General features: G+C 45.3%; 2 protein-coding genes, 1 long non-coding RNA gene and 1 other non-coding gene across 9 annotated transcripts; 2 read left to right on the forward strand and 2 right to left on the reverse strand.

Moving 5' to 3' along the window:
* Positions 1-15,788: 15,788 nt before the first annotated feature.
* Positions 15,789-39,420, forward strand: AK2 (adenylate kinase 2). 3 transcript variants are annotated; one of them, NM_173889.1, is made up of 7 exons: positions 15,820-15,946; positions 27,621-27,746; positions 30,019-30,129; positions 30,259-30,353; positions 34,865-34,937; positions 36,095-36,290; positions 38,542-39,418. In NM_173889.1, the coding sequence occupies exons 1-7, from the start codon at positions 15,848-15,850 to the stop codon at positions 38,544-38,546; spliced, it is 705 nt and encodes a 234-aa protein (NP_776314.1). In that variant the 5' UTR covers positions 15,820-15,847; the 3' UTR covers positions 38,547-39,418. The 3 variants fall into 3 exon arrangements, with proteins under 3 accessions (XP_005202939.1, XP_024853981.1, NP_776314.1); XM_005202882.3 differs by having other exon boundaries at positions 15,789-15,946; positions 36,095-39,420; XM_024998213.2 differs by lacking the exons at positions 30,259-30,353; positions 36,095-36,290; positions 38,542-39,418 and having other exon boundaries at positions 15,789-15,946; positions 34,865-34,936.
* Positions 39,421-44,857: 5,437 nt separating this feature from the next.
* On the reverse strand, positions 44,858-59,082 carry LOC132343387 (uncharacterized). Of its 3 annotated transcripts, XR_009492223.1 has the most exons (4): positions 58,962-59,082; positions 57,213-57,311; positions 49,000-49,115; positions 44,858-48,282 (listed from the first exon to the last, which is right to left on the reverse strand). It is a non-coding gene; the product is annotated as an uncharacterized lncRNA (long non-coding RNA). The 3 variants fall into 3 exon arrangements; XR_009492222.1 differs by having other exon boundaries at positions 44,858-49,115; XR_009492224.1 differs by lacking the exon at positions 57,213-57,311 and having other exon boundaries at positions 44,858-49,115.
* Positions 48,452-48,530, reverse strand: MIR2357 (microRNA mir-2357). The gene has a single exon (NR_031072.1). It is a non-coding gene; the product is annotated as a microRNA mir-2357 (primary transcript).
* A 22,680-nt stretch (positions 59,083-81,762) lies between the features above and the next one.
* On the forward strand, positions 81,763-105,547 carry RNF19B (ring finger protein 19B). 2 transcript variants are annotated; one of them, NM_001205662.1, is made up of 9 exons: positions 81,763-82,524; positions 93,742-93,947; positions 95,127-95,271; positions 97,585-97,747; positions 98,403-98,517; positions 99,764-99,904; positions 100,829-101,036; positions 103,488-103,619; positions 104,600-105,547. In NM_001205662.1, the coding sequence occupies exons 1-9, from the start codon at positions 81,905-81,907 to the stop codon at positions 105,066-105,068; spliced, it is 2,199 nt and encodes a 732-aa protein (NP_001192591.1). In that variant the 5' UTR covers positions 81,763-81,904; the 3' UTR covers positions 105,069-105,547. The 2 variants fall into 2 exon arrangements, with proteins under 2 accessions (NP_001192591.1, XP_024856180.1); XM_025000412.2 differs by having other exon boundaries at positions 81,794-82,524; positions 95,130-95,271; positions 104,600-105,436.
* The last annotated feature ends 25,409 nt before the right edge of the window (positions 105,548-130,956 follow it).

Here is a 130,956-nt window from a genome sequence, read left to right on the forward strand (position 1 = left end):
CTATCTGATGCTAAGTCGCTGCTAAGTCGCTTCAGTCGTGTCTGACTCTGTGCGACCCCATAGACGGCAGCCCACCAGGCTCCGCCGTCCCTGGGATTCTCCAGGCAAGATCACTGGAGTGGGTTGCCATTTCCTTCTCCAATGTATGAAACTGAAAAGTGAAAGTGAAGTCGCTCAGTCGTGTCCGATCCTCAGCGACCCCACGGACTGCAGCCCACCAGGCTCCTCCATCCATGGGGTTTTCCAGGCAAGAGTACTGGACTGGGGTGCCATCGCCTTCTTCAAACTATCTGATATATACCTTTAAATGTTGATATTCCTCAAACTAGTTGCTGAAGCCATTATTATTGTTGTTCTTGACTCCTCCTGTTTCGCCTCATTCATTCACTCACTTTTTCACTCCCCTTTCACCTCATATATTCATTCACTCATAAGCACGTATTGTGTGCCAGGCACTGTACTAGGCACAGTTATGGTAAGCACAGTGAATTAGAAGTTCAGTCAATTGACCACCAGGTCCTGTCCATTCAACTTTCAAATATCTCCTAAGCCTTTTTTGTCCACTTCTCCGACCCTAGATGTTTCTGCCTTGGCTCAAGCCTCAGTAGCTCTCATTGGATTATACTTTTGGCTCTGACCTCTTACCATCCAGTCTGTTCTCCACCCTTCCCAAGAGAGACCTTTCCAAAAGGCAAATAGGATTATCACTCCCTGATGAAGACAGCTCGTTGTCCCCCAGTGTCCCTCGTTCCTTTAGTAAGAGTCTCTAGATTTTAGATGAGCACATGTCTGTCCAGAATTAAAACTGTTTCCTGGCACTCTGGCTGCCAGGGGTGGCCATGAGACTACATTCTGGATGGAGCAATGAATGACAGTGATATGTGCAAGCTGGAGGTGATGCCTTTCAAGGAAAGGCGTGTGTCTTCCACAGCCCCTTCATTCCTCCCTGCTGGCTGAAATGCAGAAGTGATGATCGGAGCTGAAGCCTCCCTCTTGGACCACTAGAAGGAAGCAGTATATTAAGGATGTCTGGGCACCAGGAGGGAAGGAGCCAGGCAGGGTCCCTGAGGATTGTGGAACCACTATGCCCACTCTGGCTTTCCTACCTGGGTTTTTACGTAAGCGACAAGTAAACTTCTATCTTGTTTAACCCATAGTTATTTTGGAGTCTTTGTTATAGTAGTTGAGCCTGTTTTCTAATTAATAAACTCTCCAACTCAAACTCTTCCCATGGCTCCTACTGTTCCCAGGTTAAGTCCAAGCAGATGAACCCAGAACTTAGGACTCTTTGAGATAAAAAGTGCCTGTCGGACTAGTTTCTCACCTTATCTCTTTCTCTTCTTTAGTATAAACTCTATGCTTCACTCACACCAAACTACTTGCACTTACTAAGTGCACTAAGCTGATTCATGCTTTGAGGCCTTTGCTTAAACAGTTCCCTCTTCCTGGAATGCCCTTCCTGCTTCTTCTTTGCTGCCTCCTTCCTGCTCATCCTTCAGGACTCAGTTCTGGAATCATGTCCTTTGTAAAGTTATCTCAGAACGCCCACCCCAATCCCAGATTATTCACCTCTACTAAATGCTTCCTTAGTACGCTGTGTATATTTCTCTGGTGTCTGGTAGACTAGGAACTTCAGCAGGGCAGGGACTTCCCTGGTGGTCCAGTGGTTAAGAATCCGCCTGCCAATGGAGGGGGCGCGGTCCTATCCCTGGTCTGGGGAGATTCCACATGCCGCCGGACAGCTGAGCCCATGCACCACAGCTACCGAGCCTGCATGGCCTACAGCCTGTGCTCTGCAACAAGAGAAGCCACTGCAATGAGAAGCCTGCACACAGCAACTAGAGAGTAGCCCCCGCTCGCCACCACTAGAGAAAGCCCGTGCACGAAGCAATGAAGAGCCCGTGTACCACAACAAAGACCCAGTGCAGCCAGAAGTTAAAAAAAAAAAATTTAAGCATAAAAAAAAAAATCAGCAGGGCAGTGAGAGCCCCTGTCTGGTTTGCACTAAATGTCCAGTCTCTAGCATATCAGAAGAGCCCAATAAATATGCATCAGATGAATGAATGACTAAATTAACCAGCCCACCTCATTTATCACACTATATTATCTTTCTCTGCTCACTCTCGTCTGTGTCCACTGTCATCTGAGATCCCTGACACAGGGACCACGGAGTTCTGACCACTAGGCATAGTAGGTGCTTAGTAAACGTTGTTCTAGGAGCAATTCCAACCCACTGCCCTCTGTTCTGCATCATTTTCCAACAGAACTTCTAGCTCATTTCTCACAGGCAGTATCCAATGTGCAGCCTTCCCCGCAGAGCGCGTATTGGTTGCTGTTAACAACATAAGCCTTTTCTTGGTAGGCTAGCCGCATTTATGGAAATTAACATTTGGCCACTGTGACCTCAGAACACTGAGAGCTGAAAGGCTTTGCTTGTTGAAGTGGCTTGGGCTTAGCCAGTTCTTTAGAAAACTATATCTCAGCATTGTGGTTTGGATGGCAAAGGGACAGGAAGCAAGTTACAGAGACTGGGAAGTGAGCACCAGGTCAGGGGAGGTTGTAGAGCCCCAGGAAGGCACAGTGGGTGTGCTCTGGTAGATGGGGGATGGGTAATTGAAACCCAAAGTCCATGGTAAGTAGGTCTTGGTTCACTTGGCAAGAGCCTCTTGTCCAGCCACTTTGTTTTAACCCCAGTGAGGGATAGATCAGTTTGGATGGACTTGGTTTTGCTATAGTAAGAAACAACAGGGGCAACCTCAGTAGCCGGAAACAACAAAATAAATTTCTTTTCTATATAAATCACTTTATTTATTTTTGCTTGTGCTGGATCTTCATTGCTGTGCACAGGCTTCCTCTATTTGCAACAAGCCGGGGCTACTCTTCATTGCAGCGTGCGGGCTTCTCATTGCAGAGGCTTCTCTTGTTGCAAAGCACAGGCTGTAGGCTCCAGGTGCCTGGGCTTCAGGAATTGCAGCACATGGGCTCAGTAGCTGCAGCTTACAGGCTCTAGAGTGCGGGCTCAGTAGTGGTGGCACAAAGGCTTAGTTGTTCTGCAGCATGTGGAATCTTCCTAGACCAGGGATCAAACCTGGGTCCCCAGCATTGGCAGGTGAACTCCTATCCACTACACCACCAGGGAAAGTCCACAAAATAAATTCTTGCTCATACTCTCCACTCATGTGAATCAAATAGGGGTTTTACCTCAATGCAGGTTCTCAGAGACCTAGTCCAAGAGAGGATCCGTCTCAACACAGGTTTCAGTGTCTGCAGAGGCAGGGCAAAGGGAACATAGAAACTCTGCACTGGCTCTCAAAAGCTCTGCCCTGAAGAGCCATGTATGTCACTTCTGCCCGCATTTCATTGGCCAAAGCAAGTCCTACGCTCTTGCTGAAGTTTCACAAAGCAGGGATATGTAACAGGGAGAGGCAGAAATTATCTTCGAATGACAGTGATCTACCACCAAAGAAAATGCCATTTGGTGGAAGCTTTCACTAACTGCAGGATTTCAAGCAAGCAATCAACCAGGCTGGGACTTGATTTTCCCAAACAGAAAACAGGATAGTGACAGTTCTGACACAGCCCAAGAGGTGTGATGACTCAGTAAAATTATATGCAGAAAGTTAAACACAGGGCTTGGGATAAATACTTGCTAAATAAATGATTCTTCAGGGAATTCCCTGGCGGTCCAGTGGTTAGGACTCCGTGCTCTCATTGCTAAGGGCCTCAATTCAATCCCTGTGTTAGAGAATTGAATCTTGCAAGCCTTGAGGCCAAAAAATAAACAAAAAATGATTTTAAAGTTAAATTATGGAGAACCATTATAGCCAAAAAGCAAGAGTGAAATGGAAACCCCATGATCATGCAGGATCACTGAAGCTAGAACAGTAAAAACCCTAAGTTGCATTTTTCTCTCTTTTTTTTTCATACATGCAGCAGCTGGGATCAAAGGCTGCTGTTCTGCCTTGAGAAGGCCTTTGACCTTTATGGGCCCAAGCAGGCATAGCTGACCTCTTGGCCTGCTTTGGTTCTTGCCAGCTGGGCCGACGTAGCCTGTGAAACAGAACCGTGATTGTGGCCAGCCAGCCAGGCCCTCTGGAGGTCAGCATTGGATTTGGGAGTTGCAAGGAGAGCTCTCAGGCTGACTGAACCCTGGTCCTCCTAGGCCTGAGAAATTAACTCTGAGATGTATATTTTGTGCTAGTTACCTGTACCGGGCAGGCACATAACCAGCTCCTGTCTAAGCAGTCAGCCAGAAGCCAGGAGGAGATGGGGGCTTCTCACACCTAGCAGAACCCTCTTTCTGTGGGGGAGCAGCAGCTTACATCTCAGTGTGGATTTGGGAGGCCTCAGCTCCCTGTACCTCTATCTGGGAACATGCATAATGTCTCCTGCTTAGTGGACTTCCAATAGATAGATTTCCATGGGTGCTAAGTCACTTCGGGCATGATTGACTCTGTGACCCTATGGACTGTAGGCTGCCAGGCTTCTCTGTCCGTGGGATTCTCTAGGCAAGAATATTGGAATGGATTGCCATGCCCTCCTCCAGGGAATCTTCCAGATGCAGAGATTGGACCCACGTCTCTTAAGTCTCCTGCGTTAGCAGCTGGGTGCATTGGCCACCTGGAAAGCCCAGGTTTCCATACGCTGGGCCATTAAAGAAAAGTTGGCATTCTTCAGTTCTGCTGGTGTTTTTCATTAATCATTTCAGTCTCCTGATGGAACACCCCAGCCAGGCCAAAAGTTTGCATTCTAGAGCAGCTCCTCTGAGAGCAATACCGGGGAGAAACTGGAGGCTATAGGAGGCCAGCCAGAGGGCAGCTGAGATAATCCTGGTGAGACGGGAAGGTGGCCTAAACCAGGATGGAGCCAGAGGGATGGAAGGAAGGACACAGACATGAGAGGTGTTAAGGAGATAGGGCAGATACAACTTGCTGACCACTTAGATCTGGGGGAGGGATGGGAATGAGGCAGGCTGACTCCCAGGACTGCCTTAGGAAAGATTTTTTAAATTTGGCCCCAAAAGTACCTTGACAGCCAAATCTGACCTGAAAGACATTCTGACTTGAAGGAAGGATATGAGTATAATCCTTAGGCATCTCATACATTTAATGCAGAAATATTCATGTATTTTATTACACGGGGCTGCCCCCGACCACACTCACAGCGTTACATAATGCACTGCTCTACCCCATGTCACCTTTGTCTAAAGTCCAAAAGAACTCCAAATTCTGAATCACACTTGGTCCTAGATAAGGGACTGTGGGCCTATAAAAATAGCAGTGGCGGCAGCTGACCGCCACACTAGGCTCCTCCTGAGAGGGCCTGCAGGGCTGTCCTTGTCCCCATTTGCTTTCCAGTCATCAGTCCACAGAGGTCTCTCCTTTGAGCTCCTTGTAACTCTCTCAAGGCCTCTTCTAATTCACCCGTCACCAGTGTCCACTTGGCCACTCCTCAGGTTGCCAGCTCACTGTCTCCCTCCTTTCCTGGCCCAGCCTCAAGAATGAGGAATCTTGACTCACACCTCCCCCACCTCAAACTGCTCCCTTGTTAAAGGTAATGGACAAACTCCTTGAGGCCAATTCCAAGGAGCTTTTCTCAGTCTTCATTTTGATTCCTTCAGGAAGCAGATTATATTATTGTTCATGAATGTTCACTGCTCCTCCTACCGGGGCCCTCCCAGTGAGAGAAATATATCCCAGTCTCCTTGGCTGCTGTATGGCCGGGAGACTTGCTTTTGCAAATAAAATGTGAGTGCATGTGACCTGTGGCATTTCCATAGCCTGTGCCATTTCTGGGCAGAAGCTTTAAGAACCAACATCACTGTCCTTTTTTATTGCTGTGCTTCAGTTCAGTTCAGTCGCTCAGTTGTGTCCGACTTTTTGCGATCCCATGGACTGCAGCATGCCAGGCTCCCCTGTCCATCACCAACTCCGGGAGCTTACTCAGACTCATGTCCATTCAGTCGGTGATGCCATACAACCATCTCATCCTCTGTCGTCCCCTTCTCCTCCTGCCTTCAATCTTTCCCACCATCAGGGTCTTTTCAAATGAGTCATTTCTTCACGTTAGGTGGCCAAAGTATTGGGGTTTCAGCTTCAATATCTGTCCTTCCAATGAATATTCAGGACTGATTTCCTTTAGGATGGACTGGTTTGATCTCCTAGCAGTCCAAAGGACTCTCAAGAGTCTTCTCCAACACCACAGTTCAAAAGCATCAATTCTTCAGCACTTCTTTATAGTCCAACTCTCACATCCATACATGACCACTGGAAAAACCATAGCCTTGACTAGACGGACCTTTGTTGGCAAAATAATGTCTCTGCTTTTTAATATGCTGTCTAGGTTGCTCATAACTTTTCTCCCAAGGAGTAAGCATCTCTTAATTTCATGGCTGCAGTCACCATCTGCAGTGATTTTGGAGCCAAAAAAAAATAAAGTCTCTCACTGTTTCCACTGTTTCCCCATCTATTTGCCATGAAGTGATGGGACCAGATGCCATGATTTTCGTTTTCTGAATGTTGAGCTTTAAGCCAACTTTTTCACTCTCCTCTTTCACTTGCATCAAGAGGCTTTTTAGTTCCTCTTCACTTTCTGCCATAAGGGTGGTGTCATCTGCATATCTGAGATTATTGATATTTCTCCCAGCAATCTTGATTCCAGCTTGTGCTTCTTCCAGCCCAGCATTTCTCATGATGTACTCTGCATGTAAGTTAAATAAGCAGGGTGACAGTATACAGCCTTGACGTACTCCTTTTCCTATTTGGAACCAGTCTATTGTCCCATGTCCAGTTCTAACTGTTGCTTCCTGACCTGCATACAGATTTCTCAGGAGGAAGGTCAGGTGGTCTGGTGTTCCCATCTCTTGAAGAATTTTCCAGTTTGTTGTGATCCACACAGTCAAAGGCTTTAGTGTAGTCAATAAAGCAGAAGTAGATGTTATTCTGGAACTCTCTCACTTTTTCAATGATCCAACGGATGTTGGCAATTTGATATCTGGTTCCTCTGCCTTTTCTAAATCCAGCCTGAATATCTGGAAGTTCATGGTTCACATACTGTTGAGGCCTGGCTTGGATAATTTTGAGCATTACTTCACTAGCATGTGAGATGAGTGCAATTGTGCGGTAGTTTGAGCACTCTTTGGCATTGCCTTTCTTAGGGATTGGAATGAAAACTGACATTTTCCAGTCCTGTGGCCACTGCTGAGTTTTCCAAATTTGCTGGCATATTGAGTGCAGCACTTTCACAGCATCATCTTTTAGTATTTGAAATAGCTCAGCTGGAATTCCATCACCTCCCCTAGCTTTGTCTGTAGTGATGCTTTCTAAGGCCCACTTGATTTTGCATTCCAGGATGTCTGGCTCTAGGTAAGTGGTCACACCATTGTGGCTATCTGGGTCATGAAGATCTTTTTTGTATAGTCCTTCTGTGTATTCTTGCTGCCTCTTTGTATCTTCTCCTTCTGTTGGGTCCATACCATTTCGGCTGTCAGTAGTACAAGCCATCTCTAACAAACACATGTACCACTTCCCCCTCACCTGAGATCAGCTTTGTCTGGATAGGGGCTGCCCTGATATACAACAGAACCAAAGCTGACCTGCAGCTGCCATGCACCCTTTTCTGTAAGTTAATATTTTGGGGTTATTTGTCATTGCAGCATGACTGAGCTGAAGCTGACTAATGCACTCACTGAACTCTTTCTTTGGCTTCAGTAATACTCTTCATCATTTCAATTAACAAACATTTATCACTGTCCATATGAGAGACACTGTAGCATATGGTTAACAGCACAGGCTAGAGAGCGAGGCCACCAAAATTCACAGTTCAGCTTAGCTGTGCCATTGACTAGCTATGACCTTCGGTAAACTACTTAACCTCTCAGTTCTTCCTTTTCTTCATCTGTAAAATGGAACTAATAATAGCATCTACCTTATAAAAGTTGTCATAAGCATTAAATGATTTAATAAATACAAAGCACTTAGCATGCCTGGCACAGGGTAATCAATCATCAAGTATTAGCTTGTATTACATATTATTTCCCCTAGCCACCAGGCCCCACACTAGGGGCAAAAGATGCAGCCAGGGCAGTCTTGCTGTCAGGGAATTCATTCACAGTCTGAGGCAGCAATCACAATAAAAGCAGAAAATCACAACAAATCATGACAGGTGCAAGAAAAGAGGAATACCAGCTGTTGCATTGGTAAAGAATATGACTGCCAATGAAGGAGGTGCAGGAGATGAGGTTTCAATCCCTGGGTCAGGAAGATCCCCTGGAGAAGGAAATGGCAACCCACTCTAGTATTCCTGCCTGAAAAATCCCACGGACAGAGGAACCTGGCTGGCTACAGTCCATGGGGTTGCAAAGAGTCAGACACAACAGAGCACATACAAATTCAGCACACATGGACATGCAGCACGCTGTGGGAGCCAGAGCATCAGGACAACTAACTCAGAGTGTGAGGCTGTGGTCAAGTGCCCAGGAAGACTTCACAGAAAGGGAATAAGTAAACTGGGCTTTAAAGGATAAGTAGGAGTTTTCCGGATAAAAAAGGGTAAGTTTTCCTCTCTTTTTTTTAAATTTTGATTGCGCTGGGTCTTCATTGCAGGGCATGGACACGGGCTTCTCTCTAGTTGTGGCACACTGACCTGGTTGTCCCATGAAGTGTGGGATCTTAGTTCCCCGACTGGGGATGGAAGGTGATTCTTAACCACTGGACCACCAGGTAAGTCCCTCAAGTTTTCCTCTTAACTCTCTAATCATTCCCTTAATCGTTTGCAGGCTACCTTTTTCTCCTTAAAGTTTGGTTTCCCCGATTTAGTTTTCATTCCCCTTCTCTTCTCTCTACCCTCTCCCAAGACAAACTCATCTGCTCCCTGGTTTTGATGCAGGTAGTAATAGTTAAGGCACGGTGATAAATACATAACATCCATTATCTAATTCCACTTTCATGGATCACAGCTTCGTTGTGGTGAATAATTTGCAGGCTTGCATAACTCAATGAAGCTATGAGCCATGCTATGCCGGACCACCCAAGTTGGATGGGTCTCAGTGAAGAGTTCTGACAAGACATGGCCCACTGGAGAAGGAAATGGCAACCAACTCCAGTATTCTTACCTGGAGAACCCCATGGACAGTATGAAAAGGCAAAAAAGATATGACACCAGAAGATAAGCCCCCCAGGTCAGAAGGTGTCCAATATGCCCCTGGGGAAGAGTGAAGGGCAATTACTAATAGCTCCAGTAAGAATGAAGCAACTGGGGTGAAGCAGAAATGATGCTCAGTCATGTATGGGTGTGAGAGTTGGACCATAAAGAAGGCTGAGCACTGGAGAACTGATGGTTTCAAATTGTGGTGCTGCAGAAGACTCTTGAAAGTCCTTTTGACTATAAGGAGATCAAATCAGTTAATCCTAAAGGAAATAAACCCTGAATATTCATCAGAAGGATTGCTGCTGAAGCTCAAGCTCCAATACTTTGCCCACTTGATTCGAAGAACTGACTCATTGGAAAAGACCCTGATGCTGGGAAAGACTGAAGACAAAGGAGAAGGGGGCATCAGAGGATGACAGCATCACCGACGCAACGGACATGAGTTTGAGCAAACTCTGGGAGATAGTGGAGGACAGATGAGCCTGGCATGCTGCAGTCCATGGGGTTACAAAGCGTGGACTTAGTGACTGAACAACAGCAACAAATTATCTAGTTCAATGTTTACTATGCTCCTGTGAGGCAGGTATGATCATCCTCACTCTGCAAAGAGAAACTGAGGCCCAGAGAGGTTAGGTATCTTGCCCAATAAGTCCCAAAAGTCCCATAGGGTGCCTTTAGCAGCAGACGTCAGAGCACCCAAATAAATGTGGCTTGAACATGAGTTTATCTCTCATCACAAGGGACCTAGAGGAAGGCAGTGGTAGGTATCAGGTTGTTTAACCGAGCAGCTCAGTGATGTCCGACTCTGGGTCAGCTTCTCTGAGAGTTTTGGTTCCTACCTAATGCTCCCAGGATGGCTATTAAGCTAAGCATTGCATGCTTCCCAAACATACAGAGGCAAGCAGGAAGGGGCGTTTTCCTCCTGGACATCTTTCTTTTTACTGTAAAAGAAAGTCTTCCATAAAAGCTCCCAGCAAATTCTGAGTCCCTGCCTCTTCACACTCTCTCTGTTTTTTTCTCTTCCCTCTTGTGGTAGCTGCAACCAGAGTGACTCTCTCTCAGCTCAGTAGGATCAGGGTTTTGGTGCCTAACCTAAACAGTGAAGGAGTTTATTGAATAATGTGGGGGATTTACAAATTCCAAATGTAGACAGGAACCAAAAGCAGTTAGGCTAAGGACACAGGCAAAGACGTAACACAGGAAAAGCCTGGTTGGACAGCCACTACTGGCCATTGGCTACACACTGAGGCGGGACTCTCCTCTCCAAGAACAGGCAGTGACACTTCACTTCTCTCTCTCTCTCAAGGGTCGAAGTCCTGGGCAGAAATATCCCACTAGTCAGGCCTGGTCATGTGCTTATTTCCCAGTTGCCAGGAAGGCAATCAAGATGCCACCCTTTCAGCTTTGTAGGTGAGAGCTGGCTCCTTCTTCCCCAAGCCCTTTGCAGGACAGAATTTCCATGGCATAAAAGAGACATTCTTCTTCAGAGTACCAAGGTTCCCCTCAACTTTCCACAGTCTCTCTTGCCTCCAGGGCTTTACATACACTCTCCCCCTTTTCCCCTCCCTCTTCTCCAGGCAAATCCTCCTCATTCTTTTTTTTTTTTCTGGCTTCACCAGGTATTAGTTGTGTCACACAGGATCTTTCGTTGCGGCATGCAAACTCTTTGTTGCAGCCTGTGGGATCTAGTTCCCTGATCAGGGATCGAAGTTAGGCCCCCTGCGTTGGGAGCGTAAAGTCTTAGCCACTGGGCCACCAGGGATGTCCTCCTCCACATTCTTGAGAGTTCACGTCTTAGATGTCACGTCCCTTCAAATCTGGGCTAGGTGCTCCCACCCATTGTGTTTCTGCTGCAGGCTGTACTTTCCCCAGCATAACCTCCATCACCGTGCTGAAATCACCATCTTGTCTTTTTTCCCCACTAGACTGCAACTTTTATGACTGATCTCTTCGTCCCAAGATGCAGGAACCGATCCCTAGCACCCAGCACAATACTGGGCACATAACATATGCTCAATAAATGTATATTGAATGAGTCAATTAAGGAATGAATGAGATGAGTTAATGGCACCACCATCCCCCTAATCACCTGGGACGCTGTCATCCCCATCTGGTCTGGTGCCAAGTCCCATTAATTCTACCTGCACACTCCAGTCCCGTGTTCTCTCTCTCCTGGGCCTTTACCATAGCTACTTCTGACTTGACATCTGTCACTTCTGCATGCCCAACAGCTTTTCCCTCTTGTTTTGGAAACTGTCATCATTTGTTTTTGAAAAACTACTTCTCCCTCCTTTCAGTCTTGAGGGAACTGTCAGTCAAGGTACTCTCCACCTTTGGCAAGGGGTGAACATGAGATCCAAACCAAGCCAGGACTTTAAATATTGAGTGGAATGACACAGGTATAGAAGACAGTTGAACTGAGTCATTCCAATCATAGCATCCATGAGAAACTGTTGAGTTTGGGGATAGTACTTGAGGGGTAGAACTTGGTTCTCATCCAAGTTTAGAAACAAAAGAGAGATAGCCACAGAAGCTGGGAGAGCTTCAGCAGAGGGAGATCAGAATATCAGCTTTGCTACTGACAAAGTTGCTGGGAACCTACCTTTAGGTCCGATTGACATGTGGGTTTACTAATACTGAACCCCCAAAATAATCTCCTCTACCCAATCTCAGGCAGTGCTGGAATATCATAGCCCTTTCTATAAGGATCAGACCCTGAGAAATTTAGAACTTTGAGGAAGGGCATAAAAAACCAAGGTTCCTGTGGGCAGGTAGGTCCGAAAGAAGGAAGAAAAGCTGAGTTGAGCTCCATTCATTCTCCCTAAACTCACCAATCAGATAATTCACTCCTCCTCCTCCCTCTCTGGGGAAGATAGATGGATGAAGTAGGGAGGCAATAGACAAGAGTGTTATCTGAAAGAGGTCTCTCCACATGGAAAAAGCTGGAGAAGGAAATAAACATTCCCCTCTGCACTGTCCCCTTGTTCCTGACACGTAGATTACCCAAAGCACCTCCGGCTCCTCTCATCCCTAAGGCTCAAAGTTGTACAACTGTATCCTCTGAATTAATTCCTTTTTTTTTTTTTTTTTTGCTTAGTGTAGTCAAAGCCTGTTTCTGTTGCTTGCACCCAAAGAACATGTTTTAGTTTCCTATTGCTGCTGTTAACAAATTTGGTGGCTCAGAAAAACACAAATGAAAAAAAAAAAAAAAAGAAGAACACAAATGTATTATCTTCCGATGCTGGAGGTCAGAAGTCTGAAACGGGTCTTCTGGGGCTAACATCAAGGTGTGACCAGAAACTGTGTTCCTTCTGGAGGCTCTAGGGGAGAATCTGTCTCCCTGCCTTTCTAGCTTCAGAAGCTGCCATCATTCCCTGACTTGTGGTCTGCAGCCAACAATCACACTACTCTGACCTCTGCTAATGTCATCACATCTTCTCTGGCTCTCTTCCTCCCTTTTACCCTTAGAAGGACCTTTGTGACTATATTGGGCCCATCCAGATAATCCAGGATAATCTTTCCATCTCAAAATCCTTAACTTAATCACATCTACAAAGTCTGCTTCGCCAAGTATGGTAACATGATCACAAATTCCCAGGATTAGGACCTGGATATCTTTGGGGGGTATTATTTTGTCTACCACAGAACACTAACAGAAAGATTTCTTAGCTTCTCTTGCATTCATCTCTTTCATCTCCAGTCTTCCAGATCTTTATAAAATGTGAATCTGATCATGACTATCCTACCTAAGAAAATTCCTGATTCCCCAAAACCCATTGAATGAACCCCACGGCACCCCTGACTCTCTCTCACTTCTGGTGGTTTGCTCCAAATGTTCTCTCAGCCTGAAAAGTACCCCCACCCCAAAGCCAAGTCCTCAGTAATCTTCAGACCTCTCACAGAAACCTCCATGATTCCTCTGACTGGAACCCAGCTGCGCTGTGTGTCTCACATCTACAGAAACTGTCTTTTCACCTGGCAGTGCTGGGTACTAGCCAGTCAGATCTAACCTCTCTGTGCCTTTGTTTCCTCTATTTAAATAATGCAGATAATAAAGCAGTGACCCCATATATAGTCTGTTGTGAGAATTAAATGAGACAATGGATATAAAGTTTTGAGCACAGTTGCTGCTGCTGCTGCTAAGTCGCTTCAGTTGTGTCTAACCCTGTGCGATCCCATAGACGGCAGCCCACCAGGCTCCCCCATCCCTGGGATTCTCTAGGCAAGAATACTGGAGTGGGTCGCCATTTCCTTCTCCAATGCATGAAAGTGAAAAGTGAAAGTGAAGTCGCTCAGTCGTGCCGACTCTTAGCGACCCCATGGACTTCAGCCTACCAGGCTCCTCTGTCCATGGGATTTTCCAGGCAAGAGTACTGGAGTGGGGTGCCATTGCCTTCTCCTTTGAGCATAGTGCTGGCATGCAATTTGGCACACAGTACTCAATAATAGGTAGATGACAGCAGTTATTATTAAAATTTAATAGTTGAGTGAAAAAAGAATGAAGTACTCTCTCCTTCCCCTGAGCTGTCAATATTCCCTTTATGATCCTTAGTATGCCTAAAGACTAGGACATTTTAAAAACTTGAATGAATACCTCTGATATTTTGTGTGTTTCTGTGTAATCTTAGCTGTTTTCCCTTTTGGGAGCTCCATCTCTGGCTAGAATCATTGTAGGGATTGATGGTAGAAGGGAAAGGAATAAGAATTCCTTCTTGTTCTAGTGTCCTGAACACATCAGACCTCAATCAATTCTGACCTTCTTGAAGTGAATTTCAGGCACACAGAGGTTTCCACTCTCACCTGCGTGAATCTTGTGCTCCGTGGGGCACCAGCTTGCCGTTCTCAGTGTCAACTGTGACTCCTCTACTGTATGGCTTTGGGCTGGTCACTGCATATCTTCCTGAAAAAATGGGCATAATGGGACTTTCCTGGTGGTCCAGTGGCTAAAACACTGTGCTCCCAAAGCAGGGGGCCCAGGGGGCCCAGGTTCAATCCCTGGTCAAGCAACTAGATCCCACATGCTGCAACCAAGAGTTTGCGCACTGAAACAAAAGGTCCCACATGCTGAAACGCCTCAACTAATACCTGTGTGGCCAAATAAATCATTTTTTTAAATAAAATGGCATAACCGTCACTGCATTCTCTAAGGTCAGGAACCTTGTAGAAGACGAGTATGGGCATGAGGAATGAATGTCAACTTCTTTTGTGAGGTAAAATAGAAGAAACCAAGCGGAAAAGTTAGCAAATTCATTTCCAGGATGTAGAAAATGCGCTGTGGGACTTTCCTGGCAGTCCAGTGGTTAAAACTCTGTCCTTTCACTGCAGGGGCCATGGGTTCTATTACAAGTTGAGGAACTAAGATCCTGCATGCCACTTGGCACAGCTAGGGGGAAAAAAAGAAAAAAAAAAAGGAAGTGAGTTGCCATAAGTCTGTGGAGAAAGAAAACTGTTTCATAATCACACTCTGGTCTAAAGGTCCAAAGGGGCCCTTGGGGCTGATCTTGAGAGGACCTTAGGATTTAAACTGTCCAAGAAAAGGACATTTCTTTTGAGGAAAAACTCCCTTTTCCTGCTTATTACAGAATTCATTACAGAATTTTTTGAAAATATAAAAATGCACAGAAAAGGGAAGAAGCTCTGGTAATCACACTCGGTAGAGATCATCATCTGTAACTATCAAACAAAACTGTGATTTTGTTGTAACTGCAATTTTGTATCCATTTTCCCATGTGATTAAATATACAACGAGGAGAGCGGGTTTCAGTATACAAACCTGTTGCTACTTATTTAACTCAGCTTATTGTTGAAACATTTAGGATATTGCCTTTGTTGTTGTTGTTATGTGTTTTAGGTTTGGGGACCGTTTTAAGTGCTACAACTAATATTTTTGTTTAACAAGTCTTTGCTGCTGCTAAGCCGCTTCAGTTGTGTCCGACTCTGTGCGACCCCATAGACGGCAGCCCACTAGGCTCCTCTGTCCCTGGGATTCTCCAGGCAAGAATAGTGGAGTGGGTTGCCATTTCCTTCTCCAATGCACCAAAGTGAAAAGGGAAAGTGAAGTCGCTCAGTCGTGTCCGACTCCTAGCGACCCCATGGACTGCAGCCCACCAGGCTCCTCCGTCCATGGGATTTTCCAGGCAAGAGTACTGGGGTGGGTTGCCATTGCCTTCTCCAAACAAGTCTTTACATATATCCTAGATTATGTCCTTGGATTTCCTGGAAGTAGAATTGCTAGACCAAAGGATATTTGATACATATTAGCCAATTTGTCTTCTAAAACTGATTGCACTCATTTGTACTCCCACGGGCAATTTTATAGGACTTCACTCGGGTTGCCCGTGCCATTAACTGTCAAAAGCCTACCTAGAACCCGGAGGCAGGCCTCTAGGCTTGCTTCACGTTTTCCCGCCCACTCCGCACACCCGGCGCGAGCCCCGCCCCTTCGTACATAGTGGCCCGCCCCTTCCTACTCACTCACCGATTCTGTCCAATCAAAAGCAGCTTTCCCCACTCTGGCTGCGTGGTTGGTAAGCTGAAGTTTCCGTCGCGCTCAGGGGCGGGCGGAGCGGACTGACAGACATGGCAACGGACCAGTGTGAGCGGCGAGCGAGGCGTGCGTGGCGTGCGTGGCGCGCTGGCCTGGAAGCGCTGGATCTGAGAGGTGTGCGGGCGGGTTGAGCAGTGCGAGGTTTTGGCGGCCATGGCTCCCAACGTGCCTGCGGCCGAACCGGTCCCGGAGTCTCCTAAAGGCGTCCGGGCCGTGCTCTTAGGGCCGCCCGGAGCCGGCAAGGGTACCCAGGTGAGCTGCTGAGCCGGGCTTGTCGGTGGAGCTCGTGAAACTTCAAGGTCAGGGCGGCCGAAGGTCCGGTTCGCCCCAGACTCAGGCCGCGCGGGCTGAGGCCTGGACGGGGGGTTCCCTGGCTGGCGTTTGGGGTTCTGGCAGGTGTTTTGGGGAGGGTCCAAGTTGGAGGTCGAGGGAGTCTGAGTTAGAGTTCTTGAGTGCCCCAGGCCTGAGGTGCTGGGTTAGGGGATCAAAGGACTGAGTAGATTCCTTTAGGGTTTAGAAGCTGAGAAGATTTGAAGGGTAAGTGTGAGCCCTGGACTGAGACATGTAGATCGGAACCCGAGTTGGAGACAGGGACCCTAGATTCAGTGCGATTTGACAGTAGATTACGTTCTAGGGTTACGTTCCAGGCACTCGCGGTAGGGGCACGTTTCTGGTATTGACTAATGTCTGAAGGCGGAGGAGCATCTCCCGGACGTGGGGGAAAGCGCCAGCTGTAGTATGCTGCTGATAAGGAGAACTGCTCAGAGAAGTGATATGACCTGTCTGAGCCAAGTTAGGTGGATAGGAGAGGGTACCTCAATGTACAGGTAAGAAAACCGGCCTGGAGAGGTCAGATGACTTTCCCAAGTTAGTAAAATTGACCTCAAGGAGCCTGGAACCTCAAGGTTCTGCGTGATTGGAGTGAGGTCACCTTCTGCTGACTGTGAGGCCTCTCTTGGCACCTGGGACATAATGGGCCCATAGATCAGGGATGAGATTTATGATCTCAGAATTTGGAAGCCCATGCTGCTGCTGCTAAGTCACTTAAGTTGTGTCCGACTCTGTGCGACCCCACAGACGGCAGCCCACCAGGCTCCGCGGTCCCTGGGATCCTCCAGGCAAGAACACTGGAGTGGGTTGCCATTTCCTTCTCCAATGCACGAAAGTGAAAAGGGAAAGTGAAGTCGCTCAGTCGTGTCAGACCCTTAGCGACCCCATGGACTGCAGCCTCCCAGGCTCCTCCGTCCATGGGATTTTCCAAGCAAGAGTACTGGAGTGGGGTGCCACTGCCTTCTCCTGGAAGCCCATAGATTGGGTTATTATCCTCCTGGAATTGCCCCCGCCCCTCCCAGACCTCAGGATTTTGCTGGTTGTTAGGGTCTAAAGAGAGAATTCCTGAAAATCTGAGCTCTTAAGGAAATGAGGTTCTGGATGCTGCTCTGTGCCCCCTCTTCTAGTCCTAGTCCTTGCAAAGATTACAGACAATTTGTCTTACTCTTTCTTGGAACTCTTGTGACACCCAGCACATTACTTGGCACTTGATGAGTTTACTAGATATGGATGATGCTGAGAAGGGGAGTCTGGGAGGATTCAGTTCATTCCTGTGACTTTGCTTTTTGGCTCTGGCTACTAGGTCAAGAAAAGCTTCCGAAATGGCTCAATGGTAGAGAATCTGCCTGCCAGTGATCCTTGGGTGGGAATGATCCTGCGGAGAAGGGAATGGCAACCCACTGCAGTATTCTTGCCTGAAAATCCCCATGGACAGGACCTGGTGGGCTGCAGTCCATGGAATTGCAAAGAGTTGAACATAACTGAGCACGCATGCACTCAGTCAAGAAAGACCACTTTCCCTTTTCTCTCTGTAGGCAGAGCCGATTTGCCCTTGAGGCTCACAGTTAGCCTAATCCCCTTGTCCTTTCATACGGAAGGTTCCTCTCCTGTTTCTGCCACCCTCAGTTATTAGGTAACCTGTGGCTAGGTATATTTAATCCCAAACTCTATGGACTTCTGCTGTGAGTGACCAAGATAAACAAGGTAACTCAAATGCATTGATTTTTTTTTTCCTTGGTCCATATTGAGGTTAATAATTTCAGTGGTTGTGAAATGGGCAGCCAATCTCAGTGCTGAGGCAAGGGCTTGACAGTTTAACAGACTTGTAACTTCTAGGCCTCACTGCTGTCAGCTGAAAAATGGGGATAATGCTTATGCGGTCAGCATTTCTTGAGCACCAGACATTGGAGATAGAACAGTAAACAAGACGGAGAAGGTCCTTGTCCCTCTAGACCAAAAGTTAACAAGGATACTGGAAAATTATGTGTGTGTAAAGCACACCTAGATGACAACCAGGCGCATAGTAGGTGTTCACTAATTGTTGACTCACTCATCTTAATTGATAATACATTCCCTCAACCCCCAACTCAGTTGTAGCTCAGTGTAAAGGGTGATGTACTCAGGAAGTTTTGAGGGAAATTCTACTTGTGAGCTGACTTACAAGGGTGTATATATGATGAGAGTTGGTCAGAGAAGGCCTTATGGAAGTCAGGGAGATGTGACTTTAGCTGGGACTTGAAAGGGTAAAATTTACACAAGTTGCTTAACCTCTGTACACCTTTCTTAAGGTATTGGGAACCATAGGGATACTGGCAGTTGTAGTTTTAAGGAATTAAAACTGTTCATAAATCAGAGGTTGCAGAGTGGCAGCCTGCAGCAGCTTGTAGCCTGCAGACACACCCCAGCTTTTAGTTATGAAGAGTTTGAATACACAAAAGATGACAGGATGGTGTAATGAGTCCCCAGGTACATGTCCAGGCCCAGCTACCATCAGCTGGTGGCCATTCCTTCCCCATCTGGTCTCCCTTCACAAATGATTTTAAAGAAGCTCCCAGATACTGTAACATTTCATTTGTAAATATTTCAGTGTGTATCTAAAAGACATTCTTTTTTGTAGAAAAACATAATATTCCATAAAAAATAAATAGTAGGAGTAAATGTTTATGTTTCTATTCATTTGCATTTCAAGTCTCATTTTTTATTAGTTTTTTTTTTAAGTGTTTATGTATTTATTTGACTGCACTGGATCTTAGTGGCCACTCGCAGCATCTTCGATCTTTAGTTGCAGCATGTGGGATCTCATTCCCTGACTGAGGGTTGAACACCGAGCCCCCTGCATAGGGAGCTTGGAGTCAGCTGCTGGACCACTGGGGAAGTCCCTCAAGTCTCTTTCAATTTACAGGTTGTCCTGTACCTTGGGTTAGTGCCTAGTACCTACTCAGTAATTTTTTTCTTCCCACTGGTGCTTCCTTTTACACCTGTATAAACTCAGTATCTTAGGTATTTAATGTTGGCATGGCTGAAATAATTGTTTCCTTTTAAAAGTTAGTTTTAACTGAAATAGGTAAACATTTTTAAGCTGCCTGCTTTTGCATTAGCATGCTGCTGCTGCTGCTAAGTCACTTCAGTCGTGTCCGACTCTGTGAGACCCCACAGACGGCAGCCCACCAGGCTCCGAGGTCCCTGGGATCCTCCAGGCAAGAACACTGGAGTGGGTTGCCATTTCCTTCTCCAATGCACGAAAGTGAAAAGGGAAAGTGAAGTCGCTCAGTCGTGTCAGACCCTTAGCGACCCCATGGACTGCAGCCTCCCAGGCTCCTCCGTCCATGGGATTTTCCAAGCAAGAGTACTGGAGTGGGGTGCCACTGCCTTCTCCTGGAAGCCCATAGATTGGGTTATTATCCTCCTGGAATTGCCCCCGCCCCTCCCAGACCTCAGGATTTTGCTGGTTGTTAGGGTCTAAAGAGAGAATTCCTGAAAATCTGAGCTCCTAAGGAAATGAGGTTCTGGATGCTGCTCTGTGCCCCCTCTTCTATTCCTAGTCCTTGCAAAGATTACAAAGTCTGGGCAGACAATTTGTCTTACTCTTTCTTGGAACTCTTGTGACACCCAGCACATTACTTGGCACTTGATGAGGTTACTAGATATGGATGATGCCGAGAAGGGGAGTCTGGGAGGATTCAGTTCATTCCTGTGACTTTGCTTTTTGGCTCTGGCTACTAGGTCAAGAAAAGCTTCCGAAATGGCTCAATGGTAGAGAATCTGCCTGCCAGTGATCCTTGGGTGGGAATGATCCTGCGGAGAAGGGAATGGCAACCCACTGCAGTATTCTTGCCTGAAAATCCCCATGGACAGAGGACCTGGTGGGCTGCAGACCATGGAATTGCAAAGAGTTGAACATAACTGAGCACGCATGCACTCAGTCAAGAAAGACCACTTTCCCTTTTCTCTCTGTAGGCAGAGCCGATTTGCCCTTGAGGCTCACAGTTAGCCTAATCCCCTTGTCCTTTCATACAGAAGGTTCCTCTTTCCTGTTTCTGCCACCCTCAGTTATTAGGTAACCTGTGGCTAGGTATATTTAATCCCAAACTCTATGGACTTCTGCTGTGAGTGACCAAGATAAACAAGGTAACTCAAATGCATTGATTTTTTTTTCCCCTTGGTTCATATTGAAGTTAATAATTTCAGTGGTTGTGAAATGGGCAGCCAATCTCAGTGCTGAGGCAAGGGCTTGACAGTTTAACAGACTTGTAACTTCTAGGCCTCACTGCTGTCAGCTGAAAAATGGGGATAATGCTTATGCGGTCAGCATTTCTTGAGCACCAGACATTGGAGATAGAACAGTAAACAAGACGGAGAAGGTCCTTGTCCCTCTAGACCAAAAGTTAACAAGGATACTGGAAAATTATGTGTGTGTAAAGCACACCTAGATGACAACCAGGCGCATAGTCGGTGTTCACTAATTGTTGACTCACTCATCTTAATTGATAATACATTCCCTCAACCCCCAACTCAGTTGTAGCTCAGTGTAAAGGGTGATGTACTCAGGAAGTTTTGAGGGAAATTCTACTTGTGAGCTGACTTACAGGGGTGTATATATGATGAGAGTTGGTCAGAGAAGGCCTTATGGAAGTCAGGGAGATGTGACTTTAGCTGGGACTTGAAAGGGTAAAATTTACACAAGTTGCTTAACCTCTGTACACCTTTCTTAAGGTATTGGGAACCATAGGGATACTGGCAGTTGTAGTTTTAAGGAATTAAAACTTCATAAATCAGAGGTTGCAGAGTGGCAGCCTGCAGCAGCTTGTAGCCTGCAGACACACCCCAGCTTTTAATTATGAAGAGTTTGAATGCGCAAAAGATGACAGGATGGTGTAATGAGCCCCCAGGTACATGTCCAGGCCCAGCTACCATCAGCTGGTGGCCATTCCTTCCCCATCTGGTCTCCCTTCACAAATGATTTTAAAGAAGCTCCCAGATACTGTTTCATTTGTAAATATTTCAGTGTGTATCTAAAAGACATTCTTTTTTGTAGAAAAACATAATATTCCATAAAAAATAAATAGTGGGAGTAAATGTTTATGTTTCTATTCATTTGCATTTCAAGTCTCATTTTTTTATTAGTTTTTTTTTTAAGTGTTTATGTATTTATTTGCACTGGATCTTAGTGGCCACTCGCAGCATCTTCGATCTTTAGTTGCAGCATGTGGGATCTCATTCCCTGACTGAGGGTTGAACACCGAGCCCCCTGCATAGGGAGCTTGGAGTCAGCTGCTGGACCACTGGGGAAGTCCCTCAAGTCTCTTTCAATTTACAGGTTGTCCTGTACCTTGGGTTAGTGCCTAGTACCTACTCAGTAATTTTTTTCTTCCCACTGGTGCTTCCTTTTACACCTGTATAAACTTAGTGTCTTAGGTATTTAATGTTGGCATGGCTGAAATAATTGTTTCCTTTTAAAAGTTAGTTTTAACTGAAATAGGTAAACATTTTTAAGCTGCCTGCTTTTGCATCAGCATGCTGCTGCTGCTGCTAAGTCACTTCAGTCGTGTCCGACTCTGTGTGACCCCACAGACGGCAGCCCACCAGGCTCCGAGGTCCCTGGGATCCTCCAGGCAAGAACACTGGAGTGGGTTGCCATTTCCTTCTCCAATGCATGAAAGTGAAAGTGAAGTCACTCAGTCGTGTCTGACTCTTCGTGATCCCATGGACTGCAGCCTCCCAGGCTCCTCCGTCCATGGGATTTTCCAGGCAAGAGTACTGGAGTGGGTTGCCATTGCTTTCTCCATAATAATGTCTAAAATATCTGGACCTCGTGGGTTTGTTGTTTTGTTTAAATAACCTTATTTCCCTGTCTCCCTTTTGGGGTTGGATGTTCTTAGGGTGCGGCCAAAACCACAGTGTGTTTCCTGTTTTCCTCTGCTAACCCCTCTCATAGTTTCTTCCATGTGTCCAGCTGACACCGGCTCTTCACGGCCAGCACGTGTAGGCTGTCAGCTGCCGTCTTGCAGATCAGGCTTGGTCAGTTATGTCTGTGCACTAACCCAGTGCAGAAGCAAACTCAGTGAGACCCACGTTCCTATTCCCCCTTTTACAGATAGAGAAACTAAAGCCCAAATAGCTTGTTCTCTAGGTTACGGGGCAAGTAACTGGCTGCTCTTGCATCTGAATGACTCTGGAGCTCCTGCTCTTTCTGCTGCCCTGGGTTAGATTTGTCTCCTACCCTGTGCATGTTTTCTTAGGTAAGTTCCTTGCTAGAGCTGCAGGGTAGCCCTCAAGAGGGTGTAGTATCGCAAAATAGTCACCCTTTCCTGGGTTCTGTGACAGACTCCCCGTATTCCCCCCCATCTCCACCACCCCCCCCCCCAGCCAGAGATTTAATCCTTTTAATCCAGATTTAATGTCATCTGATTTAATCTTTCAGCCCTTGGAGGAAGGTCCTGTTGTTATCTTTGCCTTTTTACTGATAAACTGAGGCCCAGTCTGTATCTTGCCCTAGGACATAGGTAAAGTAGCGAAGATAGGATTTGAACGTGTGACTGATTTCTTGAACAGCATTAGCATCCTGTTGCTTGCAGTCTTAAATGTAGGAGCAGAAACCAACATACATGTAGGCAGTACTTACTAGTGCAGAGTACCACAGGGGAAGTACTGATGAGTGACTGACAACTGCTCAGATAGTTCAGGGTTAGAACAAGGACTGTGATTTGTTGAGGGCTTCCCTGATAGCTCAGTTGGTAAAGAATCTGCCTGTAATGCAGGAGACCCCAGTTCAATTCCTGGTTTTGGGAAGATCTGCTGGAGAAGGGATAGGTGACCCACTCCAGTATTCTTGGGCTTCCCTTGTGGCTCAGCTGGTAAAGAATCTGCTTGTAATGTGAGAGACCTGGGTTCAATCCCTGGGTTGGGAAGATACCCTGGAGAAGGGAAAGGCTACCCACTCCAGTATTCTGGCCTGGACAATTCCATGGACTGTATAGTCCATGGGGTCGCAAAGAGTCGGACATGACTGAGCCACTTTCACTTATGATTTGTTGAGAATCTTCTATTCTTCCTCCTAACCTCCCAGTGAAGAATGTTCCATTCTTTCTCCTACCTACCCACTGATACACCCAATTTATAGATGAAGAAATAGTCTCAAAGAATCACTAACCTGAGGTTACATGGTCAGTTAAAAGGTACAGCTGAAATTCAAACGCAGGTTTCTGTGCTCTTAAATGACTTTAAGTATAATACACACAGAGAAAGGTGCAGACATCTTAAGAGGGCGGCTTGATGAATTTTCACATGTGAACACACTTGTGTAGCTTGTACCCGTATCAAGAAACAGAACATTGCCAGCACTGTGAAGGCTTCTTGCACTCCCTTCCACACACACACACATACACACCTTCCCCAAGGACAGCCACTAAGGCTTTGGGGGTGGTGGTGGCATGTTTTGTTAGGTAAGTTCCTTGCTAGAGCTGCAGGGTAAAGAAGCCTATTTAGTGTCATGGATAAGAGCTAGGGCTTGACAGTCTTGAGACCAGTTACCAGATCTGCTGTTACTAACTTTGCAATTTGGGTCAACTTAGCCTCTGAATTTCATTTGTAAAACACAGATAAAACTAGTTACTACCTCCTGTATTTGTTATGTATTAATGTGGTTTAGTTGCTAAGTCATGTCTAAGTCTTTGCAACCCCATGGACGGTAGCCCGCCAGGCTCCTCTGTCCATGGGATTTCCCAGGCAAGAATACTGGAGTGGGGTGCCATTTCCTTCTCCAGTTACGTATTATACATACTGTAAAACAGTGCATGGGAAAATTGCTTGGCATCTTGCAAACACCGAGTTAGCTGATGATTCCTTCTCAGAGGAAGAAAGGACAGTTGGGGAGGTTTTTGGTGGGGGAGAGATGCTCAGAAGTTGACTCTAGAAGGGAGAGGGTAGAACTTGGACCAGTAAGGGGAAGGGAGAGGGTATTCCTGCATAGAGAGGAGCTTGAGCTGAGGTCCTTGGAGAGGCTTATGTATTTGGAAATCAAACATAGAGCAGCTGTCAGCAGTGGTACAGGGCATCCAGGTAGGGGGCTTGTGGGGACAAATTTGAGTAGCTTGGAAGGTAAAGGAAGTTGGTTGGGGAGGGCATGGAGCACACTACTAAGCTATTAGAACTTCTCCCTCGTTGCTTAGGGGAACGTTGAGGCTTCTGAATGTGTGTGTGGTTTGCGGGGTGGGTAGCGTGTCCAACAGTATTTTAGATGATTGCAACTGTATGTGCAGAGGCACTGGGGGTGAAAGTGGGAAAGACTGCACGGATGACGATTGTGAGGTGAGAAAACAAGTGTGTGTGCTCAGTCACTCAGGCCGACTCTTTGCAACACTGTGGAGTGTAGCCCACCAGACTCCTCTGTCCATGGAATTTTCCAGGCAGGAGTACTGGAGGAGTTGCCATTTCCTCCTCCATGGGATCTTCCCAACGCAGGGATCAAACCCGTGTCTCTTACGTCTCCTGCATTAGCAGGTGGATTCTTTACCACTGAGCCACCTGGGAAGCCCCCTAGAAGACAAGTGATCTTGATTAAATCAAATCTTGACTATCTTGACTATCAGTTTCCCTTTATTTCCCTAGTTGTCGGGCACTGTGCTGAATTATTTTGTGGATATATAATCTTATCAAGTCCCCATAACAGGTCTGAAAGTCGCTCAATCATACACTTTAAAGAGGGGCCAGACTTTGTATTTTTAGCACGTGCCCTAGATGATTGTGGTAACACACTGAAGTTGAAGAGTGGGGACGGGGGAGCCTGGTGGGCTGCCGTCTATGGGGTCGAACAGAGTCGGACACAACTGAAGCGACTTAGCAGCAGCAGCAGCCCCACCGTGCAGCCTCCCATCCTAACAGTTTGAGCCTTTCTGACCTACACCTTCCCCAACCACAGGTTTCTCACACAGGTGGGGTGCCTATTTCTTGGGCTCAAAAGTGGCCCTTGGCTAGTGAGACATGTGGCTCAGGGCCTCAGCCACAGCAGAATATGGCCCAGGGGTCAGCAGCATAGCCAGTCCTGTGGCGTGTTTAAAATCGGATGCTCAGGCCCCACCCTACTAAATTAGAATCTGTATTTTAGCAGCACCCTTAGGTGGTTTGGAGTAGAAAAAGCGTTGCTTTAAAGTATAAGCGTGAAGTCAGGGGAATATAATACAGCCATTTCATTAGGGTTCTTCTATAGTTTGCAATTAAAGAATAGTGTAAGAAATGAAGACCATGAAGGAGGCCTTCTAATTACTGAATGCCTACAGTGTCTGGGGCTTCCCAGGTGGTGCACTGGTAAAGAATCCGCCTGGGGGTCGCATAGAGTCAGACACAACTGAGTGAGTGCACACACACGCACAGAGTGTGTCTGATGTTTTGGGTACTTTATTTCATTTTATCCTCACAACAGCCCTGTGAAGTAGACATCATCCCCCATTTAACTGGTGAGGAAACAGATTCTGAGACGTTAAGTAACTAGCCAAAGGTCATCCAGCTTTTGGGGGCCGCCAGGTTCATATGCAGATCTGTCTGACTCCTCGGTTCATGCTCTTTGCAGCCCACCACAATGATTCCCTTGCAGCCAGCAAAAAATGAAGGAGTTAGTCTTCCTCCGTGTCACCCCTTCCCTCTGAGAGTGTTGTTCCACAGAGCTGCAGAGTCCAGTTGCCTGGAACAGGACAAAAGTGTCCTGTGGTTTGGGGTAATAAAAATAGGATGGTTAGGTTCTGTGCTGACAGCGCTTTGCTGGTGTTTTGGTTAGTCTCTCCCTTGGAAGAGGCGTGACCTCCAAATTTTCCACCCAAGTTAATTTCAACAACCAAGAAGAAAGATCGCCAGAAAAGCACAGCTTTCTGGTTTTGTGGCCGCTGTGCCAGCCCAAAAGACCAGAGACTTTCCATTGCCAGAGGGGCCTGACTTTCATTGCTTTTCTAAAGTGCTGTTTTTAACACCTCACCTGGATTCTGTTTTGCTCGGAAATCAGTTCTTTGCTTGAGCTGAATCAGTCCGTGACTCACAAATCAGCACTTGTTGCACTGAACCCTATTTGGCTTTTATCACGTGCATCTGAGAAAACTCCCAACCAACTAGTTTGAACAAGGTCCCACCCTACTTATTTTCTATAACAGTTGAACCAGAAAGGTAAGTGTTAGGCTTTTGAACTGATTCTATTCCTTTTGAATTCTACATTCTTTTTTGCCTCTGCGAAACCAACGTAGAACTGTCCAGGGTCTCTTCCTCTTTTGGTATTCATTCAGTTGCGTAGTCTACTGAACTGTGAGCTCATACAGGACAGAGTCTGTGTCTCCTATTCATCTGTTTCGCTGGCTCCCAGCGAGGTTCTAGGAAGAGGCGTATGAGTGAACATGGAATTAAGGCAAGGGTCACAGTAACAGTTGATGCTTCCTGAACGCTTACAGTGATCCTTCATAATCTCTCATCAATCCAGTGATACAGGAGATGATAGTACCATCTCCATTTTACCTAGAGGAAATTTAAAATTTACAGAAGTGATACAGTTTTTCTCAAGTCACATATCCAGGCTTGGTGGACCTGGTGTCTGAAACCCAGGCAGTTTGACTCTGCAGCCCATGCTGTTAACCAAAAGGCTGTCCTGCCTACTAGAACTACCAAGAGCTTACTTTGCCAGGTGCTGTGCTGTTCTAAGTCGCTTCAGTCGTGTCTGACTCCACAATCCTATGGAATGTAGTCTGCCAGGGTCCTCTGCCCATGGGATTCTCCAGGCAAAAATACTGGAGTGGGTTGCCGTTTCCTCTTCAGGGGATCTTCCCGACCCAGGGATCAAACTCACATCTCTCATGTCTCCTGCACTGGCAGGCGGGTTCTTTACCACAGCACCACTTGGGAAGCCCCACTGCTTGTCAGGTGGTCTTCATACATAGCTCATCTGATGCTCACTGCTACCTTTTGAGATGGAGCCTTTGTACTTTCATTTTATTTTATTTTTTATTTTTTTTGTACTTTCATTTTAAACAGATTAGAAAACTGTGCCTCTTGAGAGGTTAAGTGATTTGGTGCAGGTAATGCAGCTACCGGATGACAGGGAAGGGGAAGGCCAAGTCTGCCCGGGGAAGACTTCTGCATCTGGCCCCAGCCGCCTCCCACACTAGTGACCACAGTACTTGACATCCACACATCCATTCCTTTGGCAAATATTCATTCAGCATGTTACATGCCAGGCATTGTGCCAAGTGCTTTATATACGTGAACTCATTTAAACTTCAGAGCAACTGTCTGTTTCTATTCCCATTCATAATGGGGAAGCTGAGGCTTAAGTGTCACTAGTGTGTCTAGTGAAAGCAGCGATAATAGCTGATATTTATGACAGTTTCCTGTGCTAGGTGCACTGTTGCAAGTGCTTCCATGTATTATCTCATGTAATTCTTCCTGCAACCCTATAATCATGGGTTAGAATATAACATAAGGTAGTTTTATCCCTGTTACAGGTAAGGAAATTGGCATTTCTGCACACACCCAGAAAGTGGCAGAGTCAGCTTCACACCCCGGCAGTCAAACTCCAAGGCCTGCACTGTTAACCGTATCCCGTGTTTTGTCCTGCCCTCCACAGGCACCCAAATTGGCTAAAAACTTCTGTGTCTGCCATTTGGCTACCGGAGACATGCTGAGGGCCATGGTGGCTTCCGGCTCAGAGCTGGGAAAGAAGCTGAAGGCGACTATGGATGCCGGGAAGCTGGTAGGTTCGGTGGGACCAATGAATGTTGATCTTCCTCAGTCCAGGTCTGCCCCGCCAGGGTGACCACCAGCCACGTGCAGCTATTGAAATTCATTTTAATTTAAAATTAACTTTCTCAGCTTCACTTGCCACATTTCAGGGTTTTGCTATCCAATACAGATATAGAACTTTTTAATATTTATAATTGTATTTCTGTATTTTCGGGTGTGCTGCATCGTCATTGCTGCACAGGCTTTCCTCTAGTTGTGGCGAGTGGGAGCTACTCTCGTTGCGGTGTGCAGGCTCCTTGTTTCGGTGGCTTCTCTTGTGGTTGAGCATGAGCGCCACAGTATTTGCGGCACGTGGGCTCAGTAGTTGTGGCTCCTGGGCTCTAGAGCACAGGCTCAGTAGTTGTGGCACATGGGCTTAGTTGACCTGCAGCATGTGGGATCCTCCCGGATCAGGGATCGAACCTGTCTTCTACATTGTCGGGCAGATTCGTTCAGGCAGATCACTGAGCCACCAGGGAAGCCCCGAGATAGAACATTTTAATCATTGTAGAAAGTTCTGTCAGACAGCCCTGTGCTGTGGGGTGTTTTAACAAACTGGAAGATTATATGAACTTTTACATTAGCAAGTCTGCTTGGTTCATTCTGAATTTATGGCACTGATTTTATTCACAGTATTCTTGAAGTTCCTTTGTGCTGGCGTATTTTGTAATACAACCCTAGTTTTTAGAGCCAGAAACAAAATTGACATCCCTAGACCAGAACTCAAGGGTCCTTCAAGAGAGGACTCAAGAAGGCACAGGGTGCTTTTACTTACTTTTGTGACTCTCTTCTGTGTCTCTTAACAGAGGGGTTGCTTGGCAGTTAACAAAAGTATCCTTCTTATTTGGAGAATATAATAGCATTTTCTCTTGTTTTTAGCCCAGTTGATCTGATAGGAGAAGTACAGTTTGTTATCCACTAGATCGTTTTGGTTGGTGTGTGTGCTAAGTTGCTTCAGCAGTATCTGACTCTGTGCGACCATATGGACTGTAGCCTGCCAGACTCCTCTGTCCATGGAGTTCTCCAGGCAAGAATACTGGAATCAATTGCCATCCCCTCCTCCAGGGAATCTTCGCATCCCCGGGATCGAACCCCCATCTCTTATGTCTCCTGCATTGGCAGGCGGATTCTTTACCACCAGCACCACCTAGGTGCCAGAGCTTAATTGTAACTGAGTTTTTCTGGGATTTGGTCTTGGGAAGAATCGTTTTGTGCTTGGGCCTCTGGTCTTCATATCTCAGTATGTTGGTTAGGGCAGGTGCTGGGCTGAGTTAACCTCCTGTCAGGCTTTGAGATTGTGGATCTGGGCTAGCTCTGCTGACGCGCCCACTGCCCCTTTACTTCTGGCCTGCCCTTCATGTGAGTGAGGCCGTCAGTCACTCCTGAGAGCTGGGTATTTTGGACTTTGGACCTTGATAGAAGATCCTGTACTGAGAACAAAATGGGATGTGGCAATGAGATTACTTATCTCCAGCCTTCACTTAGTCGTAGAGCTTATACTTTGTCCCCAAGTTCACAGCTGGTCCCAGGAGATAAGAGCGTTAGCTACCAAAATGGGCAGCCTTCACTTTAACACTGGCAGGGAGCTTTTCTTCCAGCTTTTGAAAGCCAAAGAGGGTCCTCACTAGAGTTTTCAGAGAGGCTCAGAGGCCGTTGGGCTGGCTCCTTGGTTCTGACCCAGTCTTGTCAGGTCAGTAAACTTCTCTGTTGCTTCCTGTCCAAGGTGGCCTGGGTCCCTTTACTGTTAGCCTAATCAAAATTGTGAAACAGGTTAAGTTGGTGCCTTTTGACATTTTGGTCAACGCTCATTCTCTCCTGGAGCCTCCCTCAAGTGGTCTCTCAGCTGTGTACCCTCACTTTCTTGTGTCTGGAGGACAGCTAATTGCCGAGAAGCTGTTATTTGATGGTTAGGACTCTGACTAATAGCCAGAGAGGCCTTCGGGACCTAAGACTTGGAGGTCTCTAGATGGAATCCTGGAATCCTCTTTCCTCTCCCTGATTACTGGGACACAGGAGAGTCTCAAGGGAAGAGAATGTGTGTGTGGCAAGCACAGAAATAATCATGAAACTGAATCTTCCAAAGGGAGCCACTCCATAGTTGCTCTGATTTTTGCTTCTTTGGGGTCAAGAACCTGTTTAGTAATCAGGCTATACAGACACAGACTTAAATAACCCTGGAGTTGGGCTATTGCCACCTAGTTAATGGATATAACCCCAACAACTGTTTTGTTCTTGACTTCCAGGTGAGTGATGAAATGGTCTTGGAGCTCATTGAAAAGAATTTGGAGACCCCTCCATGCAAAAATGGTTTTCTTCTGGATGGCTTCCCTCGGACCGTGAGGCAGGCAGAAATGGTGAGTGACTTGGTTTTGTAACACCAAGCCAGGAAAGCAAATCCTGGTCCTTTATCTCTTTATTCCTTTGAGGGAAATGGGTCTTATCAAGCTCTGGTAGCTTAGGTGGGCCACATGCTCTTTTTACAGCTTGATGACCTCATGGAGAAGAGGAAAGAGAAGCTTGATTCTGTGATTGAATTCAGCATCCCAGACTCTCTGCTCATCCGGAGAATCACAGGAAGGTATTTGTCTCCTGAAGGTCCCTTCTTTTCATGCTTCATCAGAGCTTTGGCAGACCACAGGAACTGCTCTGGCCTAATCCCAGCCATGAAGCTTAGTGCCGTTTCCAGGGGGATTGATCTTATTTGGTGACATGGGATGGGGATGTGGAAAGAAGAGCAAGGGATCCAAAGTCCAGCAGCAGCTCAGTCCTGTCACCTTTTAACTCTGACCCTAGGCAAGTTTCTTAACCTCTCTAAGGCTGTATCCTTATGTTGCATGGGGGTAATAGTACCTGCTTCAAGGAACGGTTGTGCATGATAGATAGCTTGTTGTGCATAGTTCAGAACCTTGCTGACATGGGTGCTTAAGAAATACTAAATTCCTTACATGTGTATCTCCATTTCAGTGCTTTTTAAGTTTGATTTCAGTTGGAGTTGCCATACCTTGCTGTAGGCTTTTTATTTCTTATAAAAATAGTAGGACCATCTTCACAGAGTTTAGAAAATTGAAGAAATTTTGTTCACGGTACAGCCAGCTTAGCAAAAAACACTAATTTATTTGTGTGTTTTGTTTTAAAGTGCTGACTTCTCTATAGGGGTTAACATTGAACACAGAAACGCTTCAGCTTCTGACGAGTGGCTCTTAAAGAGTGCGAGTGGCTCTTAAAGAGTGCCGTTGCTCCAGGCTACAGTTTACTTAACCCTTTCACCGACACTCTACATCTGCTTTGTGCTGCCTTCCAGAGATACTCGGGAAGCTTCCAACTACTAATAGACCCTCCCATTCTTATCTTTATTATAGACCATATCTTATTTTTATCCCTTAGTCATTTTATTTATTTTTTTAAAAATTCATCTGTCTATTACTGTTACTGTACCAATAGTACACTTTATTTTTAAACCTGGGTTTTTTTTTTTTTTTTTAATGTGGACCATTTTTAAAGTCTTTTATTGAATTTGTTACAATATTGTTTCTGTTTTATATTTTGGTTTTTGGCCACAAGGCATGTGGAATCTTAGCTCCCCTGCCAGGGATGGAAACCAAGCCCCCTCTTTGGAAGGCAAAGTCTTAACCACTGGACCGCCAGGGAAGTCCCCCTTTAGTCATTTTAATGGAATCTCAGGAAGGTGGTCAGCTTTCCATCTTGAACCAGCCTCCTGTGACCATTATTCTTCATTGCTGCATGTTGTTTCACAGTAGATGAACCATCATTTACTTCATTATTCCCTAGTTGTTGTATATTTGTGTTTCTACTAGTTGTCTACTGGCAAACTGATGCTCTGACCATTGTAGTACATGTAAGTTAGTAATTAAGGGGGACATGATTTTTTTTATTATAAATGTACTACTTTGATTTCCTAATGAGGTTGAGCATTTTCCCCCGTGTGTCTGCAGTTCGTGTCTTTAAGGAGAGCCTCAGGCAGCAGAATAAGTGTTAGATGTGTTCTGGAAGGTGGTGTTGGATACAGGGGAATGCACCTTGTATTAATTTCCTTTTCAAATGTCCAGGTTTCATATTTCCAGCTATTGCATAGGCTCCTTCAGTGCAGATTTTTTGTTTCTTTGCACTGGCACAGAGTAGGCAAAGTTGATACAGTCCAAGAAGCAGTAGGGTTGTTAGGAAGGGACATCACCAGGGCTGGGGTCCCAGACATTGCAAAGTAAATGTTAACAGAACTAGATGACACAAGGGACCTTTGATCTGATTGGCCCAGCTTCCTAAGTGCCTGCTTTGTGCACAGCACAGCTCTGGGAGCAAGGGACCAAGAGAGGATATACCAGTGCCCATCTCTGACCTCAGAGTGTCCACAAACCCTACATGAAACGTGGGCTGTTTAGTGCAATAGGAGTCCAGTAAGAGAGCCTGTGGGCAGAGAGGGAAGGCTGGCTAGGAGAGAGGCATAAAGTGAGACTTGACCTTCCTGGGTAGAGAGGATTTTATTGAGGTTTTCCCAGAAGGAAGTAGAGGCAAGAATGTCCAGAGCTGGAGAAATGGCCTGGGAGGCTGGATGGTAGAATGAGAGAGGTTGGGAAGCTGCAAAGTCTGCCAAGGAGCAGAGAGGGTAGACCTGCCTGAGTCAGGAGTCATGGGATGTTCTTAAGCCACTAGGTGCTGTGGCCGATACAGCATTGTAATAATATTGGCTTGGTCCTGGGATACAGGCTCAGTTGAGGGAAAGAAGAAACAGACAAGGACCCCACCAAGGAGCCTCGTGTGATCCACCTGTGGAGTGACGAGGCTGAAGTTGGCTGGTGGGGAACCGAGAGATTCTGAAAACAAACTACACAATTGTAGAGGGCGAAAGAGGGAAGGCTCAGTCTCTCGGTTTGGAAGTGAGTGCTCTCCTCACAGAGGAGGAAACAGAACAGGTCAGACTGTGTGAAAGTGCTTTTCCAAGTCCATTTGTACGTATGTCAGTGGCAGAACAGGCACCAAAAGCCTGCTTTCTGCCTCATCGTCCACTGTGCTGATGGTTGCCAGAAAAAGAGTCAGGAACTAACCAGTTTAATATGGATCTTATCTGACATGATAAGATTGAATTGGCTCAGGCCTCACTTCTAATAATTTTATGGGTGATTATTTTATTCCTTGCCATAAGTATGGCTGGTGGGTTTTGTTTAACCTGTTCAGTGTTGGCTCTCTGGTTTCATTGGTTTCTTATGTCTTGTGCCATTGCCATTCTGTGGATGAGAACGCAGGTGTCTGAAGTATCTCAGCCAAGGCAGCAGTGGCTGTAGCATTCCAGCCTGGTCCCCCCACATCTTCACCTCCAGGCCAGGCTCAGTGGGTCTAAGAGCTGTTTTGGTACTTTTGTCCTTGAGACCAGTCCCATTTTAAGAACTTGGAGATTGATTTCTTTTCCCTTCTAAAAAATGAGTCTTGCATTCTTCTTAAAATGATATTTGAGGGTGGAGAAGGAGCAGTGTATTTATATGTAACTGGAGGGCTGAGGGAATCTGAGAGTGAGCGAGAGCTGATGTAGAGACATGGAGAGGAGAGAGTTGTGTTTGTTGCTGCCTGGCTGCTATATGCCCTGTGCTATTCAGAAGGTGATGAAACATGGTCCAGGGACTTCCCTGGTGGTCCAGTGGTTAAGACTTCATGCTTGGGGGCATGGGTTCAGATCCCGGTTGAGGAACTAAGATCCCACATCCTTCGAGGTTCAGCCAGAAAAAAAAAAAAAAACATGGTCCCCATCTCATGCCCCCAGCCCTTCCCAAAGAGAAAGCTGTAGTCGAGCCCCAGCTCCTGCTCTTCCTCTCTCTGGGTCTCCCAGTGGGCATCATTTCCAGTGAATGCACCAGAGGAACCCCTCCAGCAACTCAAAGAAAGGCTCAACCTTGGGCTGTGTGATTGCAGTCACTTGTCCCCTGACCACCTTATTCTATAAATGGACCCCTTGGCCCCCCAAAATTATGCTGTCATGGAAACACAGTGCCACATTTTGCAAATTTGTGTGGCTTCAGAAGTCTGACTCAGACTTTCCCAACTGATGTGTTGAAATACTGACCCCCTCTGCCACCAGACCAAGCACGCTGAGTACTTTCTGTGCCTGCCAAGAGGTAGAAAATGTTGGGAAGCTCTGGTCTAACAGACTTCATGAAGAGAGCAGCATCGGTTAAATAAGCAGATCTTGGTTGGCATAGAATTGGGAGACCACGGGAATTTGAGAGGGCCCCAGCCGCGGAGCAGCATTTGGCCTGCCTCCTTCCCTTCTTAGGTTTCGGGGCTCCTGTGGTGTGGCCACTGCCAGTCAGGGGCGTGGGCTTATTGCTTAAGGGGACATGGCAGAGATGCAGCTGCCAGCTACATATCCCGTGCCAGATAAAAGCTGCTTCTTGAGCTCTTTGTTCTGTGACTTAATGTGTCAGTTTTCTTGACACCTTGAGCATTGCCCTCTGATGGCTGGGCTGTCTGTGTCTCTGTGGTCAGAGGTGTGCGGCGTTGTCTGGTGACATCTGCGTCCATAGCACGTGTTTTTTCCTATAGCGCCTTTCTTGTTTTTTACCCAAAGTAGGTTAGAAAATAAGGGTAGTCTCTCTGTCCTCTGTCCCCCATGCCCCATGGCACGTTGTCCAAGTCTCTGTTAAAGGATTACCACATCTACTGTAGTTACTTATTTCCACATTTGTCTCCCTCTCTACATTAAGCACTCTTTGTGACCAGGGATCTTGACTCACTTCTCTGTAGCCCCTGGATTCAGCTCAAGACCTGAACTGGACTAGGCAGTTAGTCAGCACTTGTTGAATGAACAGGTGAATACATGGGTGGCTGTGTGAGACCTATGGGACACACAGCCCACAGGCTGTCATGCCAGCCTCCAGCCAGACAGACACTTATTTTAATGTTGGGTCAAAAGAGAAAAGATACTCGCTCTGATATATGCCCAGTTACTTTCCTAAGCAAGGGATGCCTGTAACTGGTTTCTCTGCTGGATTAAAGTCGTTGCATCCAGCTTCTCTGTGCCTGTGGTCTTGGAGACCCCTGGAGTTCCAGCGGCCTGATTGACGTTCATTTGCTGTCTTGCAGACTGATTCACCCCCAGAGTGGCCGCTCCTACCACGAGGAGTTCAATCCCCCAAAGGAACCCATGAAAGATGATGTATGTAAATTGAGGACGGGAAACGTCCTTTTCTTTCTTTACTCTTTCTTTCTTCACTTTTTCTTCCTTTTGTTCTTCTCATCTTCCCTCTGTTCCTCCCACCATCATTAAACTATGAGAAGTATCACTGTCACGTAAATCACATGGACTGTGGCTCGTCTTTAGAGTGTCCCTCCAGGTGACTTACTGTTTGACCTTGAGGTAGCCACCAGTGCCAGCTACTTGATGGTGCCCAGTTTGTACCTGTTTTGTCCAGAGCAGCCCCTTCCTGGCATCATGGGAACCTCAGTGGTGACCTAATCAGGAGGAGAAGGCTGCTTGGAAGCCTGAATTAAAGCCAGGGTTGGGAGGACAGGACTGAAGAGAGGTTTGTTGACCAGCCCCACTTCAGAAGAATATCCTCTCTCTAATGACTCTACTGTGCCCTGCAGATTCCAGAAGGGCTTGGCCAGGTTAACACTGCCAAGTTCCTATGACAGTCTTCAGTTGTTTGCAGATGTAAAAGGGAGGGTCTCATACATAGTCACTGAAATATTTGCATAAATAGTTCATTTAGTCTGTTTTAGAACATGCAGGCCACAACAGAATGAATTTCCTGGACTTAACCTTATCAAATGAGACAAGTTCATCAGGTCACACAGGTTGCAAAGCCATCTGTCAGCTCTGTCGCATTTCAGATCTGCAATGCTATCACTCAGCACCCCCCACCCCACTTGCCACGTTTAGAACGTTGATGGCCTGGTAAAAAACTGAAGCAGTTAAGATCGTAATTTCTACTGCAGCTCTGATTTTGATGTATTCTCCTGGTCTCAGGGGCCTCTCTTTCTTGTTTCTCACCCTCCAAGTGTTTGTCGTGGAAGCTGAACAGCCTGAGCACCAGCTATGAGATAAAGACATTGCCCATCGCCTCCCTCAGCCCTGTTCTTGCAGTTGCTATTTCAGGCTCCCCGATTTCTCTGGACCAGGTGGTCTGCTCCTGGGACCAGCTTGCTGGGAATAGTGAAGGTCTTCATAGTTCTCTATTGAAGGAGGTCTAGATTGTCTGTCTCTCCCTGTGATGGACTTTGGGATCAGACAGCATCTCAGATCTGCATCTGGCCTTGGATTAGGAGACCTTGCTGAGTCCCAGCCTTTCATTGCCCTCTTCTTCTTCTCAGATCACTGGGGAACCGTTGATCCGCCGATCAGATGATAATAAGAAGGCCTTGAAAATCCGCCTGGAAGCCTACCACACTCAAACCACCCCGCTGGTGGAGTACTACAGTAAACGGGGGATCCACTCCGCCATCGATGCGTCCCAGACCCCTGACGTCGTGTTTGCAAGCATCCTAGCAGCATTCTCCAAAGCCACATGTAAAGACTTGGTTATGTTTATTTAATGTTGGGTCCAAAAAGGAACTTCTTTCTTCTTCCTTTCCCTGTTGAACGAGTGGGTGGGAATGGCAGAGTAGGCAGAGGGAAGCTTCCTCAGGCCAGCAAGAATATCATTTGATGTATTGATTAAAAAAGCACTTGCTTCATGTACCTTTGGTGTGTGCGCAAGTCTCATCTCATCTGTGTGTGTGTGTGGTGTGTATGTGCGTGCACGTGCACACACGTGTGTAAGTATAAGTATGTGTACACTCTTATACTTCTTAAATTGTAGGCGAGACTGTTTACTTCTTTAGCCGTACTCTTTATTTTCGACTTCCCTGGTGGCTCAGACGGTAAAGCATCTGTCTACAATGCAGGAGACCCGGGTTCGATCCCTGGGTTGGGAAGATCCCCTGGAGAAGGAAATGGCAATCCACTCTAGGACTGTTGCCTGGAAAATCCCATGGACAGAGGAGCCTGGTAGGCTACAGTCCATGGGGTTGCAAAGAGTCAGACACAACTGAGCGACTTCACTTCACTTCACTTTATTTTCAACCAAAATAAACTAACTCAAGTATCCGCCAGGCAGACAAGTTCCTGGGTATTTTTCCATCTCCAGCAGCTAATTAGAAGTCCTGGGTCACATGCAGTCAGGCAGGGCTACAGTTCCTGATGGCAGCCTGTTGGCCAGAAATTCCACTTGTTTTCTCACCCATAATGAAAAGTCAATGAGTCATTGTGGAAAGGGATCATTAATTTTTTCCCCCTAAACAGGAATGAAAAGGCACTTACTTTATAGATTCCAGAAATTACTGGGAGAGGGTATCACCATAGAAAGAGCCTGGCCAAGTTGAATTATTTTTGTGATCTGCCCCATGGTTCTATAAAGTAGGAATCATTCGGCACCTGTGTTGAATACTAAATTGATGCCAAAGAATTAAACCAGGTGAAAGGTCCTCTTGAATTCAGACTGTCTTCTGAACATCCAGGCTAGGCATCTGAGAGCAGCCAGTCCACTTCCCCAAAGACAGCAGGATAGATTTGTCTTTATTTTCAATGTTTGCTCTGTTTGCAAGTGTGAACAAAACGGTGATTTGAGGATCATTTGGGGATCATGTTGATTAGCATTTATTCAAGCCCAGTCTCTACAGGATATGAAGTCACATATATCCCTTTTGAACGCAGCCCTCTCCCTTCCATATCTAGTCCTTCACCCCTTATGTCATGACGGTGGTGGCCACAGTCTCCCCAAGAAAGGACCACCCCCAAAATAAGATCACCTATGGCCGTAACCAGCTTTTCTTCCTAACCTCGGCTCCCGGCTCTTAGGCATCTCTTGAGATCCACACTGTGCCTTTTGGTCTCTGGTTTGATCTGTGGCAAACGGAGGAATTAATAGACTGCTATGAGGGACCACAAAAACAGCAGGCTCTGGAAAAACCATTAAAAAGTCAGTGACAGGTCCAGTAAATAATGCCACCTGCCCAGGGTACTCTGCTGACTCAGTGCAGTGGCCTCGGAAGTGCCCAGCCCCCACCTGACCTGAGCTCTCCTGCTGTCTGTGAGACCACCAGAGGGCTTGTCCTCTGTCCGCCTGGAAACTGGCTGCGGTACGTGGCCACCTGTGTCCCTCTCTGTCTGCTTCAAGTGAGTGTCTGCTGGCTCTGCTCTGCCTTGTTTCCCTGGTTGGAGACTAACTCCACCCATTCTTAACGGAAACCCAGCCTGGCATGGGATGTTTCTGGGAAGCACATGATTTCTGAGAATGGACAAGGAAAGGGAGTGAAACCAAAACTGTCTGCTGTGTCTGCAGGGATCTGGGCTGCTTCTCTGGGTGAGGTGGCCTCATGAATCTTAGAGTTGACTCCCCTTTGACGGGGGACAGTTGCAGGCACTTGGCCTCAAAGTTGAGGTCCTTGAATGATTGCTGATAGCGTGTGCATGATCTGTGCTCAAATATTTGTCTGTGTGCATTCACACGTGCACACATATACATGTGATATTTGGGCTACCAATGGGAAAGGGAAGGTCGTCGGGGGTGCATATGTCCTCTTGGGGGTGGGTAGAATTCAATTTTTGCTTTGCTTAATTCCAGAGCCTTAACCTCAGCAGGCATGAGAGCTTTCACCTGGCAGAGAAATGTCCAGTGTTTAATGCATTTGGTTACTGGGGTGTGCATGCCAACCTTCTCTGATGGTTACTTGGTTTTTAAAAATGCATTTTGTTTTCTCTTGTCTCCTCTTTATTTCAGCCTAGTAACAGAAGGCCAGGCGGGACTGCACCACTACTCATCACCCCACGGCATGATCCCTGCTCTTAGGTGCTGGGCAGAGGGAGGGGCGGTCAGGGTAAGGATGGGGACAGAGGAGCGGTGAGGGCCCAAGCGGGGGAGAGGAGCTGTGTTGCCATGAAGCAGTTTCATTTACGTGGAGTAGAACTCTTAAAAGCATAAGCAAAGGGGAAAATTAATTTTTTAAAACACTTGATTGGAGGGTATAAATAGAAACAAGGAGATGCAATATTATTTCTAAGGAATCATGCTTTCATTTACTTTGGACTGGTGACAACTGGACAGGTCTCAGTGCCCTGAGACCTCAGCTTTGATCAGAACCTCATGCCAGCCCAGGAATGCGGGAAATCACACTGTTGTCCTGTCTGACCCATAGCTTGGAACAGGGCAGGAGTTGATTACTAATCCTGGTTACCCATACCATGAAATCAGAACGTCATCTCCCCACGTGCAATAGACATGGAATGTGTTCCTGGGGGCGGCGTCTCAACAAATCCGGCTTACTGGAGTCATGGGGCAGGCTGGTGTCCCTCCCTTCCATACTCACCACTGATTTACCAGCCCACCTGCCCTCACGGGTGAGCCCTCGGCAGCCACCCAGCATACGCCACAGTCCTGTGCTCTTGCCTTCCTCCATCCACATCATGTGAAAGGACTCTTTTTAATCAATGAGCAAGTGTCCTAAGCAACATTATCCAAAGACTGTCCTTTCCATCCTCAAATCCTATGACTGGGATCAGTCTACAACACTGTGATGTATTATTTTCAATGAGGTGCCTTTCTTAACTGTCCAAATGCTGCCTTGTTTGGCCCTTAAATAAAGTGTGTTAAAAGTTTGTATCCCCTGTTGTGGCATTTTTTAAGGAGCTGTGGGCTAGTAAAATGACGCTGAATTCTGGATCTGACTTAGAAGCCCTTTTCTGGGTCATTAGAAGTCATAAGAAGGCAGAAAGGTCCAAGAGTGTGTTCATAAGAAGAGTCTGCTCCCTCTTGGCCTTCAGCTCATCTGCAGGATTTTCTTGAGCCCAAGGACAAGGCAGCTTGGGCCAATGGAGACAGTGCTGTGCTTTGGGTTCAGGGATGTACAACAAATCCCAGCCAATCATTTGCTCCTGCTTCCTTGTGTGAGAAAGAGACTAGTGGTGGTCCAGTGGTTAAGACTCTTACCTGCCACTGCAGAGGACACTGGTTCGATCCCGGGTCTGGGAAGATCCCACATGCCGTGGGGCACCTGGACCCATGTACCACAGCTACTGAGCCTGTGCTCTGAAGCCTGCAAGGTGCAACTGTTGAGCCCACATGCAGCAACTGCTGAAGGCCACGTGCCCTAGAACCTGTGCTCCTTGACAAGAGAAGCCACCACAGTGAGAAGCTAGCGCAACACAACTAGAGAGTGGCCTGTGCTCTCCGCAACTGAAGAAAGCCTACAGGCAGCAACCAAGACCCAGCTCAGCCAAAAGTTGATAAATAATTTTTAATAAGAGGCTGGTGATGCTACCTTCTCAGACTCATTTGGCAGTTAATGAAGTTTATAAGGAGAAGGTTTCTACTTGGTACCTGGCACACAACAGACTGGATAAATGCTAGCTGAATCCGAGGATACATAGAAAAATAACCTGTTTCCTGCCAGGGTGGATGATCGTTAAGCAAACAGTTGTCCACAGCCTAGAAAGCCAGTGCTTCTAATCCCTAAGCCAGATTTTTGGCTGCCTTTTCAGCTGCCTCTTTAATACCCTTGGTTGCTTCTTTGTAAATCCATCTCTTCCCCTGCAAAAACGAGCTTAAATCATTTGTCCAAACTGAAGCTCTCGTGCTCTTTGAATGGGCTGCCTTTGCACTGGGGTTTCTGAGAGTGACTGCTATTGCTGAAAGCAGATGGAGCTGAGCTGGAAGCACCTTCCTGCTCCAGGCAGGTGTTCTTACTCTGGAGAGAGGCAGGCCTGTTTCTGGTGTCTGAATTCCTGCTCCCTCTTCCAACTCCTCCCTCTCCTGCTCTACCACGTCCCGCACCTCTGCAGGGTCATTCTCACGTGATTTATCTGCCTTGATCTTTTCATCCCCCAAAGTATTTAAATACCCCATGAAAATTTTTCTTCTGTTCCTTGATCGTCATGCAACAAACTGAGGGAAATCTTTGTCAGAGCAGCCTGGGAGGATACGTGGTATGAGTGGAAAGAATAAACTGGAAGAAGACCAGGTGAGCTCTTGCTCGCTCCTTTGGGCTTGGCCTCCTCTCTGGAAACCGAGATTGGATGAGGAAGACTGACACGTCAGGTGCTGTGCAGCAGCCCCACACCCACGACCTTGCTTGACCTCTCCCCGGCCCCTGCAAAGCCCCGGAGGTGGTCAGTGCTGTCTTCTGTCTCAGGGAAGGAGACCAGGCCTCAGCAGTGGTCACATTCCTGAGGGCACCGTAAGCAGAGTCAGGACTCACAGTCTCTGACACCTTGCTGCTGAAGTGATCCAGTGATGCAGTGCCACTGTAGCAGAAAGGGCCCTTCCAGATGGATTCTTCTTCGTGGACGCCCCACACCGCCAGAGCCAGTTTGGGGTAAATCATTGACAGTCTGAGGACCCAAGGTATGTGTTTAGGATCTCATGTGCACGAAATGTCACAGACAGGACGGAGCGGGGTGAAGAGCAGGCTCGGTCCTCTGGAAGCCTAACCAGCCTTTTCTCAGGAAGAAGCTACATGAGTCAGAAATGACAGGTTTCAGCAGCAGCTCCTCCACCATCAGCCTTCCAGCAAATCATTGCACCTTAGCCGTTGAATGGGAATGATCTCCACCCCTCAGATGTGCTGACGACACTGGTGAGCAAGACTTTGTGTGGGCATGCAGCAGGCGCTCAGTGTGTGCTGATGGAGCTCAGTGAAAATGTGGGTGTGGGCAAGAGCTGTTTTCCTGAGTCAGTAGCCAGGCTAGGCTAAAGATTCTTCTGTTTTTTTCTTTTTTAAAACAAGTGTAGTTGACTTACAATGTGCCAATCTCTGCTATACAACAAAATGGCTGTTTATATATATATTTATATATATATATATATACACACACACACACATATATACACATTCTCTTTTTAATATTCTTTTCTGTTATGGTTTATCCCAGGAGATTGGATAATTCCCTGTACTATCGAGTAACACCTTGTTGTTTATCCATCCTATATATGATAGTTTACATCTGCTAATCCCAAACTCCCCGGCCTTCTTTCCCCACCCTCTCCCCATCTTGGCAACCACAAGTCTGATCTCTGTGTTTGTGTGTCTGTTTCTGTTCTGTAGATAGCTTCGTTTGTGCCATGTTTTAGATTCCACACATAAATGATTTCATAAGGTATTTGTCTTTCTCTTTCCTGCTTTACTTATTATGATAATCTAGTGGCATCCATGTTGCTGCAAATGGCGTTATTTCATTCTTTTTATGTCTGAGTCGTATTCCATTATGTATGTGTACCACATCCTTTTTATCTAGTCATCCATTGATGGACATTTAATTTGCAAGAATTCTTAACCTGAAGATCTCCTAGAAGTCTATGGATGCCTGAAATTGTATGCAGAATTCTGTATTTTTGTATATTCATAATTAATAGTAGATTAACATTTCATGCTTATTGTTTGGTAGGTTCTGCATATATTATCTCATTTATTCTCAATGACCATGTGGAAGTAAGTACTATCATTATCTCATATGTATGCATTTTGAGGCTCATATACCTATGAATGGCTAAGCCTAGTCTGTGACTCCATGCAACACCATTGTGCCAATTGCTTTGACATTTTTCTGGAAGACAGATTCTGAAGGCACCTGTGATACAGAGAAGCCTGGATGAACAGAGAAGAAAGCTAAGTAGGTTTGCTCTGTCCCAGCGAAGGGCCTGGGTCAGGAGTGCCACCTCAGGGTAAAGTTGTTTTCTGTGTTGTTTTTCTTGCTTGCTTCCTTGTTATGGGCATGAAGGTGCTAATGTGTTGGATTTGCAAAGCTCTTGGAATAACCCCTGCTTCTGGGAAGGGTGGCAACAGGAGGTTCTGCCTCGCAGTCTTTCCTCTCTGGCTGCAGCTTCGCACGTCTCATGGCTCTCACACCCCAGAGGGAGCATTGCCCTGCTGATGTCTTGGGAATGTGGCGGCTCTGTGTTTGGAATCATCCAGGGCACTGCGATGGTGAGCTGCCCTTACAGAAGGCCCCTTCCAAGTACCCAGTCTGGATGAGGTGCCCCCAAGCAAAGAGCAGAAGGGAGGAGAAAGACAGGTGTCAGAGAGCAAAGGCAAGACAAGACTTAGGCCCCCCACCCTATGCTGGTAACTTAGGCTAAATAGAGCTGCACTTTGAGGGTAACATTGCTGCATAGCAAATGACTACTCTGTATGGGGTCCCTTAGATAAAGACTTTGGGGGCAAACCTCTCTGAGCTTGGAGCTAGGAGATCCTTTTGCTTCCTACTTAGCTGGTCTGCACTCTTCAGTTAGATAAAGGAATGCTTCATTTTCTACTGTTTCCTTTTTGCCCGATGTAAGAAAGCTCCCCTAATGTTCACTTGCTATGCTTTCCTCTGCCACTGTTTCTTAATGAGATTCTTACTCCACCTCACCCAAACTCTGCTTTTGTAATTTTAGTGTTCTGTGCCCCCATGTGTGTTGTAAACTGCCTTGAGTCTGTTTTGGAAAAGAAATGGGATGTGGAAGAAGTGCTAATTATGTGGTGCAGGAAGTCAGACTGCAGAGAAGCGGGTAGCTTCATGGAGGAGGTGGGTCGGGGTGGGTCTGTGGAGGGAGGATGGGCACTGCAGACAGGGGTCATGGCCCAAGGGGAGGTACAGAGGCCGCTGGCACTTACTGGCAGCTTTTACCTAGTGAGCCTCTAGAATTCTTGGGAAATCTGCAACTGGTTAGAAATATGCTTGAAACCACGCACAGGGAAGAGAAGGTTTTCAGCTCAAGAGTAATGTCGAGGGATTTCCCTGGTGGTCCAGTGGCTAAGACACTGCACTCCCAGTGCAGGGGACCCAGGTTCCATCCCTGGTCAGGGAGCTAGATCCCACATGCTGCAACTAAGAGTTTGTATGCCACAGCTCAAGATCCCACATGCCGAGATGTATATCAAAGATTCTGCATGCTGCAACTAAGACCCAGCACAGCCAAATAAATAATAAATATTGTTTTTTGTAAAAGTAATGTCAGGAACACAGAAGAGCACAGGGGCATGTACATGTAGGCTTGAGGGCCCACTGAAGCTCAACCACAGGCCACCCTTCTTTCTGCTTCCCCCAAACTCTCCGCATGGGTGCTTTGACCGTGAATTGTGTGATTCTTTGCTGTGGGACACAGCAGTCCCTCAGAAGAGGGAGAAACCCCTGTCTTACTGTAGCTCAGTGTTCATTCATGTGCCTAGTGGTTGTGGGCCTGGGTTGGGGGTGACGAAGATGACCTGTTGTTAGATCTTGGCACTGACTGTAGCTCCCCTGTGTGCCTTGGGGAGACACTTCGTTGTGAAGCCTCAACAAACTTACTGTAAAATGAGGATCATAGCACTTGTCTATGGGTGGGCAGAGTCAATGTGAAATATAGCAGCTGCCCAATAAATGACCCTTTTTTTCTCCTTTCCCGTGGCCACTTGCTGAGGATAAAAGGACGTTACCATAGCCACCAGGTATATTTCAGAATGTCTGTCTTAACCCTTTCCTACTCCCCAGTGCTACCTCCACCCCCCATGGCTACCACACCAAACCAGGAAAGGCTGCTTGACACTGGAGTGTTTGCCGAAACCACCTCTGGTACCTGCCTTTATTCCACGGACCACCTGTTGGCTGCCTGCAGGAACTGCCCTCCTGGAAGCCAGAATGAGAAGGAGTGCAAAAGAGCAAGAGAGGTCTGTGTGCGTCCACGGCAGGGGCACCAGGGAGGTGCTGGACTGGGCTGAAAGAGTGCTGAGAATTTGTTGGCTCATCCTTTGAAAACCTTTGAAAATTGCCCTAAAGGAATGAGAGCGGTGCCTCCCCCTTGTGGTTGGCCGATCAAGTTTATGTATATCAGACCCTTGTGAATAGTGTTAGAGCCCGTGGTGCTCGGCATGTGTTCCCTAGCTGGCAGCTCCACCTCAGCAATTCCACTTTGTTAAATATCCGAAGGAAATGACTAAGTGTTCACAGCATTTGTATGACAGGGTAAGAATTGGAAACAACCTAAATTTCCAACAATAGGGGGGATAGGCTATGATTCATTCAAGGGATGAAATAGAATGCTATCATATCATTCCAAGACAAAAAAATTTCATGATAAACTATTGAGTGAATAAACAAAATCTATTAAACAATAGAGAATGGGTCCATTTTTTAAAGTAAACGTTTGATTTGTAATAATTTTAAGTTTACAGGAAGATTCCAAAGATAGTACAGAGAGTTTCTGCATACACTTCACCTAGCTTCTCCAAATGTTAACATCTTACATAACCGTGTAACAAACGTGGGTACATTATTAGACTCTGACTTTATTTGGTTTTCACCAGTTTTTCCACTAATGTCCTTTCTTTCTGTTCCAGGATCCAACCCAATATATTACATTGCATTTAGGGTTGTTTTTTGTTTTGTTTTGTTTTTAAGTTTATACACACAGAAAAAGCATGGGAGGTTACAGATGAAAGTATTTTAACTGTGATCATAGCTGAGTGTTGAAACTATGGAGTTTTTAAAAAGCTTTCTTGGGTCTTCTAATTTTTCTGTGTATAATTATCGCATACTTAAAAACAGAAAACTAATACCTTCAGGCTGAGGTGGTGTCTCTCTGGTGACTCCTAGTATGGCTAGGCTGTGTTGTGATTATTTATTCATTTGTCCTCTTTAGACTGACCTCAAAAGGAGGGGCCGTGTCTTCTTCATCTCCTTTTCCCCAGTCTTGCAGCTTGGGTGGGGGCACTGAATTCTGGTTGAATGAATGAGTAAAATCAAAGAATTTTATTGCTACCAACTTTCACAACTAGTCTTAGCATTCTCTCAACTCAAGGAAACCCCAGGCTTATGTTTCTCTAGTTGGGTGACCCCTGCAGAAGTATTGGAACTGTTTTTAAAGTCTGCAGCCCCAGAGTTGACCCTAATGCCCATTACTGATTGAGTCACTGTGGGCAGAGTCATGGACTATGCCAGATAGCCAGACCTAGGTCAGCTGACCAGGCGTTTATATGGTGTCCAAAGAAAAGACAGAGTTCTATTGTCCAAGGGAGTGGGGTTGGATGTTAAGCAGGTTAAAAATAAATACAACATCAGAGTCAGGTCCCAAAGCAGTTGCTTAAATTCCTGATTCTTCCCACTAAACTATAAACTTGAGGAGGATAGGTCCACATCAGTACTGTTTATTGTTAAATCCCCAACACCTAGCACAGAACTTGATATGTGCTGCTGAGTCACTTCAGTCGTGTCCAACTCTGTGCGAACCCACAGACGGCAGCCCACCAGGCTCCCCCGTCCCTGGGATTCTCCAGGCAAGAACACTGGAGTGGGTTGCCATTTCCTTCTCCAATGCATGAAAGTGAAAAGTGAAAGTGAAGTCACTCAGTCATGTCCAACCCTCAGCGACCCCATGGACTGCAGCCTTCCAGGCTCCTCTGTCCATGGGATTTTCCAGGCAAGAGTACTGCAGTGGGGTGCCATTGCCTTCTCCAAACTTGATATGTAGCAGGGGCCTAATCAATATGTAGTGAAGAAAATACATCTCTTTGTAAAAGTAGCTTATTAATAGTGTTTGAATCAGAATGATTTTAGTTGCAAATAACAGCAAACTGGCTTTGAAAAGGAAATTTGTTGGCTCATGCAGCTGAAAAGTCTTGTGGAGGCTGGGAGGCATGATTTGATCTATTTCTCTGCTAATCCCCTAGCTCTGTACTCTCAGGATCATCCTCAGGTTGGCTACTCTCATGACAGCAAAAGGACTGCAGCAGTTCCAGACCTCACATCTACACTCTATACCATCTGGAGCCAGAGAGAGACTCTGTATCCAAGAGTTCCCAGCAGGATTCACTGTGGACTAAGATCATCTGTTGTTCAGTTGCTAAGTCATGTCCGACTCTGTGACCCCATGGGCTGCAGCACACCAGGCTTCCCTGTCCTTCACTGTCTCCTGGAGTTTGCTCAAATTCATGTCCATTGAGTCAGTGATGCTATCTAACCATCTCATCCTCTGCCACCCTCTTCTTTTGCCTTTAATCTTTGCCAGCATCAGGGTCTTTTCCAATGAGTCAGCTCTTCGCGTTTGATTAGCTTCTTCACAAAGATCATCTGATCACTTGTGAGCTGGCCATTAGTGGGAGGGGTTATTTATTGGCTTAGCTTAGATCATGTGCCCTACCATTAGAACAAGTGCAGGAGGGAGTAGAATCAGCTTTCCTGAAATCATGTGGAACCCCAATGGAAACTGAGATTTTTGAGAAGGCAAAAGCAGTCTAGGTCCTGGAGAGGTAACAAGCAGGCATCTGACTCAGTTGCTGAGTTGTGTGGAATAGACATAGGCTGCAAGAGTTAAGGGAAGGCAGTGAGTGAGGGCTGCAGCAGCCGGAGAAGGGAAGCTTCACGGAGGAGAAGAGCCTGAACTAAGACCTGAGATGAATGATTTAGGCAATGGAGAGTTGTGGGCTGTGGGGCAGTGAAGAGGAGGGAAGGACCTCTTGTGAAGATGTCATGAGCGTTTCCATGTGCCAGACGGCATGCTAACCCCTCTTTAGGCATTTTCTCCATTAATCACCACAACAACCTGCAAATTTAGTATCTTCATTGTCTCCATTTTACAGGTGACAATCTGAAACCCAGGGGACACACGGTAATTGTTGACGTTGGGCCTTGGACCCAGCCTGTCTGGCTCTGGAGCCATGATGCTAGTGAGTGAAGAGGGCTGAGGCCATCTGAGGTGTGTGTGCGCTAGTGGAGTGGCCTGACCTCAGAGATCATCACAGAGGTAGTTAAGAGTGTGAAGCGAGGCTCCAGAGTTTCATCTCCCAGCCTGTGTTCATGCTGTTTTCTCCACCTGGAGTTCCTTCTCCCCATCCCTCTCTAAACCCTACTCCTTCATGGCCTGAGCCCCCTAATACATTGTAACACCTAGCCCATGTGAACTGCATGAGACTGTTCTCACTAGACTTCCGTGAGCTCCTCACAAAAACTGCACCTCACCTTTGTATTTGGGGGCTTGACACAGTGAACAGCCCTTTATGGTTGCCATGGTGACCTCTTCTGAGGACTGGAGGGATATCAAAGACACAGATTGTTAGAGCCCTCAGCTTTACCTTATCTAATCCTCTTGCTTTATAGGAAAAGAAATAGGCCAGAGAGGTTGGGACTTTCCCAAGGAACCAGTTAAGTCTAGAACTCAGGATCCTGGGATTCGAAAAGGATATGGCTTGAAGAGCATTATTAGCTCGGGAACCAGATTGAACTCAGATCCCAGTTTCTCTGTGCCAGTCTGTGTGACTTGGGCAAGTCACTTACCCTCTCTGAGCTTCATTTCCCTCAGCTGTATAGTGGGGTTATAATGGAGCCTCCTCCCAGGGCTGTTGTGAGAAATAGTTCTTTTGAGTTTCCAGCACAGAACCTGGCACATGATGATTCTGCAGGAAATGCAGGCTTTCGTCATCCAAGTTATGGACACCAGCCCCACCCAGCAGGGCCTTCAGAATCCTCCTGTCCTCTTCCACATCCCAGTCCACACATCTTCCCTTCAGAACAGCTGAGAGACCAAAAGGAAGTCGCTGTGATGACTTTGGGGTGGAGGTGGGCCAGAGTCCCCTCCTTTGAGATACTGGCTTGGGCTCATATGACTCCCTTGTAGGTCAGAGCCCCACCTGTTGCTGCCCCACTGGCTTGAGGCCACCAAGGCCGGGCCCTGAGACTCCCTGCTTCCGCCTCAGGCTGGCACAGGTGTGGAGCTGCAGTGTGGTCCCTCACATGCTCTGTGCCAGACCAAGAAGGCAGCAGGAATAACAGCCCTGGGCAGACACCCAGAATGCAAGGTCCTTTGTCTCTGGGGTGGAGGTGCTCCCAGGGCTGGATGGCACAATCACATGACTGGGCCCCGCCCATCCAAAAGATATACTAAGTCATCCCCTTTTGAGAGCCGCCACCCAACCCCTGCTCCTGCTCATATAAGCCCCTGACTCCCCGTCTTCTGTGTCTCCCTGGCTGGGGGATGGTGGACAAGTCACTTTAGTCCTGTGTGTTTCGGCTTCCTCCTCTGTACTATGGGGACAGTGATGCCTTCTTCAGAATTAAACAGAATCCCATATATGAGAGTGTCCCATGCTAGGTCTTCACACAGTAGGTGCTCAATATATGTTTCTCCCCTCCTCGCTCAGCTGTGCCATTGTCTGGGCAGCGGGGATCAGAACCGAGGCATGATGCCTTTGAAAGTTCACCAAGCTCTGAGCACAGCTGTCTGAAATCATACCTTCTGTTCCCACTGGATGGACTCCCAACACCTGGGCTTGGTCCTGGTTCTGCCCCTTACCAGGCAGCTTTTATTAATATGTATCATTCACATTCTGTGAGCCTTGGTTTCCTCATCTGCAAAATAAACACATTTATTGATTCAATATATTTACTCTTTTGTACTGGGCTCTGGGCACCAAGAAACAAATGAGATTGCTTGCCTTCAAGGACCTCCCGGTCTAGTAGAGGAGACAGATGTAAAATCAGAGACACGTGGAGGGAGCAGTAAGAGCATAGCAGGGGGTGAAGAGCTTAGCCTAGGTGGATCTGGGAAGACCTCAGAGGAAGGGACATCTGAGCCACACCTTGAAATATGAGTGCAAATTTGCCAGGCAGCCGTGGGGGACAGACTTTGTGTCAAATGTGTTTTATTAATTGGGCTGCCTGGCCCTGCTAGCTCCTACCTCAGCCCACCTTGCTTACAGAGGAAACAAAGAAATGCGCTAGAAACTCATCTCCAGGCCAAGAGCTCCTAGAACAAGGGGCAAGGGAGGTGTAGCCACCTGCAGGGCAAAATCTAGACTCACCAGCCCACCACACGGAGGCCCATTCACCTTCATATCCCCCTTGTATTTTACACTCTGGCACAACAGAACCTCTTAAAGGTTCCTGAGATCAACATCAACCTGTCTCTCCTCCTTGAGTCCCCTCCCTCTCCACATCCACCTGGCAACCTCCAGTTCATCTCCTGGAAACGTGATTGGGCCCACAAGCCACCTGGACACCTTTTTATTTATAAATACACAGACTCAACCTATGTTGAGGAGTGACTGAGGATCCTTCAAAGACAAAAAGTAGGTTTACGCAGTGTCCAGCATAGGATTGACCCAGGGCTGCATTTCTGGATGAACGGTTCAAAGTCCACTTCTTCAGCCAACATTGGGCTTCTGCCTCTGGCCTGCTGGCAGTCAGCAAGGCATAGAGGATGCAAGAAGCACAGGGTACCGTCCAGGGAGAAACACACATTAACAGGTAATTATAGCATTGGGTGATACGGTGGGAAAACAAGTGAGAGCAATTATAGGTTTCCCCTGATATCTAAAATGGGGGCTTTCCACTGCAACCTTTCATAAGCCAAAATGGCATAAGGCAAAGAAGCAGTTATCTCAGGACACAAGAACACACAAGATAGAGCACAGATGCTCACAGACACAGGTGAAAGCTATGGCAGCTTGATGCTGAGACGCTGAGTGGGGTGCCCAGAGAAGGAGCTTCGTTGTGCCACTCTCTGCTCTGCTCTGGATGCCCACTGCCTCTACAGCTGGCTGCAGAGCAAACACTGAATGCTGTTTTTGCTTTTTGCCTTGTTTTGTAAAAGTGAAAATCCCCTTCGGATTCCTCTTGGTTAGCAAAAACAGGTACTAATGTGGGTCTTCTATAAACAAAGTGGTGGAAAGCAAACTTTTGAAAAACAAGGGATACCTGTAACTTTGGGTGCACTGGAGAAGACTTGGAGTAGCCAACATGAAGCTGGGCCTTGAAAGCAAAGCAGGAGTTTGCTGGATGGTGAGAGAAGAAAAACGTATACAAGGCACAGAGACATGAAAAAGGATAGCATGCTCCAGGGACAGCAAAGTATTCCTCATGGCTGGAGCCTGAGAGGAATGGCTAGTGGCGGGGGGATGGGTGGGAGGGCTGAATATGGGAGATGAGGCTAGGGAGGCAGGCCGGGGCCAAGGAGCAGCAGACCTCACCCTCATGTCAAGGAGTTTAGACACATACACATCCTAGAGCCAGTTATTGAAGATCTTCAAACGAACAGAGTGACATGGTCAGTTTGAGGGATTCTGTTTTTTAGGCCCCAGAGCAAGGCATTCAAGATCTTAGTTCCCTGACTAGGGATCAAACCTGGGCCCCCTGCACTGGGCCCCAGCCAGGGAAGTCCCAGTTTGCATTTCAATGTAGAGGGGAGAGGGGATATAGAAGCCCGAGAGGAAGCTGTTAGTCCAGGGATTTGGGCCACTCAATACTGTTAACACTCAGTCATCACTCTGTTCGGCTCCATGCTAATTACCTTATACAGATCCCATTCTCCCAGGACCCTCTTTCAAAGGCTGAAAAACTGAGGTGTAAAGAAGTTAAGTACCTTGCTTTACTTGGTAAGTGGTGAAGCCTGGATTTGCACCATGGTGGCACACTTCAGGGCCTGTGCTTTCAGTTTCTGTGCTATATGGGTTCTAGCATCACAGCAATAATAATAATGCTATGCTAATGAGGTTTGCCGAGTGCATATTCAACTTTGGACTCTTACCTCAGGTTTAATCAAGTTCTAATCAGGCTGGCAAGGAGGATACTGTCCAGCTGGAAGGCCATCCCCAGAGCCCAGAGTCCAGTGGAGACAGTGCTCCAGGCCTTGCTGTATCCAAGCCACTCAGAGGGAAGTGACCTGGCCACCTCCCCAAACTGCTGACAGTGACCTTTGGCAGAGGCATCCAGAGCCTCGTGCTGCAGTTGGCCGACAGCCCAGCCAGAACGGCTGAGCCAGTATGGCCTGGGCAGCTGCGGGGCCTGGGCCCCAGGGGCCTCCAGACACCCTGGCTTAAAGCCAGGACACTGTACAAGGCTGCTAGAGCCCATAGCGTTGGACCCAGCATTAGGAGCCCAGCTTGGTCACTGATGTGCTATGGAATCTTGGGCAAATCCCTACCCCTCCGTGGGCCTCAGTTTTCTAGAAGGTGAATGAGTAAAACTTGCCCCTTCCTTACATGGCCTGTGATGGGCAGGGCACTGGGAGTACCACAGAGTCATCTCTTCTGCCAGGAAAGCTGACCCTCACGTTACTTAGGATCTCTCCTTAGTGCCAGGCCCTGTGCTCTATACTGAGGCCACAGAGCAGGGCTGAGCTGACTCCTGCCTCCAAGCAGTTCCCAGTTAGTTGTGGGACTGGGGGACAGACAGTAAAATCAATTGCAGCCCAGTGTGGTAGGTACTGTATTGCATAGAGAGAAGGATACCTGTGGGGCTCCAAGGAGGGAGCAGCTGGCTCTGTCTGCAGAGACCGGGAGGGCCTCCAAATAGGAAGAACAGGGAACTGCACCCTGCATCTTCCAGGTCGAGAAGGGGGTGGGGTGCGTTCCTATTGAGGCAACAACCTGTGCAAAGGCCTGGAGGCAGAAAAGACTGGTCCGTTGAGGAAAAGGTGAGCATCATATGGCAGGTGGTGGGGAGGGGAGTGTGTATGTGTTCAAGGAAATGGGGCTGAAGGGGCAGGTGGGAGGCAGCATGGGGCTGCACTGAGTCCCAGGCTGCCAAGGCACAGCTGAAGACTCCTCGGCCAGGAGCAGAGCCCACACACAGGCCTCGTGGGCAGCTGGGAAGGAGCCTCTGGAGCCCCAGGTGGCCGGTTCCTCCTCCCTTCCAAGGCCAAAAGTCACCCTGCCCTCCTGTTCAGGGCACTCCATCCCCTCCAATCTCAGACAAAGCCCTTCACAGAGCAGCCCAATTATCCCAAGCACCTCATCCTTGGGAGCTTCATCCTCTATCTTCTAGGTTTCCTTGGCAGTCCAGTGAGGCAGCTGAGGCTCAAAGCCACCAGGTGGTGCAGAGACAGTTTTAAGCACCTGTGGGTCAGTCCCCATGTTAATCTCTGGAGAAGGAGCCAGACAGGATGCCTGCAAGGAGCTCACAGTCTGGCTGGGAGAACAAATGCTAAACGGGGGAGCATGCTGATAATTAATTATTTACTGTTGTTTTGGTTGTTTAGAAAAACACATCAGCCATAAAAAAAGAATGAAAATAATGCCATTTGTAGCAACATGCATGGACCTAGAAATTGCCATAGTAAGTGAAGTAAGTCAGAGAAAGACAACCATCGTATAATATCCACCTATACATAGAATCTTTAAAAATGATGCAAATGAATTTATTTACAAAACAGAAGTTGAGTCACAGATGTAGAAAACAAATCTGTGGTTACCAGAGGGGAAAGGGAGGGATAAACTGGGACATCGGGACTGACATACACACACTCCTATATATAGAACAGGTAACTAATAAAAACCTACTGAATAGCACAGGGAACTCTCTCCAATATTCTGTAGTGACGTATACGGGAACAGAACCTTAAAAAAAAAGTGGATATACCTGTATGTATAACTGACTCATTTTGCTATACAGCAGAAACTAACGCAATAGTGTAAAGCAACCATAATCCAATTTTAAAAATTAATTCAAGGGTGGGATGGGAAGGGGGAGGAAGGCTCGAGAGGAAGGGGATATATATAATTATGACTGATTTGAGTTGTCGTATGGCAGAAATCAACACAACACTGTAAAGCAATTATCCTCTGATTAAAAAAACATAGTGAAAAAATTTTTGCAACAAAAAATAATAAAATTAATTCAAAAATTTAAAAATAAATTAATAAATAAATGAAAAATACATGTAGCTGGAGAACTTTATAAGAGGGAGCTGACCTCTCCGGGCAGACAGAGAAGGCATTCCTGAGAAGTAATATTGCAGTCTGAGCCTGAGGAAGCAGTGTTGCTGGCTTACTCATTGAAGCAGGAGTGGGGAGAATGTTACCAAGTCCCAAATGACTTGTCCCAGGTCCTCTGTTCACAAAGGGGATTTGACTCCAGGTCCACTGTCTCACAGTCCTCCTCCCATCAGGATTTTTCTCTAATTATTCAGATGTCACCAGTAAAGAATTTCCATATCTTTGATCTTGCTGGATCCTCCCTGAGGTAGGGCCCACCTGCCCATTTAGAGGCAAGCTGAAACATAGGGAGTCCAAGTGACTCACCCAAGTCCACACAGCGAGTCAGATCTAGGGCAAGAACCCACATGTCTGGGCTCTGAGATACCCGATGAGATCACAGAGGAAATTCGATGCTGTCTTTCCCAGCTTTGCCTTGGACCAGACCATCCCTGGAATGACAGACACCCAAGGGGCTTTCCTGGAAAACAACTTCCTTGAGGGACATGAGAGCTGCTAAGAAATATTTTCAGCTCTGGGGCAGCCCCATGCTAAGTCCATGTTCCTGGGCTTAGCGTGCCCAGGAACCTCCCTTACTGATAGCCCTGAGCTCAGAGCAAACACTTGGACCATGATTCTTTCTGCCCTTGATGTTTCAAACAGAACTGCTGCTGAATGAAATGGAGTGTAAGCAAGGGCTGGACAGGCCTCTAGGGCACACAGGCACCACCTTCAGAAAGACCTGTAAACTGTAGTAAGCTCTAAGCCCTGGAGCACAGGGCCCTCAAGCCCTGAAGAGGGATGAGTATCTTTGGATCCCAAGGGGATATCATCCCCATTCAGGGGCCTCTGGGTCCCAGTGGGAAGACCTCTAGACCATTACAGATGGATCTTTTGGGGTTTTAATGAGGAGTCTTTGAATACTGTGGACCCTGGTGACGGGGTTCAAACAATAACAGATCACTTGTCAGAATCATGGTAACAGTTGAAGTGTTTGCATGTATTTGCTGTGTATCTATGGAGTTGCTTCAGTTCTTTTCATCCCCAGAGCACGCACTCCTTGATGGTCTTATGCTCCACACTGGCCCTCAGAGCTTCATCTTACGGCGCCAAAGAGACTGAAGATGGAAAAATTAAATCCAAATCCCCTTAGAGAAGCACACATCTGGAATCAGACCTTATCCTGTCCTGGGGCCTCCATCTGCCCTTGCACCCTCCCCGCCGCCCCCCACCACCCAGCTGGCCCTGCCTTTCCAACTCCTGCTGAGCAGCAGGCCTTAGAAGCCAAATAACCAGCCCCTACTCCCTACTCCTTTCTGAAAAAGCCTTGTCTGGGGAGGTGGGATGAACTGGAGACCTTCATCCTGACTCTGCCTCCTTCCCTGCTTTGCTAGGAGTTTAAGTGAAATCCTGGGTCTGGGACCTCCCTGGTAGTCCAGTGGCTAAGAAGCTGCATTCCCGATGCAGGGGGCCTGGGTCCAATCCCTGGTCAGGGAACTAGATCCCACATGCCACAACTAAAGATCCTGCATGCTGCAACGAAGACCCAACACAGCCAAATAAATAAGTAAAATCATGGATCTGAAAGTACTTGGTAAACTGAAAAACATTGAACTGACACAAACCAGGGAAAACACCACCTGTTTGGTACAGAGATGAGTGGTTTAACATCATGCCTCTGAGGGGCTCACAGTCTGGGTAGACAGACACACAGACCAACATGGCATGGTTAGTGTGACGGCCACAGGGTGTGCCAGGCGCTGTGAGGGTACAGACAACTCCTGAGGGAGAAAGAGAAGGTCTTGAGAGGAGGACACCTTGGAGATGGGCCCTGAGGGAGGTGTGAGAGTTTACCAAGTAGACAAAAGAGAATATGTGCATTTCAAAGGCAGGAACAGCTGGTGCAAAGGCAGGGGGCCTGGAGAGGGAATGACATCCAGCTAGAGCCAGAGAGTCCAGTCAGGGATGGGCAAATGAGTCTTGGCAAGGCAGTCAGTTCCGTTCAGTTCAGTTCAGTCGCTCAGTCGTGTCTGACTCTTTGCAACCCCATGAACTGCAGCACGCCAGGCCTCCCTGTCCATCACCAATTCCCAGAGTTTACTCAAACTCATGTCCATCGAGTCGGTGATGCCATCCAGCCATCTCATCCTCTGTTGTCCCCTTCTCCTCCTGCCCCCAATCCCTCCCAGCGTCAGGGTCTTTTCCAGTGAGTCAACTCTTCGCATGAGGTGGCCAAAGTACCAAAGTATTGGAGTTTCAGCTTCAGCATCAGTCCTTCCAATGAACACCCAGGACTGATCTCCTTTAGGATGGACTGGTTGGATCTCCTTGCAGTCCAAGGGAGTCACGGCAGGGCAAACAGTGCTGAAAAGCTTACTAAGAAGATTTGGAGTTCTTTTCAGTAAATAACAAAACTTCTAAAGTAGGGAAGTGGTACTTAAGCAAGAAATGCTTATTTCAATTCTTCACAAGTTTCAAAATAGAGACTTAGAGTAAGGAAGCAAATTGCTCAAAGCCTCAGTATTAGTCAGGAAAACAGAACTAATAGGAGATATGTATATTGCCACACTTATATTTTTATATGTAAATATTTATACTTATATCTATATAAGATTTATTATAAGTGTGTGTATACACACACACACACACACACATATATATGGGGCTCTCCAGGTGATACTAGTTGTAAAGAACCCACCTGCCAATGCAGGATATATAAAGAGACACAAATTTAATCCCCGGGTCGGGAAGATCCCCTGGAGGAGGGCATAGCAACCCACTCCAGAATTCTTGCCTGGAGAATCTCATGGACAGAGGAGCCTGGTGGGCTACAGTCCATGGGGTCGCAAAGAATCAGACACTACTGAAGTGACTTAGCACACACACGCATATATAGGAGATTTTTTTTGTAAAGAATTGGCTTGTGCGGTTATGAAGGCCAGCAAGTCCCAGGATCTGCAGGGTGAATCAGCAAACTGGAGGCCCAGGGGAGCTAATGGTTTAATTCTAGTTCAAGTCTGGAGCTATCTGGACACCCTGTGATCCAGTCAAATTGGCACATAAAATTATCACATCCTCACAGCTAAACAGTGGTAGGGCTCAGGTTCGATCCCAGGACTATCTGACTCGAGAACACATTGCCACAGCAGCCTCTGGGCAGAGATCCAGGGCTCTCCTTTCCCAGCCTGATCTCCAGCCTCATGCCAGCTGGAAAGAAGCAGCCAGTTACCAGCCAGGTCAGGCCATGGGCCAGCCAGAGATAACCAAGTGGGGCTTGGGGAAGGACTAAACAACAGCTTCTCTGTTTTAGGCAAGGCTTTACAAAGGGTTCCACGCCCTCTTGGGTGACCAGGTGAGGACAAGGGGGTTGGGGCTCCAAAGGAACTGGCCAGCAGGAGCAGGACCTCCTTTGCTCACATCAGATGTCTAAACAGCTGTGCCTCTGTCTCCCTCCCCACCTCCTGCTCCCTGACCTAGAGAGTCATTGCTTTCAAGATTGCTGGAACTGGAAAAGCCCCCAATCTTCCCTTCTTCAAATCAGTTCCACACCATTATGCAGGTGGCAAAACAGAGATCCAACGGGCTTCCCCACTGAGCCAATTCAGTTCTTGTCAACCCATGTTTATAGGTCTCACTGCGTTCTACCGTGTAGAGGCTCAGATGGTAAAGGAACAGAAGAGGCAAGTCCAAGAGAGCGGTTACGTGACTCTCTCCCCACCAGCCTGGAACCCCTAAGGAATAAAGATGCACCCACCTCTGTACCTCCAAAGTGAGCACAGGGCCTAGCATAGAAAAGGTGTGTGTGCCGGCTATTCAGTAAAGTCCCCACATGTCCCACAAGGTCCTGGGGTACCTACGAGAGACACAGAGAACAGAATCTTCATAGGCTGGGGCTAGTATAAAGGTGGGTGGTGAGAGAAAAGAAGTGGAGGATAAAACATGACAGGTTCCAGGCTTCAGCTCCTGGGTACATGGGGGTATCCTTCCCTAATTTGAAGGACAGCTGGAAGAAGTGCAAATCTAAAGGGAAGATGACAAGCACAGCGGGGACCCTGAAATTATGAGTAAAGGTCTGGAGAAGGAAAAGTAAAAGGTTTGTTTGGGGAAGGCTGTTGGTATGTCTTGGAGAGCAGGAAGAATTAGGTATGAGTGGTAGGAGGTTTGGAATGGAGGCTGAGATTGGTCCTCGATTCCTTTCTGGCAGTGGAGAGCCACTGCAGGTCTGTAACAGATCCTCAGAGAGATGATTCCAGAAGTCACTTCCAGGACCTTCCCTGGTGGTCCAGTGGCTAAGAGTCCAAGTTCCCAATGCAGGGCGCTTGGGTTCAATCCCTGGTCAGGAAACTAGATCCCACATGCTGCAACCAAGAAAGCATTTGCATGCCACAACAAAGATAAAAGATTATGCGTGCTGCAACTAAGAACTGGTACAGCCAAATATATAATTTTTTTAATTCTTAAAAAAAAAAAAAGGTCACTCCCAGTAAGCACCATGGAAACAGCACCGCCAGATTCCTCAGGGAGTAGGGGAGATGAAGCCAGACTCTGCCCACATCAGTGCCCACTTTCTTCCCTGTTCACCATATTTCTTCCCTGTTCACAATATTTACCCCTCCCCATTGGGCTGACGAAGAAACTAACACAGGGAAGTGAAGTGTGTGCCTGGGGTCACAGCTGGGAAGAAGAGAATCACTTGGAGCCCATCCCCCTCCTACCTTACAGAGAAAGAATAAGAGGCCCAGAGGGGAAGGTCCCCATTTTGCCCATGAGGAAGTAGAAACACAGGAAGGTTGGGTCTTTTCCAAGCTATTCAGTAAATAGTGATCAAGCCCTCCAAACATCCTGAGTGTTTTTTCATCTCTCCACAGAACCAGGCCTTTCTACAGTCCTCAAGCCCAGAGTTTCCAAAATACTTGTCTTGGCCGCTGTATCTTTGGTTCAAGATGATGCCACTGCGGAACCAGATGCAACCTGACTGCATACTGAGACCCAGGGAGGGGAAACAACCTCCCATCACCCAGAAAATCAGGGTCTAAGGTCAACGGCTATTTCCCTGGGCTGTCCCATAGAGTGGCAGGATAGAGGCTCGAGGGGTGGTGGGAGCAGCCTCTGGGTGACCCTAGGAAACGTCTCTGGGGAAACGAAGATTCTGAGGCCCAGAGACGGCAAGGGGCTGGCCCCAAGCTCCATCAGCTGAGACCTGCTGTTGCCCTACCTCAGCACTTGGCGAACACCAGGTACTTTCTGGCGGTGAGGAGGATGGGCCCAGCCCCCGCACTCACCCCACATCCCACCATGAGAGGGCACCAGGACAGAGGGGCTTTCCACTCAGATCCCCGAGAGAAGTTGCTCCATCATCCTGTCTCACCACAACCATTTCCTTCTCTAAAAACTCCCTTCCCCACAGGCCCGGAGGCCAGCCAGGCTCTTCTCAACACAGAGGGACTAGCTTCTCGGGCTGAAGCCAGGCTGGGCTCAGGAATGTCCCAGGAGACCCTCTTACCTCTGCCACGGCCACAGAGGGTGTGTGCCGGGTTGGCCCCAGGCTGGGCGGGGCCTGAAGCTAGCCCCTCTCTGAGAGGAAGAGTCACACACTCCCACGGTTGCAAAGGCTTCACACACACAGGAGCTCACTTAATCCTCCCAGCCAACCCGCAGCGGCGGAACAGTTATTACCAATGGCCCTTTTCCAGGTAAGGAAAGTGAAAGCAGGAAGGAGCTCTGAGTAATAACGACTTTTCCGTCTGACTGAGCAATTTGTTCCTCCTAAGGGTCTGCTCAGTAGTGTATCAGCAGAGTATCAGGTTCTGAGTTTTGTTTAGCTTTCGCAGACTTTTTTGGAAGTTGCCCGGGAAAGAGCCAAGCCTCACCCGTCGTTTCCAAAGTGGAAGCCCCCTGGATTGGGAAAACCGGAGCAGGAAAGGAGACTTGACTTAGCGAAGTTCACACAGGGCAAGTGAACTAACTGGCTGGGGTCAGACTTGGCGGCGGGAAGTACCTGCCAGGCTTGTACCCTGACACCCAGGCTGCCGCCTGCCGCCTCCCATCCCTAAGGCCTCAGCTTCTCGGCCCTTCCAGAGCTCACGCCTCCGGTGGGGCCGCAGACTGTGGGAGCCTGGTGTGCTGAAACCCGTCGATCTCTGTGGGTGGAAAGAGTCCGACCCCACCCGCTTTGGGCGCCGGCAGCTCCTCCAGCCCCCGCTGGCCTCCCTGACCCTTCCAGCCCTGCCCCCGGCCCACCACCTATACGCCAAGCACCTGAGACTTGAAAGGCTCCACCCCCAGCGGTGCGACAGGTGTAAGGGGCGGGGCCAGGCCGAAGCTCTGCCCCTTTACCTGCGGAGGCCCACCTTGGGAGACGAAAGGTTCGCTCCCCCTAGAAGAAAGAAGGTATGGCTGGTAGGTGTCGCCAGCAGTTACTGACTCACACTCATCCATTCTTTCATTCAACCTCCCTGATGTTTATTCATGGACTTCCTAGGCAAATTCTTAAACCCCAGAACCTGCTAATTCTCTCACTAGACTCTTCCGGACAGCCAAACTGGGTCATGCCTTTTTCTGAACCCTGGGGACACAGCAATGCATAAGGTGAACACAATCTCTGACCTGGAGGAGTTTAGTAGTGCAAGGGGCACAGCAGCATGTGTCTGGTACTGTAAAGGATGGGCACAAGGCAGCAAGGAAACAGTGAAGAAGCGTCATGTGTAACAGCATTCCAGGCAAGGCTACAGAGAGGAGTGGTGTCCCACCTGGATCAGGAAGGGAGCAACAACTGGCCAATGGTGGAGTTAGCAATAGTCAGATCAGATCAGATCAGATCAGTTGCTCAGTCGTGTCCAACTCTTTGCGACCCCATGAATCGCAGCACACCAGGCCTCCCTGTCCAGCACCAACTCCCGGAGTTCACTCAGACTCACGTCCATCGAGTCAGTGATGCTATCCAGCCATCTCATCCTCTGTCATCCCCTTCTCCTCCTGCCCCCAATCCCTCCCAGCATCAGAGTCTTTTCCAATGAGTCAACCCTTCGCATGAGGTGGCCAAAGTACTGGAGTTTCAGCTTTAGCATCATTCCTTCCAAAGAAATCCCAGGGCTGATCTCCTTCAGAATGGACTGATTGGATCTCCTTGCAGTCCAAGGGACTCTCAAGAGTCTTCTCCAACACCACAGTTCAAAAGCATCAATTCTTTGGCGCTCAGCCTTCTTCACAGTCCAACTCTCACATCCATACATGACCACAGGAAAAACCATAGCCTTGACTAGAAGAACCTTTGTTGGCAAAGTAATGTCTCTACTTTTGAATATGCTATCTAGGTTGGCAGCAATAGTAACAACCCAAATGTAAGCTCTTTTCAGTCTCTTACTGTGTACTTTGGCTTTCCCGGTGGCTCAGAGGTAAAGGATCTGCCTGCCAATGCAGAAGACGCGAGTTTGATCCCTGGGTGGGGAAGATCCCCTGAAGAAGGAAATGGCCACCCACTCTAATATTTTTGTCTGGGAGATCCAATAGACAGAGGATCCTGGAGGGATGCAGTCCATGGGGTCACAAAAGAGTGGGACACAACTTAGCGACTAAAACAACTATGTGCTTTATTTCCATTAATTTTCATCTTTATCACAATCTTGGGAAGTAGAGATTATCACCTTCATTTTACAGATGAGAAAATTGAGGCTTCAAGAGTTTAAATCAATTGTCCAAAGTGATATAACCAATAAATACAAAACCCAGAATCTGAGCCAGGTCCATATCTGAGTTTAGACCTAGATTTAAGTTTAAAAATACAGAATGTTACACATAAAGGCCTGGAGGCTATATCAAAAATATTAACAATGGTAGTCTCTGGGAGATGAATTTATATTATTATACATTTGAATTATGTATGAGATGAGATATCTATGTATGTTAGAATTCACAATTTCCCTATGGCAGATTAGTTTTGCTTTCTCCAATTCTTTTTTCTTTCTCTAGAAATGGAAATTGCTTGACAGTGGTGTTTTCCCCTTGATTACAAAAATATAGGGTCATTTTTGAAAATCAGTCCATTTAAAAATAATCATTTCCAGTGATTATTTTCCCTCTGTGTTTTCCTAACTTACTGCATCAAGCATATATTACCTTTGTAATTCGAAAGCAAATGCTATTTTTAAGAAATGAATTGCACACATCCAGGACTGAGTGATCCGAACAACTAGAGCTCAGACAGTTCCTGAGAAAAAGGCTTGGGGGTTTTGGTTGACCTCATACCAGAGTGAGTCATCCCAGTGAAGTAGCTGCCAAACACTGGGCAGACAAGTAGAAATGCAGGTCCCAGACTGGAGAAGGAAACCTCCCTTGCACCTCAGGGCTGTCAGACTTTAGGTGGGCTGGAGAGCTGCCCTGCAGCTGAGGAGAACCTGAGTGCAGTTGAAGGACCTTGGAAAAGAGGCACCTGGGGAGAGGTCTTCACAATACACCTACAGTTGGCATGCAGGTATGGGCAGGGTGACCAAGGGGGCTTAACTTGTCTGGAGAAATAGTGAGCAAGGAGAGGCTAGAAGCCCATCTCACTAGTTGATCACATTAGGAGACCTCCCTAATGTTTGTAGAATAGGAGTAGGAAGAGATACATCCCCAACTCAATATCTCAGAGGGAATGTGCTGAAACTATTAACAGTAAGCAATAGTGATAACAATAATGAGAATTGGTGTGTGCCAGACTCTTTGTGCCTAGCACATTATATATAATACATTATAATATATGTAATTATATACAATATATAATACTAATTATGTTGATTATTATATATAATACATGGTATGTTATGTAATTGGAACTTCTCAAGTGGCTCAGTGGTAAAAGAATCCTCCTGCAATATAGGAGATGCAGGTTTGATCCCTAGGTGGGAAATATCCCCTGGAGAAGGAAATGGCAATCCACTCCAGTATTCTTGCCTGGGAAATCCCATGGACAGAGGAGCCTGGCAGGCTACAGTCCAGAAGGTCACACAGAGTCAAACACCACTGAAGCAACTTAGCACGAACACAAGTGTGTGTCTGTGTGTGTGTGTGTGTAGTTAGGCATAAAGGGCCTGGTTGGTATATATAATCAGTGGCTTTCAAATTCAATCTATACTAGACTCCTCTGGAAGGCCTCTTGCAACACAGACTGCTGGGTCCCACTCCAAGAGTTGCAGATTCAGTATGTCAGGAGCGGGGCTAATTCACAGGTGATTAAATGTGGCTGGTCTGGGAACCACACTTTGAGAACCACAATATACTTTATCTTATTATTTGTCACAACCACCTTGCAGTAGAGATTCTGTTGTTATCCCCATTTTACAGATCAAAAAACAAACAAAACAAAACACATCATCTGAGGTTCCTCACAGAGGCAAAATTACTGTTTACAGCTAGTAAGTGCCAGAACCTAGATTTGAATCTAGGCTTTCCTGACTCCAAAGTTCATGCTTAACAAAAACAATCAGTCCTTTTTTTTCAATTAATTGATAAGTAGAAATCAAGATTGCATTGTTTGAAATTAACACAACATTGTAAATCAACTATACTTCAATAAAATTTTTAAAAAGATTCTATGGTTTGGTAACAAACTTATAAATTGTTCCTTGGAGTTATCAAAAAAAAAAAGTCAAAATTTTGATCCCCAGAAGAAGCTTGACAGGAGTTGCCAGTGTTTCAGAGGTACAGAAAGAGCAATGCCTTGAGGGAGGAAGAGGGACTTTGGATATACCTTGTCCAAGTTTTCTCAGTTCTTACAGCTTCAGGATCTTGTGCTGTGGGTTCTCTGCTAGAGCAGTTGTTCTTCCCTTTCTTAGGATGCAATATACCAAATGTGCATTGACCATCTTGTTCGATTGAGCAGGGTAGGCTGAATGACGGCCACCAATGATATCAGGTCCTAATCCCCAGAAGCTATGAATGTTACCTTATATGGCAAAAGGAACTTAACAGATGTGTTTATATCAAGAATCTTAGACCTAAACAGACATTTCTCCAAAGAAGACATACAGATGGCCAATAAACACATTGAAAAAATGTTCAACATCACTCATTATTAGAGAAATGCAAATCAAAACTACAATGAGGTATCACCTCACACTCTTCAGAATGGCCATCACCAAAAAAAAAAAAAATCTACAAACAATAAATGCTGGAGAGGATGGGGAAAAAAGGGAAACTTTTGCCCTGTTGGTGGGAATGTAAACTGATACAGCCACTATGGAGAACAATATGGTGATTCTTTAAAAAACTAGGAATAAAACTACCATATGATTCAGCAATCCCACTACTGGGCATATGACCTAAGAAAATTGTAATTCAAAAAGACATATTTAATACTTAGGAATAAATCTACCTAAAGAAACAAAAAACCTATATATAGAAAACTATAAAACACTGATGAAAGAAATCAAATATGACACAAATAGATGGAGAAATATACCATGTTCATGGATTGGAAGAATCAATATAGTGAAAATGGGTATACTACCCAAAGCAATCTACAGATTCAATGCAATGCCTATCAAGTTACCAATGGTATTTTTCACAGAACTAGAACAAATAATTTCACAATTTGTATGGAAATATAAAAAACCTCAAATAGCCAAAGCAATCTTGAGAAAGAAGAATAGAACTGGAGGAATCAACCTGCCTGACTTCAGACTATACTACAAAGCTACAGTCATCAAGACAGTATGGTACTGGCACAAAGACAGAAATATAGATCAATGGAACAAAATAGAAAGCCTAGAGATAAATCCACTCACCTACAGACAACTTATCTTTGACAAAGGAGGCAAAAATATACAATGGAGAAAAGACAATCTCTTTAACAAGTGGTGCTGGGAAAACTGGTCAACCACCTGTAAAAGAATAAAACTAGAACACTTTCTAACACCACACACAAAAATAAACTCAAAATGGATTAGAGATCTAAATGTAAGACCAGAAACTATAAAACTCCTATAGGAAAACATAGGCAAAACACTCTGACATAAATCACAGCAAGATCCTCTATGACCCACCTCCCAGAGTAATGGAAATAAAAGCAAAAATAAACAAATGGCACCTAATTAAATTTAAAAGTTTTTGCACAACAAAGGAAACTATAAGCAAGGTGAAAAGACAGCTTTCAGAATGAGAGAAAATAGTAGCAAATGAAGCAACTGACAAAGAATTAATTTCAAAAATATACAAGCAGCTCATGCAGCTCAATACCAGAAAAATAAATGACCCAATCAAAAAATGGGCCAAAGAACTAAACAGACATTTCTCCAAAGAAAACACATAGATGGCTAACAAACACATGAAAAGATGCTCAACATCACTCATTATCAGAGAAATGCAAATCAAAACCACAATGAGGTACCATCTCATGCCAGTCAGAATGGCTGCTATCAAAAAGTCTACAAACAATAAATGCTGGAGAGGGTGTGGAGAAAAGGGAACCCCCTTACACTGTTGGTGGTACAGTGTACAGCCACTATGGATAACAGTGTGGAGATTCCTTAAAAAAATGGAAATAGAACTGCCATATGACCCAGCAATCCCACTGCTGGGCATACACACCAAGGAAACCAGAATTGAAAGAGACACGTGTACCCCAATGTTCATCGCAGCACTGTTTATAATAGCCAGGACATGGAAGCAACCTAGAAGTCCATCAGCAGAAGAATGGGTAAGAAAGTTGTGGTACATATACACAATGGAATATTACTCAGCTATTAAAAAGAATGCATTTGAATCGGTTCTAATGAGGTGGATGAAACTGGAGCCTATTATACAGAGTGAAGTAAGTCAGAAAGAAAAACACCAAAATAGTATATTAACACATATATATGGAATTTAGAAAGATGGGAATGACAACCCTATACATGAGACAGCAAAAGAGACACAGATATAAAGAACAGACTTTTAGACTCTGCGGGATGATCTGAGAGAATAGCATTGAAACATGTGTATTACCATACGTGAAATAGATGACCAGTCCAAGTTCGATGCATGAAACAGGGCACTCAAAGCCAGTGCACTGGGACAACTCAGAGGGATGGGGTGGGAAGGGAGGTGGGAGCAGGGTTTGGGATGGGGGACACATATCCACCCGTAGCTGATTCATGTCAGTGTACGGCAAAAAACCACCACGGTATTGTAAAGTAATTAGCCTCCAATTAAAATAAACAAATAAATGTTTTTTAAAAAGACACTTGTACCCCAATGTTCATTGCCACAGCATTTACCACAGTCAGGACATGGAAACAACCTAGCTGTCCATCAATAGATGAATGGGTAAAGAAGGTGTGATACATGTATACAACAGAATATTAATCTGCCATAAAAAGGAATGAATTTGAGTCAGTGGATGAGTAGTGAGGTGGATGGACCTAGAGCCTGTTGTATACAGAGTGAGGAAAATCAGAAAGAAAAAAACAAATATCATGTATTAACACATATGTATGGAATCAAGGAAGATGGTACCCATGAACCTATTTGCAGGGCAGGAACACAGACACAGACGTAGAGAACAGACTTGTGGACACAGCGGGAGGAGGAGAGGGTAGGATGAATTGAGAGAGCAGCATTGAAATATACGCATTACCCTGTGCAAGACAGCCAATGGGAAGCTGCTGTATAACACAGAGAGCTCAGCCTGGTGCTCTGTGACAACCTAGAGGGCTGGGAGGTGGGAGGGAGGTTCAAGAGGGAAGGGACATATGCATAGTGATGGCTAATTCACGTTGTTGTATGGCAGAAACCGACACAACACTGTAAAGCAATTATCCTCAAATTAAAAATAAATTCTTGTAAAAGAAAATTAAAATGGGGAGATCATCCTGGGTTATCGCAGTGGACCTATACCAGTCGCAAGGATCCTCCAGGAGAGAAGGCAAGCACAGAGAAAGAGACTGGAAGATGTGATGCTGCTAGTTTTGAAGATGGAGGAAAGGCCACAAGCCAAGGAATGCAGCTCTAGCTTGATTGAAAAAGCAAGGAAGCAGATTCTTCCCCAAAGCCTCCAGAAGAAACGCAAGCCCTGTCAATACCTTGATTTTAACCCCTGCGAGACCCTTTTTGGATCTCTGACCTCCAACTCTAAGATAAAAATATTGTCTTAAACCATTAAATTTATGGTAATGTGTTACAGAAGCTACAGGAAACTGTTATGAAATTAAGTGCTGCAAATAGAAAACTGCCTCTGGTTGTCACAGAAATGTGTGAGCCAATAAACATGCACACATCCAAACTCACACTCACATGGCTTCTGCCCTGTGCATGTAGAGGAGCAGGTGCAGACAGGTGCCTCAGTGGCTTCTGGCCTCAAACAGTGAGAGAACCCATAGCCATCTGGACCCACACAGACCTCTTCTGGTCTGTCTTTCAGTAAGTAAGAAAGCAAAGGTGATTCATTCCCTCAATAAACATTTACTGAGTACCTGCTCTGTGCCCAGTTTCATGCTGGATATGGGTATGAGAGATGAGGCAATCAAATCCTCGTGGGCTTCTGGTCCAGAGGTGCAATACTCTTTCACGATCGTAATTATAGTGTGGGTGTCTCAGAAGCAGGCTCGATTCAAAAGTCAGCACCCATGTGGAAAGCATATATCATTCACAATTACATTTGAAAACCCTTAAATTACCTATAATGCACAATAATTTTTTAAACTGATGATGTTGATTGCCTGATTGTTCTTTTTTCCCCCAGGAATGGCAGCTTTATTTATTTATTTATTTATTTTTGACCGTGCCATGTGGCATCCAGGATGGTTCCCTAAGAATCTCACTCAGGCCTCCACCATGAAAGTGCCATAAACTAACCACTAGGCCACCAAAGAACTCCCCACAGTAATTCTTTTGTATGCCTAGATCTTAGAACTCAGCCAAAGGGAGTGACTAAAGCAAAGGCTGTCTTAAGATATCTGCACATTGAAGCCACTCTGCCTTTAAGAAAAAGACCCTATCTCTACGGGTGAATTGAGATTGGGCAGAGAATTTGGGAGTGCTCCTGGCAGCTGCAGGGTGATTCCAATCTGTCTTTATATTAAGCATCTATCATCTTAGTGAATGTTCAAAGATTAGTTTGTTTTTATGAGGATAATACAAACTCTGGAGTTGCATCTTTAGGGGTCACTTGGAGGATGAAACTGAAGTGAAAGTGTTAGTTGCTCAGTGTGTCCAACTCTTTGCAACCCCATGGATTGTAGCCTGCCAGGCTCCTCTGTCCACGGGATTCTCCAGGCAAGAATACTGGAGTGGGTTGCCATTCCCTTCTCCAGGGGATCTTCCTGACCCAGGGATCAAATCCTGGTCTTCTGCACTGCACTGCAGGCAGATTCTTTATCGTCTGAGCCATGAGGGAAGCCTGATGGAGGGAGGGTAAGTTGATGTTTTAAATGTGCTTTGGATATGAATCTACAGGGCAAACTGTGGTCAGCATTATTACAGAAAAGAGCTGAACCCATGAAAATCTATGGTAGGGGAAGCATGGGGTCCCACAGAGGTCTTCCCAGAGGAAGTGACATTGAACTGATACCTACAGGTCAGGTGGACAGGTGAACATTAACCAGGCAATACCACTAACTGGGAGAATATTCCAGACACACCAAAGTACCTCAGATGTGGCTAGAGTTGAGACCTCCTCTGTAGACTCAAGACAGTGACACCCACAGTCTTTTGCTGCCCAAAGAAACTCTGGGACACGCTGTCCTAACACTGAGACTTTTAGAGATCCTTGTCAGTGAACCCTAGGCAATGTTCCACTTTGTAGGAACTGCTGGGGACTTCTTAAGACTAGGGATTTTTTGCTCACACATGAGGAACTGTTTGTTTTCTACTGTGTGGTGAGGCTCTGCAGGGACTGGTCCTAGAATCTGTCCTAACATTAACTCGCCGAGTGATCTTGGGCCAGTCACTTCTCTCTGGACCTTGATTTGTCCATCTGTAAAGCGGGTTGAGCCCTCCTCTGGGATTGTGGAGAAATAGCACCCTACAGTGGCTTGAAACCCCAGGCTGTGGCACTAGCTCTGAATGGGAGTCCTGACTCCACTATTTACTGGGACCTGGGGCAAGTCATTTTACCTCTCTGAGGTTCCATTTCCTCATCTGTAAAACAGGGGCCTTTGTTCCCATCCCTCTGGATTGTACGAGGATTAAGTGAGATCAGGGACATAAAGCATTTGTTGCCCTTGCAGCTGCAGTCATTTTTTGTTATGGTTGTGAAATGGAATGAGTTAACTCTGCTGATTTCTGCAGAATGCACCACCCTCAGGGTTTACCACCAGTGCAATCTCGGCAAACAGCGTCAGAAGGTCCTCTGATGGATATTCAGGGAAACACCCAGAACTGGGTAGCTGCATTTGGCAGGAACAGAGGAAACTCCCCACGGGGAAAGTTATGATGGGTGGGCGGTGGCTGCACTAACTTGTGAGTACAAAGATGATTCCCAGACGGAGCTGTAGGAGTGGGCCTGGGATGGAGTCTGGGTGGCCTGAAATAGCTCAGGGTGGGAAAGGAAATGTCTATGCCCTCAGCTGGTAACCAGGGCCAGGACAGCTAGGACAGAATGGGCAGGAGGAGGACTGAGTCTTCACTCACCGATGACCAGCTCCTGAGCCTCTGGTCCCACCCCACTTTGATTCTGACCATCTGGTGTCTATTCATATTGCAGCTTAGACAGTCTGACTGTGCTTTATACAAGAGATAGGAAACTGAGTCCCCAAAAAGGACAGGGACTTGCCCAAGATCACACAGCAAATGAGAACTAGAATTGACATCTTTCGGTTTCAGATCCAAGAATCTCTGACTGCATCAGGCAGCCTTCTTGACTCGGTCAAGAGAGTGTGTAGCTGGTGGTTGCCTGGCAACTGCAGCAGTCCCACATGTTTTCTATCTCCACACGTCCATGGGAATCAGGCCCACCCAGTGACTGGGCTCAGACCTCAGAGAGAAGTCTCTAGCTTACGGGACAGTTGGCAAGAAGGTTTCTCTTTCTGAAGCACTGACCAGGGCAAGGCACAGGCAGTTCCCTTCCAGGTTCTAGCGGTCCTCCCAGGCATCGCAGACTTGTCTGTCTTTCCAGCTCAGGGTCAGACTCCCACGATGCCTTCCCTCTAGGCAGAGCTGAGCTGTGGGCTGTCAGCACACACAGCAGCAAGTGATGGAGAGGAAAAGCCAGCCGGGGCCTTTCCATCACCACTGGGAGGCACCTTACGAGAGTGCCTCATTGGCTAAGTGACCCTAGTCAGGTCACTCCACCTCTCTGAGTTGGTTCCTTCATCTGTAAAGTGGGGTTCATCATATCTATCTCTCACATCTGGATAAAGAGCAAATTAAATAATGAATGTAAAGTACCAGGCCTGGAAGTGGGTACTCAGAATGATACCTGGATCAGTTAGTTTTATTAATTGTAAACAAGTCCGCTCTAGGTCATCTAGCAGAAAAGGGCCAGAAAATCAGGCTGGGAGGCTACATGGCAAAGAAACAACACCCTCAGAATGCAAGCACATGGTGCAGGGTGGGCAGCGTGCACCGGGGGGATGCTCCTCAGGCTCACTTCCCTGACACCCCTGTTTAACACTGCACCCTCCTTCCTCCTCAGCATTCCCCGACCCCCTCACCCTGCTTAGCCCTTATCATTTTCTGACATAATTTACTGACTGTGGTTACAAGTTGTCTGCTTTCCCTTGTAAGCACCGTGAGAGCACAGATCTTTGTTTTGTTCACTAAACAAAGTATGGCACATAGTAGGTGTTCAAAAACATTTATTGAATGAATGTCAGTAAGGTCTCTGAGGTCACACAGCTGGGGAGCAGCATGACTGTGGTTAGAACCCGATTTTATTTGACCCCAAAGCTATAGAATCTTCTTCCTAGGGCAGTTATGAGACTCAAATGAGTTCACTTGTGTTAGCCACTTAGTGCCTGGTATAAAGGTTTTTGTACCATAAACATGGGCCATCATTATCATCGCCATCATCACCATCATTATTAGCATCATTATTATTGAGGGGGGCCCCGTCTTCTTTCCTCGTGGGCTCATTTTTCTAAACTCCATAATAGTTCATCCAGCGATCTGGGGTATGACTTCAAGCCTGGGCAGACACACTAACATGACCCTCAGGAAGGAAAAATACAGGTCCCTCTGAACAGCCCTGGTGGCAGGAAGCCCTGCCTCCCCCTTCAGACCCCCACTCCCCCAACCCCCACTCCCCCACCCCCACAAGACACAGTCTTCTACGTGGCCCCGCCTATACTGTAACTGACCTGAAATTGTTCTCTCACTGCTGCAAACAACACAGACTTCCTGTGTTTTGAGAAAGGGGAAGTCCAGCAATTTACCTTAAGTCACTTGTTTCAAGAAGGAAGCCCCTGCAGTTGGCAGAAGGTGGCGGAAGGAGGAAGGCTGCCCAAAGAGAGAAAGGAGGATTCTCGGAGCGCCGCCACGTTGTGACTCTATGCTGAGCAAGTCTCCTCTCTGGCCTTTTCTCATTTGGGAAACAGGACAGTGATCTTTATCTCACCCACCCCTCTGCCTTGTACTAGTATCAGTTAGTGTGTGTGAAGAACTGGGAATATGTAAATGTTGTGCAACTGGAAGGTCTTGAAATGGCCCCCGAGTCCAGAAGTTAAAAATACCCTGATCTGGATTCAAATCCTGCCTCCATCACTTTCTAGCTGTGTGTTCCTGGACAAGTAATGGAACCTCTCTGAGTCTTGGTTTCTTTTTCTGTGAAATTGGCTTTTGGTTTCCTCAGCTGTGAAATAATAGCTTATCTCCTAAGCTGGTTTTGAGGGTTAACTGAGAATCGCACGTCAAGGAACGGTGGCCCTTGTTTTTAATCCTCGATGACCTCTCACTTCCTCACCTCTCCCATGTGTCACCTTGTCCAGTCCCTTCTGTACTCAGGGCAAATCCCCTTCTGAGACTGCTTCTCATAGACCTTCCCCCACACCTATGAGGCCACAGATAATTGTGAAAATAGTTTTACTGATTACAAAAGTAGTAAATCCATGGTAGAAAAAAATGTAAGCAAGTAAGTAAGAAGAAGAAAATAGAGATTACACATAACTTCACCACGGAGAGATAATCACTATTGATTGGGTGACTTTCCTTCCTGATTTCTTTTTAATGAATGTGTAACAGGATGTTAAATGCCAGTTTCCTGTCATTCTGGCAGAGGTAACAAATGCCATGAACCATGGACCACCCAGGCAGGGCATGCCTGAAGGGTGGAGAAACCGGTTCTACCAGCAGTACCCCATCACCCACCTCATGAGAGGTCGTGTGTCTGTGAGAGACAGAGAGTGAGAAACAGAGACAGAAACAGAGATGAAGGGAGAGGAGAGGCTGGTTAGTAGGGATTTCTTTTGGAGAGGATTATTGGTTATTCTCTGGTCCCCACTGCAAAACCCCCTCCACCCGAGAGAGGTGGTAGACTTGAAGGGAACAACCTAGTGAGTTTGAGATGTACCTGGGGTCCGCAGACCAAAGAGAATGGCAGGTAGCACTCTCTTCTATTGTTAGAGGAACTACTGACTGAAACTGCCCACCCTGACCAGACACCAGAGTAACCGCTTGCATGAGCAATCTTAAATAGGAGGTCCTGGTAAGGAATGTGGAACTAACAAGCTACCACCAACTGGAAGAATTCAGGAAAGGTCAAAAGGAGAGAAGACTCCAGTTCATATCGCCTACCAACTTCCCAGAACCCTTCTCACTGGGATCCATCTTGGCTGAGTGATGCATATGCCACCAGGAAGGACCCTGAATCAGAGTGATTGGCCAGAGACAACCCAGGCACTAGCCTAATTACCATGAAACTCAAGACTTCAAGCCGTGTGGCAGAGTAGTCCTCCTGGGTTCCCTTGCCCTACTGCTCTCTGCCTGGGCACCCCTTTCCAATAAAGTCTCTTGCATTGTCAGCACATGTGTCTCTTTGGACAATTCATTTCTGAATATTAGACAAGGGCCCACTTTTGGACCCTGGAAGGGGTTCCCCTTGCAACTCTATCACTCACACTTGACCCAACACAGAGCTTATCAGGCTGAATTTTTAAATATCCACTGAGTTGTCTGCCTCCCAGCTTGTCCTGGAAAAGACTTTCAGATAGTCTAGGCCTTGTATCCCCTAGTACTTAGCTGATGTTTGATAAATGTGCTGGTGAATCAGGAGAAGACTGAAGAAGCTGTGGCATCGAAAGCAGAATGAACAAGGGGTTTAGACCCACACAGATCTAACTTCAAATCCCGCTTCTGCCACTCCGTAGCTGTGTTCTCTTTGTGGAAGTCACATCATATTTCTTACCTCATCTTTTTTTCACTTGTAGAGTGAGAATAACTTGAGTATCTGTTCTGCAGAGTTTCAGATGAAATGTAATCAAGCAGTGGCACATAGTATGTGTTCCAGCAATGATGAACGAATGAAGACACTGTAGTCTTGGAAACTGCACAGTGGCTGGGCCTCCTAAGAATTCCTCTTTGAACTGATACAGTTCTGGAATTTCTGGATTTTTTTTTTTTCTGAATAGTTTCTTTATCTATCAAAATCATTTCTGGATAGCTTCTTTCCCTGCTCCTTTTTCCAGCATCATCCTCATGTTATCATTATCATCAGCTGCTAGTTGTATGGAAATTCCATGACCTGGTCTCATTTAAATCTCACAATAAACCTGTGAGATCTATAATCCCCATTCCACAGGCAAGAAAACTGAGACCTAGAAAGGGTGAATCACTTCCTTAAGAGCACGAACACCTTAGACTTGAGGGCGCTGCTTTTGGTCTTCCTTAAACGAATTGATTTAACGTGTACTCAACACCCCCTCTGTGTGTCAGGCACTTGAAATTACTGGCTTGGCTCCTGTCCCCTTATAGATGAATGAGAAGGACAGACACACAAATTAAAACAATAATTATAACTCTGCATACTAAGTGCCGTCCAGAAAAACCCCAAAGAAGATGATTATTTCTTCTGCTCAGGGCAATCGGCTGGAGAGCAAGTCCAGCCTACCATTTCCTATCTCTGTGACTTTGGGCAACTCACTTCATCTTTCTGAGCTTTAATTTCTTCATCAGTAAAATGAAGATTATGATAATATCTCATACAGTCACTGTGAGGATTGTAGAGATAATGTATGTACGTGCACAATGTCCGGTGCAAGTAACCACTTAGTAAATTATAGCTGGTTCGTTATTACTGTAACCTAGATGTCAGCCAGGGATCTCCTGACCCCTTGAGATCATGGGACGAATCCAAGTACCTATTCCAAAACCCTCTCCAAGATTACTGCAAATTCCTGGGAGGCTTTATGTCTTGTGGTCCAGCTATTGATTCAGCCTGTACTGTGTTTGGTCAGCACGATACCAAAACAGATGGAAAACTTGGCCCCTTCAGCCCTTTTCACAAACACTCCAGTTGAGGCAGCCTCTGAATACAGGAGATTTTTTGAAGATTTCCAGGAATGGGAGACAGAGGAAGAGACCACATCATAGTTATATCAACAAAAGACCTCAGGGTGGACTTCCCTGGTGGTCCAGTAGCTAATACTCCACAATCACAATGCAGGGGGCCTGGGTTCAGTCCTTGGTCAGGAAACTAAATCCTCCATGCCGAAACTAAGACCCAGCACAGCCAAGGCTGTGGTGGGTCCTCATTGCATCACTTGGGCTTTCTCTAGTTGCAGTGAGGGAGGCTACTCTTCATTGCAGTGTGTGGGCTTCTCATAGCAGTGGCTTCTCCTGTTGCAGAACACAGGCTCTAGGTGCACAGGCTTCAACAGTTGCAGCACGGGGGCTCAGTAGTTTCAGCTCACAGGCTCTAGAACACAGGCTCAGTAATTGTGGCACGCAGGCTTAGTTGCTCCATGGCATGTGGGATCTTCTCAGACCACGGATTGAACCAGTGTCCCTTGCATTGCAAGGTGGATTCTTTTTTTTTTTTTTTCTCGCAAGTTGGATTCTTAATCACTGGACCATCACTTAGTGCCCAAATAAATGGTTTTTAAGAAATGATTAAAAAAAAAAAAAGATCTTGGGGTGAACTAGTAATACACTGGTTCCCAAGACAGCCTTAACAGCTCTTCTGCTTCCCTCCACACTATTCCTCAGCCGTGGCCAACTCCTATCTCCTGGTCATGGGTATCTGCCGTATGGAGCTCCGAAGAAAGCTCCAATTTCCCTTCCAGGCATTACCCCACTGTGTGAAGCCTTAGGAGTTGGGGAGTTGGCTTCCCCTCCTGTCTTCAGGTCACCCCCTTCACCCCACCCTTTGCAAGTCCAAGCCCCTCCCTGGCAGGGCCCCTCCCTGGCCCTCATGCGGGCCCCCATGAGGATGGGAGGAAATGTTTGCTATCATTCACAGCGGTTGATGCTGGTGGGTGGGTCCCCCAGAGTGGCTTCCTGCTGTCTCACTTCTACCTCCCACAATCCTGACCCCTACTCTTGGTTCCTGCCCATTTCCCAAACTCAGTCCTCCAGTTTCTGATAGATTCTCTGAGTCCTCAGTAGCTTAAAACATCTAGAATCATTTTAGGAACAAATTCAAATCCAAATCCTCTTCCTCATTGCCTCCACAACAGCTGCCTCTGAAAGTTTCAAGAATCACACCTTCTTAAAGAGTTTTTCAAAGTATTTTCCCAGCGAAAGGCATCCTCTTTCCTAAAGAGAAGAGGTCACACACTGAGGTCTATGAGCTGCATCTGGTCCACGGGATGTTTAAAAAATTTTAAATCAATATTTTAAAAGTGAGTGATTACACATAAAAATCTGGGTTTGTGGTTTTTCCTGCAAACTCATAATATCTGGCATCATAGGGTCCACAGTCCCCCAAGGAACGTGTTGGCCTCAGTGGAGGGCTGGGTCCCTGCCCTTTAGGCATAAGATTTTCTTATGCCTCTGCCCACTGGCCCTGTTTATTTCTCCTACTTAACCCTGTAGTCTTTCAACTTTGTGATCTTTGTTGAGACATTTCAGCACCAGTTCCCACCCTCCATAGAATTATAATAAAGTTCAGTTCAGTTCAGTCGCTCAGTCGTATCCGATTCTTTGCGACCCCGTGGACTGCATCATGCCAGGCCTCCCTGTCCATCACCAGCTCCCGGAGTCTACTCAAACTCATGTCCATCGCGTCAGGGATGCCATCCAACCATCTCATCCTCTGTCGTCCCCTTCACCTCCCGCCTTCAATCTTTCCCAGCATCAGCGTCTTTTCTAATGAGTCGGTTCTTTGCATCAGGTGGTCTAAGTATTGGGAGTTTCAGCTTCAGCATCAGTGCTTCCAATGAATATTCAGGACTGATTTCCTTTAGGATGGACTGGTTGGATTTCCTGGCAGTCCAAGGGCCTCTCAAGAGTCTTCTCCAACATAATAAAGCTGGGTCTTGTAAATGTGCTGTGTTCGCAAAGGGCACCCTAGGCACAAGGTACAGTAAGAGTAGTCACTTGAGTATGTAAGTGATGGCTGGACCTGAAAGGGCAGGAGATCCAGAGGGACTGGGTCTCTAATGCAAGGGGGCCGTGGGACTGGAAAAGGTTAACCCGGGCTTGGCTATGAGGGGCCTTAATGCTCCCCTATAGGGTTATCGGGAGCCAGTTTAGGGTTTAAAGCTGGGTGACACAACATGAGGTGTGTGACTGGGAAGCTAGTGGGGCAGGATAGATTGAGACCCTCTTGTTCCCCGCTGTTCCTGCAGGAAGCCCAGTGAGAGCCTGCGGCAGTGGTCCAGATGGTCCAGGGATGCTGCGGCCCGCCTGCGTGGCTGCAGTGGCGGTAATGGCTGGGAGGGATTCCCGAGGCAGCCTTGCCGGGAAGTGGGTACGCTTGACCTTGATGGAAAAAAATTGCGTGCGCTGCGGCTGCAGCTTTCTCTCCTCCCCGCCCCTCCCCCGCGCCGCAGCGGACTGCGGCGGAATCCCTGAGGCTCGCGGGAGCTCACGCCCGCGCGGCTGCGGCACGCGAGGGGTGGGGGCGGGATGGCCGGGGTGGCACCATGACGGGGATGCCCGTCTTCCCTGGAAAGCGAGGAGGGGAGGAGATGGGGAGGCGAGTCACGTGGTGCCGCCACCAGGCACAGCCCGATTGGCGGGTCCTGCCGCGGAGCCAGCCGCACGGCTCGGGTTTCCAGGCACGGAGCAGTCCCCTCCCCTCGTTAGAGCGCCCGGGGGTGCGCTGGCCCTTAGAGGAGGAGGGTGGCGCGGCGATCCTGCTCTCTCCGTTGGATGTAACGCAGCCCGGTCCTTGGCTGCTTGCCGCGGTCTTCACTGCAGCTTGGGAGGTCTGATTATTGTTTCCGTGAGCACATCCTTTCTCTGCTTATCTTCTGCCTTCTGCCCCTCTTAGAACCACCATGCTAGCTGGAGGCCAGCTCTCTTTGGGCTGGCTGAAGGGGGTTTCTTTCCCTTGCCACAATTTTTCAGTTTGGAGCAAATCAGTTAACCTGGCTAGACGTGGGAAGATTAAAACAGAAACCCCACAGGCACGTCCAGCCCCACACATCCAAACCGACATTTTTCTCTTTCCAAACTGCGTCTTCTTTTTGTCTTCATCTATTTCAGCCATCCAATCTATGATAAAAACCTACAAAATGTACCTCCAAAATAGCTCTTAAAATTCAGTATCTAGTATTTTTCCTTAGCATTTATCTTGATTTGTAACTGTGTTTATTTGTGATTGTACGTTTTCCCCCACGGGACTGTAAGCCCCATGAGAACCAGGACCTTGTCTATTTTGTTCATTGCTGCATCACCGGCACAGTACCAGGCACGTGGTAGGTGATTAATAAGTGTTACTGGAATGAACAGATGCATAGCAAGCACTGTGCTAGGTACCAGGTGTGAAAAAGGGGCTCAGATTTTAAGAAGAAACTACACAGAGAGTTCCCTGGTCATCCAGTGGCTAAGAATCTGAGCTCCCAATGCAGAGGGCTCGGGTTTGATCCCTGGCCAAGGAACTAGATCCCACATGCTGCAACTCAAGATCCCTTGTGCCACAAGGAAGATCCCGCATGCTGCAACTACAACCCAGCACAAACAAATAAATATTTTTTAAAAGATGAAACATAAAGCTCTAACCTCAAGAAGTCATCTGTCCAACAAACATGCCCTAAGACCTTTTCTACACCAAGGGCTGGGGGGAACTGGTGCACAAGATAAGTAAGACTGCATTTCTACCTTCCCTCTACATCTTGGATCTGGGGGAGAACCACACATGACTAACTTAGTAAGACTCTGTGGTACTAGGGAGTCGGGTGTGGTGGTACCTACCGATCTCTAGAGTCAGAAGAGCCCAAGATTTGAAATCTGATGTTCTAACTTCCCAGGCCAGTTTTGCTGCCTTCTTGGTGTGAGACCATAAGTCTCTTCTCTGTCTCAGGCTCTATCTCCTCATCTTAAAAATGGGGATAACAATGGGACATCTCTGTCAGTCCAGTGGGTAAGACTTCACCATCCAATGCAGGGGGTGTGGGTTCAACCCAGGGTCTCGGGAGCTAAGATTCCACATATCTCACGGCCAAAAATCAAAACATAAAACAGAAACAATACTGTAACAAATTTGATAAAGACCTTAAAAATGGTCCACATTTAAAAAAAATTAAAAATATATGGATAGCAATATCATCTCAAAGGGCTGAGACATGAAAGCATCAAGTGTCAGGTTTTATGACGTTGGGTATAGGTGTGGGTGACCATAATTTTTAGTTTGCCTGGAACAGATTGATTGACACCTGTTGAGCTGAAGCAATTGATGATAGCATTCCCTTTCATTCTCAAATGGGGCTTTTTCCCTCATAGCTCAGCTGGTGAAGAATCCGCCTGCAATGCGAGAGACCTGGGTTCGATCCCTGTGTTGGGAAGATCCCCTGGAGAAGGGAAAGGCTACCAAACTCCAGTATTCTGGCCTGGAGAATTCCATGGACTATAATCCATAGGGTCACAAAGAGTTGAACATGACTGAGCCACTTTCACTTTCATGTTTCACTTTTCAGTCTCAAAAGTGTCCTGGGTTTGGACAGTAAATCACGTGGTCATTCTGGTAATAGGTTTGACTGACACTGGGATTATCTACATCATGTCCTGGGGACATGAGAGGAGGTGAGTCTGAAAGTAGAAAGGAGGGTGATGACCATGAAAATGAACCTGAAAGCATGCATGGGATTACAAGGAGAGGGATTAGCATTTGCAAAGAAGCAAGAAGCATGGAAGGAGATGCAGCTGGTTGTGGGAACTGTAGAAAGTTTTGAGGAAGGGCTGACACAAGCTTTCTTATCTACAACTCCATTAGACTGTTCCTCTCCATGACCCTAGTGCTTGGCAAACAGCCTTCCACAAAGTAAGTATAATAAATGTTTACTGAATGAACAGATGAGAGTCCTTCTCTTTCCTGTCATCTTCCTGAGTCACTGCTCTGCTTGTATCAAGTGGAGACAGAGGAAAAAGTGACAGGAATTGCTTTAGTCCCTTGCTTCAAGGGTGATGGGTTCAGGAGACAAAACCCAGAAGAAATGGGGTCATAGCAAAGTCCAGTGATATTTATGAGAGGTCACTTTCCTGCCAAAGCACTGGTGGTGGCAGCTTTGAGCTGAGGCAGGATTTGTTTGAGAACCAGAGCCAAGACAAGCAAGCATTTGGTGTGTTGAGCTTTTCAGCAAGCTATTCAACAATTCTGACAGTTGCTTCTGTCAGCTGCACAGGAGGAAGCATCTCAAAGCCAGCTGGGTCTGTCTGGAATCACAGGTCCCCAGGTCCTTCAGCACACTCTAACCCAAGGAACAAAGCAGCCTTCTCCCCCATCTTTCATCCCTACAACAGGCACACATCTCCTCCAAGCAACTGCTCAGAACATTGGTCACCAAGAACAGAGTCAATGATGATTATAGGGAACTGTGGCTGAGATAAGGTCACTTACTATTATAAATAGTCCATGCCTCCCCCCTACATTTCTCAGCCACCTTTGCAATTAAATTGAGCCTGTGTCACAAGTTCTAATAGTCTATGAGTGGAAGTTACATATGTCATTTCCAGGCTGAAGTATTTAATTGCTGGTGCACAACCCTCCTGCTTCCCAGGAGGCGCAGTGGTAAAGAATCAGCCTGCCAATGCCAGAGACACAAGAGATGCAGGTTCGATCCCTGGGTTGGGAAGATCCCCTGGAGTAGGAAATGGCAACCCATTCCAGTATTCTTGCCTGGAAAAGCTCATGGACAGAGGAGCCAGATGGGCTACAGTCCATGGGGTCGCAAAGTGTTGGACATGACTGAACACGCGTGTGTACACACACACACACACACACACACACACACACCCTCCAGCTCTCTTTCCCCTACTGAGGCCATCCTTAAGACCTTGGGTTGAGATGGTAGCTGCTGCTGCTGCTAAGTTGCTTCAGTCGTGTCTGACTCTGTGCGACCCCATAGACGGCAGCCCACCAGGCTCTCCCATCCCTGGGATTCTCCAGGCAAGAACACTGGAGTGGGTTGCCATTTCTTTCTCCAATGTAGGAAAGTGAAAAGTGAAAGTGAAGTTGCTCAGTCGTGTCGGACTCTTAGCGACCCCATGGACTGCAGCCTACCAGGCTCCTCTGTCCATGGGATTTTCCAGGCAAGAGTACTGGAGTGGGGTGCCATTGCCTTCTCTGAGCCCAGGAAGAAAGTGCCATGGACCTCCCTGAGTGACTGGAAGAGTGCCTTGCCCCAATAGGCAGGCTTTGTATGAGTGGGAGAAATATACCAATGTGTTGAAGCATTGAGATATACGGGTTGTTACCACAGCAGAGCCCAGTATACAGAAATCAATTGTTGTTTTAGCCATCTAGCATCAAATCTCCTTCCTCCTTGAGGAGGAACATTTCGCCTCCTTATGGACCTCTTTGGTATTGCTAAATCCAGTGATCACTTCCCTGTTCTTATCTGCGTTGATTTCTCAGTGGGATTTGTCATAATTGACCACTCCCCCTGGAAACCTTTTATCTAGGTGTCTGTGACATCATGCCAGCTTGAATTTTCTCCTGTGTCACAGCCCCTGCTTCTCAGTTTCTTTCGCTGGCTTTTCTTCCACTGTTTTACCTCAAAAGTTTGAAGTTTCCCAGGGTTTATTCCTAGGGACCTTTCTCACGGTTTTAAATACCACCCATGAAAGACAGCTGGTTATCTTTTAGTACAATTTCTACCAATCTTTATTAATAACAGAGCACCTATTTTTAGGGACACATTGTGCCCAGTTAAAATCCCCACTGGGATTGTGCTACATATCCCAGTATAGCCATGTGACTACGCATTGGCTAGTGAGATGTAAGCAAATATGTGCCGGGCTTTCAAGGCAGTCTTCTTAAAAGGAAAAGTGTACCTTTCTTCTCTTTTCCCTCCCCACTGTCTGGAATGTGGGCCATAATGTGTCGACCTTAAGATTAGAAACTAATTGCTGAGAATGGCAGAGCAGCCTTGAACTTCTATGAATTATTTCTCATGAATTGAGAAATAAATTTCTATCATAAGCCTTTATTTATTTATTTATTATTTTTTTTTTTTGGTATTTGCAACTGAGTCTAATCCTAACCTGACACCTTCCCATTGCTGTTAAAGCGGCTTGCTTGTCTCCCATGTCTCCCATTTGTAAGGCTGATTCCGTATCTTTCCCCAGTCAGACCAGTGGGGGGTCAGAAGAAAGGCACTTCCAGGCACCCCCCAAAATGCTGGGCATCCGTCCACAATTTGTAAGTAACCAAACTACCAGAAGGTTAGAATGGGCTGTGGACCTAGGAATAGTTTAGTAGCTCACAGAAAGTACTGAATGCTAGATTGGAGGGATTTGGATTTTGTAAACCTCTCGCAGGTAGGGAGATCCTGTCTGTTTCACCTAGTAATGCCTCCATTTAATAGAAGCTCAATGAATATATTCTTTATTCATTACTGCTTAATATACATCAAAAGATGTATTGGAAGGTAGACCAGTTGGGAATCACTATCTGATTTACCCTCATCAGCTTTTTACAGATGGAGTAAATGAAATATCATTTGCTGGAAGCAGCAGTCGGCCCAACCTCGAGGAAAGGCAAACCGAAAACTCTGCCGCAGGTTCGATGCCGCTAAGGGAGATGATCTTGACGAAACAGGCCGAGTAAACTATTTGAGTTACCGTCTTCTCAAGATGGCGGCCCTGGAGTCACCTGCCCTCTGAGGGGGCGGGGCTCGGCCCCAGCACGCCCAGCACGCCCCACCCGGCTCGGCCCCGCCCAGCGCCCCCCCTCCGGCATGGGCGGTGCGGGTTGTGAGGTGTCTCCGCGAAGCGCCTGCGCAGTGGGCATCGGCGCGCGGGGCGGAGGCTTTATAACCACTTCGTCGGTACTGCTCGGTTTCTATCTCTGGGAGGGCGGCTGAGGCGGCGGCGGCCGGGGCGCCGGCTGTGGGGGCGCTGAGGCGGGAGCTGTGGTGGCGCTGGGCGCCCCTCGCCCCTCGGCCTCTGGGGACCATGGGCTCTGAGAAAGACTCCGAGTCGCCGCGCTCTACATCGCTACACGCGGCTGCGCCCGACCCCAAGTGCCGCAGCGGCGGCCGGCGCCGGCGCCTCACCTTCCACAGCGTCTTCTCCTCCTCGGCCCGTGGCCGCCGCGCCCGAGCCAAACCGCAGGCCGAGCCGCCGCCCCCGGCCGCGCCGCCGCCGCCCACCCCGGCCCAAGCCTCGCCGCCCGAGGCGCTGCCCGCCGAGCCAGCCGCCGAGGCCGAGGCGGAGGCCGCGGCGACAGTGGGGCCCGGGTTAGACGATGAGGAGGCGGCGGAGGGCGGTGGCTCGGGCCCGGAGGAGGTGGAGTGCCCGCTGTGCCTGGTGCGGCTGCCGCCCGAGCGGGCCCCGCGCCTCCTCAGCTGCCCGCACCGCTCGTGCCGGGACTGCCTCCGCCACTACCTGCGCCTGGAGATCAGCGAGAGCCGGGTCCCCATCAGCTGCCCCGAGTGCAGCGAGCGACTCAACCCGCACGACATCCGCCTGCTGCTTGCCGACCCGCCGCTCATGCACAAGTACGAGGAGTTCATGCTGCGCCGCTACCTGGCCTCGGACCCCGACTGCCGCTGGTGCCCAGCCCCGGACTGCGGGTGAGCGCGGGGGCGTGGCCCTGGGGCGGTGGCCGCGGCGGAGGGGACCTGGGGCCGAAGGCTAGACCCTGCGTGTGGCCGGCCGTGAGGGGCGGTCCTCCACGCACCGTGTGTGTGTGTGTCCGTGTCCCAGCGTGGAGGGAGAGGTGAGGGATGACCAGAGGAAGGGAGGCCAGGCGGCAGTTACGGCGGGTAACCGGTAACCATTGGCAAGCCCAGACGGGTGAGGTGAACGCACCCAGTACCCAACCCCTGCCTGAGGACTTGAGGTGGGGGTCGAGCAGTGGGTAAGAAGGGAGCTGTCCATCAAGTCAGGAGGCAGCCAGAGGCTGTTTTTGGTCCGGCGAACGCCCCTCTCCAGAGGAAGCGGGTATCTCTGAATGAGGACAGGGAGGGGATATCTGGCAAAGGACGGAATAAGAACATCATTCTGAAAGAGCAGCGCTTTGGAGGGGTGTGTCCAGTTGACTAGGGGCAAACTTCGCAGCGTTGCAGGAGAAGGTGTGCTCTTGCTGAGACCACCACTGCTGAAAGTTGGGATGCAGGTGACTGAAATGGCTCTAGCGGGAAAGGACAGCTCACTGGCAGCGCTCTGGGGGCAACCTGGGCATTGTGGTGTGTCTTCTGTGCCTGGCTATTGTGTGGCCACCCCAGTGGTCCTTACACTGCTGCCTTGGGCAGGGTGTGGAGTGGACAGACCCTTTCTTTGTCCAGAGAGGCAGTGGGGGCACTGAGAAGGATGCCCAGAGATTGATATGATTAAGAGAAAATGTGGTTTCCCAACTCCTCCGATCTTGAGTTCTTGATGTTGCACTGTGTAGATGCAGAGACTTAATACCACCAGATTTTGCCATCTAGAGAATTCAGTGGAAAGCCCCCTACCCCACCCCCGGCGCCTCCCGCCCCCACCCTTTACTTTTAAAAATCTGATTGTGTTACTGTCAGTAATAGTAAGTTAATAATAACATCCCATAAATGGTTGCCTGCAGGAAAGAGGGACATCAGAGTGTGTCATTACCTGCTCTGTGACCTTGGCCGGATCATTTTATTCTTGTGTGTCATGTTTTGAGGACAGAAAGGGGCTAGGGACTCCTAGTAAAAAGCTGTATGTTCTTTTCTTTCAAAAGAACTAAGGGCTTTTAATCATAGCCTATATATCAAGGCTCTTTCATGATTTCCATGATGCTGCTATTTGTCTCCTTCAGAAGAAGCTGTCATAGAGTGTTTAGGCGGGGTGAAAGTGAAAGTGAAGTTGCTCAGTCGTTTCCGACTCTTTGGAACCCCATGGACTGTAGCCTATCAGGGTCCTCTGTCCATGGGATTCTCCAGGGAAGAATCCTGGAGTGGGTTGCCATTTCCTTCTCCAGGGGATCTTCCCAACCCAGGGATCGAACCCGGGTCTCCCGCATTGCAGGCGGGCGCTTTATCGTCTGAGCCACCAGGGAAGCCCATGTCTAGGGGGGTAAGATGAGTTAATTTCTTATTATTTTTCTATTCTGCCAAACTTATTTAGAATGTATGTGTTATTTAAGCTCACTGAGATGAGGTTTCTAAATTACTTTGAAATGTGGTGGTCAAAGGTTGAGGTGTTTGTCTATGGTAGGTCACTTTCACTTTCAGTTATTAATAATAAGTATCAGAAAAAAACCTTGTAGGCCCTTGGAAAAGTTTGCTTTTATCTGGAGATCTGGTAGTCTTCCTAGCCTTAAGAGGTTAATTTATGTGGTATTGAGGTTTTACAGACAGTATTGATCTATTTTCTGAACTAAGGGAATATTTACTTAAGAGAACACTATTTGGTTCATTTTGGAACCAAATTTGGTTCATATTATCTCCTTTTTGAGATGTGAATTTCCTTGAATTTTAACTGAGAAATGTGGGATCACTGACATTTTATTTCTGGGAAAGTTCTCTTTTTGTTTATTTCTCTGAGTCAATCTCTGTCTTTGCTCACATCAATTAAAATGGACAGGAATTAACTTACAATCTTGATGATAACTCTACACCATTCCTGACTTGGAAGTTATTAAAGTATTAGGCCATTTTTATATTAATCAAGTATTGAATTACTATCATATTATCATCCAGAGTTTTTTTTTAATTAGTTAAAAAATTATAACAATTTTAATATAACTTTTAAATCTGTGGGTTTAAAGAAGGTGAAGTGTAGGGAGAGCAAGCAAACTAGCATCTGAGTATCCATGTGCCAGGCATACATAATTTAATTTGCTCCTTGCAACATAATAAGATACATTTGATCTAGTTTTACAGATAAGGAAACTGAAGTTTAAATGAATTGAGTGACTTATTTAGGGTCATACAACTAGTGGGTGGTGGAACCAGGCTTGGAACACTGGTGTTAATTCCAACCAAGGCCAGTATGCTTCTCTCTCAAAGCTTTAGAAAGCACAAGCTTATCAGCATTATTGGGGATGCTACTGTTTGGGTCATTTCATCAAGTGTGGCCTACAACATTGAGAGAGCCAAAGAGGCTAGAATCTGGTTTCTTTTCTGATTCTTCTTGTTAACTGCCTCTTACCTACTTTTATTTTTCTTATCTAATATAGGCCTAATCTTTTCCTTCCTTGAGAGGCCTAATTGATATTTTCAGAGTGTTTTGAGAATTCAGGTGAAGATATTAGATAAACAGGGAGTAACTTTGTATTTCTATCACTTCTCAAATAGGTGGGGATGTGGCCAGTGGTTTTGCCATCTCTTTTTAATGTCATGAGAAAAATAGTTGTTTTGTTTTAATCAAACTGTTGTTCTTTTGGGTCAGATAAAAGTCATGGATGAGAACTAGAAGAGAAGCCTAAGACCCCAGTTATTTCTTCTCATACCTGATCATCTTACTGACCACAGATCAAGTTTCTGTCAGCCAAATTTATCAAGTTCTTTACTCTGTGTGTGTGTGTGTGTGTCTATTTGGTGGGGTGAGGGGAGCATATGAGTGATCTTACAGAGTTCTGATCACTAGTTTCTCTGTGATTGCTCATGATAAAAGCACTATATGTTAAAAGATTATTTGCTTATGAATATTTTTGGAACATAGAAAAAAGTCTTGAATTTTTCTTTTCCTATACTTGAATACAATTTTATTATATTCATAAATAAGGAAACCAATTTCTGTGGGAAAACTTTCACATTAATATTATTAAGTACAGTGTTACTGAAGGTAATCTTTCTTTTCTTTTTTTACTGTGCATGCACAGTTTGTGGGATCTTAGTTCTCAGACCAGGGATCAAACCCCAGGCCATGGCAGTGAAAGCTGCTGAGTCTTAACCACTGGACCACCAGGCAATTCCCACCAAGTATAACCTTTAAAACATGCTTTCAAATGAGATAAAATTCATTCAGAATACAGTTAACTGACATTTTTATAGTCCTTTATAATCTTCAGACTGTAACTGTTTTATGCAGGTAGATGGTGGTAAACTCATTTGATAAAGGAGAAGGCAGTTCAGAGAAGTTTAAGTGTGGGACCCAGTGTCTCACAGTTGATAAATAGTACAACTGATCTGCTATCCTTTAGAGTCTCTACTTAAGCACAGGGTCTTTTCAGAAACCTCCAAATCATGTAAACATGTAATGTTTTCCTCTCAAGTGCCCTGTCTTTAAATCTTTCAGAAGCTCTAGATTGTTGTTGTTGTTGTTCAGTCACTAAGTCATGTCCAGGTCTTTGCGACTCCATGAACTGCACCACGCCAGGCTTCCCCGTCCTTCACTAGCTCCCTGAGTTTGCTCAGACTCAAGTCCATTGAATCAGTGATGCTATCCAACCTTCTCATCCTCTGTCACCCGCCTTTTTCTCTTGCCCTCAGTCTTTCGCAGCATCAGGGTCTTTTCCATTGAGTCAACTCTTTGCATCAGGTGGCCAAAATATTGGAGCTTCAGCTTCAGCACCAGTCCTTCCAATGAATATTCAGGGTTGATTTCCTTTGGGATTGATTGGTTTGATCTCCTTACTGTCCGAGGGACTCTCAAGAGTCTTCTCCAGCACCACAGTTGGAAAGCATCAAATCTTCAGGGCTTGGGTTTCTTTATGGTCCAACTCTCACATCCATACATGACTACTAGAAAAACCACAGCTTTGACTATATGGACCTGTTTCGACTATACACTATCTAGGTTTGTCCTAGAAGACTTGAGGGTTTGGCAAAGGAGACAACAGAATATTTCCTGGCATACAGGGGGCAGATCTTCTGTACAGATGAATAGGAGATAAGACTGTCTTGACCTAAATTCTTTGTGCAGTCCACCACTTCAGCCTCTCATTGCTGCCTTTGTCTCCTGCAGAGTCCCCCTGCATACCTGTTCCCAGAAGGTAGTATTGTCTATTGGCCTTCCTAGACAACTGGACTGAATTATCTTAAAAACAGGAAGCTTCTGTTTGTCCCTAATACATTTATGAGAGAAGAGTAAGCTCCCTGAGCAAGACAGATTTCTCAGTCAGTGAGGGAGGATTTTTCCTTTCTGAAGCTTTCTTGAATCTTTTCTCTTAATTTAGCTCTTTAGCTTCATTTTTGCACCTCTGTATCCCCTACAATCCACCATTTACATCATCTTCCAGCCCAATGTATCTTTCTCATATTTGCCAAAGTATTCATTCTAAAACAGAACATTTTATATCAGTCGCCTGCTTAAAACTGCTCATACCTAACCTATAAGATGACTTCTTATGTCTTTAAGAACATATTATTTATATGATCTATCCTTATGATTTAAGAGCCTTTATGGTTTCCAACCATCTTTTGATCTTATTTTCTATTTTTCACCTACATCAGTATTTCCTCAGGGTATAGGTATTATTGAAAAGAAAAATGTGTTGGGATTGAATAAGCTTGGGAAATGTTGGATTGAACAAAATAAAGCAACCCTTATTTCTGAGCTCCTTAGACCCTTTAAACAATTCTGATATACACTGTAAATCTTGTTAATGCTAATATGCAGGGTAAAGAAACATATTTGTTTTTGTTTTTTGATGACATCTTTAAAGCAGACCTGAAACTTTGGTTGTTTGTAGTTCTCTGAGCTCCTTTAACAGTTATTCTGGCCTGTCTTCTGTTAGTGTCCTTATTTAACACTAAATCTTGTGCTCTGAGTAAATTGAGAGCTCTTCTAGACTAAGATATCTATGTTCCAACTTTTTCTACAACTCTGAACAAAGTCTTTCAATTAGGTCCCAAAAGAATGGTATGAGTAGTTAAATTTTTGATAATGGAGGTAAAGAATACAAACACCACAGTTTTGAGAGGAGAAACAGATAAGAGAAGGGTGGGCAAGAAGAGGACAGACAGGTAATCAGCGGTCCTTTTCGGAATCATATGGTGTTGAACCTTAGGTGAGGTCTGAGTATTGCAAAAAGAACTTAGACATGGTCCTCTTGACAGGATGTTTGGCCTGGTGGAGGAGACAGACAGATAGTTATAAATGCAGTGTTATAGATATTGAAGAAAATACAAGTGTTCTTAGAAGATGAATGAAAGGTTTTGCATGATTGTGTCACTAAAGACTTCATGGAGGAGGTGATACCTAATCAGGGCTTGAAGAATATGAGTAGAAATTTATGGTGGCTCAGACGGTAAAAGTGTCTGTCTACAATGTGGGAGACCCGGGTTCGATCCCTGTATCAGGAAGATCCCCTGGAGAAGGAAATGGCAACCCACTCCAGTACTCTTGCCTGGAGAATCCCATGGATGGAAGACCCTGGTAGGCTACAATCCATGGGGTCGCAAAGAGTTGGACACGGCTGAGCGACTTCATTTCACTTCACTTCAAACAAAGATGAGGGTAGAGAAAATTAGGCGTCTTAAACCAGAATGTTACAAGCAAATGCGTGGAGGTATGTAAATTCAGGACTAAGTCTGCGGTCTAATTTGGTTTGCCTCTGGATGTGCAGTGTGGGGAGCATGATCTGGGAAGTGACTTGAGATTGATCTGAAAAGGTAGACTGGATTCAAATTGGTAGGTCTAAGTATGCCATGCAAAGAAGTATAGATTTGAAGGAATTTTTTCTTTCTTTCTTTTTTTTTTTGAAGGATTTTAAGCAAAAGAGTAACATTATGATAGATAAACTTTTGGCATTGGAATTTGGATTGGAGTAGGGAATAAGCAGACCAGATAGTCTTACAGTTGTCTGTTCAAGAGATGACATGGTTTTGAACTAGGGCAGTAAAAAGGAAGGTAGTGATAGTATGGCTCACTCGGCCTGTGTCATCCACCCTTATATATGTTCAGAGTCTGTTTGTAAAGAAGTTACATGGCCTGGAACAGTGAAGTATAGACATAATATAGGAACACATTTCTTTAACTACCAGGATTTGTTGGCACTTAATCAAATTTATACTAATGGGATTTCCATCCCCCCAGGCTAGAGTAAGGTATTGTGGTCTAGCCTGTCACATTATAATGTTTCTGAAGATGGCAAATTGACAGAATTAATAAGTTGTATGAACTTAAGAGGGAGAAAGGATGCTTCTGTTTTCTTGGCATCATGTAATTTCCTAGACCTTACATTTAGCTTCTAATTAGCAAACCTGAATGCTCTGTTGAGCTAAGAAAGCAGAGTAGGAGAGAGATCCAATGTAGGCCAGAGAAGAGAAAGAACAAAACAGTTTTTTTTTTCTTTTCTTTTTTTGACTACCTAGAGTAGGAGATTGCCCTATTCAGAATATAGGAATTTACTCCTCAAAAGGGCTTATACAGAATTTTAGGATTAAGTTACAATAATTGGCATATAGAAAGCCAATAGATACATAGATAAGTTTAAAAGATTGCTTTAGGGAAATGTAATGGCCCAAGAGAAGAGACCTGGGTAAAATAAAAAACCCAAAGAGGAGAGGGTCTCTATATCATTCCTTCAAAACAGGTGTTTTAAGCATGAATCAGTGTGCTAGACCCTGGAGATTAAAAAATGGTTGGTATTTTTTCTTGCTTAGTCTGGTTGGGAGAAGCATACATAAAAACAGATATTTACTGTATAATGTGTTAAGTATTGTGAAGTAATTATGCACAGACAGGAAGTGGGCAACCAACTGCCTGGAGAGGTTAAGTGGATTTTATAGAAAGGATGACATTTGAGCTGGTTCTTAAACAGATTAGTATTTGCCAGGGCAAGAAGTAAGCAAAGGGCATTTCAAGGCAGAAAGGAATAGAATATGCAAAGGCCAGGAAGTACGACAACATGTGCTGTGTATTTATACCATAACTTTCAGGGCAAGATCTCAAATGCAGTTTTAAAACATGTTTAGTTACACTTGAAAGCGGCAAGCACCTATACTTCCATTTTAGGGATAGAATCTAAAGTTGGGAGATTTTAATTAGCTCAGTGTCATGCAGTATGAGTCAGGGGCAAAGAGCCTAGACCAGGCACCCAAAAACCGGAATGCCAAGTCTCGTGCCCTGAGTAATTCTGTGTCACAATAATAGGTTGCTGTAGGTTCATGAGTATTTGAGGTTATTTTACTTCCTTCAGAATTCCACACCCAAAATTGATATTGTCAGTCCTATCAAATGTTCTTTAAAAAAAAAAGAAAAAGAAAAATCTGTTAATAAATATTACTTCCACTATGTGAGGTAGAAATGTATCATGAAATGTTCAAAGGCTTCCTGACTGGCAATCTGTCTAATTTGTATTGTCTTGTCTGAAGTTGACTTAATACTTTTTTCTGAGATCACCTAGTACCTTTTTTATTTAACACAAAATAGCAAGCAAATCACTTTCTTCAAGAAAAATGTTGTTTATCTTTAGTAGTTATTCTGCAACTAGGTGGGATAAATTTGCTCAGAACTCCTACAGGATATGAATCATTTGCATTTATACATTGAACTCACTTTGCTCTTTTTGAAAAGTGTTTTAATACAGCCTGTATTGTGTAACATAGATGAAACCTTGTCATTGATATTTTCAGTGTCATTCTCAAATCAACTTGCAGAATCTATGATAAGCCTGGAACTTAAGTTGCTGTCATAAATATCTAGTGTACAATCAAATAAGCAAACTGTAAAATAGATCTAAGAAAATGCTATTATTCTTTTGTTTAAGTTGTTTGAGGTCTTTGGCTGTTGGAGGAGAGCATGGAATAGGGGATGACAACACCAAGCCTGCAATCGTTGACTTGTTTAAAAATTGTTTGGAAAAAAAAAAAAATTGTTTGAACTTTCACTACTGCTGTCTTCCCTTCTTCGTTTGTTTAAATTACTTTTTTTTTTAAATTCTTATTTTAAATGCATCCACTTACTAGGGTAGCCTGTGCATTTAGTTGAGATTTTTAGAGTTAGAAAGGCTAATAGTTGTAAATACATTGGATTGTTTGTAGGAAAATAATTCTTGCTAAATAAACATGAATTGTAAGAAACAGTTAATTCTGGTTGGTGCTGATAGATTCTGAATTGTGTTTCATAACTAAGAATATTTTATCAGAAGGGATTAGGAGGAAATAATCGCCATATTCCATGTTGATTAATAAGACTGATGAGTGGTATTCTTGGATTCTGGAACCTGTCAAGAAAGAAGATATTTCAAGGTGTACATTCAAGTTGGAAAAAATTATGGAAAGATAAAATGAGCTTTCAATTGTCTTTCAGTCTGTCATCAGGTCAATTTCACTGTGAAACCTAAAAACGAAAAAGTATTGAAATCATAAAACTCCCAGAAGAAAATATAGGAAGAACACTGTTTGACATAAATTGTAGCAGTATTTTTTTTTTCATCTGTCTCCTAAAGCAGAGGCAATAGCAAAAATAAATGATCCTTGGACTTCCCTGGTGGTCCAGTGGATAAGAATCTAGCTGCCAATGCAGGGGACATGGGTTCGATCCCTGGTTCTGGAAAATTCCACATGCCCGGGAGCAACTAAGCCCACTTGTTACAACTACTGAGCCCAAGCTCTTGAGCCCATGAGCTGCATCTATTGAGTCCGCATACCACAACTCCTGAAGCCCATGCCCTGGAGAATGTACTCTGCAGTAAAAGAAGCCGCCACAGTGAGAAGCCCTGAACCGCAGTAAAGAGGAGCCTCTACTCACTGCAACTAGAGAAAGCTTGTGCACAGCAACAAAGACTCAGCACAGCCAAAAAAGAAATAAGTAATTTTTTTAAAAAGTATTTCTTAAAAAAAATAAATGAGACCTGATTAAACTTAAAAGCTTCTGTACCACAAAGGAAACCATTGACAAAACAAAAAGACAACCTAATGAATGAGAGAAAATATTTTCTAATGATATGAGTGATAAGGAGTTAATATCCAAAATATATAAGCAGCTCATACAAATCAACATCAAAAAAACAAAAACAGTCCAGTTGAAAAATGGGCAGACTTGAATAGACATTTTTCCAGAGAAGACATACAAATGACCAACAGTCACATGAAGAGATGCTCAGCATCATTCATTAATCATCAGAGAAATGCAAATTAAAATCAGTGAGATGTTACCTACACCTCTCAGAATGGCTATCATCAACATGGCCACAAATAACAAATGCCGGCAAGGATGCAGAGAAAAGGGAACCCTCATACACCGTTGGTGGCAATGTAAATTGTGTCACTATTATGAAAAACAGTATGGAGATTTCTCCAAAAATTAAAAATAGAATTACCATGTGTGCATGCATGCTAAATTGCTTCAGTCATGTCCAACTCTTTGCTACCCTGTGTACTGTAGCCTGCCAGGCTCCTCTGTCTATGGGATTCTCCAGGCAAGAATACTGGAGTGGGTTGTCCTGCCCTCCTCCAGGGGATCGTCCCAATCCAGGGATGGAGCCTGTGTCTCTTATGTTTCCTGCATTGGCAGGCAGGTTCTTTACCACTAGTGCCACCTGCGAAGCCCCTGGAACCCAGCAATTCCATTCCTGGGTATTTATCTGAAAAAAAAAAAAAACAACCCAACACCAGTTGAAAAAGATACATGCACCTTTATAGCAGCATTTATAACAGCATTATTTGCTGTTGCCAAAATATGAAAGTTGCCAAGATATGCAGTTGCCGAGATATAAGACTTCCCTGATAGCCCAGCTGGTAAAGAATCTGCCTGCAATGCAGGAGACCCCAGTTCAATTCCTGGATTGGAAAGATCTGCTGCAGAAGGGATAGGCTACCCACTCCAGTATTCTTGGGTTTCCCTTGTGGCTCAGCTGGTAAAGAATTTGCCTGCAATTCAGGAGACCTGGATTCGACCCCTGGGTTAGGAAGATCCCTGCAGAAGGGAAGGACTACCCACTCTGGTATTCTGACTTGGAGAATTCTGTGAACTGTATAGTCCATGGGGTCACAAAGAGTCGGACATGAATGAGTGACTTTCACTTTCACTTTTAAGATATGAAAACAACGTAAGTGTCCATCAACAGATGAATGGATTTTAAAAATATGGTGTACATATACAATAGAATGCTACTCAGCCATAAAAAATGAAATTTTGCCATTTTCAACAACATTGTTGGACCCAGAAGATATTATGCTAAATGAAATAAGCCAGAGAAAGAAAAATATAGATGATATTACTTATATGTGCAATCTAAAAAATAAACTAGTGACTATTAAAAAACAGACACACAGATATAGAGAACAAACTAGCGGTTACCCTTGGGGGAGAGGGGAGGGATATGGGACAGACAGGATAGGGGCAGGGCATTAAGAGGTACAAACTACTATGTCTTAAAATGTTACAGGGATACATAGTACAACACAGGGAATATAGCCAAAATTTTATAACTATAAATGGAATACAGCTTAAAAGTTGTGAATCATTGTTGTACCCCTGAAACATATAATATTGTACATGAACTATACCACAGTTTTTTTAAAAGTATACTTGCTTTAGTTTTTTCTATTGTTCTTGATTATACAAATGTTCTGTCCTTTAAATAAATTCTGATTTCTCTAAATATAGCAAACCATCGAAAGGAAATAGTTTTGTACCCTTATTTATGAAACTTGCTATGACAAACTGTTCCCAAAGCAGCTTAAACTATGACTGAATACATGCTAGGAATTCAGGCTGAAAGTCCAGTTGTTAAGACTCTGTGCTTCCACTGCAGGGGACATGGGTTCAAACTCTGGTTGGAACTTTCTCACACAGAATATGCGTGCGTGTTACACATATGTGTGTTCTTTCCTCTATATCATATGAACTGTGGGGTACACCAAACAGTGTTACCCCACTGGAACCAATGCATAATGTCTTAGCTTATTTATATCTTGTCCTATTTCCTTACCCAGGTATGCAGTTATTGCCTATGGCTGTGCCAGCTGCCCAAAGCTGACCTGTGAGAGGGAAGGCTGCCAGACTGAGTTCTGTTACCACTGCAAGCAAATATGGCATCCAAATCAGACATGCGATATGGCCCGTCAGCAGAGGGCACAGACATTGCGAGTCCGCACCAAGCACACTTCAGGTCTCAGTTATGGACAAGAATCTGGACCAGGTATAAGTTGGCGTAGTCTCATTTGTCTCTTTATTTGATATTTCATAATGTGAGCCCAAAGTTGGGAGAGATTACCTTAATGTATGATTCAAGGATTAGAAAGCAGAAACTATTCGCTAATACTCTCAATACTATATTTAATATGTAGCTTCTCTCTCTGGCCGTTTATAGGCTGTCCAACCCAGGTGAATTGGAATAAAGCAAAACTGAATTCTGTAGTTTCTACCTTCTTAGTAATATGTCTCAAATTGGAGAGCAGTTAGGTACTTTTGCTAGGGGCATTTTCAGTCCTTTCATCATGAGCAGAAAGACATTTAGTATTAGACCTATCCTGTTTTCCTACTAGCTTTAAGTACATCACTGTTTTTGGAAGTAGGGTACAGATTTGAGGAAAGCAAATGATGTTAGTATGGATTAATGATTAACCTTAAAAGGAGGAATATCACACATTCAGTTTCAACCTTGCCATGTCAAAGGAAACCTGTTTTAAAATGTCAGTGGGCTTACTAACTTTTATAAATGTGCTTTATTTCACTGATGTCATTTGGGAAAAGCTAGTAGGAAAGATTTACCAATCACTTTTTCCTGGCACAACCTAATCTCCTTTTTGTTTTTAATAGGTTAGTTCCTAGCTTGCTGTGAAAATTACCAGGTGTATGCTACTTAGCACACACAGTGTTTTTAGGTTTTGAATTTTAAAGTATCATGGCAAGAGGCTGTGGAGTGTGTTAACAACAAACCACAGTAATACTTGTTGAACCTGTGAAAGGAGTTTCCTGAACTAAGATTTTTCAAGACTTAAAGCCAAATGCAGGCTACAGACTGTTCTTCCTGTAGAACTGTGCTTTTAATTTGCCAGCCTATTGACTGCTGAAATTCCATTTTTCTTGGAACCATCTTTCTCCCTAGGGAAGTCTCTTTGCTCAGAGTGTGGCTCACGTGCTGTGTAAGATGCCAGTTTGGGGGATAGGCAGCTCAATATGAGACAGGATCCATTTTATGAAATTTCCTGAGGTCTAGACGTAGCCAGCCTTCCAGCGAAGTGGGTTTGCACAATCTGGAATCCTCAGTCAGAAATTCTTGACTGTCTCATTTCTTATGCATACTCCTGGGAATAATAAAACCAAACTAGGTTTAAATAGGGGTATTTTTCTACCCATTCTTCTTCCCTCCCCTCAGCAGATGACATCAAGCCATGCCCACGATGCAGTGCTTACATTATCAAGATGAATGATGGAAGCTGTAATCATATGACCTGTGCAGTGTGTGGCTGTGAATTCTGTTGGCTTTGTATGAAAGAGATCTCAGATTTGCATTACCTCAGGTGAGATGAGAATAATTTTTTTTTTTTTTGGAGTATAATTGCTTTACAATGTGTTAGTCTCTGCTGTACAATGAAGTAAATAAATCAGCTAAAATGTACACTTATATCTCCTCCCTCTTGAACCTCCCTTCTGCCTCCACCGTCCCACCCATCTAGGTCATCACAGAGCACCAAGCTGAGCTCCCTGTGCTATACTGCTGTTTCTCACTAGCTCTCTGCTTTACACACAGTAGTGTATGTATGTCAGTCCTACTCTCCCAGTTCATCTCACCCTTCCCTCTGACATCCTTTTACGTAAATCAGTAAGAGAACAAGACCATAAAAACAGTAGGTCCATTGTTTTTATTTATAATCTTCATCTCTTACTGATTGAGGGTAAAGGATGTCAAAGAGACATCATCTGTCCTCTCATTACAGCATTCAGTTCAGTTCAGTCGCTCAGTCATGTCTGACTCTTCGCGACCCCATGAATTGCAGCACACCAGGCCTCCCTGTCCATCACCAACTCCTGGAATTCACTCAAACCCACATCCATCGAGTTGGTGATGCCATCCAGCCATCTCATCCTCTGTCGTCCCCTTCTCTTCTGCCCCCAATCCCTCCCAGCATCAGAGTCTTTTCCAATGAGTCATCTCTTTGCATGAGGTGGCCAAAGTACTGGAGTTTCAGCTTTAGCATCATTCCTTCCAAAGAACACCCAGGACTGATCTCCTTTAGAATGGACTGGTTGGATCTCCTTGCAGTCCAAGGGACTCTCAAGAGTCTTCTCCAACACCACAGTTCAAAAGCATCAATTCTTTGGCGCTCAGCCTTCTTCACAGTCCAACTCTCACATCCATGCATGACTACTGGAAAAACCATAGCCTTGACTAGACAGACCTTTGTTGGCAAAGTAATGTCTCTGCTTTTTAATATGCTATCTAGGTTGGTCATAACTTTCCTTCCAAGGAGTAAGCGTCTTTTAATTTCATGGCTGCAGTCACCATCTGCAGTGATTTTGGAGCCCCAAAAAATAAAGTCTGACACTGTTTCCACTGTTTCCCCATCTATTTCCCATGAAGTGATGGGACCAGATGCCATTACAGCATAAGGAAGCTATAAAAACTTCCTCTGAAACACCCTTCCAATCATGTTTTTCTCCAGCTCAGCAACTTCCAGTGACTGTTTTCCCTTACCTTCCAGATAGAGTTCAACTTCCTTAGGATGGTTTTTAAGGTTTTTTTTACAGTCTGGCCCCAATATACTTTTTACTTTTTTCCATTTTGCTTTCATACATACTGTATCCCAGATTATCTGTGTCTCTTCTGTGCTCTTAGCTCCCTGACCGTTCATGTTCTTTCCTTTGCCTGGAATGCCTTCTAATCACCTCACCTCCCAGCAACCCCATTTTATCTCAACCTGTTCAGTTCTTATCAAGTCTTCAAGAGCCACTTTAAATGCCATTCCATCTGTGATGCCTTCCCCCAGCTTCTTCTGCCTCATTCTTCTTTACTGACATTCTTTACATGTTCCTTTATAAACACTATGACTGTTACTTCGTTTACATGTCTAATTTTGTTAAGCTATATTATGAATCTTAGGCCGATGTTAACCTTTTTACAGTACCTTGGATGTAGTAGTCATTGAAATATTGTCCTGAAGGAGGTAATATTTACAAATTTAACATTCATTGTGTAGATGAAACACTTTCATTTCCAATTTAGCAAACATTTGAGTACTTACAGTATACCAGTTATTACGGACCTAGGAGTACATAAGACGTGACCCCTAACTTTCAAAATTGCTTACCCTGTCTAGTAGAAAAGACAGCACAAAGGGAGTAAACAAAAATGGCTGGACTCAGAACGACTAAGTGTAAAAGTGGGCAAACTCAGAGTATGAAACTGCTGTAAAGGGTGTGATGAAATATTTTTATATCTTATCCCAGGAACATGATTTGCAGTATCTATATATGCCAAGAAAACTATGCAAATCAAAGAGAGTTCCTTCACTGCAGAATACAAAATGTTTGGATGAGATGTCAAGTGTATAGACTTACAGGTTCCTGTGTAGTATCACACAAAGAAGTAGGTTCATTTTGGTGGGTTAGAGAGGATGGAGTTCAGCAGAAAAGAATGGAAAAGAGGTTTCAAGTTTAGAGACCTGCCTTTACAAAAAAAATAAAGAGCCAGAACTCTAAATAGTTTCCCCTCATGCAATATATTCATTTCTTATAACCTTCTATAACTATTAACTCTTGCTCTTATCAAACTCTCTGGTAACAACAGCAGCATTTGTAATATTGACATTAACTTTGGCATATTTCCTCTGCAGCCCCTCTGGCTGTACATTCTGGGGCAAGAAGCCATGGAGCCGTAAGAAGAAAATTCTGTGGCAGCTGGGCACATTGATTGGTGCTCCAGTGGGGATTTCCCTCATTGCTGGCATTGCCATTCCTGCCATGGTCATCGGCATTCCTGTTTATGTTGGTAGGAAGGTAAGATGTTGAGTTCTGTCCCTCTTCCATCTTCAGATCTGTTGGTAGAGTTTTGAAGGAAATGGGGAGGAGCTTATATTTCAGAGCTGCCTAAAAGCCAACTGGTTCTTGAATAATAACATTAATTTCTTAGATGGATTTTCATAAACCCCCAAGAGATCTAAAAGTTCTTTTTAACATCCTGGGCCTGGTTTGTCTCAGTGACTTAAAGGTTGAAATGCTTACTTCATTCCCCTACATTGTCTCTTGTATTAACTTTTTCATATTAGTTTATACCTTCCTGGGGCTTCCCTGGTGGCTCAGAGGTTAAAGCGTCTGCCTCTATTGCGGGAGACCTGGGTTCGATCCCTGGGTCTGGAAGATCCTCTGGAGAAGAAATGGCAACCTACTCCAGTATTCTTGCCCGGAGAATCCCATGGACAGAGGAGCGTGGTGGGCTACAGTCCACGGGGTCACAAAGAGTCAGACACGACTGAGCAACTTAACTATACCTTCCTGGTCTGAGTTAGATTAAAATGTGAGAAAGATGTCTCTTTGAGATGAGGGACTATGTTTTAATATAGATAACTTATAAGGGAATATTTACTTATCCTTTTTCTCCCCAGCAAAAAGATTGATGTCCTAACTCACTGACAGGTATTTTCTTTCTTCTTAGATTCATAGCAGGTATGAGGGAAGGAAAACCTCCAAACATAAGAGGAATTTGGCGATCACAGGAGGAGTGACTTTGTCGGTCATCGCATCCCCTGTCATTGCTGCGGTTAGCGTTGGTAAGAAGCTAGCCAAGATTACGACTCCCTCTACCACCTGGCCTCACCCCACCCCACCTACTCCAATCAGCTCTCTGGCCTCACAGTTTAGCCAGCTGGCCAGATGTTTCACCTTTGGAGGCTCCTACATTTTTATGTCAGACCCACCTTGGGAGTTAACTCTTGTAGGCACTGTTATTGTTATTATTATCAAGCTTCCCTGGTGGCTCAGATGGTACAGAACCTGCCTACAATGTGGGAGACCTGGGTTTGATCCTCGCGTCGGGAAGATCTCTTGGAGAAGAGAATGGCAACCTACTCCAGTATGTTTGCCTAGAGAATTCCATGGACAGAAGGGCCTAGAAGGCTACCGTCCAAGGGGTCTCAAAGAGTCGGACATGACTGAGCAAATAACACTTCACTTTCGTTATTATTATCAGCCACGCTAAAGTATCAGAGTTTGGGATCTTTTATTCTTAAGTTAGTACCTAGAACTCCATCTGGCACATAAAAAAAGGTTGAATTAAAGGATATTACTTTAAGGCCTAGGTTTTCACCTTTTCTCTTCCCTCTCCACTTGCCATAAAACCCACAAAACAAAAATTTTATATACTTAATGCCTCATAGTATTTTGGGAGGCATGAGGGTTTGTTTTAGAATAATAATAAGATAACTCCATTTGCCAGGAGCAGGTCTGAGGGTTTGCCTGTATTAATTCATTTAATCCTCACAACAGCATAGTTGTGACAGAAGGTATAGTAAGTTGTCCCGTTAGCTGGGACATGAATCAGGGCAGTCTGATTTCAGAGTCTGGGCTCTTAACAATTAAGCCTTTCTGCCTTCCACAGCAGTAAGATTTTAGAATTAACACTCAGGGGTGGGGCAGGGATCCTAAACCCTCAGTCACTTATTTCATGTTTGATTATTAATTTGTTCTGGGATTAGCATCTCAGCAATGAAGGGAAGTGGGGAAACGAAAGCAACATACATGTGCTGTGCTGGGCCCTATGCATGCATTGATCGTTGGCAGCCCAAGGAAGACATGTCCAAGGTTGTAATGGCTGGTAAATTGAATCCAGGATGCTAACCCAGGCCTTTCTGATTCCAAGTCCAGTCATCATTCTGTTAGACCAGGCTGCGTCTTTAGCACAGTCATATTCTTTCTTTGACCCTTTATAAAGTGGTTTGTCTGTCTTCACCTATGGGAAGGAGAATTCAGGACAGCTGCAACCCGATGGCTTGCTGACGTGTTTCCTTCTCTTCCCAGGTATTGGCGTCCCTATCATGCTGGCTTATGTCTATGGGGTTGTGCCTATTTCTCTCTGTCGAGGAGGTGGCTGTGGAGTTAGTACAGCCAATGGAAAGGGAGTGAAAATTGAGTTTGATGAAGATGATGGTCCAATCACAGGTAAAAGAATTTTCATTTCCCTTTGAATTTATGGGACACAAGATAAAAGTCAGTGAAATTCAGCACATTTTACAGAGAGATTGACATTGGATTACTTTGGATAATGAGCTTTATAGGAGGTAAAGTATTTTTAGCTTTTAATTTCTTTGTTCCAGAGTTATTAGGTTAATTCCTCTGGTACTTGCCTCTGTGTGGCAGGTACTCCAAGTAACTCTTAAATATGCTGGTAATAGTAAATTATATAAGTATAATAATGTCTTATATCTGCACAATACTTTATAATTTTCAGAAGACTTTACACAGTTATTATTTCACTTGGTTTTTACAACAGCTCTGAAGAGAGAGGACTAGGGCTGTTATTATCCCCGATTAACTGGAACTTCTTTATGCCTTTGTCTCAACATCTGTTAAATGGGTTTAAGAACTTCTGAAGAGCTGGAACTGTAGCAGGTCTTCTGACTTATGCTTTGATATTGTTTCCACTTTACCATATTAACTAGCCTGAGACACAGAGATCCCCAGAGATTTTTCAGACTTCCTACTAGAATCAGCACATGACCTAAATGTATTTGGAAATATTTATGTTTGATTAGGTGGCATCTGTAGCATAATGGAAAGAATAGTGGACTCAGAATCACATGGTAGTATTGTGTGACTGACCATAGACAAGGCATTTAGTTCTAAGCTTTCATTTCCTCATCTAAAATTGAGGTTACTAGTCCCTATTTCTTGGGAAAATTAAATGTGAGCATATGTTAAAATACCTGATACATGGTGGCTGCTTGTAGATGCTATTCATTAAGTGAATAAATGAGTGTTTTTCTATATGACTGTTCTCTACTCTAAAGAGTCATTGCAAGAAGATGCCAGACCCTGTTTTGATGTTGTGCTATCTTCAATTGTGATGTTTGGTTCCATCCCCAGTGGCAGATGCCTGGCGAGCCCTAAAGAATCCCAGCATTGGGGAAAGCAGCATTGAAGGTCTAACTAGCGTACTGAGCACCAGTGGAAGCCCTACAGATGGACTCAGTGTTATGCAAGGTCCATACAGCGAAACAGCCAGCTTTGCAGCCCTCTCAGGGGGCACACTGAGTGGTGGCATTCTTTCCAGTGGCAAGGGAAAATACAGCAGGTAAGCGATTTCTGACAGAACTAGTTGGAATTATAAGAAGTAACATATCATGTTGAGCCATTTCTCTGTACCAGGCACGTCTCATATAGCATCTCATTTTAATCTAATCATCAATGGGGTTTTGGGTTTTTTTTTAACTTTTGCAATTAGAAAACAGGCTAAAAAGGTTGAGTGACACAACATAAAAATTCTGTTTTTCTTCCCACTGTACCATAGTGACTCCATATAAAGAATAATCTTGACTTCAGATCCTCCCTCTACTGTGTTAGGCTGCCTCTTTTAGGAAGGGGCAGCATGCATTTTTGTAGAATTCCCAAGACTGTGCCCTCCATTAGGCTTGTCACTGGCTTTTAGTTGAACAGCATTTATGCTGTATCTTGTTGGCTTATTGGTACTGTGACCTTATAACCTTCCTGTTCTGATTCCCGTTTGATAAGAAAAATCAATTCTATACACTTGTGTTCAGAATATGTAAGTCTTTATGACTAAAATGGTTGTGACTTGGTTGGTTGTTTCACCAGGTAGATAAAACAGAACACATTCAGAGGAGCATAGCAGATGTTACGTGAGAAGCAGTTATTTGAATGCACTGGAGAAGAGAGGCCTGAGGAGGGGTAAAGGTGATACAGAACAAGGTACAGAGGTAGAGGAGATGCTTACCTTCAGGTATCGGAAGGGCCTTGAAGTGGAAAGAAGGATTAAGACTTCTGCCTCATGCCAAGAGATAGATTAAGATGATTCGGCAGAGGCTAGAGGGAAACAAATTTTGTTTCATTACAGTGACTGTAGGAAAAATCTGTATAAAGTCCAAAGAAGGAATGGATTATATCAGTAGATACTGAGCTCTGTACCTCTGGAAGTATTTGAAGTGAGACCAGAGGGCCAACTGGCTATTAGGAGGTCAAGCAGCAGTTGGCAGATGGGCTGGATCCCACACCTGAATGCGTGTCACTCGCTTGAGAGCCTTTTAAAAATAGATTGCAGTGCCCTATCCCAGAATTAATAAATTAGAATCTCCCAGAGTGGGACCTAGGAATCTCTGTTTTGAAAATTCTCCCCAGCTGATTCTAGCATAACCATTGCACAGACCAGCTTCTGGGAACCACCCAAGGAGATGGCCTTTGTGAAAGGCCTCTTCCAGTTCTGAGAGTGATCTGTGGCAGAGCTGAAACTAGGACCCAGGTCTCTGACTCAATGCACTTCCCACTACACTGCCTCATTTTCCCGGACTAAGGCACATTCCTGAAGGGCATCTAAGGCTGGAGGAGCAGAGCAGAGACTCAGACAGCAGGATGGAGGTTGACTGAATGTGCAGCTGTAGGCTGCTGCTGACCTGTTGGTGTCTCCTGACTGTGGTTCTCTCTTGTTAGGGGATCCCGCCTCCACATGCTGGAGAATTCACTGCTGTGCTTTGTTAAAACCAACACCCCTGTAAATAAGCAGACATAATTGGGGACTGACTTGCTGAAACTGCAGCTTAGCCAGGCCAGCTGTTCCAGTTCTGTGAAAGCCTTTTATAGGAAGTGAATGAGTCAGATGGGTTTGACTGTGAAACCCATTATGAGGAAATACTTAAATGTGCAACCAAATGATATTGGAGCCAAGATAGGAAAAGCTATGGGTCCTCTGAGACACCATTGGGAAAGTTTGCTGCCGTTGTTGGAGGCTGACTCTTACGTGTCCTTGAAGCTGAATGTTTAAGTTCCTAGTACATGGAAGACATGGAGGGTAAAGTGTAAATGAGATGTGGCCTCTCCTCTTGGAGCTCACAACTGAGTGTGAGAGAGATGTGTAAATTGATTTAATACATAGGTAGTTGCTGTGAAGCACTTTGCAGAAAGTGGTTTGACGGAAGAAGGGAGGGAGATAATGGTTCCTTTGTTGTTAAGAACTGAGTATGAATTTGTCACATAGAGAAAGGAAACTTCAAAGAGAGGGACTAGCATATGCAAAGTCAGAGAGGGATACAATGTGTATAGGTGTGTAAGGGGAAAACATCCAATGTGATTAGGATTTAGGATCTGTGGTTAGAGGTGGAACTGGAAACAGAGCTTGGAGGCAGATCAGGTAGACCTTAAATGCCCAGTGGCAAGAGGGAGCCAAGAGAGGGGCTGTTAGAGTGATCAGGTTATTATCCACTTTGGCACTGATCTGAAAGTTGTTTGACTTGAACTTATGGCTACTGGAGACAGCACAATTGCAGTTACCCACGCGGGAGCTGTTAAGAGCCTGAAGTTAAGCAGTAGCAGTGGGGATGGAAAGGAGGGGACGATTTCAAAAGATAACTTTAAGAGAGAAAATGTGTGGGCATCTCTTTGAGCTATTTGGCATTTGGAGAAGATCAGATCAACTCAATTTGCAAGAGAATAATGTAAGAGGTATGTGCCAGGAAGCAGACTGTCTTGGAATACCCAGGTCTCATATTAACTTAAACGTCCCCTCTTTACACAGGTTAGAAGTCCAAGCCGATGTCCAAAAGGAAATTTTCCCTAAAGACACAGCCAGTCTTGGTGCAATTAGCGACAACGCAAGCACTCGTGCCATGGCCGGTTCCATAATCAGTTCCTACAACCCACAGGACAGGTATGTGAACAGTCAGATGCCTAGGAGAAGTTGCATTTTTTGGTTGAGTTTTGGCCCTAGAAGCTCAATGCCTCATGTTAGGGCTCTGTGTACCATACAGTGGGATACATGGTGTGTATACCCTGTGAATTCATTGAGCACATTCTTGGTATGGGAGTGTTTGGCATCTCTTGATTGATTCTTCTTGTTAGCACTTGATTTTTAGAGGTTTTTTCTTCCTTTTTCTTTTTTTTTTTGGCTGTTTTAACAGTGTAATTATTCACATGGAACTTAACAGGCTAGATGGGTATTCACTGATGTCTGTGGCTCTATGGTTTCTGCTCTTACGTTGATCCTTGCTTGACGTGGCTCCTTGTAGCCTATTTCTCTATTTTTGAGAAGCTCGTGTATCTGGTATGGTGTGATTACAGCACTCCCTACTGGAGAGATTCTGGTTTCTTCTCATTGTAGCGGAGAAGTAAAAAGCTGTGACTCTTTCACTTTCATATTTTGAGGAAGATAGTGTGAGGTTCTGATCCTTACTTGAATTTTGGAAGCTCATTTTTAGTTGTTTAAAGAAATTGGCAGAATAACTAATAAGGATATATAGCACAGGAAACTCTTTTCAATATTCTATAATGACCTATGTGGGGAAAGAATCTTTAAAAAGAGTGGCTATGTGTATAGGTATAACTGATTCACTTTGCAGTACAGCAGAAACTAATGCAACATTGTAAATCAGCTATACTCCAATAAAAATTTTAAAAGAAATAAATTGTCAGAGATGTTTGTGTGCGTATTTTAAATCAGCAAGGAGATCTCATTGTTCTTCTCCATCTTATTTGAGTACTAGATTAAATTTTATTTTCTCTAAAAGTGAGCTCTAGTCTACTATTTACCTATTTTTTTGGACTTTCTAATCCTGAACCCACAAACTGCTTTTACCAACAGGTGTAGCATGACCCATGCATGATTCAGCAAAGTGGATTTTGTCTCCACAGAGAATGCAACAATATGGAAATCCAAGTGGACATTGAAGCCAAACCAAGTCACTATCAGCTAGTGAGTGGCAGCAGTACAGAGGACTCACTCCATGTTCATGCACAGATGGCAGAGAATGAAGAAGAAGGCGGCGGTGGTAGTTCCGGCAGCAGTGGCAACGGTGAAGAGGACCCCCCCTGCAAACACCAAAGCTGTGAACAGAAAGACTGCCTGGCCAGCAAACCTTGGGACATCAGCCTGGCCCAGCCCGAGAGCATCCGCAGTGACCTTGAGAGCTCTGATACACAGTCAGATGACGTGCCAGACATCACCTCAGATGAGTGTGGCTCCCCTCGCTCCCAAGCCGCAGCCTGCCCCTCAACACCCAGAGCCCCCGGTGCACCAAGCCCAAGTGCCCATATGAACCTCTCTGCCCCAGCTGAGGGCAAGACTATCTTGAGGCCAGAAGATGCAGAAGCCAGAGTATGAAGTGGAATGAATGCTCCTGTTTTGAGAAGCACACTTGTAACTGCATCTTTTGGAATCTTTTTTGGGGGCAGGGATTTCTGTACTTTTATTTCAGAGATTCTCTGGTCACAGGTTTTCCCCAGGGAAATTCTGAGAAATTTGCAGTTTCTTACCAGATGAAACATGGAAATTTTGCCCTTAGTTCCATGCATCCCCACATCTCCTTCGCCCCCCCTACCCTTTTTTAGTTTTAATTTATTGGTTAAACTTATGGTGGCAATCCGTGAGGTGTGTCAAAGAGTGTACAGATGTATGTGTGTATATTGTATGTATGCTAACATATTACTGAAGGACACATTTTAATAAATAAAAATTTCTGTCGTAATTCAGCTCCTCTCATTTTCCTTGGCTTGGATAGTCCTCCAGAGCCAAGTGTTTGATTGAAACAGACCACTACATCTTTAACAGTCTATAAATCTGAACTTTCCTAATCCCAGGGAAGAAAGATGGTATTCTAACCAGACTGGAAGGAAGTGAAGTCGCTCAGTCGTGTCCGATTCTTTGCGACCCCACGGACTGCAGCCTCCCAGGCTCCTCTGTCCATGGGATTTTCCAGGCGAAAGTACTGGAGTGGGGTGCCATTCATATATAAACCCACGACTCCTAGCATGACAGAAAGCAAAGCCAAGATTGTCTTGGACTGTGTAGTCAGACTGAAGAATTAGCTGGAGTCAGTCAGATGCCCTCTAGAGGCAGCTGTGCAGTTTTCCTGTTAAGCTGTATTTACCCCTTTTTGCATTATACTCACTGTTAGAAATGTGCTTCCAAGGAGGGAAGGGGTGTCAGTTCTACTGGCTCTTCAGAAATCCCAGTGAATGTTGCATGGTTGTACGTTGGGGAACAGAGGATTCTTCCTAGATGAAGAAATGTACCTATTCTGCTTAATCACCAAGCAATACCTAGGTGTTTGTTATGCTTTCCAGTACACATTCCCTGTTGCAAAAAACAACTTTCTAGTTTTGCCAATCTAGTTTTAAGTAAGGGACAAAGGAATCTGACTAGAACTTGTAATGAAAGGAGAGAGGAGACATGCCGTCAAAATCACAGCATATTTAATTTTATCTCATCTTATAAATTTGTCAGAATTGAGCTACTCCTTGGTTTTGGCTCTGTCGAGAATAATGGTCTTAGAAATGAATGTTCATACATAGTATAGCAGAAAAATTAAAAGATTCATGAGACCTGATGTGAGTTTCCAAATCTGGCAGTAATTTACTTTGTGACTGTTTGAATCAGTTACTCTCATGACCCTAATTTACTGACTCTCAGACAGTAAGTGAGTATTTAAGGAGCTTCCAGTGCCAAACTTCTCTGTCACTTTAACCCTGGGCCCAGAGGAAGAATTGAAAACATCCTTTCCCCGAGGACCAGATGGCTTTCTGTTTGCTTTCACAGATGCACCTGCTCTTTGTCTTCCTGGCCTGTGCTTTACTACGATGAGGATGAGTCTGGACCACAGCCAGCTTGGAAGATTCTTAGCTCTTAGCACATTGCCCTGCACCTGGGCCGGGAAGTGCTGTTGGCGGACTTTGGGTCTCTGAAAGAATGCCCGAGAGGGTGTCCGTGTGAAAAAGGGAGCTTGTTGGGAAAAGGGCAGACAGTATGGGAATCTCTGAAATGCAAATTATCAACTCAAAGACTTGTATTTCTCTCAGAGCCTCATCAAGGGAGCAATTAACAGGATAAGATCAAGAAAGTCTTTTGAAGGGGCAGGAGTTTGCAGCCACAGCTGTATTCTTACCCAGATTCCAGTTCTTACTGCTGTGAGAGTTGTGTGAGTGTGTTTTCACTTAGCCAAAGTGGGGAGTTGTAAAGATTGTTAGATGGAGTACCAAAAATGGCTTTTGTTAAAGGCCCATGTGTATTTTTTTTCCTCTGGTAGGAATAAGAAGAAAAAAATTAAGGGAGATTATGGATGCCATCTAAAAAAAGCTCACAACTCTAGACCAGAGGCCATGAAAAACCAAGCTTATTCTAATCCTTTGGAACGTTGTTGTATCTCCTAGACATTAGCAGACAAAAAGACCCCTCAGCACCACCTGGAGGAGAACATGAGTAATGCGTGGGAAAAGTTGGTGCTCGGCTTAGAAAATGGGGAAAGCTGAATTTCTTTGTACAGCAGTGTTCACTCATTCTGAAATACCTGTTTCAGGTGCAGGATGCAGCAATAAGGAAAACACAAAAATGCCTGACCTTGTGAAACTCACCCTGTAGTGGGAAAGGGCAATCGATATAAAGTCTGGATGAGGATAAATGCAGTGAAGAAAGCAGGGAAAGCAAAAAGAGTAGTAGATGGTGCTACATTAGGTAGGTACTGCGGGCCTCTTTGATAAAGGTACATTTTGTTAGAGGCTTGAATGAGAAAGAACCATGTGTCTGGGCAAGAATATACCGGACATGAAGAATAAAGTACAAACACCTTTTGATGAAACATCCTTAGTCTGTTTAAACACATACACACACCTACAGCATAGAGGCCTAAATGAATGGAACAGAGTGGACCAAGGAGGAGGGTAGTAAAAGGTTGAAAAGGTGGCTGAGGACAAGATTGTGTAGACAAGGACATTTTAGGTTCCTCTGAGGCCAGGAGAAGTCATCTTCAAAGCCAGACAGATGGGGTGCTTGTGGTCAACTTTAAAAGGCTAAAACTGGGAGAGGGCATGTCTGGTCACCAACCCTACTTGGATGGGTCAATGAAAGAAATTTATGGAAATGATAAATGGGTACTTATTCACTCTGACCACTTTCTAATGTACTTTTTTGTATAAAACTGCACATCTTACACTTCCTTGAAACCAAGGTTCTGAATGTAATCTGTTTTGCCCGTTAGATGTACAAACAAGGATGCTGAAGGAGGAAGTGATTCAGGGATCTTTAGCAACCTTATTGCTCCTGCAAAGACACAGAAGACAGGTTTCCCTCCAGCGGTACACCAGTATCCATCAGTATCTGTGTGGGTGTCAAAGGGCTTCCTGACCCATAAATAACCATTTGTGATGTATGTTCTCACAGTGAGCCAGTGCTCGCCTCCTGGTTCCTCCTCTTCCCGGTGGTGGCAAAGGGAGCAGTTCCCGTAGTGGACTAATCTGGGAGTCTCCTGGACGCCCAGCCTAGAGCCCACTTGCCCAGCTTTCCAGTTCTTCTGTAAGCGCCTAATTTACCTGTATTGCATTCTCTTCTACTTAAAATAGGTGGAACAGTTTTGTTTCCTGAAGTTTCAGAACCCTAACTGATACAGTATTTGGTTCCAAAACTGGTTATAGATAACAGGCCCTAAAAAATGAGATTTTTGCTTAGTTATGACTAAGTTGGATTTGAAGGAAGTGAGAATCTAGTTGTCATTGGAAAATGGTAAACTGGTAAAGATTATTTACACTTGTGGTCATGTTAAATGAACTGTCATGGATAAAAGACTTTGATAGACCAGTGGCTGCCAGAATGGACCACTGTGTAAGAAATGAAGACTTAAATGGTGGTGCTTTTGCTAGAGAGGTTAAAAAAAGAAAATGAAAGTCTCAAGTGCTTTTAAATTTTCAGCTCAGGGCTGTCTTGTAGCCACAAGGCTGATGTACATGAAAAATCAAGGCAAGATTCTGGGTTATTGAATTACAACATAAGTTAAATTCTTAGCTTACCAGGTCTCTTAGGTGAAAATTAGGATCCTGTTTGGGAAAGAGTAAAGTGAAAATCGGGACATTTGAGTAGATTTGGATAAATCCTAGTGTTCTGAACCCACAAACTCTACACTTTGCTTCTCTTACCAGCAGAAGCAGCCCTTCTTTCCCCTGTTGATAGGGCTAGTGCTATCTTACTTGGAGACCTTGGGTAGTTGAGTTGAAAGGAAATGCTTATTGCTGCCCCTTATTGCTATCAGATCTGTGGCTATAGTCAGATCCCAATATGCTTCTGAAGCATATTGAAGTGAAAGTCACTCAGTCGTGTCCAACTCTGCAACCCCATGGACTATACAGTCCATGGAATTCTCCAGGCCAGAATACTGGAGTGGGTAACCACAAAATCTGACCTTAGAGAAGGAAAGGTTACAGAATTATAAGATTTTGCTCATTTGAATCAGTAGAAACCTGGGGAATGAACGTGTGTGGACTGGATTCTAAAGGTATTAGACCAGGAAGAAACTAACATAATTTTATTTTCATCTGGTTGAGTTTATTAATATGGGCATTCTAGAGATTCTGGAATTAGTATATTGGTGTTAGCAGCTAAAAGTGGCTCTTAGCTGGTTGGTTGGATGAAACCTGGACTTAAGAGGGGTCTACACTTGCTAAGAGCTGACTCATTTGAAAAGACCCTGATACTGGGAAAGATTGAAGGCGGGAGGTGAAGGGACACAGAGGATGAGATGGTTGGATGGCATCACCGACTCAATGGACATAGGTTTGGGTGGACTCTGGGAGTTGGTGATGGACAGGGAGGCCTGGAGTGCTGTACTTCATGGGGTCACAAAGAGTCGGACACAACTGAGTGAACTGAACTGAACTGAACACTTACTAAAAATTTCTTACTATAGTATTAGAAGATGAATGCAGAAACATAGCGATAGTAGAGTTGGTGGAGGTTTATCATGTGTACCTACTCGTCTCCTAATTTTGCCTCTAGAATTGCTCAGAGGACATTTCTTACACACACACACACACAAAGTACATAGATAAGGGGACACTTTCACCTTGAAAATGCTATAGTGTATATCCCCTATAGGCCGGGGATGAAGCTTAGAGATGTTGCCATTGAAATGGAATCCTTGATATCAGTAGAGATGACAGGATCCTAGAGCGGCAGGGGCCAAGAAGCAGTGCAAAGGCAGCAGAGCAGGAGTGAGGAAATATAACCTACCAAGGTCCTACTCGGTGTGCTGAACACAAAGCAGAAGTCTGGCAAAGGGAGGCCTGTTTTAAGTCACTAAGTGGAGGGTCACAGACACTCACTGAATTCTCAGACCAAAGCTCTGAGGGAAGCACCCAGCACTATTACCGTAACTAAACTGTTAATCTTCTAGTCTTCCCCAAAGGAATCTTAAGTCAATTAACTATGTGCTGTGCTTAAGGAAATGAAAATACCCAAGCCTTTAGGAAATACTTGGAAACTATAAACCCTAAACCAGTACTAATCTCAAAGAAACTAAAAGGTCTTTGTGGACCACTAGTTTAAAATAGAGGCTTGGGACTTCCTGGCGTTCCAGTGGTTAAGACTGAGTTTCCACTGCAGGTGAAGTGAAAGTTGCTCAGTCGTGTCCGACTCCGTGACCCCATAGACTGTATAGTCCATGGAATTCTTCAGGCCAGAATACTGGAGTGGGTAGCCTTTCCCTTCTCCAGGGGATCTTCTCAACCCAGGGATCGAACCTAGGTCTCCTGCATTGCAAGCGGATTCTTCACCAGCTAAGCCATAAGGGAAGCCCCAAAATACTGGAGTGGGTAGACTAGCCCTTAGGAATCGAACCAGGGTCTCCTGCATTGCAGGCGGATTCTTTACCAACTGAGCTATGAGGTAAGCCAACTGCAGTGGCACAGGTTTAATCCCTGGTCTGGGAACTAAGATCCTGCAAGTCATACGGTGCAAGCAAACATGAAGTGAAGTCGCTCAGTCGTGTCCGACTCTTTGCAACCCCATGGACTGTAGCCCACCAGGCTCCTCCGTTCATGGGATTTTCCAGGCAAGAACACTGGAGTGGGTTGCCATTTCCTCCTCCAATGCATGAAAGTGAAAAGTGAAAGTGAAGTCGCCCAGTTGTGTCTGACTCTTAGTGACCCCATGGACTGTAGCCCATCAGGCTCCTCCGTCCATAGGATTTTCCAGGCAAGAATACTGGAATGGGTTGCCATTTCCTTCTCCAGGGGAACTTCCTGACCCAGGGCTCAAACCCAGGTCTCCCACGTTGTAGGCAGACGCTTTACCGTCTGAGCCATATATATATATTTATCCTTATGAGGTATTATGGGTTGAAAATTCATATGTAGGAGTCCTAATCTCCAATACCTCAGAGTGTTACCCTATTTGAAAATTGGGTTGTTGTAGATATAATTATGGAGAAGGCAATGGCAACCCACTCCAGTACTCTTGCCTGGAAAATCCCATGGATGGAGGAGCCTGATAGGCTGCAGTCCATGGGGTCGCTAAGAGTCGGACACGACTGGGCGACTTCACTTTCACTTTTCACTTTCATGCATTGGAGGAGGAAATGGCAACCCACTCCAGTGTTCTTGCCTGGAGGATCCCAGGGACGGTGGGGCCTGGTGGGCTGCCGTCTATGGGGTCGCACAGAGTCGGACATAACTGAATCGACTTAGCAGCAGTAGCAGCAGCAGCAGAGTGGGCCCCTAATCCAATATGATTGGGCCAAAGGGGAACTTTGGACAAAGAGTCACTCACACCAGGAGAATGCCATGTGAAGATGAAGGCAGAGATCGGGATGATGTGGTGGAACCAGCCACCAAATTCCAAAGATTGCCTGCAAACCACCAGAAGCTAGGGAGAGGCATGGAACAGATTCCTCCTAACAGCCCTCGGCAGGAACCAGCCCTGTCGACAGTTTGATCTTGGATTTCTAGTCTCCAGATCTGTGAGACAATAAATTCATGTTGCTTAAGTCAGTCAATTTGTAGTCCTTTGTTGCATACCTAGCAAAGTAATACACAAGGATCATGTAATTTATAAGGAATCTCAGCCTGGATCTATCTCACATATCCACCCTGGTTATTTCCCAGTTCCTATAAGCACAGTTGTAATGGGTGTATTTGGCACCGGGCAGAATCTTCACATTGACCTATAGAGTGCAAGTTATTGTGAGAAGAAAAGCAAAGGAAAGCCCCTGGAACTCTCCTCCACCAGAACTATAAGCCAAAAGCAATAGTGTATCCCTGAGGGCATGATAAATACTACCACCACTATCAAAGACTTGAGAAATTCCAAAGGTGATCCCTATCTTATCTGTGGTACTTCCCCAGTGGCTCAGACAGTAAAGCTTCTGCCTACAATGTGGGAGACCTGGGTTTGATCCCTGGGTCAGGAAGATCCCCTGGAGTGGGAAATGGCAACCCACTCCAGAACTCTTGCCTGGAAAATCTTATCTATATTTAAATTATTTGCAAGACTTGACTTGTAGCTGTTATTTCAGATATAATCACTTTGAAGCAAATCAATACCTGCCCCAGCACCTGCAGCCATACAGCTATTGACCTGGAATATGATGTTTTTCTCTCACCCAAAGAATAGAAATTGTGAAAAGCAGATTACTTTTACCTGTCAAAGTCAACAGTACTGCTTACTGCCATACCTCTGGGTAGTAGCACCTCTCCAGTTCAGTTCAGTTCAGTCGCTCAGTTGTGTCCAACTCTGCAGTCCCATGGACTGCAGCACGCCAGGCTTCCCTGTCCATCACCAACTCCTGGAGCTTACTCAAACTCATGTCCATTGAGTCAGTGATGCTATCCAACCATCTCATCCTCTGTCATCCCCTTCTCCTCCTGCCTTCAATCTTTCCCAGCATCAGGGTCTTTTCAAATGAGTCAGCTCTTCGCATCAGGGGGCCAAAGGATTGGAGTTTCAGCTTCCACGTCAGTCCTTCCAATGAATATTCAGGAGATTTCCTTTAGGATGGACTGGTTGGATCTCCTTGCAGTCCAAGGAACTCTTGAGTCTTCTCCAACACCGCAGTTCAAAAGCATCAATTCTTTGGCGCTCAGCTTTCTTTATAGTCCAACTCTCACATCCATACATGACTACTGGAAAAACCATAGCCTTGACTAGATGGACCTTTATTGGCAAAGTAATGTCTCTGCTTTTTAATATGCTGTCTAGGTTGGTCATAACTTTCCTTCCAGCTCTGCTGAAATCTAATGTGCAGGCATTTTATTCATTTCACATTTCCCAGAACATCACTCTGTTATGTGATGATGTGTTTTTGGACCTAATAAGCAAGAAGTAGCAGATATCTAAATGCCATGGAAAACACATGTGTTCTGGAGGATAAGAGACATTTAAGGGCACTTCTACCTCCATGAAATTTTTAGGAATCCAGAACAGGAATCTGGAGGATGGCAGTTTTTATTTGTTGGTTTTTTAGTTTTGTTGTTGTTTTTTATTTTTGCTGCACTGGGTCTTCCTTGCCATCTCAGTTGCAGCAAATGGGCTTAGCTGCCCCACAGCATGCTGGATCTTAATTCCCCCCAGACCAGGGATCAGATCAAACCCACATCCCCCACACTAGAAGGCAGATTCTTAGCCACTGGACCACCAGGGAAATCCTAGGTGATCACAATTTATCTAAAGTGAAAGATAAGCTGTTGCATTGTACATCGCCTCCCACTAAGAAAAATCCCAAGCATTTGGTGGATTTCTGTGTTTTGGAGGTAGCATACCACGTTTGATTATGCTGCACTGACCCAATTTCCAAGTAACCCATGAGGGCTACTAACTTCAATGGGCCCAGAAAAAGAGGATGGTCGCCAGTTGGTATAGGGTGCTATGTAAGCAGTTTGAATTTTATGATCTAGCACATCCAGTAGTGTGCACATGCCTTGGCAAATGGGGCTACTTTATACACACCGTGGCAAACATAAGAGAAAAACAGCACAGGGCTTTCAGATTCTGGAGTCAAGCCAGGCTATTTTTGGCAATTCTCCTTTTGAGAAGCTGATGTTGGCTCACAACTGAGCCCTGCTCCAAGCTCTGGAGGGACCAGCTGGGCACTTAATATCAGATCAGCTCCCTTCCATCACAGAGTAGTCAGGGATTTGTCCTCACTGGAAAAGACACTCAAGATATGAATTGTTTCCATGTATACCGAGTCTCAAATATAAAGAAAAAATCCTACATGAGAAAAATACCAATTATTATCAAACCAAAGACCTCCCACCCCAATTATTCTAAATTTGATTATTTGTTAACTTTGACAAGCACAGTGGTTAAGAGGATAGATGCCAGAGCCAGAATGCCTGGGTAGGAATTCTAACTCCACCATTTATTTAAACAGCTTATGCTCATGCATGTTCAATCACTCAGTTGTGTCCAATTCTCTGTAGCCCCATGGACTATAGCCCATCAGGCTCCTCTGGCCATGGGATTTTCCAGGTAAGACTATCAGAGTGGGTTACCATTTCCTTCTCCAGGGTAGTAGCTTATGACCTTGGGCATATTGTTAACTCTTTCTATCTCCATGTCTTCATTTGGGACTATGAGGATTAAATGAATGCAAATAGCAATGCCTTGCTTGTAGGCTTCCCAGATGAAGCTAATGGTCAAGAATCTGCCTGCCAATGCAGAAGATAGAAAAGACATGGATTCAATCCCTGAGTTGGGAAGATCTTCTGGAGGAGGGCATGGCAGCCCACTCCAGTATTCTTGCCTGGAGAATCCCCATGAACAGAGGAGCCAACTATTGGGCTATGGTCCATAGGGTCGAAAAGAGTCGGACTCGACTGAAGTGACTTAGCATGCAGCAGGCACAGCCTGTAGTAAGAGCTATATACATTAGCTAGTGTCATTCTTTTCACTTATTATTACCATGCTTATCATCGTCATCATCATCACTATCCATGAATTTACTGAATGTCTATTCATCCTGTATTCCACATAACACCTCCTCTCATCAAGTGAGGCAATGGGCTAAGACCCATGTGATCACCCCAAAGCAGCTGGCCTCACACAACAGTTAAATGGTTTACTAAAGACTCATTTATGGCACTATTGAAAGACAAGACCTTGTGAAGGAAGTTCTGTCCTATAGAATGCGGTATGTGTTCTGAAACAGTGATCTACGTATAACCCCTTCACGGAAGTTGCTTCTTGCCCCTGTGACTTTGGTCTTTGTTAGTTTAAGATGTCTTAATCCCCAGAGGGGAAATACTTCCACCAGGGCTAATAATAATGAGTCCACTGAACTGTAAGTTTTTTTGGCAAATCTGTGCTCCTCATCCACTGAACTAATAGCCTAAAAAAGGACAATTGTGTTAGATGCAGTCATTGATCCTGATTATCAAGAGAGATAGGTTTGTTGTTGCTCGGTGAGGGCAGGAAGGATTATGTCTAGAATTTAAAGGGCCCTCTGGGCTACTTCTGGTGGTTTAGTTGCTAAGTCGTGTCCAACTCTTGTTACCCCATGGACTGGGGCCTGCCAGGCTCCTCTGTCCATGGGATTTCCTAGGCAAGAATAGTAGAGTGGGTTGTCATTTCCTTCTCCAGGGGATCTTCCCGACCTAGAGATCGAACCCTTATCTCCTGCATTGCAAGTGGTCTCCTTCATTGCAGGCAGATTCTTTACCAACTGAGCCACTAGGGCTACTTCTAGTACTGCTGTATTCAGGAGTCAAGGTTAAAAGGCTATTCCAGTGAGGGCTTAAGTCCCTTAGAAATGAAGACTTGGCTCACCACACCAGATAAAGAGCCTCATCCAGCTGAGGTACTGACTGTGGGAAAAGGAACTTCATAAGTAGTAAAGAAAGATATTTATGAATGTAAAGAATTCATGAAAGGTAGAGAAGTGAGGACTATATTAGCATTTCACATTTTTACCTTTCTCTGGCATATATATATTTATAGATATCCACCCATTTCTCTCCCCCCAACTCCCACCACATTTTGCCTAGTATCATCAAGTGTGTTGGTAACTTGATCAGTTAGTCTTTAGGTTGCAGCTTGTTTCTTTTTAAGTCAGTTTCTGGCTGCACTGGCTCCTTGTTGTTACACACAGGCTTTCTCTAGTTGCAGTGAGCAGGGGTTACACTTCACTGTGGTGCGGGGTCTTCTCATTGCAGAGGCTTTTCTTGTTGTGAAGCATGGGCTCTAGAGCACGGGGTCAGTAGTTGTGGCACATGGGCTTCATTGCCCTGCAGCAAGTGGGATCTTCCCAGACCAGGGATTGAACCTCTTTCCCCTGCTTTACAAGGCAAACTCTTAACCTCTGGACCACCAGGGAAGCCCTAGGTTACAGATTGACGAGGCAGGATTGTAACAGAGCTAGAATGACTATCACCCAGAGCTGGATACAGGACTAACAGAATTTTGGATCTCTCCTTCTAGGAAGGGTGTTTAGACTCCTAACTGGTCAAAGGATGAATTTGTGTAGATGTGGTGAGTTGGTTATCAGCATGCATTCCAATCTTTTTCTCATACTGCCAAAGCCACAGAGTTAAATGCTGCACTTCCCAGAATCCCTTGCAGTTAACATTTTACATGCAAATTAGGGTCTATAAATTGCATCCACTTATATAAGAGCTGGGAGGAAAAAGTAAGGCGAAGGCCATCTCCCAGCTGTGTGGTTGTTGCTTCGTGTTTGTGGCAACCTTGAGTAACGACGGAGCATCCTGATGTCCAAACACTAGCTTCGTGATGTTGGGAAGCAGCGGCGGCAGCAGCAGAGGTAGCTTTCTGACCCCTGATCCTCGGGTTGCAGCCACAGTGCCGTGTGTGTTTGCTAACCATCCTATTTCTCGATGGAGATATTACTCACCTAACATGAAATTTACCACTTTACTTTTTCTTGGCACAGCATGCGGGATCTTAGTTCCCTGACCAGGGATGGGACCCAAGGCCCCTGCAGTATAAGCACAGAGGCTTAACTGGTCTGCCAAGGAAGGTCTGAAATTCACCATTTTAAAGTGTGCAACTCAGATTTTAAATGTATTCAGAAAGTTGTACAACAATCATTACTAATTCCCGATCATTGCCATCACCCCCTGAAGTACCTTGCTATTATTAGTCAGTCCCATTTCCCCCCTCTTTCCAGGCCTGGCAACAGCTAGTCTACTTTCTCTGTGAATTTGCCTATTCTGGGCATTTCATATAATCACATTAGGTAGCTTTTTGTGTATGACTTCTTTCACTTGGCATAGGTTTTCAAGGTTCATCCACACTGTAGCACTTATCAGTACTTCATTTCTTTTTTGGCTGAGTAATACTCCATTGGATATCGTAAAGTTATTGTATGTATACATCACATTTTGCTTATCCATTCATCGGTTGATGGACATTTAGTTTGTTTCCACTTTTTGGCTATTGTGTATAATGCTGCTATGAATATGGGTACACAGACATCTGTTCAACCCTGCTCTCAGTTCTTACAGGTATGTACCCCAGAAGTGGAGTTGCTGGATCAGAGGGAAATTCTATGTTTATTTTTTTGAGGAACCACCATCCTGTTTCCACAGGGGCTATACCATTTTACCCAACAGCAGTACAGCAATTTCTCCACATCCTTGTCAACACTTGTTATTGTCTTTTTCATCATAACCATCCTACTGGGCATGAAGTGGTACCTCACTGTGATTTTTATTTACATTTCCCTAATGACTAATAATGTTGACATCTTTTCATGTACTCCTTGGCTATTTGTATATCTTTTTTTGAAGAAATATCTATTCAGGACTTCCCTGGTGGTGCAGTGGATAAGATTCCATCTGCCAATGCAGTGGACACCATTTGACCCCTGACCCAGAAAGATTCCACATGCCTCAGGGCAACTAAGCCTGCTTGCTGCAGCTACTGAGCCTATGCACCTAGAGCCTATGCTCTGCAGCAAGAGAAGCCCCGAAATGAGAAGCCTGCCCACCGCAACTAGAGAAAGCCTGCACAAAGCAATGAGACCCAGCACGGCCAAAGAGAAACATAAAGAAAGAAAAAGTTTTTTTTAAGAAATATCTATTCAAATCCTTTGCTCATTTTTAATTTGGATTTTTGTATTGTTGATTTATAAAGACTTCTTTATATATTCTTGTTATGAGTCCCTTGATAGATATATGATTTGCAAATGCTTTCATTCTGTGGGTTGTCTTTTTACTTGGTGCGTTCTTTAACACAAGAATTCTAGAAGCGGCCTCCTGTCTCACCAACTTCATGATTGCACCAATTGGCAGCTCTTTTGGGGTCTTTTTCTGGGGCTCATCCCTGGAGCCCACTCCTCCAGCCCTCCCAACTATTTTTTTTAAACATCTGATTCCCTGTATCAAAGCCTTTTCTGCTTAAAATAGGTTTCTGTTTCCTGCAGCTGCTCTCTGGTTAATAAATCTCACAACTTGAAACCTTCGAGCAGAGATGTGACATGTCATTTTGTAGGAGCTGATGTACAGCCAAACTATAATAATAATACATTCCTGGAAAGTCAAAGTTGGAAACACCTTTGAAGATCGACTGGTCCGAACCCTTCGTTTGTCAAACACTGGAAGGAAATGGAGACCCAAGGAGGAAGACACAAAAACCTTGACGCTGAGGGCCTGCACCTCTGTCTGCCATCTCCCAGGGCTGGCAGACCTCAGCTGACCTTGCTTCATGAAATCAGTGGGACGTGGGTCACGTAAATCCAGTGAGGCTAGGCCTGCCAACCTTACTGCAGCTGATTGGACACGGGATCTGGGCCCGAGCCAGATGCTGCTGTGAACCACTTGGATGTGATGGTGGCCACGCACCCGTGAAAGACCGTCTGGTGTAAGAGGCTGCAGTGCTAGGAGCATACCCAGAGTGTCATTATTCCTGTTCTCCAGGGACCTGCTTTGGGGCCCCCTAAGATGACTTCCCCTGACACCCCACTTCCTCTGAATCTGCACCATGGCTCCCATTCCTGAAAATCACCTGAGCACCTACAGAAGCTCATGAATGAATGTACCCAACCACAGCCGATGATTTTCTGGAGACTGAAGCCTGATCAAAAAAGAGAAAAAGAAGCAAGCCACAAACGCAAATCTGGAATTTCAGATAGCATGCTCTTCCCACTCCGACATGGCTGTCCCACATGCAGACATGAGGAACAGGGCTTCATGAATGGAGTGTGACAAGGAGAGAAGACTAAGGGCGCTATGTGGCTGAACTGTCATCAGGATACAGCAAGGGTGGGATAACCACCCCTCCTCTTACTTTTTTTGGGAGGCCGTGTCACACATTTTGTGGGATCTTAGTTCCCCAACCAGAGAATGAACCTGGGCACCCAGGATTGGAAATTTGGAGTCCTAACAACTGGACCACTAGGGAATTTCTCCTCCTCTTACTTTTGAGCATTTGCCTTTGTGAGTGGCTTGGGACAGAGTTCCAGCTCTGGGTACTGCCTTGTCATTCCTTAGGCACCAGTCTTTAAGGAAATCCACTCTATGTGGATGGCTGCTCTGTTCAGGCTCTGTGTCAAGGCACAGAAATTGACATCTGGAGACACCCAGGCCCTGAAGATGGGAAATCACTGATGAAAAAATGGCTCTTGAAACTATAGCCAGGAATAAATGGGCGATTGGCCTCCTCTTTTCATAAAACCTAACCAGTGAGTGCAGGAAAGGAGCAACCAGGAAAGGGAGGAGGAGAACCGGGAATAAAGAAAATGACGAAAACCAAGTAGGGTGAGGATTTCAGGAAGGAGAACAGGGCTGGTTTGGAGACAGGTCAGGCTGGCTGAAGACTGGATTTGTCGTGGGGGAAGTAATTGGTGACTTTAGAAAGAGCAACTTCAGAAGACGGCAGCAAGAGAAAACTGATTGCATTTAGTTGAGGCGTGAGTGAAAGGGGAGGAGGTGGAGTGGTAAACAACTATTCCCTAAGAAGAGGAGAATTTTTTTTTTAAGTAAGAGACTTGAGCACGTTTGGAGGCTCAGGAGAAAATAGGGGAGAAATGGAGAGAGTGGCAATATCAGAGAAGACTTCCCTGGTGGTCCAGTGGTTAGGAATCCCCCCGCCAGTGAGGGGATATGGGTTTGATCCCTGATCCAGGAAGATTCCACATGCTGCAGGGCGACCAAGTCCATATGCCGCAACTACTGAGCCCATGTGCTCTAGAGCCTGGGAGCCCCAGCGAGTGGGTCCACACACCACAACTACTGAAGCCCAGATCCCTAGAGTCTGTTCTCTGCAGCAAGAGAAGGCACCACACTGAGAAGCCTGAGCACTGCAATGAAGAGTAGCCCCTACTCTCCACCACTAGAGAAAGCCCGAGCAGTAACGAAGACCCAGCACAGCCATAAAATAAATAAATAAAAACAGAGAGGAAGCTATTTGGTGATGCTCTGTCTTTAGGAAGATAGAATGGGACCAGGGGCACAGGCAGAGGGGCTGGCCATGGACAAGAGAAGGAGCCCATCTGCTCTCAGCTTGGAGGAAGGTGGAGACCACCATGGGGTTTAGTTTCCTTCCCCAAAAGGGATCATCTTCACCATGAGAAGGTATGAGATGCCACCGAATAAATGGTTGACAAATATCAAGTTTTCCTCCCTTCCCTGGCTGTTTCAGTCCTCTGAGGCCACATATGATGTCATTCTGGGATGTTACTAAGGCTAAGGAACACACCTCTAGCTGGAGAAGTTAAAGGCAGTCAGTCCCAAGCTTTTCTGGAATTCCAGGGGAATAGAGGATGCTTGCTGCTAAGGTTCCAAATCTGGGAAATTGTAAGCATAGATCTTTCACTTCATGGACAGGGACAGCCTGATCTTGCCACCAGCACAGAGGAAGGCAGAGCTGAGAAATGGAGTGAGGACAAGAGACAGAGGCACCAGATGACACTGGGATTTTTTTGGTTATTGTTGTTGTTTGACAGTGCTGTGCGGCTTGCAGGATTTCAGTTCCCCAGCCAGGGATTGAACCTGGGCTATAGTGGTGAAAACGAGATCCTAACCACTAGACCAGCAGAGAACTCCCTAGATGACATTGTTTTAATGCCAGGATCTAACCATGCTTAAGGCCTCCTGTAATCCAACAAATTCCTTCCTCCTACCCAAAGCCCGTTTCTGTCAAGATTCTGTCACCTGCAAGTGAAGTTCTGACTATTATAAGAAGTGGAGTGTTGCTAGTGATGTCCCTGACACGCAGAATTGACCGAGCTGAGGTGGGGTACAGATCAGATTTTCCAACTGTTGGGAATAACCTGGGATTTTCCATTCCCAGGAGGCTAGGAGGTAAGCATTCCTTGTAATGCAGCTGCAAAGCCAAGGGCCCCTGAATCTCAGACCATGTGTTTAACAAAGGCAGGAGTTCAGGAGACTTGGTAAAGAGATGTCAGGAGGTTGTGTGTGTTGGCTATTTTCCCAAGCCTTGAGCCAAAGAGATAAATTCTGCAGAAAGAATAATCAAGAATAAAAGCTAACATTTCTGAAGCATTCATCATGTGCCAGGCTCTAAGTGCTTCACACACATTAACTCATTTAATCTTCATAAGAACACAAAGAAATGGATACCATTGTTATTTCCCATTTTACATTTGAGGAACTGAGGTGCAAAGGATTTGCCCAAGATCATAAAGCTAGACAGGGCTAGAGCTCTGCCTTGAATCCAGGCAGCCTGACCTCTGAACTTAAGTGCCTACAGCTTTGCTGAGAAAGACAGCCTGTAGCCAGCGATCCAAGCTGATGCAGAGTCTGATGATCACATGCTTTGCAAGACTGAAAAAGCTCATCTATTCATGTCAAAGCTAAAGTGAGTGGGAATAAAGACAGGGAGGCAGGAAATACAACCCCTCCCAAGCCCTTCCTACCTGCCTACTAAAAAGACAGTCTCCCTATGTAAAGAGCCTTCCAATGGGATGCAGCCTAGGGATGGGGGCAGCCAGCTGTGCCAAGCCCCCATGCCTGGTGTTCAATGGCTCCAAGGCAGAGGTGAAGCTGGAGTCTCTGAGCTGAGGACTGGGAGCTCCTGTTGCTAAGACCCTGTATACCAAGATCAAAGTCTAGATTCAGGGGCTATAATTTATCATTCTGTTTTAAAAGATTATTTATTTGGCTGTTTGCTGGGTCATAGTGCCATGCAGAATCTTAGTTATGGCTTGTGAGATCTAGTTGCCTGACCAGGGATCGAACCCCAGCCCCCTGCATTGGGAACCCATTGTGTTAGCCACTGGACCACCAGAAAAGCCCCTCATCATTCTTCTGACTTGGTTATTAACCCATGGAATTACCCAAATGCGAATACCCAGAAAACTTATACATCTTTTAAAGGAGTGGTTCTGTGAGAGAAACCCCAGTCCTGGTATAACTGAAAGTGGGGTTTAATTGCTCACCGTTCAGAAGCCAATAAAGAGGTAAGGCTGGTGGAAAGGAAAGTTTATTTCAGGCTGTCTTTCTCAGCAAAGCCAGCAATGGAAGGAGGGGGAGGGCAGACGCCCGTCCAAAGGCAGAACCCACCCCACTGACAATCGGGGGCAAAAGCTTTTATAGATGGAGGGAGGGGCTACATGTAGACACAGTACAGTCAGCTCTGACAGTCCTCTTGAAATTGGTCACGTGGTGGTCTGACCAGCGTCGTTTTGATTGTTTTAAGTACAACTAATCTTCAGTTCCAGGCTCTCTTTTGTTTCCATTTTCTGAATGCCAACTGTCTGCATTGTGGCAGCTTTATGTCATGGCTGCAGTCTGGGCATCATGTAGTTAACTTCTTCCACCTGGTGGGAGTCTCAGTATTTACAAGACAGTTCACAGGATATGGCTCAGAATTTTATCTACAGTCCTTGAGAAGGAATAAAGGTCCTTGACTTTGCCTAATGACTAAACTATTATTATCTGGTCTCCCTTGATGGTTTTCCTTTCTTTCATTTTCTCACTTCTCTGATTAAACTTACTCCTTTTCTAAGAAATTTAGATCGTATATAGTTTTATTTTTGTGTCCGACTCTTTGCGACCCAATGGACTGTGGCCTGCCAGGCTCCTCTGTCCATGGGGATTCTCCAGGCAAGAATACTGGAGTGGGTTGCCATGCCCTCCTCCAGGGGATCTTCTGCACCCAGGGATCAAACCCAGGTCTCCTGCATTGTGGGCAGATTCTTTATTGACTTAGCCACCAGGGAAGCCCATTTGTACTTACTTATTTTAATTCATTGGTTTTATTTGATTATGATTATTAATTTTTCTGTAGTTATATTAAACTCATTCTTAGGCCAAAGTTTTTCTACAGACAAAAGGCAGATGGAGGCCGTCTGGGGAAGGAACATAGTGTCCGGCTACATTTCGTTGTCACATGGAATCCTGTAATTGATCAATCCCTGAGGCAGTGTCCTGGCTCCAAACAATACTAGAAATGCTCAAAATCCTCGTGAGATGTGTCCGCAGTTATGTTAGCCAGAGAGATCTCTCAGCATGGCAGAGCACCCAGTCTGCCTCATTCTACCGGGGCAGGGGATTCTGGCTGCTCTTAATCTGCAGGTTGCCACACCCAGTGCACACTGCAGACCAGTAGGTGTCGTTGCCCCTCCTCTTCTGTTCAAAATGAGATTGTTTACTTACAATGACTTTGTTACCCCTTTGTCAATGTACCAAGGTGTTAGAGACTGATCAGATTTATTGCTCATCTATAGCAGTGTTTTCCAGCTTTTTGGTCTCAGGACCCCTATACACTCTGAAAAATTGAAGACCTGAAAGAGATTTTTGTTGATGTGGGTTACATTATTGATATTTATGATGTTAGAAATTAAGAATTTTAAAAATAATGTATCTGAAAGTGGTAAAATTATTTACCTGAAAATAATAAACCCCTCAATGTTAACATAAATAATACCCTTTTCGATGAAAAGTAATTACAATTTGCAAATCAAAAAGATGAGTGAAATGAATGACATTGTTTGACATTTTTGCAAATCTCTTTAATGTCTGACTTAATAAAAGGCAGTTAGAATTCCCATAGCTGCTTCTTTATTCAATATATTGAGCTGTGTTGTTTTGGTTGAAATATATAAAAAATATTCAGCCTTGTTTGCTTGTCTATTCGTTTGTTGGAGGCTATTTGAGCTTCCCAGGTAACTCAGTGATAAAGAATATGCCTTCAATGCAGGAGATGTGGGTTCAACTCCTGGGTCAGGAAGATGCCCTTGAGTAAAAAAATGGTAACCCACTCCAGTATTCTTGCCTGGAAAATTCCATGGACAGAGGAGCCTGGTGGGTTACAGTCCATGGGGTCGCAAAGAGTTGGACACGACTGAGTGACTGAGCACATTTGGGTTTTCAGTTTGGAGTTTTTCAAATAAAGCTGCTATGAACATTAAAAAATGAAATAAAATTCAACCTCACACAGGTATATAACTGGAAAAAGGAGGAGTATATTAAAAGGATATTCAGATAATTGTGGATATTCCTCCTTGATCCTATACCTAAACTTGACAAATGACAGTTTTGTAAAATTTAGTTTCCATGTGGAATCTGAAACCATTATTGGTCAACTTTTCATTATATTAAAGTACATTGGTCTGGGACTTCCCTGGTGGCCTAGTGGTTAAGAATTCATCAGCCAGTGCAGGGGACATGGGTTCAGTCCCTGGTCTGGGAAGATCCCTAACGCCAGGGAACAAGGAAGCCCATGCACCACAACTACTGAAGCTTGTACGCTCTATGGCCCGTGTTCCACAACTTGCTATCACGACAACGAGACGTCCATGCACCACACCCAAAGAGCAGCAGCCCCTGCTCACCACAACTAGAGAAAGCCCACCCTCCACAAAGAAGACCCAGCACAGCCAAAAAATTTTAAATGAATTTGAAAATGGGGAAAAAAATTGGTCTATCTTGCACTTTGAATTCATCCTCTACTTGTGCATGATTTTGTACCATCACATGTTAGTCACTTGCAAAGTATTGGTTCACTAAGTTACACAGATCTCCCAAATGTTGACACATTTTGTTTTACAACATAAAAATATCATATACGTTAGTGTCACCACTGAAAGTCTTGAAGTATTGGGAAGCTGCTAAGCTCACAGCAGTGGATACAAATTTTCCAAAAATCTAATTTTCACTCAAAAGCTCAAGTTTCTTCTTTGACAGCAAATATTGTCAATTTTTTCCTCTTGAATTGACAGCGCTCTTCCTTCATTTTAGAGAAAATGTCTGCAAAAAACTACATTTGCATAACCATAGTGTGTCTTTCAATCCTTCTCTCAAGTAGAAATGGTGCTCATGAAAAGAAGCAGCTAGTTCAGCTTGCAACTCAAACAGTTGCACAAGTGCTTTTCCTGGAGACAACCATGGTACTTAGGCAGGCAGCAGAATTCTTCCCATTCTGTCAAAATATTTAAAAGAGATATACTCAAGGGTGGAGAGTTAATAAAGTTAATAATTTTTACTGCTTCATCAAGTCGTTCTTAAGTGAATCTGGTATATTTACCTCTGTTGCTGTGCGTGCATGCCAGTTCGGGATACAGTGACTACAAGGGTGGCCTGAAGTCCTGCTTTGTTTAATGCTAAGGGGCCAGTTATTTGACCTGCCATTGCTTTTCCACCATCAAAACCACAAAATAACATCTTAGAATTATTATAAAAATAGTTTTGACTCCACAGACCCCATAATAAGGTCCTGAGGATCCTCAAAGGTTTGCAGGCCATGCTTGGAGAACCACAATCTTAACACTTTATTCATCAGTTAACAAATATGTATCATGACAGCATATTAAAAAACAGAGACATCACTTGGCCAACAAAGGTCCATCTAGTCAAAGCTATGGTTTTTCCAGTTGTCATGTATGGACTGTGGTGCTGAAGAAGACTCTTGAGAGTCCCTTGGACTGCATGGAGATCCAACCAGTCAGCCCTAAAGGAAATCAACCCTGAATACGCATCGGAAGTACTGATACTGAAGCTGAAGCTCCAATACGTTGGCCACATGATGTGAAGAGCCCATTCTTTGGAAAAGACCCTGATGCTGGGAAAGATTGACGGCAGGAAGAAAAGAGGGTGATAGAGGATGAGACGGTTGAATGGCATCACTGACTCAATGGAACTGAGTTTGAGCAAACTCAGGGAGATAGTGAAGGACGGGAAAGCCTGGTGTGCTGCAGTCCACGGGGTCGCAAAGAGTCAGACATGACTGAGGGCCAAAAAACAACAAATCACGCACCTGCATTTCCCTGACACCAATCCGGGTCTTGAGCTCTTCGTTGATGTTGTCGTTTGTTTTGATTTCTGGCTAGGCGGGGTCTATGCACGGACTTCCTCTAGCTGCGAAGAGCGGGACTACTCCTCACTGCCATGTATGGGCCTCTCATTGCAGTGGTTTCTCTCTTTTGTCGCGGAGCACAGGCTCCAGGGCAACAGACCTTAGTAGCTGGGCACTCTGGCTTAGTTGTGCCACAGCGCATGGCATCTTCCTGGACTAGGGATTGAACCAGTGTTCCCTGCATTGGAAAGGAGGATTCCTTTCTTTTTAAAAAATTATTTTAAATTGAGAGGAAATTGCCTTACAATGTTGTGTTGGTTTCTGCCATACACCAATGCAAATTAGCCATAATTATATACATATATCACCTGCCTCTTGAGCCTCGCACCCCTCTAGGTATCACAGAACACCAGGGTGGGCTCCCTGTGTTATACAGCAACTTGTCAACAGCTACCCATTTTACACATGAGAGTGTATTTATGTCGACGCCACTTACCATTCGCCCCACTCTCTCCTTCCCCCACTGTGGACAGGAGGATTCTTATCCACTGTACCACCAGGGAAGTCCCCAGGCCCTGAATTTTGGGTGATGAGTTTTATATGAGATACCCAAGGCCTCTGCTCTCATATGGCCACATTCTCATAGAAAGAGCAGAAAATAAATCAATAAATGAATAAGGTTACTTCACCTAGAGAAAAGTGCCTTGGAGAAAGTAAAACTCTGTAGTCCTTAAGCTTTATATAGTGATAGATGTGAATTATTTCCCATTGAAATTAAGGGCAAAAATAAAAGAAAACTGGATAGTTTAACAGAAAGTGACTTGGGGGTAATTTACCTTCATGGTTAAATATGGTATCCACAAACCCCCTTGCTTGTTTCAATTTAAATTTTTTAATTAAGTAAATTAAATAGTTCAGTTTCTCAGTCACAATAGCCACATTTTAAGTGTTTGATAACCCTGTGTGGTTAGTGGCCACCATATTGGAGTGGATTGCCATTTTCTCTTCCAGGGAATCTTCTTGACCCAGGGATTCTTTACCGCTGAGCCACCAGGGAAACCCAGTGGCCACCGTATTGGACAGTACAGATATGGAGCCTTGCCATGATGGCAAAAGTTTCTCCTAGACAGCATTGATTTAGATGGTGAGACAGAGAAAACCTCCCTGAAGATTTGAGGACAGAGTAATAGCAAAAATCCTGAGACAATCTACTTTGGCACCTTGAAAGAAAAAAAGAGAGGGACTTCTCTGGCAGTCCAGTGGTTAAGACTCAGTGATTTCAATGCAAGGTGCAGAGGTTTGATCCCTAGTTGGCGAACTAAGATCCATGTGCCACAGAGCGTGGCTGTGTGACTTCAGACAATGACTGCAGCCATGAAATTAAAAGATGCTTGCTCCTTGGAAAGAAAGCTATACAAACCTAGACTGCATATTAAAAAGCAGAGAAATCACTTTGCCAGCAAAGGTCTGTATAGTCAAAGCTATGTTTTTTCCAGTAGTCATGTAAAGTCATGAGGATTGGACCACAAAGAAGGCTGAATGCCGAAGAATTGATGTTTTCAACCTGTGGTGCTGGAGAAGACTCTTGAGAGTCCCTTGGACAGCAAGGACATCAAACCAGTTAATCCTAAAGAAAATCAACTCTGAATATTCCCTGGAAGGACTGATGCTGAAGCTGAAGCTCCAATACTCTGACCACCTGATGTGAAGAGCCAACTCACGGGAAAAAATCCTAATGCTGGAAAAGATTAAAGGCGAAAGAAGGGGGCATAGAATGAGATGGATAGATAGCATCACCAACTCAATGGACGTGAATTTGAACAAACTCCAGAAGATAATAGAGGTCAGAGGAACTTGGCATACTGCAGTCCATGGGGTCACAAAGAGTCAGACATGACTTAGCAACTGAACAACAAAGCTGGAAAGATAGGAGAAGGATGTCAGAGTGCTGAAACATAAGGTCTTAGAGTTAGCATGGTAACTGAAAACGACGAGGTCAAGGGTTTGACCTCAGAATGGGGAATTGAAAACTAGACTTAGAGGTCCAAATCCAGGAGAGGGAAATCAACTAAAAGACCAGGGCTTCCCTGGTGGCTCAGTGGTAGAGAATCTGTCTGCCAATTCAAGGGACACGGGTTTGATCCTTGGTCAGGGAGGATCATGCCATGGGGCAACTGAGCCCCTGAGCAAAAACTGTCGAGCCTGTGCTCCAGAGCCAGCGGGCCACAATTACTGAAGCCAGCACACCCTAGAGCCCAAACTCCGCAGCAAGAGAAGCCAGCATGATAAGAAGCCCGTGCACTGCCCCCACCCACCGTAACTAGAGAAATGCCCTTGCAACAACAAAAACCCAACACAGCCCAAAATTAATAAATAAATAAAATCATATATAAACAAAAGAGACAAAGAATGAACAGCTACAGCAGTAGGAGGAAACTCTGAAGGGTGCAGAGTCACAGAAGCATGTTTTAAGCAAGACGTAGTAATGACCTTGCTTGACTATTACTGAGACATCTAAGATAAGAACAGAAGAGTGACTGCTGGCTCTGGCAACGTGGAAAACATGCATGTCTGCGGCAGGAGCAGGTTCAGTAGAGTGCTGAAGTTAGAAGCCCACAGAGAATGAATGGGTTGAAGAGTGATGAGATTTGAAAAAGTAGGAAGGGAGTGGAAAAATGAGTGGTAACTGGAAAGCAGGTAGAGTCCAGGAAGGTTTTGCTTTGTATTGTTTGAAGAGGGAGATACACAGCAGTTTGGGCATTGATTGGAGTGATCCATTGATAAGGAGAGGGTTCAGTCTTGGAAAGGAGCAAAAGTGGTCTTCCCTAATGGCCCAGCAGTGAAGAAGCCATCTGCCAATGCAGGGGACCTGGGTTCGATCCCTGGTCTGGGAAGATTCCACATACCATGGGGCAACTAAGCGCCTGAGCCCCAGCTACTGAAGCCCACCTGCCCTAGAGCCTGGGCTCCACAGCAAGAGAAGCCACCGCAGTGAGGGGCCCACGTGACGCAAGGCCTCTGCAACTAGACAGTAGCCCAGCTCTCTGCAGCCTGAGAAAGCTCAAGGGTAGCAACAAAGACTCAGCTCATCCAAAAATAAAATAAATAAATAAAATATTTTTTAAAAAGAAAGGAGCAAGAAGACTTCATTTATGATAATGGGGAAGAAGGCAGAGAGTGTGGGTTCCTATTCTGGATGTAGTGCTATAATTATGAGAAAAGCTGCTCTGAACATTCAAGTACAATTTTTTTGTGTGAATATATGTCTTTATGTCTCTTGAGTACGTACGTAGGTTTTGCAAAATACCTGGACCATTTTACATTCCCACCAGCAGTACCTGAAGGCTCCAATGTCTCCACGACCTCAATTATCTAATTATAGATTTTATCTGAATTCTTCTACTGACCAATGATGATGAGTATCTTCATGTGCTTATTGGCCATCTGTATACCTTCTATTTAGGCTTCTCGGTGGCTCAGTGGTAAGGACTCTGCCTGCAAATGCAGGATACATAGGTTCAATCCCTGGGTCAGGAAGATTCCCTGGAGGAGGAAATGGCAACCCACTCCTGTATTCTTGCCTGGAGAAACCCATGGACAGAGGAGCCTGGCGAGCTCCTCATGGGGTCACAAAGAGTTGGACACTAAGCACACACACACACACACACACACACACACACACACGCAGACCTTCATTAGAGAAATGTCTCTTTGAATCCCTTGCCTACATTTCGGTTGCCTGTTTTTACTGTTGAGTTGTTAATAGTTCTTTAGTATGTTAATAGTATGCTGGATGCTAGACCCTTATCAGTCATATGCTTTGCAAATATTTCCTCTCAGTCAGTGGGTTGGCTTTCTTGATAATGTCCTTTGAAGTACGGAAGTTTGAAATTTTGATGAAGTCAAACTTCTCTATCTTTTCTTCGTGCTTTTGGTGTCATATCTAAGAAACCACTCTTAATCCAAGGTCACAAAGACTTATGCCTGAAGAGTTTTGTTGTTTTAGCACTGGTCTTTAGGTCTTTGATTCATGGAGTTCACTTTTGCGTGTGGTATAAGGTAAGAGACCAATTTTATTTGTACATGGATACACAGTTGTCCCAGCTTTATTTGTTGAAAACACATTTTTGTCTACCTTGAATCATCTTGGTACCCTTGTTAAACATTAGCCAACCATGTGTATTTTTATTTCTGTTTTATTTTTGGCATCTTTATTTTTGGTCTCCCAATTCTATTCCATTGAATTATTATGCCTTTTGCCAGCACTACATTGCGTTGATCACTCTAGCTTTATATAATAGTAAAATTTGAAATTGAAATATGTGATTCCTCCAATTTGTTTCCTTTTCAAGATATTTTGGCTTATTCTAGACTTCTGCATTTCCATATGAATTTTAGGATCAGCTTGTCAATATCTGCAAAAAAAAAAAAAAGCGGCAACTTTGATTTTGAGAGAGATTGCAGAGAATCTGTAGATCAGTTTGGAGAGAATTGCTATCCTAATAATATTAAGGCTTATAATCCATGAATGCGGGAAGTCTTTCCATTTATTTGTCTTAATTTCTTTTATGTTACTGAATTTAAGCAGAAGAGTGACATGATCAGGCTTCCCTGGTAGCTCAGTGGTAAAGAATCTGCCTGCCAATGCAGGAGACACAGGTTCGATCCCTGGTCAGGGAGGATCCCACATGCCGAGCAGCAACGAAGCCCGTGGGCCACAACTACTGAGCCGGTGTTCTAGAGCCTGGGAGCTGCAACTACTCAAGCCGCGAAAGCTAGAGCCCATGCTTGGAAACAGGAGAAGCCACTGCAATGAGAAGCCCGCCCACCACAACTGGAGAGTGGCCTCCCCAACCTTGCTACAACTAGAGAAAAAAAGCCCAAACAGCAACAAAGACCCAGCACAGCCAAAAATAAAATAAATAAGTAAAATCTACCAAGAAAAAAAAACCAGACTGGATCTTTCCAAATCCTAAAAAAAATAAGAAGAGTGATATGATCTGATTTATACTTTAGGAAG

This window comes from Bos taurus, chromosome 2, assembly GCF_002263795.3.
Source record: "Bos taurus isolate L1 Dominette 01449 registration number 42190680 breed Hereford chromosome 2, ARS-UCD2.0, whole genome shotgun sequence".
Lineage (NCBI taxonomy): Eukaryota > Metazoa > Chordata > Mammalia > Artiodactyla > Bovidae > Bos > Bos taurus.

Excerpts from the sequence above, each read along its gene's own strand:
- AK2 (XM_005202882.3), top strand. The coding sequence starts at position 15,848 with ATGGCTCCCAACGTGCCTGCGGCCGAACCGGTCCCGGAGTCTCCTAAA. Across the intron at positions 27,747-30,018 it reads CTATGGATGCCGGGAAGCTG|GTGAGTGATGAAATGGTCTT; the intron begins GTAGGTTCGGTG and ends CTTGACTTCCAG. Across the intron at positions 30,354-34,864 it reads ATCCGGAGAATCACAGGAAG|ACTGATTCACCCCCAGAGTG; the intron begins GTATTTGTCTCC and ends GCTGTCTTGCAG.
- RNF19B (NM_001205662.1), top strand. The coding sequence starts at position 81,905 with ATGGGCTCTGAGAAAGACTCCGAGTCGCCGCGCTCTACATCGCTACAC. Across the intron at positions 95,272-97,584 it reads TCAGATTTGCATTACCTCAG|CCCCTCTGGCTGTACATTCT; the intron begins GTGAGATGAGAA and ends TTTCCTCTGCAG. Across the intron at positions 103,620-104,599 it reads TCCTACAACCCACAGGACAG|AGAATGCAACAATATGGAAA; the intron begins GTATGTGAACAG and ends TTGTCTCCACAG.